General features: G+C 39.3%; 5 protein-coding genes across 5 annotated transcripts; 3 read left to right on the top strand and 2 right to left on the bottom strand.

Annotated features, from left to right (window-relative positions):
• Positions 1-2,964: 2,964 nt before the first annotated feature.
• lrrc17 (leucine rich repeat containing 17) lies at positions 2,965-31,871 on the top strand. Its single transcript, XM_042511476.2, has 5 exons — positions 2,965-3,271; positions 15,353-15,731; positions 17,009-17,498; positions 26,834-26,989; positions 30,849-31,871. The coding sequence occupies exons 2-5, from the start codon at positions 15,459-15,461 to the stop codon at positions 31,292-31,294; spliced, it is 1,365 nt and encodes a 454-aa protein (XP_042367410.2). The 5' UTR covers positions 2,965-3,271; positions 15,353-15,458; the 3' UTR covers positions 31,295-31,871.
• A 1,493-nt stretch (positions 31,872-33,364) lies between these two features.
• Positions 33,365-41,501, bottom strand: LOC121961660 (ras-related protein Rab-19-like). The gene is made up of 4 exons (XM_042511725.2): positions 40,544-41,501; positions 37,175-37,358; positions 35,635-35,738; positions 33,365-35,547 (listed from the first exon to the last, which is right to left on the bottom strand). The coding sequence occupies exons 1-4, from the start codon at positions 40,736-40,738 to the stop codon at positions 35,359-35,361; spliced, it is 672 nt and encodes a 223-aa protein (XP_042367659.1). The 5' UTR covers positions 40,739-41,501; the 3' UTR covers positions 33,365-35,358.
• Positions 41,502-42,767: 1,266 nt separating this feature from the next.
• On the top strand, positions 42,768-50,058 carry LOC121961653 (tetraspanin-8-like). Its single transcript, XM_042511717.2, has 9 exons — positions 42,768-42,978; positions 44,114-44,179; positions 44,718-44,831; positions 45,368-45,442; positions 45,578-45,676; positions 47,410-47,496; positions 47,815-47,874; positions 48,022-48,105; positions 48,613-50,058. The coding sequence occupies exons 1-9, from the start codon at positions 42,898-42,900 to the stop codon at positions 48,715-48,717; spliced, it is 771 nt and encodes a 256-aa protein (XP_042367651.1). The 5' UTR covers positions 42,768-42,897; the 3' UTR covers positions 48,718-50,058.
• A 301-nt stretch (positions 50,059-50,359) lies between these two features.
• On the bottom strand, positions 50,360-58,557 carry LOC121961724 (tetraspanin-8-like). Its single transcript, XM_042511783.2, has 9 exons — positions 58,340-58,557; positions 57,142-57,207; positions 56,718-56,834; positions 56,499-56,573; positions 55,793-55,888; positions 55,317-55,409; positions 54,999-55,070; positions 53,730-53,813; positions 50,360-52,530 (listed from the first exon to the last, which is right to left on the bottom strand). Exons 1-9 carry the CDS (start codon positions 58,397-58,399, stop codon positions 52,396-52,398), a joined length of 798 nt encoding a protein of 265 aa, XP_042367717.1. The 5' UTR covers positions 58,400-58,557; the 3' UTR covers positions 50,360-52,395.
• A 3,782-nt stretch (positions 58,558-62,339) lies between these two features.
• Positions 62,340-67,676, top strand: pus7l (pseudouridine synthase 7 like). The gene is made up of 10 exons (XM_042511456.2): positions 62,340-62,469; positions 62,936-63,765; positions 63,885-64,044; positions 64,266-64,485; positions 65,167-65,265; positions 65,462-65,543; positions 65,864-66,029; positions 66,666-66,774; positions 66,889-66,942; positions 67,025-67,676. The coding sequence occupies exons 2-10, from the start codon at positions 62,979-62,981 to the stop codon at positions 67,400-67,402; spliced, it is 2,055 nt and encodes a 684-aa protein (XP_042367390.2). The 5' UTR covers positions 62,340-62,469; positions 62,936-62,978; the 3' UTR covers positions 67,403-67,676.
• The last annotated feature ends 54,220 nt before the right edge of the window (positions 67,677-121,896 follow it).

Genomic DNA, 121,896 nt, shown 5'->3' with positions numbered 1-121,896 from the left:
CTGTCAACCACTCTCCAAAGTATACAATTAGAATAAATTATAATGGCATTTAGATAGATTTCTACCTCCCAGGACGCCATTGGTGGCCATTCATTTAAACTTCATTAGCAGCTTGTAGAGACATAAAACTTAAGGCCTGTAAACTTTTTCTTTGTTTTTATATGTTATCTAGCTAGATAGTGGGTATTTAAAGATATAACAAAGGATAAATGTGCCTAAAAATAGACTTAACTGTCAAAATTAGGCATGTCCAAGAATTGGGCTTTCATCAAAGATTTATTTAGACATACTATATATAGTACACAGAGGGTATAAAAATGTCATGAAGGGATGCTTTGGGTTCAAAAGTCGATCTGGCTCTTTGAAGAATGTGTCTGAAGCATTTTAACAAGGCTCATGCATTATGTTAGGTTTGATAGAGAAGATAAATTTTGCAGCTTCCTTAGATCTTATTCGATTAGTGTCTTGTTGAGAGTGTCCTGATATGCATGCATGCTTTTGCAGATATGTGTGTACAGTTAGAGCTTGTGTATTTGGAGGGGGTTTACTGCATGTCCACTGTCTGCTGCTAAATGGACAGGTTGACTGTTTTATAGTCTTTGCAGAAACTTCCCCCCAGGTCTCCATCCCAGCTCCTCCCTACGTACTTAAAACAGTTGTTCTGCTGTAAGTGCCCTCAAGCTGTTTAAAGTGTTTGGCAGTAAACAATCCATTTAAGCCAGAGCAGAATGGTGATCCTAATATGGAGCTGTTTGACTCAGTGTTGATCCAGAGAAGAGAAGAGAGGGACAGAGTGAGCAGCACTATGTTGATTAGCTGGGATTTCTGTTCTCTGGCTCCTTCAAATTACACTGAATTCCCCGTACAAGTAGATGAAAGTATTCGTGTTGATGCTGTTTTGTGTCAGAGAGGCCAACTGGTTCATGTCAGTGACAAGTGGTAGAGAGTGTTCAGCCACTGTGGGAATCTTCACTGCTTCAGAAGTAAATATACAGACACACTGCAGTGCAAAACAATTACACAGAATTTTCCTCAGGACCTCAAACATGATTCATCACAGCGATGCTGAAGAGATCAAACAGCATAAAACCGATTAACAGAAATATGTGTCTGGAATCCTGTGTTATGTTCCCATCAAAAATGCAAAGACCTGTTTTGGTTGGACCGCAGCATGCGAGGCCAGCCCTAATAATGCCAAAGCCTTTCTGGGATAAATGAGGGATGAACCATTGGTCAGATTGAGTGGCACAGACAGAGCCATGGACGCTAACACTCCTGTATTCCTCATTTCTGTCACCATTGTCGCATGATAGTTACTAGCCAGTCTGTTACATGAGCAAAATTAAACATGCCTCATTCACAGCTTTTGTCACAGTGTAGGAAAGCACATTGCCATCATCAGAAGACTTTGTCTGGCTCATTTTCTTTAACCATTGTAATGTTAGAATAACAGCGTGGTGGAATTGGCAAGCAGGCTTGTTAACTAGCCACCTGCAGTCAAAATGTCAGTTTTTAATAGAGGAAAGAGATAATCACCCCATCAATTTGTTTGAGGAGCAGCCCTGTCTGTATGACACAAGCCTTAAATTTATTGAAGAATTAGTCTATTTACTGTTACGTGTTACAGTATTTGAGAGGGTGTCGCCACTGTTATGAGGAGAAAGTGTAAATTAGAATCTGATAAAAATTACATGCTACAATGTTGGAGATGAAGCAAAATGACAAAATGCTTCTGTTGGAAATTGCCGCTAATAGGATGTTTATTGGCAGATCTTGGCTCAGATAGTGACCAATGGCTGTGCAGACACCACCAGTCACAACTTGGATGCATAAAGAAAACTGGATTTAGTTTTTGAGGCAGGAATCTGGTAATTTAAATGGGGGGTAAAACAATCTATTTGTGCAGACTTCTCTTTTTGACTTTGGAATTGTCATTTGACCAAATGGATCAAATCCTGATAGTAAAATGAATCATTTGGTGGGGGTTGTAACACTCCAAAAAAAGGATCTGCTGATTTACAGACAGCTGTTTCACAAGAGAACTTTATAAGAAAAAGTATTTTTGGGCCAAGGTTGGGCAAAAAAGTTAAAATTCCACTGTCTGGCTGCTTTAAAAATTGCCTTAAAAGCCAAGTGCACTTCCAGGGGGCCTGAGTCATGTGGGGTCATACATCATCTACTGGAACTAGCTGAAGGTGGTGTTGGATGGGTGGGGGTTTTGCGTCTGAGAAACTTAGAAACTAAAAAACAAAACTGGCATTTTCATAGTGGTGCCAGAGGAGAAGTAAGAGGGTCACCAAAGTCACAAAGATTAGTTTTTAGATACTTAGACAGTTACTAAGGTATTTCAGTGGAGACCAGTGGTGGACCTCGCTGATAGCATAACTAAAACTTAGCAGGACGTATCACAACAGTGTATACGTGGTTGGTTCCACCTCTTGCACTACTGTAAAGTGCTGCAGTCCAGATGATGGGTTGCATTCTGTTTAGAGAACCTTGTGAAATCACAAGTGTTGCCTGCAACATGCATGGTAACATCATTCAAGGCTTAATAACAAAGAAGAGATCCTCCTCTGAGGCAGCGATCAAAGGCAGATGTTGGATGTGGACTGAGGCTAGTTTGGAACAAACCTGCTAAGATTTACGTCTCCGAGGCTCAGAGCATGACAACACACACAACCAGGTGGGTGAGTGTTTTGCCACCCAGATGCCCAATCTCTCTCTCTCTCTCTCTCTCACTCTTAGCATATCCTGGATGAAGTCCATGGGTCTAACAGAATAACAGAAGGGGACCAGTTCAGGGTTGCAGCCGTCCTACACGTGTGTTTTTGTGTGTGTAACGCTAAACCAGACACAGACTTGTGGCTCCTTTGAGAGTCAGAGAGAGAGAGAGTGAGACCGTGAGTCAAGTAAAGCTAACTCCTCACATTCTCAGTGTGATCCAGCTGAGTGGGTGAAAAGCAAGGGAGTCAGATAGAGACAGAGAGAGAGAGAGAGAGGCAGCTTGTATAAGGCAGTAGTCAATCACTCAGCACAGCCAGAGAGAGAGAGAGAGAGAGAGAGAGAGAGAGAGAGAGAGAGAGAGCAAGAGATTGGAGAAGCAGCCAGTCGCTCGTCCCTCACTCCAGGCTCTAAGTTTATAGGCAGCCAGGCAGATTTTCTTGGCTTCGAGGCAGCGCTCATGACAGGATTAAGAGCCGGGGACGCGGGACCAACCGGAGATCTGCAGGTCCTAGTGGACAAGCCTGGGCCAGATTCTCTCCCTGCACAGGTAGGACTTCATATTGTACCAAAATGCATCAGATCTGCCTATCTACAAAAGATTTTTCATCTTAAAGAAGCAGCAAATCCCCAGTTCTTCCTGATACAATATTCAAGAGGATTTTTTTTATTGGCAAGTATAGTTTGGCACCACAGTTTGGTTCTTGGTGACAAATCTGATACCCTGAAGGTTTGGAAAAGCACAGCATGTTATTTTTATCTCAGTGTGAAATGGTTATTAGATTGCAGAGTATATAATGGAACCTAGTAAAGGATTATTTTGAGCTCTTTTTAAATAGTTTTTGAAGGCTTTACAAGAAGTGTGACATCCCCCTTCCTTTATATTCCTTTGTTCCACAGACATCACAGTCATGCAGTGACAAAGAACTGATGCAACTTGGTCATAATGAGAGCTTTCAGCTTTTAAAGTGCTGCATTATGAGCAATTTAAAGATAGGTTGAAGTAAATCCATGAACACAACATTAAAACGTAAAATTATCTACAGTTTAGATGTCTCTTGCACAAAGGATGAACTTACAAACATGTAAAGATATGAATGGAAGTCCAAAAAAACTCCACAAAAGCAATGAATTATTGTACTCATTGGATGTATCTTGTTCCAGCCCAGTATTTGCTGAAGTAAGCTCTCTTTTTCTACTACAAAACTCAAATTTAGAGTTTTCGAAGTTATGCCAAGTTTACGAAAGGTCACTGCACCCTGACATTTATAAATTGCAGATAAATTTTGCAGCAAAGAAAATATTCACTTGCTAATTTTAGATGCTCCCTCGCCGCTTTTGTTATGTAACTGACCAGTGGTCCCATGCACCATAACTTAAAAGCACTCACAGTGTTATAATGAGGAATTCAGCTCCCTGAGTAACTTATCATACAGAGCTAAGCACCGCTTCTGCCAGCACCTCTTGGAGCCTCTTTTTACTGTAAGGAGCTCTGAATAATCATGCCACCTAATGACTAATGTTCATTGAAAACACAGCCAAGTTTTTATCCTGTTAAAATGAAACAGGATTTGGAGACTTCAGTGTCGGTACTCCTTTTGGAAAGATTTCCACAATTTGAGTGCAAGATTACAAAAGAGGAAACCATCCTGCATTGTTTGCATATATAGCTCCAGGTTTTCTTCAGCATCAATATGCGTGTGAGCGCAGCTATATGTACATCTGTGCATTGAGTTACATGCCACTGTCTAAGTTTCAGTAAAATTCCAGGCTCATGCAGCACAGACCAGAGCAGCGTGTGGTTTCCCTCTGGAATCCTGCACCACAAAAGTGGGTTGGGGGGAGAAAAAGCTTGACTTGCAAGTTTACACTGATTACAAAGTACGAGAGTCTCCCCTTTAGTTGAATTTCTGCTGTTTCAGCTTGCCACAGTTAAGTTAAGGGCAACACTTTGTAGTAAGAGGAGAGCGAGAGTGTGAGTGAGTGGGAGAGCTGGGCTTGAAGTGTGAGTGTGTTGTGTTTTTAGGTGCAGATGTGTCTGGCACCGATACAAAGCAATGAGCTAGTTAGTGAGCTGAGATGTGCTTGTGTGTGTGTGTGAATTTTTAACTCCCTCATTCTGATGAAGAAGTTTTCAAGGCACTCAAGATTTATATTTGAAAATATTAGAAATCTGAAAACAGTGAAATATATTACATAACATAAAAATAAATGTGATAAATCTGAAGCAGAATTTATTACCTGACAAATTCTTGCTCTACGGTAATCCCATTTTTACGATGGAGCTGAGTATTTCACTGTTAGCAGTTTAGGAACATGATTAGAAGCAGTCAAGAAACAAGGGGGGACCACACTGATACCTGCATAACGTCAGCTGAAACTCGGCACGTTTGCACAAGCACGCACACACACACACACACACACACACACACGCACACGCACACGCACACGCACACACACACACACACACACACACACACACACATAAAGGAGTTGCATCGACTCAGATACGCATGTGCATGAGACCAACCTTTTTTGAAGAGTTGTAGTTGCTATTTTTGTGGTTTAGACTCCAGAGAATAAGAAAAAACTGATTCCCCTTGGGTAAAGAGACACACTCACAAAACACACAAATTTGGCTCAAGTTTGTTTTTGTGAGTTCCCACTCTTTGACCCTCTCTGAAAAACCAGTGTCATTTTCTTTTTAACTTTCCCTCCTCTCGTCTCGCCTCCTTTTTTTTTCTGTAGAAATGAACATGTCTGGTTCCAATTAGGCTCTCAGGGATGTGTGAGGGTTCTCTTTTTCGCTCGCTTTCTCTACTTATACAGTATATGTCTGTCTGATTCAGGGCTTGTGGTTTTTTGCTCCTCTTCTCTTTACATTCTCATGGTCTGGACTGTCATTCTTTCCTTGTGCTCCTCTCTGTCTCTTTGTTATAGCTGCATGTCGGGTCTGTTACATGGTAGCAAGCCGCAGACCTTTGGGCACACATGCACTGCTCTGCACATAAAGTGAGTTCAACCCAAAGGAAACAAAGAAAGGTCAGCTGGGTGGGAGGTTGGCTCACCTTTAAGCTTGTGGCCCTCGAGCTCTCTGTCAGTGTGTCTTTCTTTGATTAACTGCCTGACTGACTGACTGACTTTCTACCTGTGTCTGCGTTTTCAGCTGAATTTTTGACATTTTTCTATAAGTAGCAGAGGAGAAAAGGCCTGTTCTTGTTTTTGTAGCCTCCCCTGCTTGTTCTCGCTTTCTCTCTGTAACACAGTGGCCCCTTGTGTTTCTGGACTGTTTCCTCTGGAGGTCTGAACTCTTTCCATCCCCCGTGGGCAGTCCAGTGTTATTGGAGCATGCAGAGCCTCTACTGGCAGACAGTGCAGGTAGAGACTGTGCAGCCTCAAGGCTTTGCAGGTCAGAGGCTGTGACATTGTATTTTCAAAGGTATAACGAAAGTTTTGTAGTGTTTTTTCTATTAGTTACTTATTCCATAGCCTGGCTGAGTCTCCAAACACTTATTTACAAATGTATCAATATGGAGCAACATTTTTGGCTATTTCTGGGCAATGTAACAAGCTGTGAATACAACTTTTCACAATTTAAAGTTAATATCTAAGGGCACTGACAAGCCAGCAGTCGGCTTTTGATGCGTTTGTTGCACTCGTTTTTGTGGTGTGATTTTGTGGTTTTTGGGTGATTTCAGCAATCGGTATCGGAGCTGGTGGAGCCTGTCGGTGAATGAAATCACTTTGATAGGTAGTTTAGCTCAGTGCAAGAAAAGAGACACAGAAGTAAGGAGAGCAAAGTGACTAAAGAGGGATTGAATGAAAGTTGTTACATGAGTTAATTGAGCTCTTTTGCAGGTTTCTATTTTTTGTGTTATTGCCACTAATGCACAGTATATACTTTTTTCTTTCAACATTAGGTTGTGTTGTTAATGTGCTAACTGACTAAATGGCATCTTGAATCGATCCTGTCAGTCTTCTAGTTTCGCTTTTTTAATGAAGAGTACAGACTACCACCACCTGCTGGTATGGAGAATTATTTCCTCTCATAGAGGTGCAGAAGGTACGTGCAACTTGCCCATTAGCTAAAGTCTTGCGGTGTGTTCAAGTGCATTTCTTTTGCCCAAAAGTCAGGCTACGTGAAATGACGCAACCTTTGCCGCCACTAGTTTTTGATTTTGGTTTCGTGTGTCTGTGAGCAAACAATTTCTTATTTACATTCAGCACATCCAGTGAAACATAAGCATTCATTTAGAGTTGAGTTTCTGAGACCTTAGTGAATCTATCTTCAACATTCACACTTCTTTTAGATCTGTTTTTGGTCTCCACCAACTTGAGAAAAATATCTTGCTCTTTAGCTGCTAAATGCTCGTCTATGTGCTGTTTTGTGCTGGTAGCTTACAGTCAGTTCTTCTGAGCTTTTTTACTCAAAACAGCTGTCCTAGAAAACAAGGTTGCTGAGACCAGTGAGAGTAAACCACAATATTAAAGTTGTGGGCCGTAAAACCAAAACAACATATTGAAAGATGCCAAAATGCACAGTGAAGCTGGGGGGAACTGCACAGTATGACGATTCTCTGCCTATTCATTCCATGTGAGTGACCCCTTTCACACAATCATTTGATCTGTTTTTGATCAAGTGAATTTTGATTTGAGCAGCTTTTAGTCAGGGGCACATGGGATTTTGATTATGTAATGTCCCTATAGTGTTGGAGGAAAAAAAGGGGGAGGTTACTAGCAGTGTAGGATTCATGTTTTACCACCGGACCATTCAGAATTAAAACATTTATATGAAACATATTTATTTTATGACCGGAATTTGAACAAATCTCAAAAGGATGCTGTATTTTGACCAGTTAATATAATCTCAAAAGGTCAACTGCATTGTATATTGTATATTGTAGTTGGTTAGGATCTTAAAAACGCTTCTTGTGTGTTCTCGCCTTACCAGAAGCACAGCAGTGTCACCTGAAACCAAACAAATCCCTCTCTCTCTGCCAGGGGGAATTTCCCTCCAGCTGACATCATGATTTTTATTTCCCACAGAGTTTCTGACATTAATCTCATCTTCAGGACTTTCCTTCTGTCTCTCACTTTCTCCCTTGGGTTTATTTTCAGTCTAAAACATTGTGGTTTTCAAATATGTGTGCTTCCTCCATCTGTATTTCTCTTAATGTCCGTTGGTGTCACTTCTCTCACCTCTTCCTGATGTAGGTGGGTTGTGATGGTGTTCAACCTGTCTGTGTTTCCTCTGGTCTGCTGAAGCCAAACGACACATTTGAGCCCACAGACAGTTTAGAAAACATACACAGACACTGCAAGTGTCAACATTTGTCTCTTGTCTGTGTTAATGTCTTTCTTTGTGTACATCTGTATAAATATACTGTTATTATATACATTTTTTATGTGTTCATATGTGTGTGTGCCATGTGGAGATTTCCTCTGCTTCATTCACATTTGTACTTTGACCTTTGGTTCTCCAGCAGATGAGGATGACTTCCTCTCACCATGGCTAATGTTGCCACTGTAGTTCTGCCAAACCACCTGGTTAAGTTACACTTTGCTTTTTATTATGCAACAGTACCCTTCATTATGTGTATGCAATGTATGCGGTGCACTATTTCACAAGTAGTAAATGAATCACTGAGATTTATAGCCTTAACTTTAAGCATTTAGTTCACTAAGAAAACCAAGATTTAAAAGAATGAAATTGTAGTATTAAAGGGACAGTTCACCACAAAATCAAAAACATAATTTTTTTGCTCCTGGCTGTAGTGCTGTCTATTAGGGATGGGCATGAACCAAGTACTTGTCAGAATTTGGTCAGCGTATAGAGTTATCACTGCCCAACATACCATGACTTTTATATTTATTTTCACTTTTTAAAATGGGTAAAATCTTATTTTATTGCTAGGTGCAGTGTCGGCTACTGTTGCACTCAGCTCCTCCTTGCCAAACTGTTGCTTGCTTGATTTATCATTGGACTACTGCTGCTGGAGTGTGAGCTCCATACTGGAGGACAGATGGTAACAGTTTCTTGTCAATGAGTAGACGCAGGCTTCCTTCTGTGCAGTGATACAGTTGGCGGGTGTAGTTCAGTAAAAAGAAAATAGTTCCTAAATAAAAATGCTCATAATAAGGTCTGTGGGTTGTCTTGACCAGGTCATGATTTCTAGGAAGAGACATTGCTGTTGAGTTTTTGAAATGGACTTTTTGGCGCTTTGAGCGCCAGAAGCTGAGTGCCATCTTGTTAAATTACATTAGAGAGAAGGCAGACATCTCTACAGCCAATATCTCCAACAATCTGCAGCTCACACCAAAACTACCTGGACTGTTGAATAGCACTGAAGGTAAGAGGAAAACTATTTACTCTTATTATTTTTGGATAAACTTTCCCTTTAAGTTCTGGATAAAGGCGCACTAAAGCTGGTACAGCAGGGAGACAGATGATGTTCAGCTGGAGATGAGTTGTAAGTCTAAACTCCCTGCACACTGTTCCCCAAAACAAATTCCACATAGAGAAGCACCGCAGACTTACGCATTTATCCAGTGGTTCATTTTGATTGAGAACACACTTGCTGTCCCTTATTTTTGTGAAAGACTGACGCGTAAATTGTTTTGGTTTAAAAAGTCATTAGAAAGATTTAAACTCACAAATAGTCATCATTTCATTTGCTCAGCAGTTTCAGACACAATAATACAATATGTGTGCATACTGGTAACTGAATCTCTATTACAACTTATGACATAATTGTAGCCTACTTACTCTCTCAAGTATCTGAGGGGTTTTTTGGCAGCACTATTGCAGTCTTCTTGTGAAATCCATCTAATGTGATTGGAATGTCTAAATATTGAAAATTGAGCCAAGAATGTTAACAAAACGGAAAATGTTCAATAATTATCACCCAATATAAAAACCAAAAAACAAACTGTTAAAAGAGTGACTCTGAGGCCTTCAAATAACTTTCCTGTTAGCATGCAGGATCTTCACTAAACTGTGAACAGACTGATAAAACTGTCAGTCAAACATGGCACCACACAAAGTGCTGAAGGCTAGAACATGATTGATGAGATAATCTATTTGACATATAGAAGTGACTCACTTTTTAGTGAGGGGGTCTGTTTCATTTGGACTTTTTAAAATCCATTATTATGCTCATTTTCAGGTTCATCCCTGTACTTGCACCCTGTACTTTGGTGTAGCACCAAATTCTGGTCCCTCTGCTTAAGCAGTATCTGTGGGCCCCTGTCCTCCCTCACTTTATCCATGTCTCCATCATGGACATTTAAAATTTTATTTTTATTAGTCATTTGCTTTCCTTTCTTTCCCTCTTTCCTTTTCATATTCCTTCTCTCTCTCTTGCTTTATATCTTGACTGTGTACTTTGGTGCTCCAGCAGCATAGGCAGTCACTCGTTAATCTATAGCTATATTTAGAGACAAATTGTACTGCAGAGTTAAATGAAACCATTTCGCACCTTTAATGGCTGAAAAGAACAAAAGTAGCCATGCAAGCCGCTCTGTGAGGTTGTGCTTACAGTAGTACTTTTATGCCAATGTCCACACATGTACATAGAGGGAAAACAATTCACCTTCCATCTTTTCTTCAGAAAGGCCCCACATTCTTCCCATGGGCATATTTTCCACGGTCAAAAATAACAGACACATTGCTACCACATTTCATGTCCAGACCAAACTTTATTCAGGTTCACTACAGATGGATGGCGGCAAAACAACAGCCTGCATAGAGCATTAAATCCCCAAGGACAAAACTGAAACCCTGAGGACTTCCTGCTAGGTGTTTACAGACACTGGGAGACAGTTTTTCTTCGGGTTGCCATAGACTGACCAAAAGGAGCTCAAGTGGGCAGTAATGCTAGACTGGAAGGGCTAATTCGAGCTGGTATGGGCATGAGGTGAACCACAGGGATGGGTCTGGCTTGAGTGGGCTTGTTGCGGTGCCAGCTGGAATGTGTGTCTTGGATATTACAGGCTCACCGTAGCTATAGTTTCTAAGAAGGGCTGGACTTTTCCTGCTGAACAGCTGTGATGTGGAAAAGATCTAAGCAGTGCCCGCACTAGTCCAAATGGTTTGGAGATGGCTCAGTAACTATAAAGGGAAGTAGAATGTTTTTTTTCTTTGCAATAAAAATGAACAGTTCCATCAACTTGTTTTAACAAGAAATTCACCCTTTTCATAACTCTTTACTGGAGTGCATGTTTCTGAGTGGAACCTGTAATTTTTGCAGTATAGAGAACCCTAGGAATGAGCCCTAAAACCTAGAAATGAGTTAGCATTTCAGCATCTCTGGTTCTCTTGTCTAAAAGTCACTGGGCTTTTTGAATGGGGTTTTGGTTTTAAGCCTTAAATAAAGTCCACACACACTGAAGAGACTTTCACATTTAGTTCAATAATGTAAAAAAATAAATACTCAACTTGCAATCTTTGAAGCTTTTAAGTGTCTTGAGAAGACGGTTGCTAACAATTGGCAAAATAAGACTTTGGAGCATCATCATACCAAACTAGATCATAAATGTTTGTTTACCACAGAACTTATTTTCTGCCATAATCAAAAATGAAAAAGTACCATAGGCTTTTTGACGAGGGAACCAGGGCGACGTTAGCGTCCAGGTTGGCCTACAAAACAACGTCATCCTTGCAACACTCTATTAGCACCATGCTTTACCCATTGAGCTGCACAGGACCAGTTGCATCACATTACTTTACACAAACCACATGTACATGACCAAATGACTTAACCTGAATGCACCTGTATACAGTGAGAGAGAGAGGATGTGTCTGGGTCCACTCAAGACCCCTCTCCAAGCTCTCCAACTCAGTCTAGTTTAGTCTGGTGTTTGGACTGGCACAAGTCTCGCCGTGTGTTGACACATGTCTCTCATCAGCTGCACAATCATGTAACACAGACGCAAGAACATGTGCTTATAGTTGACGTATGGTACTCATGCAGCTCTATAAAGGCATGCTTGTAAATAAATATAGAGAAAGAAGAAAGAAAGATGCAAGAAAGAAAGAGAGATTCATCCGGCTCTTGTAGGGTTTGGAGTAACAACTCTCTAAAAGTGTTTTATTGCATGCGACTGCTGCACTGATGGAGATCAAACTTTCATGTTTGCTTCATTTGAGCCGATTGATAGTTGGACAGTTGACGAGTGCTCAATGGACTGGAAACTGCCTTCCCGGGTACATTCTCAGCTGTTTCTGTCTGTAGCAAGCTAACATGCCCAGTCTGTTATGCACAATGGAACGGCACCATCTGCATTGACGGGCTTGTTCCACTGTGTGAGAGACTGGAAGACTGTGAGGGGGCTGCGGTTTGGTACAGTTGGACTGAGTCAGTGTGCACTCGAGTGTGTGTGTGTGTGTGTGTGTGTGTGTGTGTGTGTGTGTGTGTGTGTGTGTGCGTGCACACCGTGTCTTGGCAGATCTGTGGGTCTTGCCTTTTTGCCTCTGATCACACAAGGGATTCATGACTCACTTTTTTTTTCTCATAAAACACACGCGTGCACACACACACACAGCCAGCAGGCAGGAAGTCCAAAACAAGAGGCAAATAAGACAATCGGCAACATTATCAAACTATAAAAACTATAAATGTTATTGTCTCTTGTCTTGGAGTTTTCATATTTGTGGCTGATGATTGTTTCACAGTTTGGCAGCACATTTGGTAAGACAGCAGGGCTGCAAGAAAAGGAGAGAAAAAGACACACAGGCAGTAAGTCAAAAAGTAGCCAGAAAGTGGTTTGAAGGAATAGTTTGACATTTTGGTAAATGTCTGTTAAATTGAAGCTTAGCGAACTTAGCTTTGTGTAAAGACTGGAAACTGTGAACCAGCTGTGCTGTCTCTGTTGAACTGTAACAAAATCTGCCTACCAGCACCACTAATTAACACATTATATCTACTTACTTTAATCCCAGGGTATGTGTCAGACTACTTTTTGGCTGGGACTATATTTGCTGGGTGACAAACGTAGGCTCCAGGAAGTTACTTTTGCCAGGCTAGCTGTTTACTCTGTGCTAAACTAACCACCTGTTGACTGTAGCTTTATATTTAGCATAGAGAAATTTAATTCCAAGTGTAGATGGGAGGGGGGGCACAAAAATACTTGCCTCCCCAATAAAAACATGAAAATAGAGCTGGACTTTTAATTCGAAAAAAAAAAAAAGTTAGTTAATAAATTCGGGGGGGAAAGGCACATTTTGGTTCATAAGCATTTCACAGAAAGCAAGACTTAAGTGTTGCATTTTTTTTTCACGAAGAACCCCCAAACTCTCTTTTTCATATGTGCCCCCCATCCCCCAGAGTTGAGATGATACCTAAACCCTTGGACATAAAAGTGGTATGGATCATTCAATTTAACTCTAAATCAGAAAGAAAATAAGGTTATTTCCCAAGATTTTAAACTATTACATTAAACAATACATTTATTGAAACAGGGGACACAGCTTAACGTGGGAACCAGATGAACCTGCAAGCTCGTGTTTTATTTGCTCTGGCAGGTCCATCTGATCCACCTCCAGACCGATTTCCCAACAACCCGACCCTCACTGAGCCAGTCACAACCATTTATCTTGTTAATGGGACATGTTTGAGACGATGACTAAGATGAAAAACAACCAAGACCGCTGCAGTGTATGTGAAACTTTCTGTTAAAATATTTCTTTCAAATTCTAATGGCTAAAGAGGCAACACTTTTTCACATATTGATGCTACACCATCACGGTTCATCCCTGCACACTGCAGTCTGTCTACATTTTTGCGTCGCTCAGCACAATGTCATGTTTCATTACTACTGGTGTACTAAAGGGAACACGCAGGTTTATTGGGTTTACAAACCTCTTTATCTGTCCGTTTACAGTATACCCTCCTATCAGCCAAAAAGCCACTGGAATAAATGAGAGATTTCACCCATTTCCTCCTCCGTAACCCATTTACCAGAGTACACCCACCTTATCAACTACCACCAGACCTCTGATTATAGATCTATCCTATTGCATCCAGGGACATTTTGAATTGAGGCACTATAGCCGCTCATGATGCCCCATAGAAACTGAAATTGAACAACGAGGTTCCAGATTAACTGGCATTTTCCAACTTGGTCTGGAGATGTCAGGCTAAAACAGCTGTCCCAGCGTTGTCCAGAGGTAACAAAATCCACCTATCAGTGCCTGTAAATTCCCCTAATTGTTACAATACATCCTCCTTTGTTTAATGTTTACAAAAATTGAGGTATAAGATGACAAAGATGTGATTTAAAGGGGGTTACATGCAGGACTATTTCTTGGCTGGATGCAGTAACTTCCGTTCGTTTCCTGGCATCCTCATGGTGACAATATACTAGCATGATGTCAAACATTCCTTTAACTGCGCTATTTTTTTGTTGCAACATTTTTTTAGTTGCATGTTTTAGAGCATACTCTACAGGCAGGAACTGTTTCAGTTCAGGTAAATCACATATGGATCTGACATATGTTGTTACATGCAACATATGTACTTTTTTGCAAGGGATAAACATCCTGCACGTGGCTTGAATAATCAAAAAGAAAATGGGAGCATGTATAGCTGGAATCAGAAGTGGGAGATGAGGCCCAAAAGAAGAAGAAAATGCATGTTTAAAAAAATGGCAGGAAGAGAAACATCCGGTTCATGAAGCCGAAGGTAGAAAACATTCATGGGATATCCCTGAAAAGAAAACAATGCTTTACTATGACCACTTTTTAACCCATAACATGTTAACACGCAACAAATGTCTCTTTCTTTCCCTTCAAACGCCTTTTCCTGTTTCCTCTCACACCACCTCTCCACTGATAGTTTCAACATGTGCTATGATTTTAGTTGTCAGCATGTCTCGACATGCCACTGAGACAAATCCCTGTACAATTTATTGTATGTGTGAATAGAATTACTTTGCTTTGATTTACCTATGGACATAAAAAAAAATCAAAATCCTTCAAAATATATAACACTTCTCTTTTCTATTCAGCTTCTTGCTTTCCACAAATTGACATGAATCACATCAATACTTTGTGGATTCAAAATTAATTTTTGTAACCTGTCCACTCTTCCTTAAACCAGTGGTGATCCTAGACTCTGGCGGGACCCTGGCAAAGACACTTCTAGATCTCCTCGGAGGTTTATAGAAGGGGTAAATGTTGAAGAGCTTTGAGTGATCAAAAAACATGAAAGGGGCTACACAAGTGCAAGTCCATTTGCCATTCAAATCATCACAGAGCCTTCAGACAAATTCTACCCGTCTTTCATCCAAGTTTTGACACCTCTCTCGGCTTTTGTTTGGACATCAGGACAAATTTACTGGCCGATAGCAACAGTTTGACTCTATTGTTGATGGACTTTGTTGACATGTTTCCTGGCACTTTTAAGTATCTTTATATCACTGTAACAAACTTCGAAAAACATGATTTGTGTGACATCTGTGATTGGGGTGGCCTCACTGAAACAGTATTTAATCCACTGATGGCTGGAGCCTGCAAAATGTCCCACAAAACATAACACAAATCGCCAGCAGCGATTCCGGTGTCAGCTAAATCGCTTTAAGACCTCTAAAAATTCACCTCTCTCTCCCTCTGTTTTCCTCTTTATACACACAGCTGTGACTGGCCTCCCGTGTCCCGTCACACCAATCTTCCAACAACAGTCTTCCAAGGTTGACCTGATTAGCGAGAGGCCTCCCTTCCTCTCCTGTCCTCTCCCATCATGCGTCTTCTCACCACCCTCCTCCTGTTGCTGCTCCTCCGGTCAGCTGAGCCCCGCAGAGGCCCCCGACCGGGGGCTTTGGAGAGGGGCGCTGGGGGCCGGGTACGGGGCAGAGGCAGGGCCGCAGTGACAAGACGTCAAACTCAGGAGTGTAAGGAATACATGGAGGCGGGAGAGAAGTACCTGGACTGCCAGGACAGACAGTTGACCACCGTGATGCAGGACTGGCCCAAAGATATTCATCACCTTCTGCTGGCAAGAAATAAGATTCAGGTATGCACAGACTTCCACAGTGCAAATATAAAGAGGCAAGACATAGACCACCTGCTACAGTCCAATCATTAAACACAACTAACAATAATTAAACAATCTGGAGAATGTCTAGTGCATTAAATGCATCAATATCCTGTGTGTTAGTGTCTCAAGCCTCTCACTCTGACCCTAAACCCAGCTGGCTTGTTGATACCATGAGCATCTGTGTACCATTTATTTGGAGCCGAGATCAAAGACTGATTTTCCTGCTTTGTATGTGTGTGTGTGTGCGCGTATGTGTGTGTATGTAGGTTTATGCATGACTGAGCACACAGGATGTGTGTGTCACAGGTGTTAAGAGGAACAAAACAAAACGTGTTGCCAGCGAGGTAATAAATAAGGACGAATGGCTTGCAAAATCACCAATTGAATCAGTGAAAAATGAGTCTAACTAGGCTTTATTTTGAAGTTCAAAGACTTGGATAGTTAAATGAGTAGTAAGGGAAGGAATGAACAAAGTGCATTTATGTTTAGGGGGACCATTGACCCTGTTGGATTTTGTGTACAATTCTGCAACATTTATTACATTCTTTAAAACTGCATTGTCACTGTTGAAGCTGTGTCCTGCACACTGTGCTTAAAACTGCAATAGCCTATATTTCTACTTTTTTATTTACTTCAGCTCAATGTTTATTTTTACATATATATATACACACACACACACACACACACATATATATATATATATATATATATATATATATATATTATATGTATATATTATATATATATTACATATTACATATATACTTTTTTTATTTAATCTTACTGCTCTCATGGGCCATGTTTTCCAATGGATAGAGACTCTTTTCAGCTAAAAAAATCTGAGGTACACCTGCTCAGCCCTGACAAAGTTAACGACTAGCAGGTGAACTTTTAGCTACAATAACCTAATCACAATAACCATGTGTTACGTGAAACACGTAACACATGGTTATTGTTGTGAAACTGTCGCAATTAAGTCTAGATCAGACATCCTGTTTCTGGCAATTTTTGGCTATTAGGGGGCAATACAGACACAAAAGGGTGCTTTCAGTGTTGATGTCTCATGCTAAGGGGCATGAGAAAGAGTTGGTATTTTACGACTTGATATTAAGAAGCAGCTGGCATGTATCACCAGAAAATGACCATTTATGAATCTGACAAAGTCAGGAGGCATTTGCTTGAGACAGATATCATGTTGGACATCATGTTAAGTGCATAGACACATTAACCCACAGGTCACATGTCCCCCTTAGGTTTTGAGGGACAACATGTTCTCCCAGTTCACCCAGCTAAAGAGCCTGGACCTTCAGCAGAACGATATTTCCAAGGTGGAGGACGGAGCGTTCAGCGGCCTCTCTAAGCTCACCACCCTGCTCCTGCAGCACAACAGTCTGAATACAGCCACCGAGGAGGTCCTGCTCCCTCTGCCCCGCCTCACCTACCTCCGTCTCTATGACAACCCCTGGAGCTGCCACTGCTCACTGGACAGCCTGGTCAGGACCCTGCAGGTGCCTAGCAACCGCAACCTGGGCAACTACGCCAAGTGTGCGGAGCCCCAGTCGCTGAGGGGTCAGAAGCTAAGGAAGCTGAATGTGGACTCTTTGTGTGCGGACGACAACCAGGTGGACAGGAGGCCGGGAGGCGGAGGCGGGGGCGGGCAGAGGCCAATCAAGAAGCCAGAGGCCACGTCCATGTGCCACACTTACATGTTCCCAAAACCTCTGCTGGACTGCAGCAACAAAGGTGAGACTGTCAACATCTCTTATCGAATTCAATATGACGTCACGAGAGTGCTCTCATCTTTGTGTGTATTCTTTGGTTTGTACACTGCAAAATCTTGAGTGAGCTTCGAGTTTTTATGCTTTCTGGTTAGTTTCACAAGTTACATTTAGATTGGAGAATATTTAGGTCAGCATGATGTTAAACTCTTCTTAAGTGCTTTCAGGTGATTCTAAGAAGAGATATGACAGAAAATTTGCTGAATGACATATTACGTACCAATGCATTCACTCCCAAATTGTCAAATACCGACGCTTGGTCAGTGGTAAATGTCACTCCAGGCACTCCTCCAGCATGAGTTTTGGATGCCTAGGGATGGCTTGTCTATTTACACTCATTACATGCATGAAGTCTTTTCAAAATAAACTCATGTTATCACTGAAAATGTGCAGTATCTACATGTTACATAGCTTTTTTTCAAAATGAACTTCCAGTGTAGGTTTTTAGAGTATTACTATTATACATTACAATATGACATATTAATTTGAGATTTCTTTATTATTCTCACCTGTTATGAAATAGGTAGAGGAGACATAAGTGTGATTTGCAGCATTCTTAATTTGCAGCATTTTCAAGCAGTTGTCTGCACTGCTTCAAAATGCACTTGAAGTGACCTTTTCCTTCATGCCATAGATGGTAGTTTACTTGGAGAATAGTCAGAAACTGAATTCAACTTAAGTAGTCATTATGTTTGTTGAACATTAAAGAGAAAACACATGAACTCTGTCCGCAGAAAAGAGCCAAACTGAATTTCAGAGGTGGTAGACTCACACAAAGGATCACTATTTTTCAACATTAGAAACTTGTCATTGCAGCCAAACTCAAGTGAAATCAACCAGCGTCACTCTGGGGTTAGCTGAAGCTTCTCTGCCCATTCGATGGTTATCATGTGTGACGGAAAGTAATTTTCCTGGCAAATGTATCAATAACAAATAGACTGCCCTGGCAAAGGAGACCTTTGTACAAAAGGTACATTTGTTGGGTTTTTGCTTAGAGTTGCGCTTGCTTATCCGGTGAAATTGGGCAGGAGAATGAGTTTGCTGTTTATGGTTTGGTTACAACCAGGCCGAAAGAGCAGGCTTGTTTGTTTTATTAAGTGGAAGCCATGTGGAGTGTTTGAACTTCATGGAGATGGAAGGAGCCGACTCTGGGCTGGTCGTGGTCTGTTTCTTCAAGCTAAAACTCTGGCATATTTTCATGCATGAAGCATAATTTTGCACTTTTGTCTACTTGTTTGACATCAGGCAGCCTGATGTGATTGTGTTGTATTCTTTGACCTTTTCATGAGCAGCATTGTGGTGCGTTAATGCTCCTGTGTGGTCGGATTGTTGTGTTTTTCAGCACCTCATAGAATTTTGCAAATACGGCACCGTCTCTTTTGTATTGTATTCTAATTTGAATCATATGTTCATTAATTTTCTGCAGATTTGTATTATGAAATATATTTTAGAAGGCCATAATCAACACCAGAGTCGCAGCCTGTTTGTGTTTTCAGTTTTAATGCTGACTCAGCATGGCTGGAAAGCTGCAGAAAAGATGTTAACAGGCAGGCATCAGTCAAAAAGGGAGGAAAAGGAACGGGAGGGTTTTTTTCAGCTCTTCCAGTTTTCACATCTGGTTTTCTCCATGTGTAAAAATGCCACTATAAGGCTGCCATCACAGAGGTTGTAACTTCTACAGTGCTCCATAAAAAACTTTTGTGTCACTGTTGCTAGAGGAAGGGATGTCAATTTTTGAATATGTGCAGACAGATCACTTTTTGTTACTTTTATATGGGCTAGTTCTTCTTGGTTGCTCTCTCATCTTGTCCCTGTTGTCTGCTTTCTCTCTGTCTTCCTCCTCTGATGCCCTACAGCACTATAGCATCCACTGTCAGCACACTCAACTGAAAGATTGTCTGTGTCCATGTCTCAGACCAAGTGAGCTCCAGCTTTAAATGAGCAATTGAATGCATCTATAAATGGAGAGCTTATGCCTCTCACAGAAAGAAATCTTTCACAGACAAGCCAAAACCGCATAATGCAGTGTCTGTGTTGTGTAAATGCTCGAGGAAGCTTTTTGCATATTTTTCCAATTCTTTTTTTTTCTCTACAGCAAAACTTTTTGAATTGATTCTTTATCTGAACCACTATAAGGTTTCTGTTTTTCTCACAGGCCAATTCTCTCATCCATCTCCTTCACATCTTCTTGTGTTTTGCACTTGGTAATAACTCGACATCCTGCCTCCTAACCATGCCCCCACCATGAAAGCGATATGTGATGCGTGAATGTTGCTTAATATACTACAGCTGTTGTGCATGACATTCAATACGCGGTTTCTGTGCTTTTGATTTGTAAAGAGCACATATAGTTGTAAACTGATGCCAATTGCAGTTAGGAGTTTTTTCATTTTACTTGCACTTCATTCCAGTGCCAATGTTTCTATTAGTTGCATTGGTTACATTAGCAGTGTGATATCTAATCACAGGTAAACTATATCATAACAAATTTTGTTTTCTTCCTCCCCTTTTATCAACAACCTGCCAGCATCTGTAAGTGCTCAGACTTTGGTATGCTGTGGTATATAAGTTAGATCCAAAAGCACATTAAATTGAATTCTTTCAGTTAACTTTCATTATTAAATATTTTCCAGTAACTCAGTAAAACCATAGTTCTTCCCATGTTCCATATGTTTAGTTTGGGGCCACAGGGCAAAAAAAAAAAGTGCTGCTGGGCCACTAGTGACACTCCACCAACTCCACCATGCATTTTTTTTGGCAAACTTCAAAGTTCCTATTTAATCAATTGCAACCAGTGCTTTTTTTCTTGTAAAGAAACAAAATTTATCTTAAAATCAGTGCATTTTATCGAAATTAATTATGTGTATTCTTGAGGTACATCTGTTCACAGACAAAAAAAACAGCAATTCAAGAGGCAGGTGAACAAAGGAAAGTGTCTTGTGGGGCCAGGCTACAGATCTTGAAGAGCTAATTAACTGCTTGTAGATCAGAGTAGACTGTTGTGGGTATCCATGTAGGAATATGGATTTTCTTTGAATTGCGTTTTTGTTTGTTTGAGTCAGTTGAGTTGATGGTCATAGATGACATTGTTTATGTAAGCAAATAAAAAGTTCAACAAAATATTCATGAACAAGGGGGTCAGACTGTAGCAGGGTCAACATCCATATCAGAAAAACAAAATCACAAGGAAGATATCAAATACTGCAGAGCTGAGGCATGGGGCACAAAGACAATCTGGCAGAGACCTTGTGAAAGTGGACTGGTATATACTGGGGAGCTGATGGCGAATGAGGAACAGGTGAGTGATGATTAGCAGGTTGAGTGAATTCACTGATTAGGGCAGGCAGTAGGAGTGGCAGGGTCAGAGTTAGTTTTTTAATTGAGCTGTTTCTGTGTAGAAACAAACCAAGTCAATGAATGAACAAACTAGTTTAAAAACATGACAACATAAAAGATTCCCTACATTTTTTGTGACAGCCTGCTAGGTAATGGTTTATTTTTTAAAATTGATTTTCACCACACTGTCACAGGCAGAGTGAAAGTGAAATTTAACAGTTCATTGTGCTGGGTGCAAAAACTTGCTTTTACACAAATTTAACGTTTATTGTTGCCCTGTGTTCTCCAGCCTCACATGGGAACATTTTTAGCTTTTAATCCAATTGCAGGATTGGCAGCTTTAATAGTTAAATGACTGCAATTAGACTATAGCCCACATGTTCAATTCAATTTTATTTATAAAGCCCATTATCACAAGTCACTTTTTGCCTCAAAGGGCTATACAGCATAAGACGTCCCTCTGTTTTTGGACCGTTACTGCAAAGAAAGAAAAACTCCCCCCAAAAAACCTTTACGTGGGGAAAACAACAGTAGAAACCTCAGAAAAAGCAACTGAGAAGGGATCCCTCTTCCAAGTCGGACAGACATACAATAGATGTCATATTTACAGAACAATAAAGTTGCAGTAATATATAAAATGCTCATCAAATAACATAAAAATGCAAAGAAGTAACACTTTGAAGAGGGTGAATGTGAGTGTGTGTGGAGGTGAAACAAACATGGTTTTCTTGAATATGGGACCAGAAAGAAAGCAGGGAGCAAGAGTACCAAATCACAGAGCTGAATGGAAACATACTCTGATCTCCTATCCTATATTTTCCCCTCGTCTATCTTTTCTCCCTGTTTTTCTTCCCCGTCTTCTTGTTTCCCTTACTCTGGTTTGAGGATTGCTTCTCTGAGGTGAACCACAGCAGATTTTAGGCTCCACATCGTGCTCACTGGCGATGAATGCCACACAGAGCGGTTAGAGTTAATAAGGGAGTTCTTGGATTTGTTTCTCAAAGATGGGACGTGGACTTGAGAGTTACTTTGTGGTAAAATCAAAATGTGCCTTCATATTACTTCTTTCTTCGTTACGAGTCAACTTATGTGAGTCCCGCGACAGAACTAACGTCAACCACAATCTTTTCCTAACCCTACCCAAGTGTCTACTTGGACTCAAGGATGAACTGATTAGAATTTGGTGGTCAAAGGTAAAAAATAAAGGTCATTTTGACGTTGTCTGTCTCATTCCTTTGAATGCAATATCTCAAGAACGCCTTGAGGGAATTTCCTAAAATTTGACACAAATGTACACATGGACTCAAGAATGAATTGGTTAGAATTCGGTGTTAAAAGGTCAAGGTCACTATGACTAAGTGATGACATTTTATATCCAAAAAATCAAAGACCAGTTTCACTGTGACATCATAATATTCTGCAAAAACACTTTTCTAATCATTACTCAACATCATGTCTCAGGAACAGAAGGGGAGACATTTGGTCAAATACTAAAATATTGACATTATATTTGGTGTCCACCTTGAAACTGTGCTGATTGTTTAGATTGTCTGTTTGCACAGATGTGTGTGAAGCATCCATGTTTTCACAGACATGGATGTAAACTATAAGTGCAACTTGGTGGGTAGGTGGAGGCGTACAACTACAAAGCTGTAATTGTAGTTCAGTTTGCTTTTTTTACTGACCTGTTATGATTTTTCTCAGAAACCCATCTACAGGGTGGTATTGATGGTTTTGGCTGATAGTTCGAGACTCTGCTTGTAAGACTGTGCTCATGAGGTCAAGAAATCATTGGTTTCAGAAGTAACATAAATCCTCCATATAAACTTCAGGCCATTTAAGTAGACGGCAGTAAAGTGACTCATGTATATGGGGAGTTGGCTGCTTCCCAGTCGCATGAACGCCCACGTGTATGATATTATGTCACTCTCTCTCTGGACTTGTTGGTTAGTCAGCAGAAAATAATCCATTTGAGTGAGAGGCAGAGGTAGAGAGCATGAATGTGAAAGAGGACAGTATCAACCGTCATTCTCTTCTAACAGCAGGATTTAACTGCAGACTCTGCCAGGCGTCACAGAGCTTTCCTGCTGTAGTCTGAAGGTCCTGTCCACACTGGGAACCACACAGCTGTTAAAAAACTGACCTGATGTTCGACTTCTGGGGTTCAGAGTTTCCCAAAGAAGTTTTTCACACAGAGGTGAAAAGGTCACTGAAACGCTGTGAGAACAGATCCTGGGATAAAAAAGCCACTAAAAATAATTATTATTGTAGGGAATTTGGCAGTTACCTCCGCTGTTTTAATGATTAAACTTTTAATGACTATACCCTGGATGACAATCAGTTGATTATATTTTGATTATTTTCTTTATTTTGGTGTTCCAAAGATACTGTTGTCATGGCAATATGGGCAACTAGCATTAGGACTATTACTACTAGCACTAATCTGGCTGTTGTTAAAATGGGATAATTTAGTTGAGTTGTCATGGTTAGAAAATGCTTCAACAATGCCTCTATATATATTCGCAGATTCTTGCACCTTATATGTTATATGTTAATGTTGGAAAAGATCCCAACTCAGTTCAGATATTTACTTCAGCCTGGATTAGTGGTGTAGCTAAAAATCATATTCTTTCCTCTTTTCCAAAGGCATATACTGCATTTACCCTACTTACCCTGGACAAATGACTGTAATGTATATTTCATCTCCTACCATTTTACCTCGCTATGCTTCGTATAATGTGTGCACTTAAGCAACTGAAGTGAAAGTGACCTCACAGATTTTTTTTTTCAAGTTTTGAGGGTAACATCAGACGTATTCACTGCTACTATGTAGCACATCTAGTGCCTAAAATAGTTAAGAAAACATGTCAAGAAATCATTCCCCAGTCAAGCTCAGAGTGAGCATCCAAACCACAAAAGTTCACTGCATTACGCACAGCTGACCCCAGAGTAATCATGTCAACACTGTAAAAAATTAACTGCTTCCCTTTCTACTGTCTAAACAGTATAAAACATATTGCACCACCTGCCCAAACAGAATCAGTATAAAAGCAAAAAGGAAATATATCCTGCAAACATAGCTGTATATTTCACATTTTGCAAAAAAATGGAAGACATTTTACAGAACACATAGAGAAGAAAAGAGATGTTTTTTAAAGTATGTGTACATATAATTCATCAGTAGTGCTACCCTATACCCTCTGGAGGAGGATATGTCCATGTTCATGTTCTGCACTTTTGCTAAACTGTGGAAATAGTTTAGCTCCATCTGTTTAAACTATATAAATACTGCTGTACATTTACTGCAATACTTAATCCCAGTGTTTTACTTATACACAACCTGCATAACAAATAACCTCCATAGGATGTTTTGGCAAATGACTGACTGAATCGCTGCAGAAAGTAATTCAAACCTGGGACTCTGACATAAAGCAAGTGCTACAGCTGACATTTCATAGAATAGAAATATAAAATGGTCCACACTCCATTTATAGTAGAGGTGCTGTCAGAAGAAACACAGAGAGTTTCTTAGGTAGTAGCAAAGCACAAAGAACTTTTTTTGGGCATAAATGTCCAATAGGGACAGATGTTCACATGTGAAAATGTGAAATAATGACTTCAGCAGATTCTGTAAAAAAAACCCGGTCCAGTTGTAGTTATGAATGAATGACTTTCACTTTTCCTGACATGTTCTCTCTCTTAGTCCTTCACTCTGTGTGTTTATTCATTCAGCAGCGCTCTGAGGAGGCACAGATGTTAAAGTAGGAAAGAGCCTAACACTTTATCTAAAATATTTGCTCAATTAAAAATCAAAAGATACCCTGAAGACTCCTGATAAAATGTTCCACTTCCTGAAAACACATTTAGTTAATGGAAGCAAAAAAGCGGGCGATACGCAGCACAGCAAATCAAGATAATCTTTCAATCTTTGGCTCAAGAAAGTAGGCCCTACTGGTCATAGCCTGTTGTCAACACTGAACAGACAGTGTAGGAGATTAACCTCATTGACTGTAAAACACAGACAACCACAGATGTATCTCTTTTGGACAGAAGTGATCTGTTTTTTGGCTGAAAATTTTGATTTCTCACCAGGGAGCCTGGGAATTTGAGTCTAATGTAGAGTGCCAGCGTTTTTCCGACTTTTTCTCATCTTGGACAAAGTTGCAGACACATGTACACCTTCGGCAGGGTGGGATTCCCTTTAGACTCACTGCGGAGGACTGATAACTTCTCCAAACTCTTTTACTGCCTTTGTAAAATGTCTCTGCCTGCTGAACACATCCGCCATAACTGCATCACATCACTGAACAATAATAATTACACTTCCTTAGTGCATCGACCACATCTGTGTGCATGCTGTGTACGTGTGTCCTGTGTGTGTGTGCCATTATATTTTCTTTCAGTCAGTGATGATTGATGGCACAATGCCTCCATAACAACAACATCTGCGGCAGTAAAGTGTGCGCATAAAGACTGCGACATCTGCTCTATAAAAGTGTCTATAAGCATTCTTCTGAGCAAATTATACAATCTGTGTAAATAAATACATGCAGGAAACTCATCCAAATGCATATACGCATGAATGCTCAGCCACACACATACTGCACACAATCTTTTTTTTTCACAATCCTCAAAATAAAGCAATGATTTTATATCAACATAAACACAGTCTGATTATATCTCAGCATTTGCTGGCCAAACATGCTTATGTCTCCTCTTTTCTGCAACCTCTTTGCAAACTGTTTCAAAACAATCACCCATGTTCATTTTGATGATACAGATTGCAGGGGCCACCTACTCAGCCAAAAACAGAGCTGCGCCATGATCGGCACAGCAGATGTGACCCCTTCATATTTTGATAGGTGAAACAAATCTAATGATTGTGGGAAACACAAAAGCAATTCAAAATCCATTAAAATGCCTCTTATTCACTTCAAAGGGATATTCCAAACTGCCAAAAGCAGAACTTGTGCAATTCGGGAACATGAATCTGGATCTATTTATTGTCTGAGGAGAAGCTCCAAACCAGTGGTGATCCTAGACTCTGTGGTGGCCCTGGGCAAAGAAGCCTGTGGAAGCCCCCCGAAACCCCCTCGTGTCCTCCTCTTCTTGTTCCTTGTTCTTGTTTGTTCCTCTGCACAGGTGATAGCCATAGCTAGAGGCCTTATGTTTTTGGGTTGTCTGTTTCTCAAGAACACCTTATAAGGACATTTTGTTAAATTAACATCTTACTGGTTTCCCTCTCCAGATGGTACACCCTTGCTCCAAAGAATCTAGTTTCAAGGATCATCTCTGTTGTTTCTAGCTTTGGGACAAAATGTCGACAGTGACAAACCTTCAATCTAACCATCCCAACATTGCAGGGATGACATAGCATTTATGAAACGTATTCCAGCGTGGGATTTTGATTTAAAACTCCAGAGAGGATCTGTTATCGAATGGGAATAGTTGGGAATCCCTGTTTCATACATTAGAGCCTTCAAAGACACTTTTACTGTGTGTGTGTGTGTGTGTGTGTGTGTGTGTGTGTGTGTGTGTGTGTATGTATGTGTGTGTGTGGCTGGAAACACTGCAAGAGAGTGGAAACATTTCCCCCCGCTGGCACAGAAGTGAAATATTGTTATACATGCTGTCTCATTCGACTCCATCTTGAAAAGGTTAAATGCTGCACCAACCCACACAACATCTTGAAAATGTATAAGGATGCAGACAGATTGGATTTCCAGCTCTCCTGCAGATTCTGGAGGTTTTCACTTTGTGTTTTGATTTCATTTGTTGTGCACATCTGCCTCAAACCTGTAAACCATCAGCATGGAACACAGAAATTAATCTTTATTTTAGGGGTCAAAGTTTATGTGAATCATTTTCAAGTATCATTCTCACTACTTAAAATCTTTGCAAAACACATTCCAGCTTCTTTCACAGTTAAAGAACTCATGTTTCTTTCTTTTTCCTCCTATGCAGGATTGAATAACATCCCGTCTGACCTGCCATCTGACATCGTGAAGATGGATCTGTCCAGTAACACCATTAAACATCTCAGGCCCAAACAGTTCCTGCTGTCCAAAGACCTCAAGCTGCTCAACCTTAGTGGCAACAGCCTGCAACATATAGACACAGGTAACACAGTAGCCTCCAAAAGCTCACACACACATCAGAGCACTTGAATTCATAATACCAAGGGCGCAGAGACACTTGTCTCTGATTGGCTGTCAAGTGTTTATTAAAATTATATAACAGGGTAAAGAGACTATCATCATATATGCACACAGCCACATGATATGTAGATTGATGAACACTATGGTGAACTAAATTTTACAAACACAATTTCTGCTTGGAAACATCTGTACCACTGTGCAGATGGAAGAATCCATCTACTCATGGAGGCATGTGCTTCTGACAATGCAAGTAGTAAACATTAGACACATCTTCGATGTTTGAGCTGCAACTTTAGCTAGCTCAGGGTGACTTTGAATTACATACTGTACATTTTGTATATATTCTCTATCTCTTCCTTTTGTAAATACAATTACATGTCTATGTCTGTCTTTTTTTCTATTTTTCTTATCCCTAACTTATTTCCCTCCCCTGTACTGTGAGCATTGCCAACCCGGAAAAAAATCCTTGTTCCTTATTTGTTGAACTTGGCCAATAAATGTGATTCTGATTCTGATAAGTGGGCTAATGATAGGTGCACGCTTCCTGCTGCGTGGGGATATGGTTGGCGGGTGTTTTTTGGTAGAAAGAAAACATTGCCTGCACAAAAACACACGAATGTCTGTGGATTATCGTAAATAATTGGGTCATGATTGGAAGAAGAATTTTCTGTTGAGCATTTCAAATGTATTTTTTGGCGCTCTGAGCACCACAAGCTGAGTGCCATCTACTTCCATTAGGCTGGACAGAAGGCAGACATCTCTGCGGCCGACATCTCCAACACTTAGCAACTCACACCACAACAATCTACACTGATAAACAGCACAAAAGAAAGGAGGAAACATATATATTTTTGCTGTTGTAGTGAGCTGCCCTTTTAACAACACAAATAACCAAATATACAACTCTTAATTCTAAACAGAGATCCTGGAGAAGTTCAGCAGAATTCATCAGGGAAACAAGATTATTCATTGTTCAAAAGATCGATCTTACTGAAGCAGAATATCTGCTTAGAATAGTAATTCTGCCTTAGCACTAGCCCCATTAAAAAAGTGCAGACTCATTACCTACTCCATGTTAATGATGTCTGGGCTCGTGTCTTCCTGCCCAGGAGGGAAATCCTTTACAAAACCTTGTAGATTTCTTCATTACACTGCAACATATGTAAACAATCTACTGCAACTTGCACCAGTGTGTCCAAGACTATTTGGAAAGTGAAAAAGAAATTCTGCATAAGTCTGAGAGCTTGTGATAGCCAGTGAGTGACATATGGTCTCAATCATGCTCTCCCTCCCTAATCACATTCACATTGAGAGAAAAAAAAAGCATTTGCAAGCGGTTGTTTGTCTTTCCTTTTCATTCATGTTTCTTTCTCGTTCTGGTCATACTTGCTGCTCTTAAAAAAGCATAAACAAAAGGCTCTGGCACACTGGTATTATTACTAATAAATGCACAATTATTTCTCATTCATTGTTGGGTTTGGCTGATGTTTGTGCCAGAATGCGGTGGTTTTTCCTTGCAAGACAAGCCTCAAAATAGAGAAAAAGAATCATTTAGATTCACAGGAGAGTAAGGTATAGTTGAAGGGCAATTTAGTGCCCTTTTCTACGACTAACTTGACATTTTAGAAATTGTCACAATGAAATTCCACCCACCTGGAATTCCAAAACAAGAAAAAGAAATCTTACTCCCCAAGTTTCAGAAGATCTTTCTTGCTTGCACCTCCCTTTTGTCATTGTAATTGAAAGAAACAATGGGGCAGCAGACAAATATATAATAATAGGACTTGTGCAACAGTGATATCTGTAGTTATGGTGACCAGAGACTTTGAAATTGTGTTTATTTGTTATGGAAACTCGTTGCCAACATCAGCTCAGAGCGGGGCAAGCCTGGGGTGTAAATCCCTAATTCATCACCTCTGTTGAAGTTGGATGGGGGTTGTGTTTTTTTGCTTTGTTTGCTGAAAAAAATGCATGTGCATGAAAGCTGGAAAAAAATGATGATAGGGTTTAAAGCATTAGCCTCTTAAAATTCATGGAGATTAAAGTGGTATGTAGAGCTCTTTGGTGACATTTTTGTACATGACAAAAAGTTGACAGTCATCTCAAAAGATGGTGAGATGAGGATGCTTTGAAACAAAACAGATGGGAAAACCAATTATGGAAGAACAAGCTAAAGGAAGTGTGGTCATTAGAATACTTTTTCTCATGGCCAATGGATTTCAACCAATAGAAAAATACCTAAAATTGGCAGGAATATGAACAGGCATTATCTCCTGCTGATTTCAGGACACACAGTCCAAAGTAGAGTAATACGCTTCCTTTGCATATTCAAAGGTAACTTGCACACTGAGAAAATATTCATTCATTTCAGTGCCTGCATGGGAAATATAAAAGTAGACCTAAGAGAGATTCCTGTGGCCATAGTGGCTCAAAAACAGATGATCAAATGATCAGTAGCCCATTTGGGAGAGTCATGAGTCTCATGAGTCTAGAGATAACAGGGGCCTCCCTCAACCCTCCGTTATCCTACTTCCTCTCCTAAAGTTCCCTCTATCGCTGTCATCTTTACAGTTGAATGATGAGATTTCAGTAAATTATTTGTTGCAATGATTGAAAATGGATTTCAGAAGGATTTTTGTTCCCAAAGTCCTTTTTCTTTCATGCCTCTCTCTCAGTGATGTCTTTATCCTTGCTGTATTTTTCTACCTTTTATATGTTCCACACACTCTCCTCTTTTTCTTTTTCTTCTTCTTCCTCCTCCAATTTTCCTCCCCTCCTCTCTTCCGCTCTGTCGAGATCAAAGCTGGGCCCACGGCTAGTGGACAGTGTGAAACAGTCTTCACTGTCCCATTACACAGACTGATAACAATGTCTGGAACCTTTTAAGGATGACACTCACCATTTTTACTGGGTTGATTCACAAGTGGTGATCTATAAGAGACATCTAGAAATTATTATAATGTCCTGTTATCAGAAGGTCAGGTGGTCTTGACTTCACCCATTCTAAAGCACTGTGTCATTTCAGAAGACAAAAGTTTTGGTTAATTTTTAGTAGAAACACACGTCATGACCAAATCAGAAGAAAATCTTCCAACTCTGCAAGGTATTATCATACTAATGAATTAGCACTCCAAGAATGGCATTTTCATGTTATGTACTTAATGTGAAGTTACCTACTTAACCTAAAGTTATATACGTAAGGCTGAGCAAAAGAAACATGGAGAGATATTACCTTAAAATAACTCAAGGTTAACTTGGTTTCACAGGGGACACAAACACCTTCTCCTGAGGGAAAGTCTTGTGTTTGTTAGACCCACCCAACACCCCAATCTGCCTGCTCAGGCAAACTTTCGCCCTTTGTACTACTTCCTTCTTTACTCCCGTCAGTCCATTCATCACGTGCAGCCCTATATGCAAATTCAGCTGCAGTACTTTCCATAGGTATACATACAAACAGTACATGAGAACAGCCTGAACTCTGCAGTTCCCTTCAGCTCTGTCTGGTGTCTTGAAGTTCATTGTTTTGATTTTACAGCACACTGCTTTACTCTCACAACTCTCATCTGTGCAGTTTTCTGAGGCAGTAAGCAGCAATTTCTGCAAAAGGGCTCCAGTAAACCAACTGTACACTACCTGTAGGGGTTAGATATAACACGTGGCTAGGAACACTATTTCAAGTAAATAGTTATGTTACTCCATTTCTGCAAAATGTGTGAATAAATAAATGTTTGCTAAGAAAAGGTGACAAGATGAATATTTTAACATTCAGACATCAGTATAAGAAAGCATCTTATTTTGTTCTACTTTTTTTCCCCTCCCAGCTGCATTCGCAGGACTGCTGTACCTCCGTGAGCTTGACCTGTCCAACAACAGCCTCCATTACTTTCAGTATGGTGTACTGGAGGACCTCTACTTCCTACGGAAGCTCTCGCTGGAGAACAACCCCTGGATCTGCGACTACAACATCCACTACCTGATCTATTGGCTCAAGCACCATCCCGGCATCTTCTACACCGGCCTCATCTGCTCCGAGCCAGAGGAGTTCAGGGGCTGGCGTGTCGAGGATTATGTCAAGACCTACAATGGGGAATGTCCCAAGGATAAACAAACTGGAGGAATGGATACAGGACAGGGAGGACAAGGGGGGATGGACAATGAGGCACAGGAGGTGGTCGGGGAAACGGTTGCTGCGCATGGTGATCGTTTGCCACAACACCTGAAAGAAAAGAAGAAGCCGAATAGGTTTGAGATCATCAGGCTGAGTTAGAAAGATGGTGGATCAGCAGACAGGTGTGGTTTAGTGTGGAGGTCAAAGGAGTGTTGAAATAAAATGGAGGTCTGTAGACAGGCTGAAGAATGGATTCATAAAGGTAGACTTAGTGATTTGTTGTTTAAATAAAACATGATGCTTAAAAGTACAATTTGTGGGGAAAAATCCTTTGAGTAATCAACATTTTCCATCTTGTGTGGATAAAAGAAAATCAGATTTTAGAATGTTAACATTTTCTTAAAAGATTATTAGTTGCAATGTTATATTGCTAAGTTTGCATTTAAAGGTTTAGGAGCTTGCATTTGAGCTTTTGTTTTATCTTTTTTGCAGAACATTCCCGATTCAGTCTGTATCAGATCTAATAACCCCAATGACAAAAAACGTTTCTCTGAATATCACACAATGAACTGCAGGTGCTCTTTTTTCTTCTGTTACAGTCATTTTGATAATGAGTTCGGGATGTACTTTATTTTCCTTTCAAGGAAGTAGTTTTTATTCTTTTTTTGTATTAATTAATGTATGACATTGTCTACCTGTTTTCTGGAAATAAAATTGGGTTTATTTTTTCTGAAAATTTGTTTTACTAAGTGATGGATAGACACATATGACATTTTTTTTGTTTCTGACAGAAATCTTTTCATTTAAACCCAAACCATGGTCTTTTACCTAAACCTGAACAAGAATGTTTTTGTGCCAGAAAACCCTGAGGGCAAACTTCTCCTTATGTCTGGACAGACATGACTGACAACAAAAAATGTAAGTCAACATACAAAACTTGTTGAACCTACAGTGCCAGTGGTTAGCAACCCAATATGATTGGAAGCAGATGTACTGGGTCATACAGTGACTCACTGTTTTGATGAGGTCATGTAAGTTTCCAGATACACTTAACTTGGAATCTCCCAAATGTATCATGACTGATAATTATTGCTTAACATGCTAAATTATATAAATGGCCTGATATTAGACCTTAAAGGGGTTCTTTGTAAAACTTAGTGTATGAGAGGTCTACACATGATTCTCAATATGGAGATGGTTGAGACAGAAGCTAATGGTGCTAACTCCATAAACAACACTAACCAATGGCAACAGTGCTGCAGAGCTATCGGTGTTAACCGGGGGTGAACCAGAAGGTGGTTGTAACTGCATTATCGGTGCAATGCAAAGCAGTGGCGATGCTAGCACATTTATGTACTTACATGCATGCACAGCCAGATAGGTTTGCCACAACAAACCACAGAAAAGCTTGGATTACAACACATATGGAAGCAGCATAAATTCGTTGTCTGCCCACAGCACCATTCCTCCACTATATCTTTACATTGCATAGTAGTTTGTTGCTAGAACCCTTATCGCTGTCAATGATGGAAATTTTCTGACTTTTTTTAAATCAAATCAGGTAAGTTACTCCTGAAACTGCCCACAGGCTACATTTCAACCAAGTAAAGGTATAACATGCACCCACAAAACTATCATCTATCAATAAGGTTTAGGCGGGAAATCCAGTCTTCCCTTGTTGTTAGCTAGTGCCATCCAGTGTACTGAAGACACATAACACATAACACATAACATAAACACTTTTTTTTTTAACTTGAAGTCTTATCATTGAGATTATTATTCTCAGGTATGGTCACATTTTGGGCCTTTAGACCAGTTAAAAACAGGATAGAGCAGATCAGATTTCAATTTAGTAGAACTTGCTCAAATTAAAAGCCTAGTGTGTAGGATTTGGTAGTATCTGGAGGTGAGGTTGCAGAACTGAAACTTCCGCTTTGTGCCAATTGTTTAGGAGAACTTTGGTGGGCAATGCAAAAACACAAATTGCCGTATCTAGAGCCAGTGCTTGATTTGTCTGCACTGGGCTACTGTAGAAGCAACACGGTGGATTCAGTGGAAGAGGACTCACTCTGTATGTAGATATAAATTGCTTATTCTAAGGTAACAATAACACAATTCTTATTTTCAGGTGATTATACAGTAATTAAACATACGTATTTATGAGTATTATATTACATCTCTGCCAATAGATGCCCACACCTTTAAGTAAGTCCCCGCTGAGGAATGACATTATTTCATTGTCATAGATTTGTAATTTATTGGTGGTCTGATGGAGCAAGATTCTCATTTTGGATAACAGGGCAAGCCTACAGCTGAATTGTTCCCAAGATTGTTCCGCTTGTAACTAAATCAATGAGCATTAAGGCAGATTAAATGAATTAGTGTAAGAGAGTAACAATCAGTGCGAGTCCTGCTACATGACTTCCAGATTGGTGTTTGAATAAGGCCTGCCAACTTGGCATTAGACGCAAAGACAGATTATATCCTGGATGTAAGCCTTGTTAGCTCAGTTACTTTGACTATTGTGTTGGCAGGAAGTGATTTTGGCAAACACCAGCCTTAAAGGTGATTTTTCCTGTTTACTGGGTTGCATGTAAACGTAGTTAATTGTGTCTTAGTGGCTTCACAGATGTTTTAAATCACCTTCCTATTTACTGTCTGAGGCAATGAACAACCAACCTGCAGGTTTTGGTAATGTGTGACAGCACAGTGCCCTCCAGTGTTCACAATGAATGTCCACAGGCTCATATAAGAAATGTTTCACATACAGCAATGAAAGATATTATTAGTCAAACAAATATTTCTATTTCACAGTATTTTGGCTTGCAGCAGGTTCTCCAGGATGTTTTCATCCAGAGTGCAGCAGCAGAGGATCACAGCTCGTCATTGCGGCACCACAATATGGAGGTCACATGGGTGAAATACTCAGAGTCTGATGTGCTACAATAACATCTAACATCTTTACCATATTTTAACATCTTTTCCAGCAGAGTGAAGTGTGGAGACAGCATTTTGTTCAATTACAACATAAACTTACTAATTTGCCAAACTTCCTTATTTTTCTGTGAGACTCTTTGTTATCATGTTTCTGGCACTGAACAGCGTGTGCAAGCTCTACGACTCAAAAGGCCCTGACACACCAAGCCAACAGTCAGCCATTGGTTAATGTTGGCCCATTAGTGAGTGTCCATTGCCCTAGTTTTTTCAATGTGTCCCGCAGTTTTGTTACTAGTCTGCCCTTGTTGCCTTTTTTGCAGCTGATTCAGCTTGTTTAATTGACGGTGGAGCCTGTCAGTGAGAGAAATCACTCTGATTGGCAGTTCAACTTAGTGAACGAGAAGAGAAACAAAAGTGGTAAAAGTGAACAAACGACTAAAGTCAAGAGGATGTTTCATTGTAACAAGTGTTTTATATTAGGTAAGATAATTTTCTAGTCACTGAGCTCTTTAGCAGAACTAGTTCGTAATTGTTATGTACGGTTAATGTAATTTGTTCCTCTAACATCACGTTGTGTTGTTAGTGTGCTAACTGGCCAATGAGGAACTTGAAAGCATGCTGTTGGTCTTCCAATTTCCCTTTTTGAATGATGTATTCTGTCTGCTACCACCTACTGAAATGGAGAGTTATTTCCCTTCATGCAGGTGCAGAATGTACGTGCTAGTTGGCCATTGACTGTTGTCTTTGTGATGTTTTTGGGTGCAACTTTTTGGCCCTGACAGAGGCAATGCGAGGCGAAGCAACAATCCTTTGTTGCCAATGGTTCTGTGAAGTCGGTTTGTGGTGTCTGGGCCTTTAAAGTCTACTCTTATTACGTGGCATGCACATGAGAGTTGCTTGTGCCTCGTCTTTCTCAGTGAATGAGAAATGGAGAAAAATGTAGAGCACAAAAAGAAAAACAGGGAAATTTCAGATGTCCTGGTAAGACGAATTTCCATTTCCTATGCAAAGTTTTAAAGGAAAGGGGCATTCATTTTGTAAAATCTGCCACAACAATTATTTATATTATATATAAATATTTATATATTTATTTATATCTTGGGTCAGGTAAGTCACTGAAAAGTAAACTGAACTGATATTTCAATACTAAAGTTTACCTTCCTCAATACAAAGATTCTGAGTTCTTGAGGCCTCTTATAGCCATATTCCACATTTGTGCATCTTATACCCTTATCATTCCCTTTCTCCAACATCCACAATGATTGTCCATCCTATCCACATTCGAATCAGCAACATGTCTTCTTCTCTGGTGGCGTGTAAGCAGCTGCCATGCCGTTAACCGGCCGAGAGTTGGACCGGAGGAGCACTCGAGGTGTGTTACCGCTCTCTGAGTCCCCCTGCTGGACATTGAGGCCATTACGAGACAGCAGCTCCTTGGCCATCATGAGAAAAGCCTCTTCCACATTTTGACTCTCCTACACACAGAGAAGGAGATAGGAAACTTTAGAAAACATTTTTTTACCAGCTCCTCTGTGTTGTAAATGCCTGAGTGCACTTGTTACCTTTGCAGATGTTTCTAGAGCAGCAAGTATGTCTTTCTCCTTTGCCAGATTGCAGGCTTCCTCAAACAGAACTTGACGTTCCTGCTCCAGGTCACATTTGTTACCTACATGGAGAGAGTCAGGAAGCTGAGAAATACAGATATACTTTAAAAGGCACAGTTGAACCCTAAAATAAAGAAATGCACGTTTTTCCTCTTACTTGTAGTGCTAATATCATTCTTGATTGTTTTGTGAGTTGCCAAATGTTGGTGTATCAGCGCACAGAAAGCAAGCATGTAAGAGGCCCGTACTCTTGACAGTGCAAGATGTAAACTGTATGGCATCCTCTATGTAACATCGTCTAGCTCAGTGGTGCTAGGTGAGCAAACATTAGATGTACTTTTCCTCTTGCGCATGATGTGGTTTGCAGGTTTAGTTCAGTAAAAAGAAAGTAGTTCCTGTATGAAACTGCTCAAAACAAGGTCTGTGGATGATCTTGAGCAACCAGTTCATTTCGAGAAAGAGCATAGGCAGATTATGAGACAATGGGCCCCTGGGCACAGATATGGAAAACGTCCCACCACCTCTCTGGAGCAGGAGAAACAGGCTTTATCGTTGTTTAACCCCTTTCAACGTTTTGAATGTCTTTGTCCTCATTATGCATTCCTCTGTGTCTCTTTGTAGCCATTTTGTGTCTTCTTGTAATTTGTTTTTCTTTCTTGTCCCTTTTCATAGTTGTCATGTGTCTCTTAGCAGATGTTTTGCATCTCTTAGCAATTCCGCCTCTTTGTGGCCTTTTTGCATTTATTTATTGTCATTTTGTGCTTCATGTGGTCATTTTAAGTCTTTTACTGGTTAGTGTCTCTTTGAGTGACATTTTGCTAGTGAATACCAGGGGGCCCTGACACTTTGAGCCCCTGTGTCTGTGCCTGGTTGGCCCATTCAGTAATTTATACATGGGAAAGATAATCTGCTGTTAAGTTTTTCAAATGTATTTTTTATTTTTTTTGCACTTTAAGCCCCACAAGAGGACTGCCATCTATTAAATTGGAGCGAGTGTAAACATTTCTATGGCCGATACCTCCAACACTCTGCAACCCACACCAAAAAAAATCTAAAACGATAAATAGCACTACGGGTAAGAGGGAAAATATGTATTTCTGATTTTTGGGGTGAACTGTCACTTTAAACACCTAACAGTAGTCTGTATTGCCAAAGCCCTGTTAATTCTATTATAAAATTGCCTAACTTACATGCCAAGGGCAAAATTTCATCACATTTATGTGAACATGCAGTGCTGTATGCTGCAACATATGTTTTTAAGTGTATGTGTAATAGAAGAGATCCAGTGAATTGAAAGCTTCGTTTTTCCACACTTATTAGCCTCTACAAGAAAATTTTAGTTGATTCTGAGTTCAAAACTTTTACCACCCAGCTATTCACTTCAATCACTTGACATTACTGTCTGTTTTTTTGTCCACCCTCTTCTTACAAATTGCTTCTGATACACAGACATCCTGTATAACTGCGCCTCACGTTAACTTTTCATGTCCACACTCACCTATAAGAACCAGCACTACATTGGTCGCTCCATAGAGCTCCACCTCTTTGATCCAGTGAGTTACCGAGTCAAAGGTCGAGCGCCGTGTGATGTCATAGGCGATGATAGCACCGTGAGCGCTGCGGTAGTAGCTCTGGGTGATCGTACGAAACCTCTCCTGACCTGCCGTGTCCCACACCTGCATCTGTTACACACACACACAGACATAGACGGGAACAAGGAATCAGCTGTAACAGCTATATAGACTGAATTGGCTGACAACGGCGATAGAATATAACACACACACACACACACACACACACACACACGTGAGGAACAGTGTGTCAGATTCCTTGTATCCCTCTGCAGATTATTCCCTGAGCATCTGACAGACCATGTTAACTTGGTAACAGCTGTCATAGCAACCAATATAAACTCACCAGCTCAACCCATTTGTTTTCAGCACCAGTGTTTGTAGTTTGAACTATTCCTATCTGGATAAGCTTTGAAACTAGATTACAAGTGAATGAAATAAAGGCGTTCATTCTTGGATCTAAATATAGCCTGTAAACATATATAACACTTGTGTATTTTACATACTCTTAAAAAGACAGCTTTTATTTTTTTATTACTCACTCTGTATGTTGAAGTTGCAAAAATAAAGAAAGAAGTGAGTGCACTGACTCACTGCAGACAAAAGATCTCTCAAGGGAAGAAAATTCAAGAAAATCCTCCTCCTTGTGCAGGATAGCCTACAGACTGTGACAATAAAACAGCAGCTATGACCACTTATCATCAAAGACTGGAGAAGAAAAATAGAAAGGGCAAATGCACAAAGTATTGAGTAGCTCAATGACATGCAGCCTCAGGCTTGAATTGTAAGTTGGGGGTTGAGGTTAACACCCAAACAGGGGCTGAGCGCTGTTTGTTTGTTTGTGGAGTCAGTAAGAGTGGTTACATGGACATGAATAACCTGTTTTTTAGGCTTATGTAGGTTATGATCATATTTGAGACATAGTGTTTACATGAGACAAATCAGGCAGCAAACCACTGTTCAAGACCAACAAACAACTAAACTGGTTGTGTTTTAGTGAACCATTGCTGTGTCTCCAACTGGGCATTTTGTAGTGGCCCGTCTGTGCTTTTTTTGACACTTTTAAGGCTCCAGACATGTTTTGTAGCTACCAGCGGGGATAGTGCCACAAAAAGTGTATTTTTTCACAGAGAAATGACTGTTACTTACTGTGACTTACCATGACATTTCTTTGTTTACAACAGAAATTGTGCACTCCCCCATGTGTTTTTTTTTGTGCCTAAACCAACTGCACATTTGCCTCAACACTGTTGAAATCTTAAGTTTTAATGAATCTGCCAAATAATAACGTGCAAATGTAACACGTGCAGCAATTTTTCTGAGGGTTGGCTTTTACTTTCACGTTCACTGGCGAGCATGTTTACAGTAACTAACAATTCTGCAAATTATACCTTTGAGGTTTTATGACAAAGATATATGAAATTATGCCTTCTGAATTAAACTTGAATAGACGACTTAAGTTGAGACAGCATGTCATGACTGTTTATCTTACAGTCATCTAACTGGCTTGTCAACAAGACAATACAATTGGTGTAGGTGTGTTTATTTGAGTGTGTGTGTGACTGTTTCTTCCCCCCTGGCCATGACAAATCTACAGATAAAGCTTCATGGCATTCATACAAACAGAAACATAAGAAATAATAGTAAATTCTGATATTTTCATGACTTAATTTGTTCAGTTTGGGCACCCTTATTCACAGTAGTGCCACAGTGGATGTGACTACCCATTGACCACTACAGATAATTAATTTGCACATGAATGATGATCTAAAGGGTTTCCAGAACTACTCAGGTAACAGAGTAATTTCTGATGCATGCAGAAGCAATCACTGTGCACCTAAACGGTTTACTTCCTTTTCCATCTCAATGACGGAACAGAGAAGTCATCCCAGGTTTGTTTTTGTCTGCACAAAAGCCTCAAGCAAAACCTGAAGTACGGGTCCTTCATGTGAGCAGCTGGTCTGACTGGTTCTGGACTGAGTCTAACTGACACTATAACCAAAGGACACCTCTCACTGTGGTGTCATTTGGCCCTAAACCTTAAAAGGCCATCACATCTGACAGGAGTTTTCCTGATTTATGCCATAGTATTCATAAAATATTTTTCAAGAAAAGGGACATACAGTAAACATGCTGCAGTTTGCTGTTGTGCCTTTCATTGTCAGAGCCAGCTGGCTCTACAACACCCATGATAGGGATCTAGGCATTTCGCTGCAGCATAATTAGGGTTGTTTGTTAAGTTGTTTGTTAAATCAAAGGCTTTTTAATAGCATATAAAATGCATTTTAACACTTGTTTCAGAGTCACACAGGGCCAACTTTTTAATATATGATGGTAAACAGTAGGGATGATATGTTCTGTAATTATTCATTATTATATCACATTATTTTCCCTATTTCCCAGAAGTATACAGCAATAATTCCTCATTAAAAAATTAATTGGGACCTGGATCAAGATAAGACACATAAAACGAATGTATGGATTAACCAATTAAATTTCATTTAAGTGTTTTTATAGCTGACATTTATCATTTAAGACTTTTTAATACCTTATAAGGCCTTTTATAAAATTGAATTTAATACTTTTTAGGACTCTCCAAGACCCCAGGATAGTCTCTAACACCTTAAAGTCCTTCTTTACCCCTTTCTAATGCCAAATCCTTGACTTTAATCTACAGTCACGTGCTACTTAATGTCTTCAGTGACTACAACAGTCATTTGTATTTTGAAAATTTAACTCTGAATATATGGTTAACAGTGGTGGAATGTAACTAAATACATTCACACAAGTACTCTCTTTATGCCAGTTTATACTTTAACTGCACTACATTTCTGAGGGAAACATTGTGCTTTTAACTTCACAATATTTATTTGACAGCTTTATGTACTTTACATGTTAAGATTTTCATTTAAAAAAGACAATAAGAGTTTATAAAATATGATGTTTAGTCATGAATTAAATGATCAGTTTAGCCTACAGCTTAAGTGATTAGTTGACGTATCAGTTAGCTATTTAACAGAAAATGTATTGCCATTTTTCTTTTTTCTCTTTTTCTAATTTTGGGGTTTGGGGTTTTCACTGTATATTTTTACTTTTAATTCTTCAGGTACATTTCTTGTATCTACTGAACTGTATACCCCTTTCATCACTGATGGCTAGTTGCAGAAAAAGTTCCGCATATGGGATATAGATGTATAAGTTCTGCATATATTGTTATTACCACTTCAACACACACACCCCAAAAGACTCCACATGCATTAATGTCCCTGCACACACTCAGTCACGCCAGTGCCAACCTTAACTTTCTTCCCCTCGATGTCCACCGTCCTCACAGTAAAATCCACTCCTATAGTGTTCTGCTGTCTCTCTGAGAAAATCCCTGACTTAAAATTCTGCACCACGCAGGTCTTCCCTACATTTGAGTCTCCGATCAGAATAATCTTGAAGAGGAAATCAAAAGAGTCGTCATGCTCAGGTCCGAGGGCCTGCATGGTGGAGGTACAGTAGAGTCTGTGGATGTGAGTGTGTGAGAATGGAGGAAACACTCCCTCTCTTATGTACCGTAGATCACTAGGAATGTTTGAGGCCTAGAGATGCTGTTATCTTTATGCTTGAATAACAGATCTGTCACAAGAGAGCAAACTGATCACAAAATGCAGTTATGCTGAGAACTGTTATCCAAAAAGAAACAGTTTCTCCCTCCAGTGAGAGCTACAGTTGGTCAGATTTCCTGCAGCAGGGTGACTTTGGTTACATTAGTCCACATGTAGCCTGTAAAACCAGTTTAGGGTTCAAAAAGTTTGTTTGTCAAGATGCAAAAAGGTGTCGTGCAAAGGTTAGAAAACAAGCAGCAATCTGGAAGATTCAACTGCCTGTTTGCAGTGGTGAACACTAAAATGTTTTCTCTTTCTTCAGTATCTCCCTCTCTTTTCTTGTACTCTTCCAGTTGGACAAAACCGCCTCAGTAACTGCTGCTCCTTTCAGCTCCTTCTCAGGTGTTGACCCAGTTTGTGTCCCACAGCGCAAAAAAGCATGTCTACACATCCCATCCTTTTTGTCCTCCTGCACAGGTTAGCTGTTCACCAAAGGAAAAAGGAAACTTCCTTAATATAAACATAAAAAAGATTCTTGTCTGTAACCTAGGTTCCTGTCCAATCCACCTGCTGTTCTTTCACACACGTGTCAGCCTCTTTTTCCTCTCTGCTTCGCTTTATCTCTGCGTCCTTCTGTCATCAGTTTTTCCTGTTCTCACTGACTTATAGCCTCCTGCCTCTCTCTCTCTCTCTCTCTCTCTCTCTCTCTCTCTCTCTCTCTCTCTCTCTGTTGATAGCACCTGTGGAAACAATAGAAACCCGCCCTACCTGTTCTAGAAAAGTAGCCCAGCCCCACTGTGGCTGTGGGATCCTGGGTAATGCAGTCATTTTACCAGTAGAAAGGTATCAGTCATGTAAAAGAGTGCACAACACACTTTGGGATGTTTTGAGTGTTCAAGTGTTTATCATCTATGTTACTGCATGTGTAATTTATATATTTCTGTATGTAATAATAGTTTTTATTGATCTAATATTTATATAGTATAGTGTATAATTGAACTTTCTTAAGATAAAGAACATAACCGGGAATTAGTCTCAACATTTTTTAATTTTTTTTCTGGGTGGAGGCAGAATTAGATGAACAGGTCTTCAGAGCACTAAATTGCTGTTATTAACTTTGCATTTCTTGTTAGAGGGCTTTTTTATTAGTTTACCCCTAATCCTAACCTGCCAAAGTGGGGGGCCTTTACATGGTCAGGCATATTTTATCATAACTGGCCTATGTTGTAATAAAATAAGGGGCAGTGTATGATGGAGTTGGCAGTTAAGCATCCCTGAGAGGCCACTAAAACAATAGGAAGTATGGCTCTACTTATCACCTGTGGCGTTTGGTGGCATTTTGCACAAGTGAACGGTTCCATTCATCTAATGGGAATGCAGTAGGAAAAAAAGGGTATCAAATCAAGTACTCTATCAGTGTCATCATCACTTTAAGAGTACTGGTATCATGATTTTTTTTTCAAAACAATACCCAGCCCTACTTGTTATGTTTATTTTTTCATTTTACGTCAGGTCTTTTTTGTCCATGTGCGTAATGGACTATAGCAAATCTTTTTTTTTTAATTAAATGTTAGAACAAAATTTGTGAGTGCTCTTTTTTAATTGGTGCAACAGTGAAAGTGGCTTTATATCTACAAAACATACATACAAACAGTGGCGTATAGAAGGGCGTGTTTAAATTTTACTAGTTTTATAACTAACACGTGTTTCAGTTCAAAAGAAATAATCCATTAGTAAACTAAATAAATAAAATCTGAGAAATCTGGGAGCTAAGGGTGTATTTCAGCTGGTCAGTATTTCTACGTCCCTGCTCATAATGCACATTGCACCGATCTGCCCTGAATGCATCATGGCTAACACATCATTCCTGCGCTAACCCACCTTGATGCCAAAATTTTCCGACTGCAATTGAAAGCAGCACAGACCCCTCACCCAGTGCATCACAGTGACGTCCTGTGCGCAGAGATAAATGCCCTTACAGTCAGAATCACAGCCCTGTAGCCTCAATATTTTCTGTATGTAAAAAGCGTTTTAAAGGCTGGGAGAGAAGCAGCAGCATGCAGCGGAGCGCAGTGGTCGTGGTGGCGGATAAAACGAGCCTGAAAAGGCCGTTTATTTTTGCAAACGCTGTGCATATGGTAGGTACATTTCACCGCTTTTGAATGCAATTTAAGACAAGAGGCCTATTTGATTGTCTTGTATAGGCTATTTCTCTGATTAAAGTTAGGATTTGCATGCTGCTATTTTGACCTAAATCATCAGATTATTATTGACCCAGATAACACCATGCTAGTGCTCTATGTCTGTCTCTCAATAACATGCTGCAGCAATTCTCCATCGAAATGAATGCAGGTTACTATGTGGTAATGCATGCATTGGATTTTATGCACTATAATGTTGTAGGTTACACAATGAATGTGATGAGAAAATAATTTGCATTTACAAAATAGCATCTTCTATCCCTCCTCCCACCGGCCTCTGGAATATCTGTAATATCTCTATAAGCTACTGTTTACTATGTGTTTGTGGATGTCAGCCTCGATTTTAGAGTCATGTGCATTATAGGTGTCCATTTGGCTGTGATATTATCATCCTTTAATGGTATTAACAGGGCCGGCCCGAGACTTTTGGGGGCCCAGAGCAGGATTTTGTTTGGTGACCCCCCTTATTGTACCACATGACACTGAACCAACTTGTACATTTTAATTTTTAGTCTACATGCTTATATGTACATTATTTGTGCTTAAAGACTAAATTGAGGACTATTAGCAGCAACATGATTTTAAAACACTGCAGTAAATGCAGTAATTTTTCTTATACCCTTAGTTTATTGTTTTTTAACCATTCAATCCTTGGATTTCTTGTTTTACAGGGGGCAGTAAATTATTTACTTAGCCTACCTATATTGTCCAATTTTACCCATCCCTAAGCTTTTACGTTTTGTCTCTAGTTGTTTGCAAAACACGGCACAAAATGTCAGTTATTGTTTTGTAAGTTCAGTTTTTATTTTCTCATCATCTCTTGTTCGTTAAAAAAAGCCCCAAAGCAACTGCTTGAATTGCGTACTGAATGGGGCCAACTCAGGGAATTACCATAGTTGTAGGCTAATCCTGTGACACTTTTCCAGTGACTGACAAACAACATTAAAATCAAATACAAAATTTAAGACATTTTTAAACTAAAATACTTCCTTTCCCTGCATTTTCTGCATAGCCTTCTACAGTTCTTGTCTTCACTTGCAGACTTTAATTTGTTGTGTTCCTTTCTCCAAAGGCGCTGTGCTTCTTCATGTTGACAATGACAGTAGCTTGGCACAGAGACCTCATACAAACCGGCAAAGTAAGACTTCTGATTATTTTCTGACCAGATGAAAATAATACCCTATAAGCAATGTGGAGGCAGAAATAACTCTTATCTTGTTGGGCTTTAAAAGGAACAAAAGAGTTGCTGGGACATCCAAGGACGATTGGGGGATTATTAATGCATGAGTTTACTTGGTCTTCCATCAATATTGCCTGAAAAATCCACAGCAGCACTTTTTTTTATTTGGTCTTTGTTCTGAAAGACCGAGTTCAAGCCTCATGTTGGCAAGCATCTGCCACTTACAGTGTCCTTCAGTACGACAGTGAATTATCTTCAGGGCCTAAATGTTCCGTTCCGTAGCTCAGACCTTTCGCTCTAACCCTGACCTTTGACCTCCTCTGTAGACATGCTATGTTGGAAATACATGTGAAAAAAACTGAATTGTTGTATTAAGTTTATGTGAATATCTCAGATGAATCATACACCTTCTTTTATCTCAGTTTTTTTTTTACATAAATTAGGGCATTTGCCAATCGTTGTACCCTTTTAACACCAGTGTTATTTTTCTCCTCAGCTGGTGTCCAGTGTTTCTGTGGTGATAATGTACGTTGTAGAGATCAGCTGCCTGCTGCTCTCAGTGCTCGGTGTGGTCGGGGCCTGTAAAGGAAAGAGATGGTGTTTGATTCTGGTAAAGAAAAACTGCTTCATGTTCTCGTACTGTCAGGATTCCTGCAGATCCTCAAAAACTCTTTAAAAGGCATTGAATTCTTTAATCTAAAAATTAGGCCTGAATTGGTATTAACATGCCTTAAATCAGTGTTTTGAAAGTCTTAAAAATGCAAAGAAATAGGATGTGGGATATTACGATAATGCAAAATCTTAAAATAATTGGTAAATAAAAGATATTAATAATAATTTACAAACTGTTCTTCACTGACATTATCACCATAAAAGTATGTTTTATATTGCAATAAATATTTGGGCAAAATTCTCCCCATTCCTAAGTAATACATGTCAGTTCATATTTTTTGTTTTTCTTTTAGTTTTATAAAGTTTCATTGCAAGTGGCAGGGAAAAAAAGGCTTAGAAAGTCTTAATTCCTCTGGAGACGTTTTTTTTTTTTTATCTTTGTTTAAAACAATGTGTTGTATGATTTCAAATTGTTTGTTTTCTGCAAACTATGTTCTCTTTCACTCACTGTTGTTGCTTTATGTGTGTGTGCAGTATGCAACTGGGATGGCTGCAGCCAGTCAAACAATAATTATTCGAACGGCACTAAGTTACCAAGATGTATATGAGGTATGATACTTGAATGCCTTGCTTTTACAATTATGATTTTTACAACATTTAATGTTATCCTATAGCATTAAAGAGCATCTGCAGTTTGTGTTGATATGCAAAGAACTGTGTTCAGTGTGATTTCTGCCTCCTCAGAAACGTGTGCTCCGTGAGGAGTCCAAGCTGCTCTCCATGATGCCGCTCAGTGGAACCAGCAAAGCCAACAGAACCCTGCTGTATAGCATTCAACAAGAAGTAAGCAGCTTTTTTTTCTTTAGTGATATAGTTTATGATCCAGCTCAAATGGGCACAATAAAATGTCAAACCACCTTTGCAAATTTGAAAAAAAATACTAATAATTTGATCAAATTGAACCAAATTTGCCCTGCATTTACACTGATTAACATAACATTCACAATGTGGAAGTCAGTGGTGTGTGTGGTACTTGAGTGGAAACTGTGCAGGTGTTGTAAAGGAGCATTAAAGCAAACTCTGCAAAAGCTGCACTTAGATTTAATTAAGCTGGAGCACCATCAGGTGTTCTCAGTTGTCCTAACAATAACCTGCCTGCACAAAGAGCAGGTAGATCACAGCATGGGAGTTGGCACCCCAGGGGTCATCCAAATTGGGCCACGTTTTATAATATATGATCCAGATAATACATTCCTCCCACTACAAAGTGCAGTGGAGATGCAAAATATATCAATAAAGCTAATTTCAATGAATTTTAAAATCCATACAATAAATGATGGGTCCCACTTATCCATATATACAGTAAAAGCTTATACAGTATATCTCAAAGATATCAACACGGGCACTGGAATTAGTCTTTTTATCACTTCTGCTAACATTATTCTTCATCTTTCTACGACTTGGTGGACTAATCTTCCCCAAGTTTTGGAATTAGAGTTCCCATATTGCATTGGAGCAGTATAATATTGCCAAGTAGCTAAGCTGTGGCCTACAGTGTTTTTTCAGCCAGTTTGTTCACATCTTGTGAAATTGGCTCCATTAAAAGTATGCCGAATGAGCCATCAGCAGTCCCTATTTGCAGTGAGCATGTGGGTTTTCAGAAAACTATCACTGAATTTCTTTTAAACTGAAGAAAACTTAAAATCGTCATCATTCTAAGGCAAGATCTGCAGTGTCTTTGTTTCACGATTTCTAAGTGGATTTGTGGGAATATATTCTTAATGTACATGGGAGATTTTGAGATTCTCAGAAAGTATAAGTCACACTAAAGGTAAAAATCTGTGTATTTTGTCTGTGTGTCAGGATTTGACTGAAGATTTGACTGGTGGTGTGCCTCAAAGCTTGAAAACCTCTGGTTTGTCATCCTTGACAGCTTCCACTTAAATTCTTATATCTAGCATTGCAGTTTACTGGTTTGTTAATGCAAACAGCTGAAAACTGTGTGGTTTATCAGGTGGGCCACCAAAATTTTCTCTTAGCCAACCTGTTCTGTGTTCATCACTGACTAGTTCAGGGATGCTTTTGGGGCATTTTCTTGGCCATCTAAGGTGGAAAGACACCAGCTACCACACTCTCTCACACTGGATTTTACCAGTAATGCCCCACACACAGACACACAGACACAAACATCACTCCAGTGGCAATCAAGCATGAATGAAGCCTCACCAGCAGTATATGTAGTGTTTGGGGCGGGGCCAGGCAAGTAGGTGTGTCTTATCTTAAAGAGGTACCAACCTGCCTTAAATTATTCCCAGTACAAATCCAGTCAAATTATTGAAATGTCGTGATTTATTCCTCAGATATGAGGGATGATGGGAATGCCAGCAACTGCAGATATGTTTTTGTCTTTCTGTGTGTTACATTGATTATGCATTTTGTTCAGGTTTATCTATGTCAGTGTTTTGGTTTTACTTCTTACTTGGCCTGTGTGTGTGTGTGTGTGTGTGTGTGTGTGTGTGTGTGTGTGTGTGTGTGTGTGTGTGTGTGTGTGTGTGTGTGTGTGTGTGTATCTCCAGTTTGAGTGCTGTGGTCTTATCGAAGGCTATAAAGATTGGGGTGCTTCCATTCCTCCCTCTTGTAACTGTCACTATCCGGGAAAATGCGTGAGTATCTCACTTTATATAAGCAGTGAAGATGACTCATTCTGGCCCTGTGGCCTCACATTTTTAGTCAAGTAAGACACATGGGGGGAGGGGGATGCTTTTTTGTTGGGTTTTTTTTAAGTGACCTTGATCTTGTGTATGTCTTTGATCCAGTATACCCAAGAAATATAGCTCTCCGCATGAAAACAGTCTGAAGTGTAATCTGGCTTACCCAGGCTGTAAAAATGAACAACATTCCTCTTTTTTGATTTTGATTTGTCTACATATTATTGCTCATTTTTGTCCTAACATGTGACAGGATTTTGTCCTCCTCACCAGATTCGACTACGGGGCAGTGCCACACTCGGAGCTCCAAAGAACCAGTATGTTTATCAAGAGGTAAAAGATCTTAGGATTGTTTTGGATAATTTGTTCAGTTTTCTCTCTAAATTGTTAAGAATTACAGCAGTAGTTCCCAATGTCATTTCTATATTTACTACTATTTTTGTTACCACCTTTACAATTAACCCACACTTTGTTCCACAGCCTTGCCTGCCAATTTATGTTTCTGAACTGAAGCTTGCATTCTCTTTGGCGATGGCTGTACAGTTTGGAAGTGGAGTGTTTTGGGTACGTCTGTGTTTTTTACCCCCACATTTATATGTTTGGTCTGACTTTACACAGCTAATAATTCTTCATTACCTACCATGTATATAATAAACATAAAGCTACAGCTGGTAAATTTAATAAAAATATATTTTTGTCAAATTACACAAGACAGATAATCTGTAAAAAAAATAAATAAATAAAGATTCCTCCTAGTGCTTCTAGTGAACTAATTTAATCAAGATAATTTTAATTATACAAATACATGCAAGTGTTGCATCCTGTCATGACTCCTGGTGGTCAGATTTGATCCCAGGTCAGCAGAAAATCATGTTGCAGCCGTTATTTAAACTCAGTATTGTTTTTAATTTAACTCATGTCGTTTTTATGATGTCTTATGTGTGATGTTTGGAAGGATTGATGAGCTTGTAATGCAAGACAAATTTCCGTGCAAATGGACAATAAAGTCTTATCTTATCTTATCTTATCAACACCCCATCATGCTTTTAACTCTTGTGCTTCTGCTCCCAGGGGGTTCTGCTGGTGATGAGCATCAAGCTGATGGGCCAGATCAAAAGGAAACAGGAGTTCATGGCTCTTCTCCAATCAAACAGATACGTTCCTGGTGCCTTCTAGTCACCTAGTATGTTTTGATACACACTTCAAATTACTGTATTATCAAGCATAACTTATTTGTATTTGCACATGTAAACACATTAAGCGGTATACCATAACCCAGCTATTTGTGCTATAGCAACATATGTTGACATTATAATTTTCTGTTGATGCATGTGACTGATATTTAAAAGAAATGCACATGCATAGATCAATTTATTTTTTTGCCTTACTGCTGTAAAAAAACATTGCAATTTAATGACATTAACTGTCTTTAATAATCAGCACATTTTCTTTGTCATATCTCTGAAATTATGTTCCAAATGGATATGGCACCAAGCATTAACCAACCATCTGTTTTATTTGAGTAGCTGGAGTTAATCCAGGCATTTTCTTATTTACAGCAAGTGTCTGAATATTATTCAATATTATTTATCTCCATTTTGTCATACCTGAATACATCACTAAGTCTTTGGGATGACAGATATTAATGGAACTCCATCTACTGTAGCAAAAACTTCAATTTATCAACTGGACCAACTTCTTTTCAACACACATATTTAAACATTCGTACTTGTCGTAAGCTCACTTATTGAATTTTCAGCATTAGAGCAACCAATAATCTTTGAGCAAATAATAATATTAATAACCGTTATGTAGCACCTTTCTTAAACAGTGTTTACAAAGTGCTTTGACTGAAATGTAATCATTTATTTATGATTGAGCAATGTATTTTCTTGGGTAAATAATCAGGTTGGACAATGGAAGGAGCCACAGCTCTCAACGGGACAGTAGAATGTCTTGACGCCTTGTTATGCACAATGTATATTTGACACTTCATCACTACATCCGGTTCTTAAAGCACATTAAGTGGGTGAGTTGTACCCACCGGGAGGAGAGCGGATTCTGTTTGGTTGCACATTCAGTAGACACGCGGTAAATCTTCAGTTATTTTGCAGCCGATTTTGATTTAAAGGTTTGGAGTAATTGTGGCCACTGCAGACAGGTTGAGAGAGGCTCCTGTAGGGAAACACGTCACCAGTATTCTTGCAGAGACTGTAATATCCCGACCGATGCCGCTCTCACCAAAGAAGCCTTTTACGCCACATAACTTCTAATATGACTTGCTGCATGAGCTGCCTGCGGTTGAAATGTCATCCTTGATGAACAAAATGTCGAATGAGTTTCATCTGAAACAACAGATCCAATGTCTACCTGTGCACTTTAACCATAAATGCCTAATATACAATATGTTCGTGCAAAGGATAGTATTCTTATTTCTGTCATACACTGTTTTTTTATTTATTTATGGAATGGACTGTAATATTTTGTAAATAGCAGTAATAAAATATGTGATTCTTGTTCCTTTGTTTGATTCTTAGAGCTGAAAAATTTACATTCAATTATCTGGTTCTTGTATTTGTCCATTTTATACTACGTTAGACGTTCACTACTGTGCTTTTTACTCCCTTTTTGGGAATGAAGCATGGAGTTATTTGGCATTAAATTATTGCTGCTTCTTCCACCACAGTTCAGTTTCTATGAAAGAAAATAACTTCACTTTAGGCAAGTAAGTCACCTAAAGGTCACAGGTTAGTCTCATGAGTACAATACATCATAAAAGAAGCTCATTACAGTACAAAACTAGAAACTATCAACATGATAATTTAGCATTACTTGTTTTAATTTGAAGTTACACATCCTTTTGTCTTCAGACAATAGATATTGTATCACTGAGCATATCTTTTTCATGACAACATATTTGGCTACAATCATGGAAAAAAAAAGTCCTGATGTTTATTTTTGTGGAAAACCAGGAAACACAAGTCCATGAAAACATTGCAGCTGTTACATGTTTAGGCATGATGCAAGTAAAGTCACACATACTGTATGACACCTGATTAGGAGACGGGGCGAGGATAAACACCTGAACTTTCCTCAGCCCAGTCAGAATAAAATGATGGAAGTGTGCATTTCTGCAAACCACAGTCATGTTATACAATTCATATTGAATCAACACTTCCAAACTGACGTACTTCACATTAAATGTATATAAGTTTCTCATCAGGGGAAAAGGGGATAGTGGATGCCATCCACCATCCATAATACCGCCATAAAACGGCTGCCGAGCAGGAGACAATTGTTCAGAGACAAACATACATCAAAAGCAGGTATTTTTAACTACACGTCTGCACATTTCAAGACGGGTGTGTAGCTAGAAAACTGTGTTTGTTGCAACAAAACTGGGTATTTTTTAATGACACGTAGGGACATTTCAAGCCATGTTTGTTGCAACAAAACCAGATATTTTGTCATGACATGTCAGGTCATTTCCATTTGTGCTTGTTGTGACAAAACACTGTATTTTTTAGCAAGAGTTTGGGACATGTTCAGCTTTGTTTAGAGCAACCAAATCCGGTAACGTAATTTAAAATATGACATCTTCCCAACTGTAAAAACATATTTTTTTGTAGCTAAACTTAACAACAAATTCATGACAGTCTCGTCACAACAAACATAAAATTGAAAACTGAAATTTAAAGAAATGTAAAATTTCAACACATCTGGTACATATGAAATGTGTAAATGTAACATATCCCTGGTTTGTTGAAAAGTGCAATGCCAACATTTATTCTGGCTGGGTTGACTTTCCACATTCTCCTTTTTTATGCAGGGCCTCAGGGAGTGATAGGAGGCTGTGATTCAGTTCTGCTAAAGAATAAGAGGCAGGGTTGTTGTATGACTTTGGATTTGCTTCTTTGGCACCCAAAACATGTAAAATAATTTATCAGTTGCACCTCCCCTGTTATCTGTATTCATATTTCTTCCTGCCATGAACCAAAGCATCGGATCCTGGTAATACTGTCATGTAATACCAATATGTACCAATGACATCCTATTATATATAACTGTGCTATAAAATGTTGCAAAAGGTCCAGTAGCTTCTCTAATCAAATTGTAATTAAAACAAGTTGAAATAATGATAAAATCAAATAATAAAAGTGTACGCAAAGTTTGGCAGAAAATTATATAAAGATTACAGAAAGCTACAAAACCACAAAGTACATACATTCTTATTAAGCTAATACATCTGTAAGGTAAACATTTTTGTACACAACTTCATCAGTGCTTTTTTGTGTAAAACCACATTTCCTTTAACCATCTGATTTGAATTAACTGTTTTCATATAATATGCCTCATTTTTCTGCTTGTAAATTCTTACATGGTTCATGTACTAAATTCCAATCTGGGATTAAAATACCTCTGGAAGTCTAAATGTATTTTTTTACTTAAGACACTCATTTGAAATATTTGATGCCCACTGAGGACATTGGAAGGCAAAGCGCTGGACATACAGCGCTACAAGTGTTAGTTTGTCCCACCTCTCTCATGTAGGTCTTCAACATAATATACAGCTTATGTATCTTGATTTTCTTTGATTGTAACAAAGAAAAACTCTTCACAGTTTGCCCTGTTTCTGGCCATTTTCACATCCCACAATTTTCCATTGTAAAAACATGCATCTTCTGGAGGACATACATGAATAAAAGGGATAAAACAAATTGAAACTACCAAAACCAATACATTCAAGAAAGAAATAAAAAGAATATGGCTTTTCGTGCAACTTTACTTTTTGGAGGCCACTTCTGATATATTTACACATCATAAAAACAGTCTGTATCCTCGACCCAATCCCTCTCAGGTGTACTCTGCTGCGTCTCCAAGAACAGTGTAGTTGCCTGCTTTTGCCTCTGCACTGTAGACCACCACAGGGGTGTCTTCCTTCTGATTCAGCCGACATAAAATGAGAATACACAACACCACTGACAATATCTGAGGAACAGAAAAACAGAGACAGGTCTTTAATTCCCATTCATGCTTTGCTCTTTCATCCTAAGTGAGCTGCAATTTTAGAAAGAGACGGAGGGGGGCACAAAGGGCAAAGCAAATGCAGAGACAGATTTTCTCTGAGGATGTTGACTGGTAACAGTAGGAAGAGCCACTCCAGTAAGGTTCTGTCAACAGCTCGAACATATAGGAGTTTTTAAGTCAAGGGGCTCAACCAAAAGGACAAACTGGAGGCTTTGTATTAAGAATGACACCAGAATGAAATGTTGGCAGTATGTTTCTGCAAGCCATGGATATGTTACATTTGTACATTGCATATCAATATATGATGTAGTTCAGATTACATGTATATGATATAAGTCTGTCATTACTCTGGAGTCAGGGATGTTGGATAGTGTAAGACTACAGGTGAAATGCACAATGTCCAGTCATGTTTGTAACAATCAAACTGCGCCTTAAGAACAGTCAGTGACATGTACTGCTGTTTTTGTAGCAACAAAAGTGAGTATTTTTTAATGACAGTTCAGGAAATGTCCAGCTATTTTTCTAGTGACCAAACTGATTTTTTTTTAAACAAACTTCAGGATAATTCTTGCTGTGTCTGTAGTAATCAAACTGCACCTTAATGTCCTTAACACCTTAACAACAGTTTGGAACTTGTCCAGCTGTGTTTGTAGCAAAAAAAGTGGGTCTTTTTAATGACAGTTTGGTAAATGTCCAACCATGTTTGTAGTGAAGTATTAAAAGCCAAAATATTATATTATCCTAACCCAAGTGGATTTTGGGCCTAAACAGATTTTGGGCCCATGTTTATGTTGCTTTTGTACTCTTGTACAGTGTCTTTAAGTTCTTTTAAAAGTGCTTTTTAAATCAAATGTATTATTATTATCATTATTATTAAACCTATCCTAACATAAACCACCACTTTGCACAACATAAAATCGAAACATAAAGAAATATAGTTTGTGTTAACATATCCGCTACATATGAACGCTACAATGCCAACATTTCTTCTGAAATTTGTGTTTCTTTTTGACCAATATTGTGAAATTCCTCTGTGTGGTGTGAGAGCTGAAAAAGTACTGGTCAAAAAGCAAGGAGCAAGTAATAGTGAAGACGAAGTAAATAAATATAGAGGTAGGTAGGTTGGAGTCATGATAGACACATTTAGACACCATACATACCCAGAATAATGTGATTCCCAGCATTACGCCCAATGCAATATTTATGTCCATCATCTCATGCTCAATCAAGTATGGAAGGCATGACTAAAACAGAAGAGCGGATACATCAATGTAACATTTCAAGTATACGTTCCCCTATTTTAAGGGGTCAGAAGCTCAAAAAACCCAGCAGTTTCAGACAACAAAAAGAACATTTTCTACATTTTTTAATTCATGGAGTTTCTTAAGATTTCATTAGAATTATCCTTCCTTTATATAAGGAGGCTTTGTAAATAAAGCAGTACTACACTACAGGTACTCACTAGACGTGAGAGCATGCTTTGTAATGTGACTCAGACAGAAAAAGCAGCATTGTAATTCATGAGGTTATCTGTTCAGTTCCTGGTTGGTTTTCTGTTTTATGTCCAAGGAAAAGCTGCAGGAGGAAAACAGAGAAATGCTACACTATTAAGAGTTATTTTGTTCACTTAAGTTTTTCTAGTTCTGTGCTCAAGAGGAATGCAAGGCCCATTGTTTCAGTGTGAGGACTTGCTGCTTTCACTTCATTTCAGGGGCTGCATTCTGAAGTTTTTATCTAAATCTTTATGAGAAATCAGTTTGTTGTTTTGTTTTTTAACAGCTGTCTTACATGAGTCTACATTTGTGCTATTGTTTCATGTACACATACTGTATAGTATATTCAGTAAATGTAAATGGAGCTTTTTCTTTGCATTGTAGTTGTAATGCAGATTTCACTGTAACATCATTTAGTATTGTAGCAGTTTGCTACAGGAACTTGAGTAAATCTCTTTTTGTTCAAGGTCTGAGAGTAGGAAAAGAAAGTAAAAGATCACATAACAGAAGCTCAAACAGGACTGAACAGAAAGCCAGGACTTACATACAAACTAGTTTGACAAGGGGATGAAGTGCAGGTGGAGAAGCTCAGGTGAGGGGAATAAGGTGATTAGGCAGAGAAACAGGCAGAGAGCTGATTGGCTGAGAGAAAATGTGGAGCAGAGAGGACTAACAAGGCTGATGCAGAGCAAATGTGAAGATCAGCAAATGAGGGAACACAGGAGGGGGAAAAAACATAAAAAGCAGAAACCATCAAACCCAATAAACACAATCCTCTCATTAATAAAGTAAAAACAAAGAAGGACTCACTAATATAGGCAACATAAATGATAATACAGATACAACTCAGTCCGGTTTTCCCAAACAGTCTGAAGGCATAAAGACACAAAGCAGACTGTGACAGTAAAAATGAACATTTAAGAATGCTTTTATTACCTCTTTATAAATCATGATGGGCTGATCATCGGCCGTGTGCTCAAACACACTGCTGTCTCTGGGAGCTGCCACCTGGAATACACACACATGAATCCTAGATTTCTACAACTGTTTTTAAAACACTTTACTTGTATCCACAAATGTGAACCTCATATAAGCCTTTTTCTAACCAACATGTTGACACAGATGAAAATCCTTTTTTGACTTTCTCGTTATGTTAAACTTAAATTGATCCACAATTATATTCAGTATTCTTGAAGATGTATCATTGGATAATACACATCAGTGATGTAGGGATTGTGTAGCTTTCACACTCACACATGGATTAATGGACCCCTCAACGCACAGGCAGGACTCTGGGATGTAATTGCCCCAATCTAGGTAGCCCTGATCCAGTCCACAACATTGCAACTGAAAGGGAAGATGGAAGGAAAGCAGATTACCGTAATGCACTGCTAACTTTATAGTCTTTTCTCTATTTAACTGCAAGACATTTTATGATATCCAGTCATGTCTTTAACAGAGTTAAAGTTATCAGGGCGTCATGTGCTTCTATAGCTTATTTGATCCTCTACATCTTTAACATCGGTGGACAGTTCATGCTCTCTGTATCACAAAAACCTAATTCACTTATTTGTTTTTGTATGTGTTGTTGATGGTGTGTGTCTGGATTTTTTTGTTCGTTAATGATTTTCTTAAGCATTTGGAATTGCTTTTATATGTGATTGAAATGAAAGGTAAGACATATATATGCTTGAACTTGAACACACACACACACACACAGAGTTACCTACCTCTGTCTGTACTTCCTTGAGGCTGTCTATGATAGGCTCACTGGCATTATTCAGCGGCAGCATATTTAGGTAAAAGTTCTTCATTTCTTCGGCCTCCTGCACAACAAAACGAATCAATATAAAATTAGACTAGCAATTTGAAAATGTTACTGTAGTTTTTTTGGAGGCACATTTGTGATTCACAAAAGCATTTAAATGTTTTATAAGTAAAGTCTTTAGGTAGTTTTATAGTACTTTAAATATAAATTATAAAAGATGAGGTATCTGAATTATACTACAGCTCATCTGTGTAACTCCAGATTATGCTGTTAGTGCTGTCTTTTTTATTTCTTTATTAAACCAAAAACACAACTTCAAAAAGTAAAGTCTGGATTTATCAGCTCTGATATGTGCATAACTTGAATTAAAATACCTGCAACTACAAATGTCCCAACAGCGTGTTAAATAATACCCAGTTTGGTTGCAACAAAAAGGCTGGAAATGTCCCTGCATCTCATTAAAAAATACCTGGTTTGGTCGCTACAAACATATCTCGAAATGCCCAAACATATTGTTAAAAAATACCTGGTTTGGTAACCACAAACAGGGATTGAAATGTAAATGGTCGTGAACAGTTCTGATGCAGCCTGCTATCTTATATGATCCTTATGTGTAAAAATGTGTACTAGTTCTAAAGCATTGTCATAAAAGGACAACTTTGTAATACCTGTGGTCGCAAAGCCAGTCCTTGAACTTCAATTGCAATCATGAAGAGACTGGCCAGGATCATTCCAACTACAAACTGAGACACACACACACACACACACACACACACACACACACACACACACACATACAGACATGAGCAATTAGATTTTAGGAAAAGATTATGGTGATGTATGCACTACTCATAAAAACAATGAAACTCTGTTTTCTCTTTACGCACCACTATAAGTGCCCACTGCTTCTCTTTGCAAGCCCCATACACACCAATGATAGTCAAAACCAGAGTTATGATGGAAATAATATACATGGCATGAAGACCTGCGAGCATCTTTTCTATCTGTGGAGAAAACAAACAGAGGTCCAAGTCAGCAGTATCAGTAAATCAGGAAACATGTAAGGTAGATGTAGGTGGTTAGGTTTAGAAAAAACATCATGATTTGGCTTTACAAAATAACATCACATATGTTACCTGACAGACAGACATCACACGTCACTAGCACAGAATGCTACACATACAGGCATACTATGCCACGTTGTTGTTAAAAATGCCATTGTTGACCTTCAAGACATAAACAAAAGTCTCCAGGGTGAAAGTCATGTGTCTGTTTCTCAAATACAAATGGTTACAATAAATACATGTGTACCTCTTCATCTTCGTGGAAGTATCCATGGCTAAAGAGAGTGGCAGCCAACAGCAGGGCACTGACAATCTGCAACAGCAGCACATACTTCATTATAATTACATTCAGCACTATAATTAGAGGTGTAAAGAGGGCCTGCACAACATAACATGTTTGTTATCATCATCTCAATGTCTATTTGTGTGATAAACACATTGCAAAAAAAAGTGATATTGCACTCAGATTTTAAATGAATTTAAAGGAGTGGATATGTGTAAATGCACTGCAACATCAATTCAGCATGAAGTCCAAACAATGTCAGAAAATGGTCTCCTCAGCCCAAAATGAGGTCTTCAAACAACCAGTAGTCACTGATAAAGAAGAGCATGTTGCTGGAGGCTTGAGTCAGATTGTGCTATGGATCCATAAATAGCCTACTGAACAACAGCGAGGTAGTGGCCAGTCTGGCAGAACAGTGACAAAATTAACCCTTTTAAACTGGCTCAACATCTTTTTCTTTCTTTCTTTCTTTTTGCTGTATTGAGACACCTTTCACAAGCTGTTTGACTCTTTTAAAAATGAGCAAATATGTATACACACACACAGACACACACACACACACACACACATATATATATATTGCTTATTTTCCTTGTTGCTTAAGTTGCTTCTCTACATGTTTTTGAGAGAAATCAAAGCCCAAGTTGTCAAGGGTTAATATACCTAGTGCAGACACAAGAGACAAATTTGTACAACTTGTACAAGTTTGTCTCTTGTTTTCATGTCCATACTAGGTATATCCAGTTACCATCTGTTGTTTATAAAAATGATGATGAGGAAGAAGAAGATCAAAAACTTTAGGCTTTTGCTTTCGAATTCATGTATATGATTACAAGCTATTACATAACTGCAAATATATAATAGCAACTTTGCTCATTATGTCCTGAAAAGTTGTTGTTGTTGCTGTTATTTACAAAACCATCATGTTTGTGTTCCCTTCGTCCACTGGGGTTTTACTTTCTCCCAAAAATGTTTCCTCAAACATGTTTCCGCTGAGCTGCATCTCTAATGCAAACAAACACTAAGTTGCTGAAAACATTTTCATCAAAATAATCAACTTTCAGATTTAAGCACTGGATAGAACCGCTAGTTTATGTATAATAAGAGGACTAATTAGACACTTACACACTCATTTTGTTCTGAGGAAAAACACTTCACTTACCGCGATCAAACTTATCACGATAATGTAACTCCGTTTCAAGCAGACGTTCACTTTTCCCATGTTGTCGCGCTTGAACTCGAGGTTAATATGTGAACAGTTAAAAGTTTTCCTATAATGGCATTTCACATGCCATAAAGAGAGTTTTTTCGTGATTCTAATAACGGGAAAAGTCGTCTATTACGCGCAGTGGTGTTTGTGTCCGGGCAGAGAGGGGGAGGAAGCCCTCCTTATGTTCTGTTGAAAAGACCCTCCCCATCTGGAGCTGGGTATGTGTGTGGGTGGAGTTGGGGAGGTGAGGGGTAGTTAATATGATTTAGGGAAACATTTGCACAAATTGTTCACACATTCTGATTCTGACATTCTGATTTTTTTTTCCCACTGTTTGTTTTGAGGTAATTTGGTGGCTCCAGTCTGTTGCCAAATGTAAAGTTTGCTTTTGTTTTCACAACACATTGTTGTGAAGAATTCATAGCTGAAATTTAAATTATATAGCCATGCAAACTGGTGCTTAAATGTGTGTTGATGATTTAAACTAAAGTGGAAAGCTTTAAATAGAGGGGTAAATTTAGCAGAAAAGCCATTACTCAAGTCAGATTAAAGGTGAACTACGCCGAGTTTCAAAATTCAGTCAGTGTTATGTGGTGTTATAAGATTGTCCAGAAATATTAATAAACATGAACAACTCTCTCCCATATCCAAAAATAATAGGGCTAAATTTTAAAATCAGGATGTCACCAAGCATAAAGTCAGGAGCTGCTTCAGTGACAATTAATAGTAAAAGTTGTTCAAAATGACACTTAAAGCATCCAGGAATGCTCTGAGTCTATGGGAACATATACTAATGAACCCCCCCCGCCCCTCCAAAAAACAAACATGAAAGTAGCAGAAAACTTTTATGTTAACACAAGGACATTTACAATTCCCAAGAATGGAAATTAAATGTTTGGTGCTCAATATTTCCTGGTACATGTGTGTCCCCCGAAAACTTGAAAATAAACCTATGCCCTTGCTTGGTGTGTGTGTGTGTGTGTGTGTGTGTGTGTGTGTTTCTGAGTGAACTTGCCTTCAGCTCAGTAACCAATAAAGCAGTTTTTGTCTGTTGTTGCCTTGGACGAACAAAGGAAGTACAGAGGCTGTATCACATGACCTCCCATCAGAGACCCATACACACAGACGAATACAAACTTGCACCATCTATCTATCCATCTATCTGTCTGCAATTTGCGTACCCACACACTGAGTCAGATGTACACAGACTCAGATTGCTGTTACATTTTTGGTCTCTGGAGTTCCTCCAGAAAAATGTCAATTGTAAAAGCAGATCCAGAGTTGAGCATTTCCTGTTGGAGCACGGAAACATCTGGAGAGCCTGATGAACACACACACATACATACTTATGCTGACAAAAGTAAAGCTTTTTTAGTGTCCCTGTTTCGATAAACTTCACCAGCACACATCCAGAGAATCGTGTGTATACGTTGGCAAGCAGTCACACATCTGTAGGACATGAATGCACAGAGACATTCTGTGGCGCAGAGGATGTTGATGGTGGGCGGATAGATGAAGTCAAAGGGCCAGAAAGGTTTTATTTTACTTGAGATGCTTGGACCAGTTTTGTTCTCTGGAGATAGATGTTGCACAGTTGGATTCTCGTGGAGCAACATTTTGAGAATATGTGGGAATACTTGAAGAAATACTAGAGTGAAGGATGAGACAGAGGAATGTGCAGTATGAGAAGGAAACTACATTGTGGATGATCCTCAATACATTTTTTTTCAGTCTTCTACAGGATTTCTTGTGTTTGAATTTATTCGCACACGTTTAATGTGACAACAAACTGCGATTTTGTAATGTTCAATGTGTAACATGGTGTACAGAAAAAGCATTACAGTGTGTTTGACTAAGTTAAAACTGTAACATGCATCATTCCATATATATTTATCATTGAAAATGAACCCCATCTCACATTAAACTGATAAACTGATATTCCATACAATACTGCTTTTTCACTTCTGTATACCCCAAGTTCCAAAAAAGAATTATGACTTCTTTCCTTGTTGCTTCACTGCCAAATGATGACAGTTTTAAGATGTTTTTTTTTTGGTTACAAAGCTGACTGAGATACTGGAAGTCATATGAGCATCAAGAACAACACCTCCAGACAGGCGAGGACAAATGTTGCATTATTCCAGCAAACTTATCACAGTCATCATTCATCATGTTCTCACTAAGCGTGGTCAAAGGCCATCCTCCTTAAATAATACAACAGATACTCCCAGGCCCCCAAGAAGTGCACCAGGGGTTTGAAGCCAATTTTTGTACTTGCCAAACAGTAGCGTAATATGCATCACACCATGCCATGTGGCCAAGAAGGACTTTTTCCCATAAATCAGTGGATACACAGTGAATCCTTAAATAGCAGTACACAGACATCACCAGCCGCACAAGTTTGTGAAGCAGGTTTCATCTGCTTTAACCCTTCCCCAAAATCCTCTGCAGATGTAATTCCTCCCACACTCCTGGGGAAACTTTTTCAGGACCGTGGTCCAAAGCAGCACTAGTATTAGTAACACATCACTACCAATATGATCATCGTGCAGTTTGGAGTCAATAGGTCCAAAATTTTCAGGAAGTTATGTAACTAATCTGGATCTAGAACCTTTAAATGAAGCCTTGTTTCCAACAACAGTGAAGAAAGGGACCCTAGCTCCTTTGTTTCTGTCATGACTCCGGCTGTAGTTTCTTTGGACTTGTTGCAGATGACCTATTGCATTCTCAGGCAGTCCCTGAGAGCTGAGCAATGGCGTAGTCTAATCCACTGATCATTAGTGTGTTGTTTTTCCTGGAGAAAGTTGTAGTACATTCCTCATACATCGCTCAAAACTCCCAAGAAATCCCCAAAGTCTCACTTACAGCAAGGAAGTGTTACAAAATCAAATATTCATTAAAGAGATACACTTCAAATGCATAATATATGTCAGTATCATAAGACTAAAGATGAGGAGTTTTTTTTCTTCTGGATGAACTACCTGGTAAGAAAAGCTGGTCAAACAAAATGCCAGCCAATGTGGATGAGTTTTTTTTTCTTTTATTGTTTTGTTTTTCTTTTCCTGTGCACAATTTATAGGAACAATATTATTGATTCAGGAGTGTAGGGAGTGTGTGTGTATCATATCCGGGCTTAAAGCTCTGTACTTTAAGTGTTCTAACTTGCAGCCAAGATATATATAAATATTTTATTTGATTTCAAAAGTAAAACTTTAATCATTTCCAGGAATTGTTAAGGTTTTTGGTGGTTGGAGAAAGGGAAACCACACACCCACTTCGTCATGATAACACAATGCCCAATTCTGTGCATAAAAAGATAATTAAACAACATATTGTTGAAAGATGACAGTATATGAATAAAAGTGTTGACATAGAATAACTCTGCTGACATGACAGCCTCACCACTACAAGTAGTTTTCATTCAGTTCATCAGTAATTTCAGTTTCAGTTGTCACAGAATTATAATGTGTAAAATTATCATTGTTATTATTATTATTGTTCCTGAGCACTCCAACATCACGATTTCATCATTTTTCCAAGGTCAACAATTAACTGTGAACGTCACCATAAACCTTTTACTTTGACAGGAAGAATCCTAATTTTAAATTCTTGAATCACTTGGTTGTATTGTTTTATTCAGTTTTTATATTTGTATTTATTTGTTTGTTTATTGTTGTTGTTGTTGTTGTTCCTTTACTTTATATGTATCTCACTCATTTATGTTTTTATGTTGTGTAACAAGGTGACATATTATTATGATAAATGCTTTTATTTATTTTAGTAGGCTACTCCAATAGTATAATACCATTTTCACTTGCAGCACTATCAAAATCATATATTGTTAAACATAAAGTGATTATCTTCATTATGTCTCATTTAAGTGTAGAATTATAGTTCCTACCTGTTTTGTCAGATATAATGTAACAAATCGTTTGTAACATGAGCGCTACACAAATTGTTGTCGGCCCCTTTAAGAAAAGTCACATGGCGGTCACATGACGCGGAAGTAGACCGAATTGTTTCAGCGTTGTTGTGTTTACATCAACAGCTCCTCGTTTACATACCGCGTGCAGGTTCGTTGAGTAAGTAAACCGTTCAGTTATTATAATTTCTGCATCAAAAGTGTACGCTCCTATATGAAAGACAGGTATGTGCTTAGCTGTGGTTGATATGGCACGTACAGCTCTGTGTCAGCACAGGATTTATGTGTACAATACGGCTGTTACCGTAAACAGACGGGCTATTACGCATGTATCACCTTTGATTAAGCAGACACAAAGCTACTATTATCTTGCAGAGCCTCCTTATAATATATTTTAAGGTGCACCATATCTCTAATTGCCTCTAAAATAGTATTAAAGCCGTGTTATTCAATGCTGCCGTTTAATGTACGTTTATAGTGTACAATTTTTTAGATTCTGAAGTATATACTTTTATGTACACATAAAGAACTTACCTCAAGTGTATGAATTATGCCAAGTAAATATATATACCTTTTTTGCCTTTAGTATCACACGTTTTTAAACATTTTATTTCTGTCCTTTTCAGGAACAGGACTAAGTGAAACCTTTAGCTTTTGGATGAAGTGACCATGAAGCAGGACAGTGATGCTGTGGACGTCCCCGCGTGCTTCATATCCAACCATGAAGGTTTTCTTGGAAGCATCAAAAACTTAATCAGAGACTTTGTGGTGACTGAAATCGACATCAATGGACAGCGTGTTAACACAGCAGCAGCCACACAGACACCATATTGCAGGGCCTCTGATAAAAACAATGAAACCAGTGCAGACTGTAAGAGGAACAATTACTCGTCAGTCTCACAGGACTCTGATGTTTCAGCTGATTGTGGGCTCGATGTCACCATACCTAGTCCAGGCAGTTTTGATTTAAGTGTGATTCTAGGTCAGTCAGTCAGCGATGAGCTCGAGCAGTTTGTGTTGACGCTCAAAGAAGAGCCCATCAAGCAGGAGCTCTCTCTGGGATCCTTCGCTGACAAACACCACAGAGCCAACGTCCACCGGGCCGTCAGACACCGCTTCCCCTTCCTCATGACGGTCACGATCCAGCCTGAGATCAGGGTGAGGGAAGACCCGGACTACAGAGAGCTCTCCAAGCTGGTTACAGAGGACGAAGCAGAGGATTTCTTCAGGTTCATAGATGCCAAAGTGCGAGGCTCGTCCTATACATTTGGACCTGATGACAATAAGGACCACAGGACCGCGGTCCACCACTTCCTGAGCCGAAGGTTTGGCAAACTGGTCGAAACTAAAAGCTTCACTGACCAGGGGACGACTGCGATCTCGGTTAGACTGAGAGAGCAGGGGAGGCCAAAGAAAAGAACTGCAGAGGAACGTAAAGAAGAAGACATTTACACTGGTATGAAAATAGACTTGCAAGTTTGAAATTATTCATTACTTTTTGAATGGATTGAATGAATTATAGTCCAAATAATGAGCATTTCTAAACACAGCTGTGTTGTGTGTCTTCTTCTTCAGCTTTCACTCTGCGTAAGGAGAACCTGGAGACTCTGGAGGCCATCAGCTACATGGCAGCAGCTCTCGGGGTCCTACCGTCAGATTTCACCTACGCAGGGATCAAAGATAAAAGAGCAATCACCTTCCAGTCCATGGTGGTAAAGAAGGTCTCAACTCAACGGTAGTTTTGCATTTCCTTCATGGCTTGTGGTTTGGGGAATCTTTTTTCCCTATTTACATATTTGCAAGATGAAAAACTGCAACAATCCTAATATGTTATGGTTCTTTGCTATTGTTTGGGTTCCCTTTAAAGCCTCAAAATTAATGCCAGAAATCAGTGTGAAACTTATGCTTTTTTTCTGTTCCCACCCCCTTTTTGTATTTCATGTGGTTTATCATTAGGCTGAAAGAGAAGACAGCTGAGTTTGAGAGGAGAGGGATGCGTCTGTCTCAGATCCGCTCCGTCAGCGAGCCTCTCAGGCTTGGACGTCTGCAGGGGAATCACTTTGACCTGGTGGTTCGTGAGCTGAGACCACACGGGGCCAGTGACGCACACTCCTCTGACGCAGACGCGCACACTTGTCTGGCAGCTCTTGTAAAGGAAGCAGTGGAGAATGTCAAGGTATTATTCAAATTTTTTTTTTTATTTTATTTTTCTTTTAGTTTATCGCATCAAACACTGTCAACTTGTGTACTTTTCAGCACAGTGTATGCTGTCAACGGTGCATATTGTCACATGCTTGTTGTTGCTCTTGTACTGAAAAATGAAATAAATCTTCTAGTATGTATATAAAAAAGTAGAGAAGCCCATTACTGTTCTTTTCCATGTTTTTGTGACACTGATGCATTATTTTGAGAAAGTTCCCTGTTATTTTAAGATACTAAGTAGTTGTTTTGATAACATTTGTCATTATTTTAATAATGTTTGTCATTATTTTTTCAGATGCAATGTCATTTCAAGATACCAACTCAATATTTTGAGAAAGTCTGCTTTTATTTTATTAACATTTTTTTTTCTAATTTTGAGATACTGAGTTCTTATATTGATAGTTTCTCATTATTTTAAATACTTTTCTCACTTTCATGACATACTAAGTAATTATTTTAAAATACAAAGTCATTATTTTAAGAAAGTTTCCCATTCAAAGATGCCAAGTCATTATTTTGAGAAAGTTTCTCATGATAATGGGATCCTTTTTCACACTGGCAGAAATTGGCTTCCATACACAAGTATTATTTTTTTTACTTTTGAAGATTTACATCAAAAGTCTGTGGATGTTCATCTGTTTTTTGTTCTCTGCAGGCCAGAGGTTTTGTCAACTACTATGGACCACAGAGGTTTGGGAGCATGCAGAGCGTCCAGTCTGACCGTGTGGGGCTGGCTTTACTCAAAGAAGACATGGTTAGTGTTGTCATGTACATGAGCAGCTGTTATTGCCCCTCATGCTGTGAGATAAGAGGCATCACTGACGGCATTAAGCCTGAAACACTTCCAGAGGGAAGAAAAGTGCCATCTCAGTAAAATCATTCACATGTATGCCCGATCAGACTACACAGTCCTGTATGTGTTCTGATGTGCGTCATTGCGTTTGTGTCAGGTGAACGCTGTGCATCTCTTCTTCACTCCCGAGGACGGCAATGATCCTCAGAACCACGCTAAGAGGCACTTCCTCCAAACAGGTGAGAGCCGGGACAACACTGACGACTTCAGTTTCATTTTGACCAAAGATGATGTGAAAGTTGCTTCCCAAGAGCTTTTAGATACAGCATTTTCAGGAACTATGACTTTCTTTGGGTGTCTTTTTGCTTTTGCTGCATTATCCCTTTAATATTTCAGTAACTACTCACTTCCTCACTTAAAGATTCTGCAGAAATGGGTCATATTTTGTAGAAAAAGATGTTGTAAATTTGTAAATTTCCTTTATGTGAATCCTTTTTTAGCATGCTGTAAGCATTTTACTCCATCACTTTCTTGTCTTTTCTGCTTCTCCCATATTCAGATAACGCTAAGGAGTCTTTGGCACTGATGCCGTTGTCAAAGGCCAGGGAGCGACTGATGCTTCGGGCCCTGAACCGCTATGGTACAGGTCCAGATGGTTGTGCCCAAGCCTGGCTCAGCCTGCCCCACAGCATGAGGGTCTTCTACCCGCACGCTTACTGTAGCAGGTCAGCTCCAAGGAAAATGCATTTTTATAGTATTCCTGCCCAGTTCAAACACAAGAATATTTACAACTTGAGCTCCATGGTAGCAACTGATAAGGATGTCACTCATTTGCACTTTGACAGAGATTTTGAATGAGGGAGACAACATTATACATTCCCCAGCTAGATTGTCTCATTCAGTTTTAGGGTTTAACTTAGCCTAAATTTTTGCATTTGCATGTACTATTGTCATTACGGTTGAGTCATTACGTTTGAGTCACAAGTCTCTCTAGATACATTTTTATTCAGTTTGCTGCAAAATAAAAATGTTTTGTAACCTGTTTTTAAAGATGAGACTGTAGTTTGTATTGAGAGAGCTGGAAAAGGACATACCTCCTTGCAATTTCTGTAAAATACAAGCAAAATATTAGTGCACTGTTTTATATATATGAAAACATAATATATTGGAAGTAACATTAAAAAAGATAAATGTAATTGATAACAAATTGGTTTTTTTTTCTGATCACCGATTAAGTTTGGTTTAGAAAAAATTGTTGTTGTGTAGCAGAGTGGATCATTTTCATCCAGATGGTCAGTAAAGCCAGCTCTCACTGCCTTTATTTTTATGAATAGTAATTGTGATCTGTCTGTGGTCGTCAGAGTGTGGAACGAGGCGGTGGCACACAGGCTGACCACTCTGGGTCACAGTGTCAGGGGAGGAGATTTGGTGTGGAAGCAGGAGGACGCTGGAGAAAGCAGCTCTGCTCAGGTAAGAGAGGATGATCTGTTTTTAGGTATAGAACATTTTCAGCCTTGGTGGGTCTTTCCATATTTTGCAGACACCATACCAGCACTACTAAACGTTTCTTCTTTGATTTTCCAGATCCATGTGGTGACAGACCAAGAGGAGCAAGATGGAGTGTACACATTGGAGCATGTAAGTAGTTCAGTGAAATACTTTGACTTCAAATGCTGCTATTTCAACTATCTCACCACTGTTGCTTTTGTATTTTTTTCAGGTGTTACTACCAATGCCAGGAAATACAGTGAAGTATCCAGAAAATGCCATGGGGACTTGGTTCCAGGAGAGACTGGCCAGAGACGGACTGGTTGACTGTCGCTTCAGAGTCAGCAGCCTCAAACTAAATCTGCCTGGGTGCTACCGCCCCCTGCTGGCCACACCACGCAACCTCAGCTACCAGCTGCAGAAAGCAACCTGTGAAGGCAGAGGAGGAGAAGAGGGGATGGGAAACAGCAGCAGAAACAGTGACCTTCAACTGAACGGCACAACAGTGGAAGGGAAGCAGGACTCTCTCACTCTCACATTAAACTTTGACCTGGACTCCTCCTGCTATGCTACAATCTGCCTCAGAGAGATCATGAAGTGTGACCCCTAGAGGTCAGGGGACATTGCTCCAGTTACATTTCTACATACTACATATTATTTCTACATACTTTGCGGAAAAGAGTTTTCTTGTTTTTAGTTTTTGTAACTCATTATTGTGATACCTTATTAATAGCCTTTGGTTTGTTGTTGAAGTAAGAGCATAAAATTGTGTTTACAAATACAAAAAAAAAATGCATAACATGCAATTGATAAACAAATTTAAATGTAAAACCGTGTAAACAGTATTTGTGTTTTGTGCCATGAATAAAACTTTTAGACATAAATGTTTTTTCTTTTAGTTTAAATTTATTAATACTATTAATATTGTTATTATGCATTAATTTACTTTTAGAATTGAAGTAGAATTGGATTTTTAGAATTCAGTATACATTTTTTGGTCACTTTACATTGTGAACACACTGCATACTAACAACTTAGAATTAATGTTACTAATGGAATTGGGACACATTTTATTATCACTCATTTTTTGGTAATTGCACCATCCACTAATCACCACTAGATGGAAACAACATACAATAATAGTTAGTCACATAATTTGGCGCTCCGACTCCTCTCAGGTGGACTAATGTAAAAAGATCATTTAAACTTCTTCATTAAAGTGCGAATGTATTTTATTTCCTAAGTGTCCATCAAATGACCCTCAGCCATGTTAGCGTGATAGTGATTTCCTTACCTGAGAGAAAACAGCACCTGCACTATATAACTGAAAGGCTAATGATGTTAATGAGTATATCACACTCCCAATCTGGTACTAAATCCATGGTGTCTGTTCATATGATCCTCTCTCACATTTAAAAAAGCAGCAGGAGAGCCATTTGAGAACTAATATGAAAAATAATGAAGCATAAAACCCTGGTGTAATTACGGTGCTGAGGGGCAGCATTCAATCTGTGTTAAAATTGAACAAGCTTCGCCTCCTGTGACTAATCTGATGCAATTTTGATGAGAACATTTAAAGACAGCATAGAAAACCTCCCTCATAAGCAGCTCACATTGGATATACCTCCAGGCTATTTTTTTTTAATTCTCATTACTGTAAGCAATTGACTATATGGATGTTTTAGTTGGAGGTGGGTTCTGACATGCAGCCTGTCATCAACCCATTGCACAGTTTGATAAAGTGCCTGCCTGTGAGCTAAACTGTCTGCCAAGGAGACGCATTAGCAGTAATGAGTTTCTTCACTGTTTGAAGACTTTTGTTACAAGATGACACACTATCCAACAGAGAGGAGATGACTGAAATCTTTGCAGTAACACTTACAGACGAAATCCTACACTGGGTGTAAAGAATTTCTTACCATGGGAAAATTTAATCTCGACAGATATCTTGCAAATTCTTCATGTTTCTTTCTCTCATAAAAATATAGTCTTTTTTTTTGGTTTCACATAGTTACATATTGACATTAAATGAGATTTAATAGGAGTGGTGTGATCCTCATGTCCCTGCAGGTGGCATAAAAGCTGCATATTTAAGTGTGAAACACCTTGACCGCTCAACAGTCTTATTAAATTCTTTAATGTAAGCTTGCCTGCAGATGACTGAGTATGACTCAGTATTTATAATGTAAGAACCAGTAACTTTTACCACAGAGAAAACTAAGAGGTAAAGATGAGACCCTAGTGTGTTTGTTTGATGAAGGAGCTATTCTGGTGTGGGAGTTGTATCAATCCTCTTGTCTAACCCTCTGAAAACTAAAATTTAGTAATATGTCAGGGTTTTCCTTTTAAATGTCTGTCTTTCATTGACTTCCTTTCCTGTCAAATTTGCATAGATTTTTACCAATAGATTTCATATCTACTTCAATTCCAATGGCAGAGCTGGGGTTACTTTAAAGTGCGGTGGTGATCAAATAATTAAAAGTTTCTGAAGACTGCAAATCCCAAGATGCATTCAAGTTATTGAGTGTAACACATTGGAATAATTTCAGTAATTAACAACTCAAACCTAAAAGTTCTGTATGTGACATTCAGAGCTTTAATATAGCAGCAAACCATTTTTTAATGGTAAACTCTTTTGGCTGTGCTTGCATATTATTGCATGTGTGTATCCCACTGGCTAGCTCATCATCGCCGCCTTGGCATGGCACTCATACGGCGGTTACAGACGATATCAGGATACAACTGTTAGCTGCTAGCCACCGGCACAGCAACCTCCATGTTGAGAAATGTGTTCAGACAACACTTTCTTTAAAGTGACTCCTCAAGAAATACTAAAAAAAAGGAAGTAAAGAAAACCCAAACTTGAATATCATAAAACAAAAATGGCCAACTGGAAAAAAAAAACCTAAGACAGAAAATGACTTGATAAGGTTTCCCTCTCTCTTCCCTCTTTTTAGCAGTTCAATTTAAGATATTGCTCCCTTCAAATATGAGCATAATCAATCACCAGATACATACTGTACTGGCACACTTTGACTCTGCACAAATACAAAACACATTGTGCTGAGTGTGTGTGGGTTATTCCAATGCAGTTGCAGTTGAAAAAATATCACTGGTCTGATTCTACACTCCAGATAGGACCATATCTCGCTGAGCTATTATTTCTTCTGCACAGACATACATGGGTGAATGACTTTTCTGCATCCTTGGGCTGAGTCCCGTTCCAGCCGGCTGTAGATAAATGTTGACCCACTTCAGGGGCAAAGATGACAACTTTACTCCACGTCTGGCTTAGCTGAAAAGCAGAGCAAAGGCTTGAGACGAAGAACGAAGTGAAAGGTTACGAAAGACATTTACCATGGACGTACAGTGATACATTTCTCTTCGCCAAGAGAAACCGAGGAGGAGGGGGGAAAGCTGAGGATTGTGAAAGACAGAGAGCAGTATAGCGTTCTCTGGCCAAGATTTTTTTGTGGCCCTTTAACATATTTTCTCAATCAGCCTCTTACTAAGAGCAACGGGGGCTGCATGAATACAAACTTTTCTGCCAAAGTTACAATCATATTGGTCATTGCAGTTGAAAGTTTTTGTTTTCTCTTTGCTCTTTTCACTAGTTTGAAGTAGGTGCGGCTTACTTGAAAAAGCTGATATCACATATTTTTGTGCACTAATAAAAAGTGCTATCTTTATTTCACAAATGGATGCATGCAATTTTTTTATTTTTTTGGTTATTTCAATGTTATTTATGTCTTAGGTTTTGCATTCTCAACGCCTCAAAGAATGAGCCATGGCTGGCTCCAGTGGTCAGTGGAACAGCATGCTGCACATGCATGGCTGGTGTAGCAGAGTGTTGCACACTGGTTGGGGCTTTCTTGTTTAAAATTGAATTAGCACAGCACAGGACCATAACAGCCACTGACATCCCAGCCTGCTGGATGAGTCCCAGTAGTGTGGATAAGGTCCAAGAAGAAGTGGGCTACAAGAGCAACCTCTCCTCTGGTGCAGCTAAGAAGGCGATGCATGACAAGTGTATCAGTGAAGAGAGAAGAATGTCAGTTTTCAGTCTGAGAGAGATTAAGGAATGACAGTCATGTCTGCTGTATGTTCTGCTCTGATAAGCCTGTTCGGAGTTTATAGAAATGTAATAGTTACATAGACGAAGATCTTCATTCATGATTAGACATATAAACATTCCAGTGACCTTTGACATGCCGTAGCTGTCTGTCCTCCAGTCAGTTGATTGGCAAGTACACCCATGTTTTTACTAGAGCAAACACTGATATGGGACTGACTGTGCATGTGGGAATTTTGAAAATGTGTGTTTGCAAGCTTGTCTGTGCCTGCGAAAGAGAAAGCAAAAGAGCGAGCTTATGTTTTTTCTAGGCCCCTGACAACCATGCTGCTGCAGGAGTATTGTCCAGACGTGACAGTCTGTGTACACAAGGTGGCTGAGCACAGTCAAGAGAGGTCGGATGGAACCATAAGAAACGCTGTTGCTGCGATGTCAAAATGCATTTCGACTAATCTCAGCAAAAGAAAACAAATTCTCCCACCGCTGTGAACTTATTTTTACAGTATGTGCCTTTTTACTTCTAAGCGGCTACAATGATGCGAATATCCTCTGTTTAGTCTTTAGGATTTCCAGTGTTTTCTTTAGAGCTCCTACACTTACCATTGCAGGACTTATTTGGAGTAATATATTTAACTGATGCACTTAAGTGACATTCTTGGAGTGGGCTCTTGGATTGGATTCTGGCGTTTTAATTGGAGGGATTGAAGCTAACAAGGCTCCAATTGTTGGAAAGCAGAAGTCAAAACTGGCCATTGAAATAATCTGGAAATGGTTTTAACACATGAAATTCATATTTAACACATGGAAATTACATTTAAAGCTCCAGTGTGTAGGATTTAGGGGGATAGATTGTCAAAAATGGAATATAATATGAGTATATTTTCTTTAGTAAATAATCACCTGAAAATTAGAATTGTTGTGTTTTGGTGATCTTAAAATGAGCAGGGATATAGGAATATAAACTGCTCGTCCACAGAGATTGCCATCTTCATTATGAAGCAGCGCTCTTTAAAAGTACAACCACTAGACCCCTGTGCTGCCCAGAGGCTGCTCTGTCACCCATTTGGTGTACCCTAGTCAGTGTCCCACATGTGAGAGGCCTGCATGTGGAAAATACACTGACCTGATAACTGCAGCTGAGCTATTGACAAGCGGAAAGTAAAGAAAAAAACATGACTGTGTCAAATGAGATTGATTTGTGGGAAAAGTAATGCTGCAGTGCTTTGGGAGTATCACTGGATCCTGCACATGTAGAGCAATCAGATCCATAGCACAAAAAGACAGTGTGTGAAAGTTAGATGGGACTTTCTCATGATGTGTATCTACTGTGATATGAATTCATTTAATTCAACCCATTCAGAAACAAAACCCCGTAGTATTAATAAAAAAAGGCTGCAGATGCCATTGTTAAAAAACCACAGTTGCACTTAAAACCCCCCAGGTGTGTGTCTAACTGCATGAGTGTGAATCAGACGCTGGTGAAAAACGGCATGCATGCTCAGTCAGCATTCCCTGAAAAGGTCATGATCAAGGATTTTACACCATAACATAACAAATTCATGTCATGTGGTTGAGCCTAATTTAAAAGATACTCCAATTTTTGTGTCCTTAATTATGGATTTACAGGTTTATTACCAACAGCAACTGCAGCACAATGGTGTTGCAACCATCGTGGAAAAGTAATGGAAGCCGAATGTTGGTGAATTTTAATCTCTGGCAGCAAATGAAGCACAGATCCAGCACAGCTTTTTTCTATAATAAAATATAAAAAAGCCATTAAACATCTGGCTGCTAAAATATAAAAAGTGTCTGTCGATTTTTGGATCCGACCACTCACTGCGCCTGGCCGGTGGAAAAACTTAATTTCCTGCCCTGTTTGTGACCCAACAAACAACCCAACTTTTAACACACTCAGGCACAACACCAATCATGGTAAACTGCTTGCACATGAGCCATTAATGGGTTACTTGCTATAAGTGGGAATTTTTCTCACACTGTAAAAGTTAAGAAAAAAAAACTGTTAAACCTCTGCCTGGGTACAGAGAGCACTCTGTGCCAGAGTGGAGGAATCTGTTGACTGGCTGCAAAGCACAGGGAGGTGAAGGAAAGCTCATTATTTTTAATGGCATCTCTCCACTGGGTGAGAGAGGGAGAGAGAGATGAACCATAATACTATCTTAGCGCGCTCCAGACAACACTGAGACCTTGTGGAAACGTAGGCAAACATGCACACCCATGCTGTCACATAAAAACCAAAGAACATGAACTGACAAAATACATTTTGTCTTAAAATAATGTTCTATTCATTTCTTTTTTCTTTTTTTTTAATGAATCAACACATTAAACAAAATAGTTTAGTTATATACACCAAAACTATTTTGTTTAGTTAAAGATTAAAGGTCCTATATTATGCTCAATTTTGGGTTCGTACTTGTATTTCCGATTTTCTGCCATTTCCTATACTGTCAGTCTGAATATAACTGTATTCACCCTCTGTTTTAAACATCCTATTTTAGCATCTGTCTCTTTAAGCCCCTTAGTACTTCCTTGTGTGAGTATGTGTGGAAGATAAATACACTCGTCTCTCCACTGGCTTTGTACACAAATGCACCACCTCCAAAATTCGCTCTCTCTGAACACACCTTTACTTTCTAATACACAACTTTAAACAGAGCCGGGCTATCTCCTTCCTGGTCTTTATGCTAAGCAAACCATCTCCTACTTCCAGCTTCAAACAGTGTTTAAAATACTGTCATGGTGAAAGAAATCTCAAACTTTCTCTCACTCTCTTTCTCTCTTACACACACACGAACAGACAAACTCTCTCACACACACACACAGGCCTCAAGAGGCACATCACAAAAATTTGCCGTCCTGTATCCTCTCATTGCCATCAACTTTTCTCTTTCACATCTATCAGTTTCTCAGCGGTGTAGCCGACTGTAGTCCTGTAATTACCTTGTTGACTAAATGCCAGCTGTGTGTGTGTGTGTGTGTGTGTGTGTGTGTGTGTGTGTGTGTGTGTGTGCATTTGCAAAATATGTCCATCTGTGTGTGCGTGTGTTCATAGACAGATAGGAATGAAAATGGGAGGCAGGCCACTTCGGAGCAGCTGCACCGGTGCGTCTGTTGGGTTCAGTGCCCGAGGAGGAGAGAGTGATTGATGGAGCCGCTTCCTGTCCTGGTAGAGGTTATTTAGGAGCTCTGAGGGACCATCGTTATTTCCTGATGCTCTTAAATATCCCGCTCTACCCCCCCTTCATTTTTTTCCCTTTCTCAGTCGTTCACCCTCCTCTCTACGAAGCCCCCTGCCCCAGCTCCCCTTACTCTCCCTCTTGTTTTACAAAGGAATGACAGATATTGTTTACACATGGCTGGGCTGATATCTCCATACACTAAGTTATCTACACAGTATCTCACATTGAGCCATGCTTAGACCATTAGATAATATGTTGGGGAAAGTAAAAGCACTATTTATCAGAGATGTAAGCTAACAGACACATTATAGCGTACTAAAACTGGACACGGCACATACTTGATGCTGTTATTCTCGCTCTGTGTCTATACAAACAGTCAGGCATCAGGCCAGTGGTGCATATCTCTCTCCTGTGATTGTCCACTCCCTTTCTGTTTACCCCAGTTTTGATGTCTATTCTCTTGTTTTGTTACTTATCCCACTTCTTAATTTTTTGTCTGCCTCATATCTAAACTGTAACAAAACCTTAAGCCTAATAAACTAAAGCAACTGAGCTTAATTATTCCCAAAACAAACAAAACACCAATGTCTCTGAATAAGTAAAAGTTTGTAGTGGGAGCCTGTCTCTTTTACTTCACCGAAAATTATGCAATCATTTGCAAGAGTATAGTGAGTTGCCGTTGTCTATACATATTTGTTTTCCCAAAATTACATCAGAACTCTATTGTCTCATTTTTCCATTGTTTTTAGGAAAATCAGCACTTTAATGTACCTTACAATAAGTACCATGAGTTCCTTTAACCCAATAAACCACAATGCATGACTGCTAAAGCATAATATAGCTTTTAGATTGATTTCCTACCTTCCGGGCAACCATTGTTTTAAGTTAATTTCACAAAATGCAGAAATTCGACACTAACTTCAGATGAGAAATCCATCATAAGTAATCCAGATGCAAGCAGAGGCCATTGGCAGCTCTTCAACGTTAATGGATTCAAGTGAGCTTTGACATGAAAGGTTTGGGTGCCAGAAATAATTGGATTCATTTGCTATGTTAATGAATAATGAAACATAATGCTAACCATAAAGGGGAACTCCCCCGATTTTACACATCAAAGTCTGTTTACAAGAGTAGTGCTTTTTGCACATCTGGGGCCTCATTAAGGATACATTTCCAAACTGCTTCTCCTTTCTTAAGTTTCACAGATAGGAAAAATACTATCCTCCTATAACAGAGGTAATTTCTAAACTCACGACTATGTCCTGTGTATCTTAGACCTCTTGTCTTATCTTAAGAAATCGGACGTATGACTGAAAATTCCATTTTCAATCAGCACTCATCCTGTCATGCCTGTATCTTTAATTAGAGTGAACCAGTGCGCTACTCAGAATGGAAAAAGCCATAATATTAAGGCTTTAACTTGCTGTTGGACAGCTAAGGTTGCTTTCATTGACAGCAGTCATGATAAACTTGTGATGAATTAGTGGTATGGATGCTAAAAATAGCCACACCCCTGCAGTCGATACCCATTAATACATGATTCAGGAAATCAAGTCGCCCTCAATTGTCAAAAAAAGTCATGACATTCACTCAGAAGACCTGTGTTTGCGTCTCAAAGTCACTGTTGACTTCTTATTACAGCATAGCCTATAACAGTAGGCCCTATGTAGTATGTATGTAGCATGCTATACTAGTGATATAAGTGACATATATCACATTACAGTATTGATAAAGTACTCATTTAATACCACCATGATGATTTTTCTAAACCTAGCCAGGTAGGTTTGGAGCAGAACTGCAGTCGTTTTAAAGACATGATTAAAACTGTGACTGTTAGAAAAGTAAGATATGAAAGAATTTGGCCAAACATGCAAGTTCAGCAGTCTATAAGAGTTAGTAACATGGACCCTGCACTTCTGTCCAGGCTTGCAAATATGATGTGACACATAAAGTAACACAGTACAGAGATGCTCCACCAAACTAAAACCACAACGAATAAAACCCTATTCAAACCTCCATACTTTTCTATTTTAGGAGCCCCCACATGTTTTTGAAATTCACAAATAGCCTCTGTCCTGTAGCTAAACGTGCACTCACTCCAGAGAAACTGAACATCACTCGGCCGGTCTTTAAACCCAATTGACACTAACTGCTGGTGAATAGGGCAGAGACAGAAGACAAAAAACAAAGGGGTTGTGAAGCAAGGAACAGAAAGTACCAAGTATGCAACAGTTCAATGTCTAATTAAATTTACTATGAGGGGAAATTTGCCAAGAATGGAGCCATTGTTTCGGGGCAACTGGAAAAACCTGACATGCATCTGTGCGTGTGGTTCTTTTTAAAACCGTTGTTCTGCAGAGGAAATGGATTCGGCGCAGTTCGGAGGAGAAAAAAAGACAGAGAAAAATCATTCATCATAAATGGACATGAAAACACTGAGTTTTGTTGAGTAGAATCAACAGCGCACAACAGATGGTATGATACACGGTCGGTTTGGGAATGAAACGGTTCAGGCCACACACAGAGAAACAGATATTGCATTTTGTAGATGTTCTCAGTGATAAAGGATAACTGCTTTGGAACTACATAATATGCAATCATGCCATGTCTGATCCAAGACACTTCAGCCATTTTTCCCTCTTATCAGCTTCTTGTTATGATTTGTGTAAATACACAGCCTCAATGGACCGCCATGCCCTCTTCTTTCATTTACTGACATGGTTCTTTGGAGGAGAACAACATCTGCATGTTTCACTGATCTCCTATGGAAGTTCAACACATTCAGATAGAGACATGAGAACATCTGTCTCAGCCTATTAATCCCAAATGGATTCATCTCCAACATCAACACAATCGACTTGTCAAAAGAAGTGTCATTGGAGGGCGAGTACAGGGCGCTGGGTTCTCTTTGTTTGAATTAGAGTTGTCACACAGAAATGCTTTAAAGGAGGTTAACTTTCATTTCAAGCCTGAGAAAAAGGAGGCTCAAAGGACGTCTGTTCACAAAAACAATCCTGATACACTGCTGTAAAATGATCTTAAGTTATGATTAGAGATTATTACAGAAATGGTTAGGTACTTTTTTAGAATATGAACTCTTCCTGTATAATATGAAGTGGAATTATTAGCACTGGAATTTCCTACCAAGAGCTTGACTGTACCAGTTCGAAGTGGAGACTCTAGACTTGAGTGGCATGTTGTGAGGAACATGCTGACATTGTTGAGTCACTAAAAGCCCCAAAATAAAGGCTTCCATTATAAATCACTGTACCACTATTGTGAAAAATTGGCTGTGCTAACCTTAACTCCAACCATGCGTCCAATATTTGACACTGGCAACAGACCAGGGTGTGAAATTCATCAGCCTGTTTCAAAAGCACTTTTCAATTCTCCTTGCTTTGTACAGTCATGTGGAAAAGGCTGCTCATAGTGTCAACCATGGCCAGGAATTCAGGAATGACTCAGGGCTGCAGCTCTTGACTCTGACATTCAGTTTTGTTGTGAAGTCTGTGTGATTTATTGAGATAAGGGCTGAGAAGCTGTGGACCTATAGTTGATTTCCTACAGGAGTCATCTCATACATCGAAGGAATTTCATCAGAATCTGTCAGAGCAGATCAAGGAGATACACTTGTGTTGAATATCCAGCATTCGTGGAACAAATTCTGACATGAAAACATCTGAACATCTGCTGCGGTATAAACTGTGCGATACAAGGTTTCCTCTCTTCTGTCATATCTGGGTTGTTGACTCAACCTTTTTCACGTGTTTTCTTGTTGCTCCACTGGGAGCGAAGACAGAGGAGGAGAGAAAGGGAAATTACTCTACTTGGGTATATTTAGACTTGATGGTTAAAGAAACATTATCTAAACGTTATGGCTGATAAGAGATAGAAAAAGAAAACAGTGTGCTTATGAGCAATTACGTAACCCGTCTCTTTAATTCTGTTTAATTCTTGTGCTCTCCTGTGAACAGCTCAATTGGGATTAGCAGTGCTGACGGCCTAATAGGGACCAAAGGATCAAGAATAGGTGGATACAGATCGTTCCCACCAAACTCCTTTGGACTTTCCCTTATTTTACACCGTAACGCATACAGTTTCTATATCATACAATTTGACTCACAACAGATTTTCTTTGTCTCAGTATATGTGTCTGTTCTTTGTCTTTCCATGTCTTTTCTAAAACTCTCCCCCTTTGTGTTCTCCCTTCTGCTAAGTGAATGACTTAATGGACTTTGAATGGGTTTTTAAGAAAGCCAGACCTCTGTGGTTTGGAAAGCATGTGATGGTCAGGCAGGCTGGGTTTTAGGTGCTGTCATACATCTGAATTATTCAACTACAAAGTGGATAGTATTACTCCTTTAAGACATCCAAGACAAAAATTGTAACCTCATTATGAGACTATAAAGGGGCTTAGCTGTGATGACCAAACTTTAACAGATGGATTTCTTTTGTGTAGATACAGAGCTTAGCAACTGGAAAATAATTGGCTCGTGTTGTTTTTAACATCTTTCAGTTCATTGTTTTAATTTTATGGCCCACCACTTTACTGTTTTGACTGACTCTACGTTCTCATCCTCTCAGTGAAAAAGTTTTAAAAACCTTATGAATACTACTCACTAGCATTTGACAACAGATTGAAAAAGTTAGCAACTTCCCAGTGAACATAGTGATACATTTAGTGGCAATAAATATTGAACTTACATGGTGGACAGACTCACAACTTCATGATTTGAGTGATGTTTTATAATAAGGTTGCCATATCAACTTTAAATTCTTACACTGCTCCCAAGATGTCAACAAATCAGTTAATTTCTGTTAAATAGTGTGTTCCTTTTGAAAAGATATTCTCCAATGCTTTCTGTAATTTTAATATATATTCAGAGTACCACTGATAATAATGGTAATGTCTTTGTGGAACACATGAAATTATCACTCAGTCTAGTTGTTCTTGTGTATATAAAATATTATATTAAAAGAAGAAAGATTTTTATAATACTTTGTATACTGAGAGTATTTTCCCAGGAAAACACTTAGTGTTTCTGTAAGAGCATTTCTTAAAGGAGTTGTATGAAATATTCAGAGTATTAATATCACAGCAAACAACTGTTATTACGCTTCCTCTGTGTGTGTATGTTTTAATCTGAGCTTCTCTGTTTTTTGTTGTGATAGAAAGGACGGCAATGTGCACATATTACTGTGAATCCAGGTGTGTGTGTGTGTGTGTGTGTGTGTAAACTATCCCACTGACTAGATAACTGCTTCCCCTCTGCACTCCGCTCACAATGACGTCCCACCTCACAGTAGCAAAGTTGCAGGAAAGCATAGTGCTGACCCACCAGTTTACCCCAATGTTAACAATGTTAGCTCTGGCAGCACCGTTCCTAATTTAAACTGCCAGCTCAGCCACCTCCATGGTGAGAGCCATGGGCAGGCAATCCTGACTAAAAATTTGAATCGTAGATATGCTCTGAATGTTATACATACATAGCTCCTTAAAGGTGACAGTGGAAAAGTTTTGTTTCTCATGTACACCTTGACATGGATGGATGACGTTCTCTAATAAATAAACACACTATATTTTAAGCCATGCATAAAGCATACAACACTTACATTTTGGAAAAAAAATTATAATGGTGTGACATGCTGATTTGGACGATAAGAAATTCCTAAATTAAAGAAAACACCTACATGAGAGTCTTAATGGAGTGCTAGGCCATTAAAAACTGCCAAAACAGCTTCAGTATACTTTGGCATTGAAAGTGTTTGACACTGATTTAAATAATCCCGCTGGTGTTCATTTAGGGTGAGGTCTGGGACAGCCAAGAGGGTGTTTCCACTGCAGCTGAATAGGCAGGTTGCAGCACCTGAGCAGCTGTTACTCCTTTGTAAAGAATTTAAATTGACACATAGTCAAAGTTTCTACCATCTGCATCGCAACACAGTACAGAAGTGCACTGTAAAATATTACTCTGTTGATCAGATCAGGACGTGCCCCGCTCCTGCTCTTGCTGGATCGCCTTCCCTGTCCTCACAGGTCCTGCTGGAGGTATGATATCGGCTGACACATTCCCACACACACAGTCAGACATGGGAGAGTGGGGTGGGTGGGCAAGACAGCAGAACCTGGCTCCACACGTGCCTCACTGCCTCTGTCAGAACTGGTCCATGTAGATATGGATGCAGACACCTACGCAGATGATCAACATAGAGATGTCCTTGTGTACGTATAAACTGAAAGAGTACACAGCATGGAAAATGTGCAAGAAATGAAAAAGCATGTGCACGTGCACTGAGATAAGAGAGGGGAAAAGCTCAGGCTGTCGACCAGATTAAGATGATTATCAGAGCTGTGTGAGAAAAAGGCCACAAGGTTTCTAGCAAGAGAAAGTTAAAGATATGAGAATAGAGAAAACAAAGTGGCACAAAGGAATAATGTGACAATTTTGATAAACACCCTTATTGCCTTTTTTGCCGAGAGTTAAATGAGAAGATCAATACCATTCTCACAGTATATACAAACTATTGCCAGTGGCCGGTTAGTTTGGCTTAGGTGAGCATAAGGACAGGAAACAGAACTTGTCTAACTCTTGGCAAGAAAGTCAATAAGCACATTCTTTCAAAAGGGAAATAACTGTGAGACATTTAGACACACTGGTTACACTCCTGTGAGGTCCCTGAGTTTTGTGAAGTATCTGTGATGTTCATGTTCCCATTGTGACCCTCCCAGTGCTTTTACAACAACCCCCATAGGACTCGTATTCCACAGGTCGACCCAGTAAAGGGTGAGAAATGCGCGTCAAAGTTCAGCAAACTCACGTGAATAGACTGACAACAACCATTTTACAGTTGGAAAAAACACATGCCTTTACGGGAAGATTTTACTGTTATTTAGTCAGTGTGTGTGTATATTGTACTTGCTACATAGTTTGGACCAAAACATGTTTTTTTTACATGTAGTGAGAGACAGAGTTTGAAAAAGTGAGTGTATTTTGTCTGGTCTTTACTTCTTAAAAGGGTTTGAGGGTTAAGACCATCAACTGAACGAATAATGGACATAGGTAACGTAATGTCAGCTATGGTTTGTGGACTGTGGTGGACTGCTATTTTGAAGCATAGACTTTAATAATACCTAGACAGAGGAACAAAGATGGCACCTATTAATTCCAATGGAGTTGCCCCCCTGACGTACAAAGTAAAAAAGTTTGTCTAGTCTTTGAGTGTACCTCCACAGTATGTGGCCTGCTGAACAGTGTTTCTCCCACTGCCCCACCTGCACGTTCACCTCAGCTCATAGACTTTACATTGAGATGACGTCACAGATCTTTGAATTGCTTTTCTTGGATCCAGTTTTACAAAGTTTTACAGAGTTTTACAAAAACAACCCCCCCACCCTTGGCTCAAAACTTCAGAATAGAAAGATTCATTATTGACCTTGTTTGCAGTTCGAGGTGTCCTCTCAACCATTTTACGGATGTGTCTTTTAAAATGGTGGTCTATGGGGAAAGTGCTCTCTGGGCTGCAGAGGATTTTTTTTTTCTGCAATACCACAAGTGACCACAGGATAAATGTTAGTTGTGATGGTTAAGGTTAGGGTACAAGGCTAGGAAATGCATTATTTCAATGAGGGTCCTCACATAGTCAGAAGTACAGGGATGTGTGTGTGTGTGTGTGTGTGTGTGTATCTGTGTGTGAGAGAAAAAAAAGAGGGACTTACACTAAATCTGTAACTAATCCATTTCCCACAAGCATCAGGCTCTCTACATCTCAGCATCACCGGTTTACGACACCACATCCACATGTTCAGCGCCGGCTGGCGGGTAAACAAACATGTGTTTGTGATGTTTATTGTCTCTGGCTTGAGGTTTTACCATCGAGCATACAGTTTCATCATGAAAAGTACTGTGGAACCACCCCTCAGAGCACAGTGCTGATTAAGGACAGATCTGCTTGTAACAATAGAAAAAATGCAAGAAAAAAAAAGGTTTTTGAATATATAAGGAGCTGGTTGGGCTGTATGTTACTGATATGTCACTGATTGTATTGTACAGTCCTGAGGCGTGGAATCTGTCCTGCTACACCAACTTATAGGAAAACATTCTCCATATTAAATAGGTCTTAAGGGCTATATATGATGGAAAACAATAATTTCCATAATGTTGGCCATCCGACCTTTTTTAACCCCAAAGGGACCTCTATCCTGATTACACGCCTCCACCCATGGCTCCGACTCAGAGCAGTTAGATGGTGGTCTTCTCAGTCTCTTGTCCACTGAGGAGAGCCGCTTTTTGAAAATCAAGTTTCATTGGAAAACAAATGAAATGATCTCATACACTGGCGCAAATGTCAATTTAAAAAAAAAAAAAAAAAAAGGTTGAAGACATTTTGTCAAAGAGGTGGTCCGTGTCACTGTGTGGCTGGTTATTAGTGTCACAGGCCATCACCTTCAGCCTGGATTAAATCTCCATAAAGAGCCTGAGCAATGTCCCAGACTAAACTCTATACGACAGGATTTAGTGAAATGCGTCTAAATTAGCGTGTGATAGTGCCTTAATGCCTCTGACTTGTTTTTTTTTTCTTTCTGCCATTTCTTCCCCCTGCTTGGCCATGTGAAAGCTGCAGCCAGCCAATACAAACTGGATCAGGTTAATAGTTCCGTCACTAATGGATGTTATTGTTGAGTAATAGGAGAATTCACTGCCAAGCTCTGTCATGTTAGAGAATTGGGATTTGACACTGTATAAAATAAGTAGATGTAGCCTCTGTGTCTGAAAAGCGATGCAAATGCAGCAGTGATTTAAGCATTTCTCTAAAGGTCAGCAGTGGGCGACTTTATTGGTTGCAAAAAGAAGTCTGATTGTAAGAAGTGAGAAAATTACCCTACTTCTCACTTAATTTATTACCTCAGTAAACATTTTTCTAATGAGTTTATGGTCTTAATCACTAGTTTCAAGTATTCTTCTATACAGCATGATGTTCATTTAGTAAACTGTGGTCCCATTTAAAGTATAATAGACTATGCTTGAGGGTGTGGCGACTTTTTAATTGAAAAGTTGCTACCGCAGTAACCTGTCAATCAGGACAGAGGCATATCAGTGAGTTTCCTTGACACTGTGTATGTGTTTTTCATCATGGAAATGATGTGATACCATATGAATTCTTGAATTATGGCCTAAAACATGTTTATATTTACAAAGAAAGTCAAATAAGTTTGTTGCTGAGTCCAAGTGGAAGTTTGTGCTAAATATAAAGAAATTTGCTCAAAGTGTTTTTGATGATCTCACATTGACATAAATGAGACGGATCATGTCACAGTGACCTTGACCTTTTACCACCAAAGCAGGATAAATTAACAATGAGTTCCATGTGGACATTTGTGGCAAATTTAAAGAAATTCCCTTAAGCCATTCTGGAGATATTGCATTCATTGGATGGAAAATGGACAACCTGAAAACACAAAGCCTCTGGCAAAATGACTCAAGGCTTTAAAATGTTAACTAACAATAGTACAGTTATGTTAATTACAGATAATGATACAGTTTATGATTAAGATAAGCAAAAGTTGTATATATGTCTTACATTGCAAAAAAAAAAAAACGGCTTTAGGTTTCAGGGACTTTAAAAAAAATGAAAGTGTGTCAAAATGGTACGTCTTTTTAATTTACGACCACTTAAACTGTTACGTAACAAGATTTTTTTTTCACAATTAAATAAAGAGGACAAAAAGACTTGAAAGACATCCATTGGAAAAAGTATAAGAACAGACACATTTTTTGCCATGTATCCTGACTGCAGGCTTTCCAAACTGAGGCCAAAACAAAACTTTATCTTGCGATCTGACTCCTCAGAGCTTCTCAGCCTGTCTGATTTAGACAAAACTCAAGTCCCTGCCAACACGAGATATCCTCCATCTGACAAGACTGACACCTACACTTGGAAGTACTTTGTGGCATTTAAGTACTTGCTGTCATGGAATTAGTTAACGATGTAGTTTGAAACACTTGACACATGAGATAAGGATGAAAACATCGGTCAGCATTTTTCACATTTCAAGTTAATGTCCTCCGTGATAGAAAACATATGTGTACATTAACATTCCCGTTAAGGCAATCTTTGTCAAGTGGTTTATCAGCAGCCTATAAAATCTCCAGCTGGCTTGTCAACTTAAATAACCTCAGTGTGCTTTCATTATGTGCTTCAATGTGAATCATTATGTGACAGCACCTGTCACTTCTGTTTTTCAAAATGTTTTTTCTTCCATTTTGGTGCAATAATCAACAAACGCATTCCATGTGGTTCATCCTGCACATCTGTAGGTGGAATTCAGTGTGACTAGAGCAAAGTGAAAGTTTGTATATGTCTTCTCTCTCTGATAAACACAATTTGTAACCCAAATGTATGCATGCAACATTTTTAATGGCAACACACACTGACATCAAAGAAATTTAAGGATTATGTATGCTGTCCAAAAGTCAACATTTGCAGTCAACTGCAAATAAAAAGTCATCAAAGTTGTGATAATGTTGTATAAAATAGTTTTGGATAAAAAAGTGCAGCTGTTTGGCTATAAAAACTCTCAAACGAGAGATAAAAAATAGGTCCTCCACTTAAAAAAAAGTGGTTATTAGAGAGTTTGTGGCTGTAATTTTGTCAAACAAAACCTAAAGCTTTCATATAATCAACCCAGCTTAAATTCCCCTTTAACAAATCTCATTGACAACAGTTTGTGGCTTGCTGAACAGAGCAGACAGCAGCCTATCTCTGCAACAACCCTATCACAGATCCACCAGGGAAAGAAAGCATGTCACAACAGATCAGCCATTTGTTAAAGGCAGAGTCGCACGCTAATGGCAACAATGTGTTTTCTCTCCCTGCAGACGCCTCAGCAGCCGATAGCCATGTGCGCTCCCGGCTAGCTCCGCTCGTACCCTGCAATTTTCCAAGGATACTGGAGAGGTTGTTTCCACGCAGGGGTCAAACACAAACGCAGGGGCATCATTTGAATGCTGTGAGCAGGTTCAGGAGGAGTTCAAGGGAAGCAGGGCACCATTTTCACAATTAGCCTTGCTGTAAGTAGGGAGGCCCTTTGCCATGATTGAGGCTTTTGGTTTTGGGTTCAGTGTTTATTAGCACTATAATGTTTGAATCAGAGCTGGTTTGACCAGTTCCAGGTTTCTTTGTGACGGACCAAACTTTGCTTCAGGTGGTAGGCGTGCTTGCATGTCTGTATGTGTTTACAGTAGATTTGGGTATTAGGGGACAGACAGGATGCCATATTTAATTATATAAAGCAGAAATTCTGCTTTTATCATCTTGGTTTTTTAAAGGTATGTTATCACCATGTTTCTTTTCCTAAATCTAACCAATGTAACTTCACGTTAAGCATGTCACTTTACGTTATATCCGTAATGTCACCCATTGGGCGCTAATTCATTTGATATCATACAAAGCGTTATATGAGGATATGTTGTTTAGACAAGCTGCTTGCGCAGTTAACGGATGGCATTATCACTCTATAAATTTACTGCTTTGGTCCAACATGAAAATTATCTTAACATGAATTTCAAATCAATTGTGGTCCTCAGAGGATAAATCCCGGTGAGTTTGGTAATCCCATTGACAGTTCCTCTATTATTACCAGCTGGGTAAATGGCTTTCATTTACCCAGTGAAATATGTCAACATCTACAGGTTGATTAAGCCTTGAATTTACTTCAGATATTCATGGTTCCCAGAGGATAAAACCTACTAACAGTGATGCTTCCCTTACTTTTACTTCGGCACTTTCATGAGGTTGCCATTTGTGTTTTTGAGTAAAACTTGAAAAGTGCCTTATGTATTGCCATGAAGATTGGCACAGATATTCATGTCCCCCTCAGAATGAATTGCAACAACTTTAATGATCCTCAGACTTTTCATGTGGCAGCAGGAGGCATGTAATGTAAGAAATTGGCAAATGTTCAAATATATATATATATATATATATATATATATATATATATCATATTTCACTGTATTTATTAGCAAGCTAGCTTTCTGTGTGTCATACCTGGCACTGCCCACATTCAGCACAAGTAATACCTCAGCAGGCATTTGTCACTTCCCTGCATATGCTCACGTGTGACCGTGCCCTCGTTTTGTTTGTCCAAATGTTTCAGTTGCTACTTTGACTTTAATTATCACCCAAAGGTGCCCTCTTTTTGTCTTTATTTCTTTATTGGTGGCAGGGTGAAAAGGACAAGAAAAGGAGGAGTCAAGGTGCCTCTCCGTCTGTCAGATGTTTTATTCATTTTGTATCTTAAAGCCAGATGGAAGAGGTTTGTTACGCAGCCTGTCATATAAATTCTTGAGACATGGGTCCAGGTTAAGCATGGAGAGAAGGAAATCAAGGGTTATTAAAGACACAGACAGCAGAGGAGACTGAGAAAAAGTTTTTAAAAAGACGAGAAGTTTCCTTTTGGACGTGTCAACTGTCACATAAATCATTGCTTCACCTAAAGATTTAGCGGTAAATGTTTTGGATCTGGACAATGCTTTTCACACTTCCTCCGCTTCTTCCGTAAAAGGTGTGCATCCAAAAGGAAGAAAACAAATCACGAGGGAGGTCGCTAAAGGGAGGGCAGGAGGTTTCAGGGTGCTCAGACAGGATGGGGAGGGTTACGGCAACTGGGAGTGCAAAGGGCAGGGAAGGGAGACAAGGGTGAGAAAGGGGAGACAGAGAGGAGAATATGAAGTGGATGGGAGGTGGAGAGGAGACGGAGGAGGGGGGAATGCTTTAAAGTGTCTGGGACAGATTATCCTTGGAAGGCAATCAATCTTCCCTGGGATTTGGACGACTGCAGGGGGGCAAATGCGCACACACACACACATTGAGAGCGTACCCCTCTTAACCTTGTCTGTCTCTCTTTTTAATCTCTCCATCCACCTCTCCTCTCCCTGAACGATTGCTCCCTCTCTTTGTGCACTTGAAAGTCAATTGTGGATAATAGTGTTGTTTCTCAAGGTGTGTTTGAACCAGGGGTCCCCTCAGACATATGGCTGCAATTTCTGAAATACAGGGGACACGGAGAGGGAGAGACAATGTGGTGGTGGGTTTCTGAGGAACATGAGGGTGCATTTAGCTGTGTGGAGAATCGTGGGATCCACGTGAGTGCTGGAAACTAAAGACAGTCTGATCTGCAGATGGTCGAATCACAGTCCTGTATTGTGTCAACAGCTCGGGCCTCAATAAACTGTGGCATCCTGGCTGGAGAAGTCCAGAATTCTCCACACATTTGTAACTCGGCACAAACAGAGCACTGTTTTCCTTCTCAGCGTAATTACTCTGCATATGTCTGCCTCGCCGCCCAGTTTAAAATCTCAGCCTCCCTCCCACAGTATTCTTCCATCCCTCCTTGACAGCTTCTCGTCTCCACTATAAGCCGCATATCAGAGGCCATCTGTGAATCCATTAAGTCTGTCTACTTAGTATGGATGCCATGATGACAGGCTATGTTGCGAGAATCAATCTGCACAGTGGCAGCAGGTAAGACATGGTCAGACACGCAGACAAAATCTGCTGAGGGATAGGAAAAAAAGGGATTTAATTAGCTTGACATGTCAAACGCCCTAACAAATCATCTTGAGGTGATTGAAGTTAATAGAAAATTTGATTTGTTTTTGATGACATGGCAATATACTGCTACACTATCTTGAGATTATGCAAATTAAAAACACCCATTAACTTGTAGAGACGTGAGGAAAATGTTAAAACTTCCCCCTAATCTTAAATGCAGGTTACACCGGCCTTACACCAAATTTTTAAGCAATTTCACTGATGCAGACCAATTTTCCATGTCTGCATCAGTCTGCTTATAAAAATGAGCATATCTCAAAACTAAATAATGTACAGAGTTCAAATTACATATGGAGTGTTGAGATTTTTTTTATTTATTTTTGTACATTTAGGAATGTTTTGGGTTCATTTTGTGTGTTTATTTTGTAGAATTTGATGAGACAACATGGCTAATTTGTGATTTTTTTTATTATTTATGACACAATTTCAATACTTTTATAAAGTAACATGGTTTATTTAGTTAAATAACCTCTCAGCTTAGGTTGTACAGATCACAAAAAGAAAAGAAAATACTAATGGTGGACCATTCTCAGTGCAGGGTTCAAAGGGTTATTTTGGCATATATCTGATCCACCCAGCACTTATTTTAATGACAAATCTTATTTGTTTTAAGCAGATAACCTCTCACTCCCATGGTCTTCTCCCACTATAGTGCAGCTAACCAACAGAGGCTGGTAGCAAGTTGAGGCCAGAAAATCCAAATGTAGTTTATTTCTAAATTATATTGATACTGAATTGATGACAATACTGTCAACAAATAACATCTTTTATCTTGTGTTTCTGGAATTCTGTGTTTTTGCACACCAGTACGTAATTGTTTACATCTCATATTTCTTAAAGGGACATTGGTGTATTATCACCATGAGCAGGTTAACTCAAAATGAATATAGCTTTCTTGTAAATAGCAACCCCTGGAAGATCCCCAGTCCTTGCAATATCTTATAGTCTGTGACTAAAAACTCACTGTCTTCAGATGTGAGAGGGTGTCAGACTTTCATATTTTAGAAGTCTTTTTAAAGTATTGCGCTGTATTGTAGGCATTAAGTTTAAGTTTGTCATCTTGTCTGTTTGAGTTCATTTTCAGTGTGAAGAGTTTGTGCTCTTGACTGCAGAATTATCAGGGAGTGGAATCAGGTGTGTGTGGTTTAGGTGAGCAGTTTCTTCCTTTGGAAAAACAGACTGGGGGAGGATTTTCGGAAGAGACTCATATACCAAGCACAACAAAGTTTGTAAAAGCAGGGGAAGCAGAGGAGAAGTTCAGTCACAAGCTGCGCTTCAGCACAACTTACAGCCCATGGGGCTTTGCAGACTTAAATAGGCTGTGACACAGCCAACCGCAGCCAATCAGGAGGAAGGTGGTGAGAGGCGGAAGGTGTTTTCAATCAGCTGGTTAGGTGGCTGGATGAGGTTAAAACAAAGCCTACAAGAAAATCTAAAAAAAATATAGTCAGTGTTCCCTTTCACATAAAACATGTTGGCATGTCACAGTGGAAAAAAAGGTGTAAATATTAGAATATGTTTGATACTTTATGTTTTAATGCCATTTATCTGCTTAATTTTTCAGGCTCCTGTGACTGCATGCTGGGAGAGCACCATTGTTTATGTCATTAGTATCACCTGTGCTTTGACAACCCAAAATGTTTGCTGCGAAAAAGTACTTTATACACTATGTATATAAATGCCTGCCTGTTCACATTGGTATTCAAGTCACAAGTCTCAAGTCAAGTGATTCAAAATCACACAAAGAAAGCAATAAGAAACATCACAGCTCAAAATAGAGTACATGATTCATATATAAAACATTTAGAAAGAAGATAGGCCTTCAGCTGTGACTTAAAACACTCAATAGAGGTCGCTCAACTAGCAGTCCCTGTTCAGAGGGCTTGAGGGGCCTAACAGGGGTAAACGGCATTATTATTTTACTACTATACTCTGGGGCAAGATTATTCAAAGCCTTATACATGAGGAGGAGGATCTTGAATTGAGTTTTAAATTTGATGAGTGGCCAATCAAGTGAATCAGACCCGGGGTGATGTGAGAGCGATAAGAGGTCATAATGAGTGCTTTTGCTGCACAGTTTTGGACTAACTGTAACCGTGTAACAGCGTCTTGGCTGAAGCAGGAATAAAGAGAATTACAGTTGTCAAAGTGGGAAGACACAAAAGCATGGTATACTGTTTCTAACTGCTGGAAGAATAACAGTGGGTGTATTTTTGCAATAGTTCTGAGGTGAAAATAGCAATACTGAATAACTGTCTTGATGTATTTATGAAATTTCAGTTGATAATAAAAAGTGAGGGTTTTTTGCAAAAGCTTTTCTATTTGTGGCCAACGAACCAAGGTGTTGGACAATATTGTGAGAGACCTGATCTGGGGCAAAAACCACAATGTCAGTTTTTTACAGTAATTTACTGTGAAAATTTTGAGACATTAAATTACTGATCTCAGCCAGACACTTGTGCAAAACAGATGAATGTGAGAGGTCACCAGGCTTAACAGAAAGGTAAAGTTGTGTATCATCAGCGTGGCAATGGTAACACACACAACCAAACCGACAGATTAAATGCCCTAAGGGGAGCATATATAATGAAAGTAAAATGGGTTCAAGGACTGACTCCTGTGGCACACCACAAGTTAAGGGCGCACAGGTGGTGCCTTATCATTGGCAGACAGCAGGAACTTCCAGTTAGATAAATGAGAAGAATACCAGTTAAGTGCCACTTCAGATATCCAAGCACATTTTTCAAATCGATCGATTAGAAATGTGTAATCAATTGTGTCAAATAAGCCACGAACAAATCTAAGAGAACTAAAATGGAAATGTCACCTTGGTCTAGCTGCATGAGAACACCATTTGTGAGCTGTGTCAGTACTGTGTCTCTGAAGGAAGACTGATCAGTATTTGAAGTGTGTGACGTTGTAATATTCTGCAGAAACTCTGAACTCTGCCTGTATTTTCTGAATTCCTTTCTCCCTGTGTTTGGAACATTTATGGGCATGTACTCCCAAAATGCTCATGTGAAGCCGGGACTTAATAAAAAGCCAGTGATCAAGTGTCAGGCTGTAAGCAGCAGGTATTCAAGATCTAGAGAAGAAAGTCACAGACAAAAGAAAAAAACAAGGCAAATAAAGTGAGGGGGGGCACAAATATTAGGTTAGCTTTCACTTTTGCTGTAGAACATGTGCTTTTTGCCTGCGGGATACTGTGCCTTTGTAAAAATTTACTTATTTATTTATTTATTACCATTTTCTGACAGTTAATAGAACATGCAATTCAGTGTTTAGCCATTTTCTCACAGTACACACAGGTATAATCCTTCATACTCTAATCCACATCTTAAGTGTAAAGTCTGTGTGCTAAAGGTTGTCTTGCAAGACATTATTATTATCATTATTAATGGATCAAACCGGATCAAAAGTCTGACAACACAAAATTAAACACTTTTTCCAGAGGGTTTTATTTTCATTTCTGACTGAACAATAACTCTTTAATGTTTAGATCTTGAATGATGATACTCAGGTGGAATAGTTTCATGCATTACATTCAGATATTCACTCTTAAATATCCCCCTCAGTGAAGAATGGACTCGTTGTTGAAAGGCCGGCCAAGTGTGGCTCCACACTGCGATAAATTGAAGCCATGGATTTTGAGTTAAAACCCAAATCCGAGGATTAAATATCTCTCTTTTTGCTGTGTCAGAGTGATTGATTCCCAAAGTGGTAAAGAGCATTTGGCAGAATGTGGAGGATGACAAACTCTTTCTGTGTGCTCACCTCCAAGTTATGTTTGGTTTTTGTAGTGACGGCAGGGCAGATGACACATTTAGTGGAAGACGTTAAAGAAACATTCATGAGGCGTAAAAGGAGGCCGTGAAAAACAAAGCAGAGTTGTTTTTCGGCCTGTCCTTGGCTTTGTGCATGTTTCCAGCTGTGAGATCATTGTAAGCATCCATCTTTTTTTTTTGTTTTTTTCTTTCGTCGTGTCTTCCTGTTCTCTTCAGCAAGAAGACTCACACACACATGTGGACACACAGAGATGCAATCACTCTGTCTGTTCAGCTGCCAAGGCTAAGTGCCCTGAATCTGCAAGATCTCTATCAAATTTGCAGACCTACAGAGAGCAATTTCTCAGTGTGATTGCACATGCATGTGCATGTGTGTGGGTATGGTTTTTTCTGTGTGTGCGTGTGTGTGTGTGTGTGTGTGTGTGTGTGTGTGTGTGTGTGTTTGTGCCGAGCGTCAGTCTGTGTACACTCATCTCGGACCTCTGCCACAGCATTTGTTAGCATTTCTTTGTACTCAGCCTTAAGACAAACATCTTTTGGCAGATCGCATCACATGCTCTCCCTCTGTATTTAACACACACACGCACAGGCACACACGCACACACACATGCTGCGGTCTGCTGTCCCTGATTGATAAGATGTCTGCTGAGAGGTCTATCTGATCATTTCAACATGCTTGTGTTGACTGTGGCTTTGCCCGGCTTAACTCTGTTCTTTTCTTCTTCTGTTCCTTTTTCATTTGTTCTGCAACACTTTCACTCTCTTAGTTTTACTTTTCTCCCATTTTTGAAGATGTACTGTGGATTGTTTCTACTCTGCTGTCATGTACTCCATAACTTCGAGGGTTTGGGGTTAGGGGAGTTAAATTCAGGTTGTTCCCTCGACACAGGAATATTTATTCAACGTTCCTTCAGCTCTCTGGCTGGCTGCAAAGTCGATCATCTAAGAAATGAAGCTTCCTCAGTTGTTGCTCTCACTGTAAGTCACTTTGGATAAGAGCATCAGGGATACGCCTAAGATGTAAATGTTTATACAGAGAATACAAAGTTGCAATGGACTGCATGAGATGCAGGGCTTAATGAAAAAACTGGCAGGAGTTCACACAATTTTTTTTTCCTTAAGTTTGTTCAGACAGAATGTGAAGACAATTTTGCAGTGACACGATGCACACAAAGTTGACGCGAAGATACAAGTGGATGCAAGAATAAATTCAAATTTATGACATTATGACACATATTTAGAAACATTCAGAAACGAGAGGAAAAAGGTGAAGCTTAAGGAAAATAACAGAAAGTGCAGAAACCAAGCTGTCACAGGAATACATATACAAAATCCATACGACAGTTAATGCGTGTTGCCAGCGATCTACGCCTTAAGTTTGTACAGTCGTTAGCTGTGTACATGTACAGGTCTGCTAGATGCATGGGCTAAACATGGGCAGCAAAAACACCCCAATAATCAAATTCATGCAAATAAAGTGCAAATATATATATATAATCCTTTAAATATTATTATTTTTATTCTGCTGCAGGTTGTGGACTATATCACCAAACAGTTTGTGACAATACTGCACAAAGAAGGGAAGAAGGGGACTATAACTCCAGCAGCAACCTCGCCAAAGTGCGAGAATTGCAGTTCACTGAATAGCCACTTGAGGCTGACTCCAGAAGCGAGTCAATCCCCATGGTCTCCTACATTAAAATTCAAAACTTTGCAGCAGAAATAAACATCTTTACAGCCTGGTACAGAAAAACAGTATTAGTCTCTATCACTTATTTCCCCCTTATGACAATTGTGCGATTGTGAATTTTTTGAAAACTCACCTGTTTACATTTTATAAGGGCTGCTTTGAGTGACAGGCAAATGTTTTGTGCAAAAAAAAAAAAATGCCTTTCAGACATCTGTTAGACACTGAGAATTAAAAATTTGACAGGCTTATTCTTTGGTTACCTTGCACAGCAGCTGGATTCTCACACAAAAATCCATCCTTTTGAGCTTGAAGATATGCATCTGAACACCACTGGCAGTTCAGAACAGCATCCCGTGCCTGTGCAGCTACTGGCAGCTACAGGCAATGTTGAGGTGTGTGACGACACACAGAGGCAACTTTTTGTTCAAAACAGCAATGGCGGCTTCTAAAGAGGTTCACGTTCACATGCTGCAATAGCATCAACTATATCAGAACTGCAGAATAATCCTTCACTGAAAAAAAGAGCAAAGAATGGCACAAAATGCACAAAATGCACAAAATGCATTTTTTTTCTCTCTTCTCCCAACTGGCCTGTGATAGACGCTGATAGGCCAGTGGCTCATCCTATCATCTGCGAGGCACTTTTTTAAAGTGCCCACCCTTTTTCCAAACAGTTTCCAGTAACAGTTTCTGAGATAGCTCTGTATCACAAACCATCTGGCAGGTCAGGTTATCTCTTTGGTGCCCCTTGTGGTAGTATCCAAAAAACTCATGGGCCTATATTTCTATCCCTCAAAAGCTTTTGTTATCAGAATGATTAAAAAATGCTATAATTAGACAAAATTCTAAACATAGTGACCATAAGAAAGACTAACAAATAGTCGCATTGCATGCTTGACATTATGAGAAGTACAAAGTCTGTCACCTTATGCACCCTCCCACGTCTTCCCGTCACCTCATCAGCCATCATTTTAACAGTAAACCTCTGCATGACGCTCCCTATTTGTCTGACCTCTCTCCCTGTCAGTCAGCCTGTCAGTCCAGTTGTTAACCACTGCCACTCATTACTTTTTCTTTAACCCATTTCTGTCTGTGAGCCTGCCTGCAGAAATCTTCCAGAGACTGGTTTTGGCTCGTCTGCCTGTCAGAGTCTTTCCTGGGCAGCTGCTGGGGGTGTTGTTTAAAGTTGGAGAGACTCTTGGCGAAGCTGTGAATCATATGTTGCTGCCTTGATAGATGTTTGAGGAATGCCCCGGGGCTATTTCAGTCTCCCACTCTCCAGGCCTTTCACCATCTCCCCCACTCCTTGTCTTTTCTCTTCTCTTCTTCTGCGACTCCCGTAGTGATATAATGACAAGCCCTCCAACGTGACTTTCTCTTCCTCTTTCATCAATCTAAACTCATTCCACTGTGACAGACAGGCAGGAGGGATCCCCCTAAAAGAGGCCCAAGTGTGTATATATTTGTGTGAGTGTATATGATCTTGTATCCGGGTGAACCAGAAAACTATTTCTCTCCTCTGTCATAAATCCGCCATGAGGTGAGACACTGAATATTATTTTAGCAGCAGACACAATAACTTTGCAGCAGCATGACTGTTTTAATAGCATTTGATAGATGATGATTCTTATTAATGGTTATGGTAAATTAAAATATTTTACTTTCTCAGCAACATAGAAATGTTCTCAGCAATAAATCAGAAAAAAGTGTGCTTCTTTTACTTGGTGTGTATGTGGAGTTTGTCATTGTATTTCACTACTTTGAAGGAAGCAAAAACACAAACACATTTTCACATTTATGCCATTAAAAGCACAAAGGCTTACAAGTATTCCTATTAATGCACTTTTTTATCTCTCAGTTGGTACATGAATTACAAATAAACACATACACACATGTTGCACATGTGTTTAGACAGACTAGGCATCTGTCAAACATTTTCAATGGCATTTGGTGAAAGGAAAAAGAATCTTTTAGATGTCTCTAATTTGGTATTATAGAGACATTTTTTCCAGACAGATGATAAATACAAGCAACATTTGAAACGTGCTTTCATTTACGATGGAACAAAAAGATTACTGGTCCAAAGCCATACTAGCATCTCTGCTAGGCTCTACTAGCTAAGGTTAACATGCAGTCAGTGCAGGCCATTCTCAATCATAGTACATTCTAATACACTCAAGTCAGATCAAGTAGTAAAAAGAGCCTTGTCAGACAGTTGTCAGGGTTGTGAATGGGTCAAAAAACACAGGATTTTCACCCAGGAGACTAGGGTTTGTGTCCTATGTGAAAACAAAATACAACACCACGTCAAGAAGCCATGATTCTTTTCCTTAACTTAACCTAATAGGTAGGGGCACTAATTTTAAGATATAATGGTACTTCTTTGTAGGATGCAATAGGAACCATTGTCTGAGGATGTGCTACACAGTGACAGTGCCAACATGCTAATATTATGTAACAGGCACATCATCTTTAGTTTAGTATGTTCACATTTGCTAATTAGCACTAAACAGGGGTAAAAGCACAACTTAGGCTGACGGGAATGTCATATGTTTTGCAGGTATCTGGTCATAAACCAAAGTATTGGACAAGATGCAAATTTGACCAGATAGAGGTGCTAGATCAGAAATGTTAAGGGGTCACTACATTTATTGCAATTCATCCTGATGAATGCTTGTACCAAATTTCATGGTAATTCATCTAATAGTTGTTGAGCCATTTTTCTAAAAACAACACGTATGAACCTCATAGTGGCACGAGATGAAAAGCCATGTCTGTACAAAATTCCATTGCAGTCCATTCAAAAGTTGCCGAGATATTTCACTCTGGACCAAAGTGGTGGGCCAATTGACCAACATTACCATTCCTGCAGCCACGTTGCTAGCAAAAACAGTAACAAAAAACAACTGAAACTAAGGTGACCACACTTGATGAAAAACACACATTTCAGCTTCATCTTGTCTAGCTATAATAAGTATTTTCATCCGCGGAGTACTTCGCTAAGGAGAGAATGATGCAACTGTGTGTTGTCTTTGTCCAACTGCAGTCCCTTTTCTTTGAATCAATACAGCAACAATGGAAACAAGGCATCACGGTCGATGCTCCCACGGCTTCAAAGAATGCATCTGATGTGAAAAGCATTAAGTCATTTGTCTGCTGTGGAAAAGAGACTGGCAATTAGGAAATATGCAATATCAGACAAAGCCATAAAGACAGTATTGAATGAGTAAACCGTTCTTCAATGGTCTCATCTAAATGTCATTGTGGCTTCAGCCACAGTTTGTCATTCTTCTGTACTTTGAGAGTGTCCCTCTGAATTCATTTTCCACTTCTTTTGTCCTCTTCTCTCCTTCCCTTATGATCTACGCCTTACCCTTTTAATTTCGCTCTCGACACAAACATCTTTCTTACAATCTTTTTGTATCTTTTGCTTTCCTCCCTCTCTGTTCTGAGAAGCAGACGTGACCCTTCTGTCTGCTCCCATATTATTAAAGTGGTTCTTGAAATCACATTAACTTAATGCATGAGGGCTATATGCACCTCATCAGATGGGAGCTGAACTCTTAAGTAATCATTATGACATTTCCTCTGGATGATCCAAGATCAACATAAGTACATGAATGGTTGTCCATGATGTTAGTTCTGGGTATAAGTCTTCCCATTGGGTGGTCTTTTTCAACATGTGAAAAAAACATCTGAAACACCTTTCATGTCCCTGTTTCAGACATTTTTCTGCTATGTCACACTGGTGCAGATCATCTCAGTCTGCTGTTTTAAGTCCATCAGTCTGTGTCTCCCATCATAGCCCAGTTGCTAGAGGAAAAGTTTGGCATTGTATGTCTCTGCAAATCGATCATATGTCCATCATATTGACTTATATATATACATATATATATATGTATTGTGCCAGAAAAACAGTTTTTTTTTTTAGTGAGACATCAGCAGAATTTCCAGCGTGATTGTGGCACCAAAACTGGGTATTTTGATGCAAAACATGATCTTTTCCTAACCATAATACGTTAACAACAGCATTGTTGAAATGTAAAGAAATGTAAAATTTCAATAAATTCACTGCAGAATAACGAACAAACGTTACATACACTTGGTTTGCAGAACCATACATGCCAATATTTATTCTGGGAATTAGGTCATTAGGTACACAGAATGATCTTTGACCCCTGTCTGCTGACCTTCTCCAGGGGTTGTGTGTCTGGGGTGTAACAGTGAGCCAACAAGCACACTGAGAGTGAGATACTTATCATGTGAAGTGTCCAGAGGGGGACTAGCTGGTCTGCAGTTTTGCGTGTAGATGATGGGTGGCAAGCGCTCCTGGAAATACTGCATGTCACAAAAAAACTACCAAATTACAATTGTTTCCACTGTGGTTGCCTATTTTCTGGATTGTATTCCAAAAAGATAAAGTTGAGTGTGGGTGTACGTGCCTTGTGTCCCTGTACCTCAAGGTCTGATAATCCACTTGTCAACTGACCGTAAACTCGAGAGTGTGTGGTCGGCGTGACGGCTGCTGCGTCTGTGATGTGTGACATTCCTGCCATACCAGACGATCACGCAGACCGAGAGAGAGAGATAGAGAGAGAGAGAACAGGCTGATCTCTCTCACTCCTTTTCTCTCCCATTACCTAACTTGAAAGTCACCAGTGTGATCTCTGCTAATGCCAGTGATGCTTGCATCATGAGTGTTAAATTATGCAAATGTGAAAAGGAAACACGTGGTATATAGGTGTTGACATCAAATTCCAAAGAGAGAGTCAAAGTGTAGAGAGGAAATGAATAAGTTTCAGATGCCCACACTAAGCTGGGTTCATTTGGAAACACCGACACATTGTCACTCCCAACTCATCAGATACTTGGTCAGTGGCCCAACACATCAAACTATGATGCTCTAGGTACCCCTCCAGTGTCGGTTTTCAGATGTTTAGGGACAGCATATCAATTTACTCTCATTACTTACATTGTGTTTTTTTCAAAATAAATGTCTGTTTTCATAGGATAAGCACAGTTTCTGTTTGTTAAATACTTTTTCAAAATAAACTAAGAACTTTTTTTTAGGTTTTTTTACTTTTAGGCAAGGTTTAGGGAAAAAATAATAGGGTTTGGCTCAAAATAAGTACGTTTGTAACCAACATAATGTCATGTCATATATGATAAAGATAACTTACATTGTATACTACACAGACTAGCACACTATGTTGCCAGTATGTGTAACGATATTCAGTCTTAAAAAATACTTGATGCGCAGAGTTCACTGAACTCCATCTTAACAGTTGTGTGTTTGTGTTTGTGTGTGTGTGTGTGTGTGTGTGTGTGGTTCTCAAGAATTCTTTATGGGTACATCATCATGAGCCTTTTAACATATAAGTTGTCATTAGAATTATTGTATAAAACTGATGATTAAAGCTGTTTTACATTATTTGCTCTGTAAACATTTTTGCAAACTGAGGATTTAAGGTAGCTGTTTAAGATGATAGCATTTTATAAGATTTTCCTAATAAAGCGCCATATATCCCTCTATTTGATTCCACTAAAAATCTCTTCTGTAGCACTTCATTAGTTGCTCTCTTAACAGTTCCTCCATCCCCATTTCCTGAATCCCTCTGAGCTCCTTAATGTTTGCAGAATATTTGCTGTTAAGCCTCTCAAGATGGCCAGTAAGCAGAAGCGCATCTTAAAACAATTATGGGCCTTGGTATCATTAAGACAAAACTGTGGTCAAAATGAACAAATGAGCATAATATTGTTTATTAGCAAAGATGTTGCCCGGTAACTAATTAATGGGGGTAATGTGACTGGATGATCTAAGAAACCACATTTAATCATGTAATTCCTGTTTTGTAACTTTAACTAGAAATGCAAACACACACATAAGTACACACATTCACTCAGTGGTCAGATTTATGACATCCTCCAACTTAACAGAGACAAATGGTCATGCATAGTTGTGTGAATGGGAAGATGAATGTTAAAGCTATAAAACAACACGCAGGCGCAGCTGACATTGCATGTCTTACACCCTGCTACATGCCAATTGCCATGTGTATGAGTCAGATGTTGTTCTTCTGTTGTACCATTGTCATTCTGTATGAGCCTACAATGTTTATGGTTCATTGTTTACTTTTACAGCTCATTTATTCCAATACGAAACATTTCATGTGCGTCTTGGCCAGGGCTGGTACGATTTCAGATTTCCACTTCACATTTATGGTGCCCAAAAGTATTCCACACAATGATATTATCACAATAACAAACATCACATATCAACCAAATATCTTTAATTTTGTTTATTCTGCATTTTGTCTCATTTTTGGGCAAATAAATTACACTCAAAACTTGTGTGCAGTAAGGTGGAGCCTCAGTCTGTGACTGTACAAAAGCATACAACAAGGGGCGCAGACTGGCCATGTCGGCTTTTCTTTTCTTCTTCATCATATCAAACAATGTTAGTGGATGTTAATGTCTGACTCTGTTTCGCTTCTCTGACCATGACTACAAATAACAAGGAGAGACAAAATACCATGAAGCTAACTCCATGATAACTTAGAGGTAACCAGCTAATTAGTTACTGCCATGGACTATACAATAATGGACATAGCTCCTCACACCACCCATTGGTTTATGGACTGCCATTTTCAAGCCTCGAGTTTGACATTTTGGCCATCGCCTTTTGAAGCCAGAAGTGACCATATTTGGATGAGAGGATGGAGCTGCAGAGGAGCGAGGGGTGGACTCATGGATGTAAAAAGAGAACATGATACAGTGTTGAAGACAGGACATTGTTCATTCCTGTTGCTTAGAGACGCACAAAGCCAAAAAAAGCTCTATGCAGATGATCCTATTTTTTTCATACCACACAAGTATGAAAATATTGGAATCATCCGCATCATGGGGCCAACAGAGCGAGCATGCAAGAATTTTTTTTCCTGCGACCAAACAGCTAACTTCCACTAGATGAGTGATCTTGGTTGATAAATTCTATGAGTTACAAAGTAGAACCAAATCAAATGATTCGAGTGCAAATTAAAACCTTAGTTTGGTGAATGTAATACTAACTACATATCATTCTGCCTTTAGTGTTCTCAGCAGTCTCATCTTCATTCCTCTGAGTAAACATCTCTTTATTGATTTAAAGTGCTCTCAGGTATCCAGCTCACTTTTACAGCTCTGTCTTATAAAAACCACATCCTCCTCCCATTGGATGGATAACCGCCTCTTAAATCAAAGCAATAAAAAGTTCACTGTCTTGTTTCTTACATTTTCCACTTTTCTTTCTCTCACACACCAGTTTTTCCCTCCTCTCTTTCTCTAAATTATCTCATCTTTATCCACTTCACTCCTTTTTACCCTCTCCCTCCTTTTTTAAAATTAATTTTGCACACCAGCTGAAAGTTTCTGGGCAGGAGTATAGCGTTCACAACTGACTGAAAGGAAAAAATACTACCCTCCTAAGTGTTCTGCAATGAGCCTTTCCACACTTACTCAGAATGCCAGCAGGAGGTCTGGGCCAATGTGAAAAGCATTTTCACAACTATTTCCTGCAAGCCTTGACTCTTGAAAAAAAAAAAAAAACACATACATGTTGGTTACCCAACTGTGTCCTTACTATCTTAAGTGTAACACTGAGAAGTGGTTTGGAGCCAGAATCCTGTGGTGGGATGAACTCCTGTGAGACTACTATGAGAATCTCTATAAAATTTTCCACCTTTCTCAAAGAAAAGTCAGCACTCTATGTTGTTCATGTATGATATAATGACTTACACGTCCCACAAGCATCTTTTTAACACTGCGAGCTCAAAGACGCATTGGGGGATAAAATGCTGAGCACCATGTTCACACTGCAAACAACACATCAGCAAGTCAGCGGAAGCCCAATCACTTCCTTCTGATAAGTGACCGGAGAAACTCAGCCAACGTGTGGATGATTAACACATTTGTTAGCAGAAAAAAGATGAACAAACTGAACTTCTTGTGATGAACACACAGCAACGACCACACTTATTTTAAAATTCCTTGGTTTGCATTTTTTGTGGGATATTGTTTCCGGTACATTAGGTTTCTGAGTGAAAAACAGATTATAAATGAATTTTGTCCATTTGAGTATTTAGTTCTCTTTTAACTTTATTGTGTGCTCTAAATACAATTTAGATCAATGTCCTGCCTCAGTTAGCGTGTTAAGTGACTTTTTCAATGTGTATATGCAATATTAAATTGAACAACAGTTTGATTTCTTTGCTGCACATGGCAGCTTAATAGTTTAAGGAAGGTGTTTGGGGAATATACTTATTTATGTTCTTTTCAAGAGTTTAATGAGGAAATCAATACCACTCTTGTATGTTATTAAGCTAGAGCTTGCAGCGAGCTGGGTTAACTGCTGCTATTCAGCTGGAGAATCAGAAACACGATTATGTTGGACAGACATTAACTTTGGTTTGAATGGAAATTTGATTGACAATATTTTAAATATCTAACAATATTAGAATTTCACACTGTATTGCGGTTAACATTATGATGTTTTACCATTGGGTTTAGTTTGGAAGGCATTGGATTTTGGTTATTTAACACAAATGACTTACTTTAAATTAACATTGGCATTAGATGCCCTGTCTATAGAAAAAATGCACTAGGGACTTTTGATGGCCATAATGCAAACTTCTGGTTTAACCTTTTGCTAAGTTGAATGGGATAATGTTTTCAAAATGTTATTAGAGTGGCTCAAATTCTACTAGTGAAGCTAGTCATTTTGTAAGGGTTGTGACCCATTTTTAAAAATATATCCACTGATTTACAGATTTCTGCATGTAAGTCTGTGGGGAAAAGTATTTTTGGGACCAATTGCATCATGTCACGGAAGTTGTTATTCCACGATTTGGCCATTATGTCTAATTGGCTTTAAAGCCTGGCGCCTTAGCTCCAACCCTATCCTTGGAACACAGGCATGAGTGGTATCAATCTAATCGACACTCAGCAAGAAAGCAGATAAACACATTCCCAAAAGGCCAAATTATTTCTTTTTACTTTACTATATTTATTTCAAAACAGCTGCTGAGTGTCATAGTTAGTCATTGTTAGCTTAAATGAGGTTGCAAAGGTCTTAAACTGTACATGTTCTGTACTGTATACACAGTGTAAAGGTTTAGCATTTGTGCAAAGCCAACCCCCTCAGGCATTTCTGAGTCAGTGTGACTGATTTACTGTCTATGTGGTGAGGAAAATGCCTTCCAGAGAGATAGTATCAGCCCTACCTGCTGACTTATTAGGGCCCATCCCAGTCCATTAGTCCACTATCTCTCCATCTCTCATTCTTTCTTTCTCACAGCTTCTCTTGACATTAATCAACATTTTTACCTACAATAGATCATTTGTTTGACTCTCTTTCTCTTTGTTTCCTCCCTCCTTCATCCAAAGAATCAAAGCAGACATTTCTCACTTGAGGAATTATTCAGACGACTGCAGGGTCAAGCTGGTCCTTCTGCCCACGGCTACATTTCACCTCCTGGGAATGACTGATGAGCTCTCGAATGTAATCACAATCCTGTATGGAGGCCATATTTCCCACTTAGCTTTCCACTTTTCGGTTGTCTCAAAATTTTGCATTAGGCATGTTTGACCTTTTTCCGAATTATCTCCAGTGACTCATACAAATTGCTGGTAATAATTCACATTAAGAGAGTTAAGGGAGCAATTAGTTGCTGTCATGTGAATACTGCAATGTCTGCAACTTGCTTTTTCATACTTTAACTAACATTAATTTGTACATTTGTGGCAAAATTACTTTCTTCAGATGCAGTTCTGACAAGATAGTATAGCTGCATCGACCTGGGTGAGGCCAGCTGGACTGTAATTAACTGGAAAGAGTCATGCTGGACATCCCCTATCACCAAATCACAGAGATAATGGCTACATTAGCAGCATCTCAGAGACAGAGTGAGGAGATATAATGCTGCATTTGGAATGTGGCTCCGGCCCAGATAAGGAGATGGCCTGGACAAGCTACAAAGAGAGCTAAGGCTAAGCACGAATCATATCTCCCCTCCCCTTTCTTTCCAACACTGCACTTCTCATTTCTCATTTCTCTCCATTTTTACACACCCCTCACTCTTAGCGATGGGACTGAGTCATTATTTTCCACATCACAAGTAAGTCTTTGTGCTCAAGTCCCAAGTCAGCCCAGGCAAGTCCCAAGTTCTAAACTTTGAATCTCAATTAACAAAGAAACAGCGTGCACTTTACCAAACATTTTGCCACTTAAAGAACAAATCAGGCTTGCAGCAGTATACCAGTTTCTAGGTATAACGTTGTATGAAAATTGATGATTAACACATACCATGTACAATTAATTGTCTATGGTAATGAAAAAACACAGCTAGAGGGCAAATCTCACCTTTATTTTAGCTATTTTCAAAAGGGAGACTAGTTACACAAAATTTCATTTTTTAAATTGGTTTTGTTTTAATTATCGGAATAAAATGTTTGTTCAACCAAAAAACACCTTCTGTTTGCATTCATAGGGTCATTGTAGCTGATATTAATGATGACTCTGTAATACCATGATATTGTGAAACCACAATATTTTTTCAAGACAGATATCATAGTGTGAACATGTCATAGTATTACAACCTTACAATAGATTAATAGTGTAACATTTAACATTCAGTTGCTATATTAATGACCCTTGAAATACTATTCTTTAAATGTCAAAGTCTTATCAACCGCCACTTTTGCATACCATAATTTGTTTTTGTTGTTTTTGTACACAGCTGAAATCATCTTTGGTATGTTTTCCAACTGCTGTTTAATAACGTAACATTAGTTCTTCATGGTTTTCTCCTGCAGCCTGATTAGATGCTGTCAGATTGGTTAAGACATGTTAGTTAATAGTTGCGTGAGTTGATTCAAGACATAAAGGGAATATATTTGATTTGGGGCACACTATTTAAATAAAATACTTTTTAATCTTTAGGCTTGGGGTAAAATATAAAGTATATTCCAGTTAAAAGGCTCAAGACCAAGTTAAGCTGCAAACCACAACTGTTCAAGTCAAGTCGAGTTGCAACTCGACTTGAATTTTGTCAAATCCAGCCCAAAGTAACTCAAATGCAACTCATGTGACTCAAGCCCACACCTCTGCTCCTTTCTCTTGGTTTCTCCCTCCACCTTTACCCCCTTTTTAACCCCTTTCATGTTTCTTTCTCCCACTCTCAGTCCAGCATAAAAAGAGCCAGGAAATGCCCTGTGACACCCTGACTCGCAGTGTAAATCTAATTGTTCACAGTGTTACTGCCCTACATGCGAGTATATGAGTTATGTCTCTGTGTACGCCCACACACTGCTGGCTGACCCCACCATGACCATATGCAAAAGGTACTGCAACTAATGGCTGCCTGAACATGCACACCCACTCACACTGATAACACATTCACAGTTGAATAATAACTGATCTGTTGAGATTACTTGTGATAAGACTTTATATGGTGGCATGTCTACTTCCCTCTTCTCCCGTTCTGTCTTTGGTTCTTATCTTTTTTTAATTACCTGTCTGTTTCACCCTTCACATGTACCTCTGAGGTCAGCGTTTGGCATGCAGTGCCTGATCGGTTGTCTTGGGCTAATCGTGTGTGTGTGTACATAGAAGTACATGAACTTGCGTGTCTGTGCCCACAGCTGGAGTCTGCACATTGTGTTGGGGGAAAACATTAGTAAATCCTGGCTAAGCAGACCACATCCTCTTCACCCTAAAGCCCTGCAGGTAATGAGACAGTGGGGGTGTTACCTCTTAAAGGGGCAGCGGGGGACAACATGGGCGAGTAAGATTCATTGCCAAACATCGCTTCCTGCCATGTAACGATGTTTTCTGGCCATACAGGAGGAATTACTTTCCAATTTATTGCAGTGCATTAACTTGTGGCTCTCCTCCAGTTCATTAACCTGTGTATTAACCTGCAGAGAAGTTTGGCAATTACTTAAGTTTGTTCATGAGAATACCCCCAGCCAAGAGTTTGTAATGGGAAACAGAGTAATATGAATTATTTTAAATGGAGCATCATGACCTGTGTCATCAAATTAGCTTCAGCTGCACATCCCCATCTCTGTACTCACATGTGTGTTCAGCTATAAAAAACATGACGCTAAATGGACGTCATTTAAATCAGATTTGCATACAAGCAAACAGACAAACAAGGCGTTGCCACAAACGACAACACTAATTTGAATTTGAGTACACGACTGGGCAGCTACCAACTGTAATGTGCCTGCAAGCACATGATTAGAAAGGCACTGAGCATCCGGTTAGTGTTGTGTGAAAGGGAGTGATGGTAAACAACTTTCACAGTTTAGAACCTATTGGTTTTAAGTGGCAGTCTTCAATACCATGGGAAAATGGACCTTTGGAAAAACAGGGTTTGTAAGCTTAATTTGCGATGACACTTAGATAAGATCAATATAAATTTCATCTCTCAGTATCCCATATATCAAGCACACATTGCAGCAGTTAGTTTTAGTAACCTCTATTTCTGAAATGGGTGAAAACAATGAGCAGAAGCTGTAGCAAGGTAAAGAAAAACAAGGCTAAGGACCCCAACACACCAAGCAGTTGGCTGGCCAGTGGTCAATGTCAGGTGGTCTGTGAGCAGGCGCAGAACATACATGCTTGTTGGCTGTTGGCTGTATTCTTTGCGGTGTGTCAAAATTCAACTTTTTGGCTGAGACACAGGCAACGTGAGGCAACACAAAATGCAGACTTTGTTACTACTAGTTCTTTGGTGTTGGTTTTGTTTGTCTAGTCTAAGTCTAAAACCATGCTAGCAGATCGCCAGTGTGCTAACATGCTCATAATGACAATAACATGCTCATAATGACAATAACATGCTGATGAGTAGGAGGTTTACTTTGGCAGTGTGTACAATTTCAGTTGTTCTAGGAATGTTATTAGTGTGTAGTTATTTGGTCATAAATTGTTGAAATGGACAAATTAAAAATGTTATGATGCCTTTACATGCAAAGTTGAGGGAGATATTAAGCAAAGTTGTTATAGTTCATCCTGACTTCGACAAGAATGGCTGTACCAAATTTAATGGCAATTCATCAAGTAGATCTTGAGATATTTCACTGGATAAGGGAAAAATTTTGAAAGAATTGGGCATTGCCAAAGTCGATATGGTTCATCACGTTGGGGCCATGACTGTCTTTACAAGTTTAATGGCAACACATCTTTTAATTGTTGAGAATTTCAGTCTGGACCAAATTGGGTGAATAAGTGAAAATGTTGTGCACATTCTCAACACATCATACCAACTCATACTAAGGCAACATTGGTCTATATATTGAAGAGTAAGCCATATGTTCATTGTCCTAATACAAAAACATCCTTTTCCAGAGTGTGCTGCAAACATTGGTGCATACGTCATTCAGATATTGTATGCTATAAGGCTATTTTGTTTCAGCAAGAGGGAAGTTGTGACCACATCCTCTCCTCTGTAATGGCTTGTGTTTAATCCCCTCGGTTTGATTTCACTCCTCATTGCTGTTTGTCTTAACTTAGTGGTATAACACTGTGTCCACATCCTGTCTTAGAGGATGTGAGAGGAGAGGAAAAGGAAAAAGAGGAGAATATGGCATGAATATGCTGTTCATCTCACATACATGTACATTGGAGTCACACACTGTCCATCTTAACTTAGTTTTGGGTGAGTGCCAGAAAGCTGCCAAACTTTAAGCTTCAAATACATCAACAATATGGGACACCTGCTCCAGTGCCAAGTTTTACATATGGAAAAACACACTGATTATTGCTGTTTTTAGCACAGCACGATGCAGGTATCCCATCGTGACTGACATTCTACATAAGTATACCACATGTAGCATCAAAAAATGACTCAACCCAACTGTACTCAATTTAAAGAAGTGTAACCTTATAGTTCTGCTGGCAAACATTCTCACTTATTTCAGTGAAAACATCACTGCAAGTCTGAACGCTGGAGTAAAAAACTTGTAGGGATGAGTATTTTTTTGTGGTGAAAGAAATGCCAACTGAGGACAAGGCAGCGGGGAGGAGAGCAGCGCAGAGGAGAGCTGGCTGTTAGTAGACATAATGGGAACCAGGCCTGGTGGTAGAGAGGTAATTAAACTGCACAGCACAATGGCGTCACCACTCGTAAACTCTTCAAGAGAAGTTTTTACCTCCTGGCTCTTCCTTCTTTTTGTATTCAAAATCTGCAAAAAGTGACTGCGTTGTGACAGCATTCAGCTCAATATCATTAACTGTAGTTTAGAGACGTAAACTCAGTGCCCAGTAAGTCCCAGCATAAAGATTAATTTTTGGAGGTAGACTGACACAGTGATGGCTACTCCACTTTTGCTGTTGTTTTTCATTTTCAGTTACTTTATTTACATCATGTATGCATGTCTAAATCAATATGCAAATTATGCCAGAAATAACTGAAACCTTTACACTAAGCCCTATAAACACAACGAAACCCACCAAAAAATTTCATATTTCACAATAAACAATCACTGTTTTGCCCAAGAAAAATCAGAATTGTTCTGCAAACAAACTTTCTGCCAACAAAGGACTTTAAACATACTTTGGTCTTTGGCTTCGGGTAAATTGGAAAATCAGTAACATTCACCAGACAAACTCAAGGATGCTATTTTTTATGTCTCTGCTTGCAATTTGCTTGTGGAAGCAGACTGTTCAAGGTTAAGATTGGCCAACTGGAGCCCAATTATTAGATGTCTAGTAAAGTTATGTAGCAGTCCAAGTGGCAGCAGAAATACTACAGCTTCTACAGGCCCAATGATTTTAGTTTTTTTTCCAACATATTCACGAGTACGTAAAGATTCCTGGTGTCTTAGACATTATTGTACATGATGACACGTAATGTTGCTGTACTCAACTAAACTTTAACTAAAGACTACATGCCTTTATGTATTATGAAAAGGGTCACCCCTTAATTCCAAACCCACACAGAATTGTCACCCAACTCGGCAGCTCTGTTTAGCTCTATGGCATAATTTAGGGTCTTTCAGCTCATTGTTTTGGTTTCATGGCCCAATGCCATTGCAGGCAGGTGTTAAGTTTGAAAAGCCTACTGAAGACTACCTGCTCAGCACCATACAGCAGACAGACACAGTTGGCTACTAGGCGGTAAACACAGGCCCTGTTACACCTGGTACTAACATGCTTCCTGGGTGACCTGATCATGAGTAGACAGCTCTAAGTACAGATGTGAATGCACCAAATGTGTCCACAAGAGCCCATTGCTCAGACCACATTTTGAGCTGGTCTGGGCCACATTCTTTCAGCAGTGAGTACGCTAATGTGTCTTGGGCTGCAATGATGGACTGCCATCTCAGCTGACGTCCTTGCTTATCTGACACCCCAGGGGATAAGACAACTTTTGTTGGAGCAGTTGCACAAAGCTGAAGGATTGTCTATGGACCCACTCTCCTCCCATCAAGCAGTCAATTCACTGTGTGCCCAGTTAGCATGAGCTAACAGCTGTTAAACTTTTCCCACAAACTCACACCAACAGTGAACCGGCTCACACTGTCACTGTGTGAGTGCAGCTGGAGAGACTCTTACTAACTGTCCCCAACACCGAGCTCACACTCCTGTAGCAGGAGACTCCTAATGGCAAGCAAATGCTAAAATGTATTACAACAAAAACATAAAAAGGTTGGTTTGAAGCTGTTACATGTTATAAAAATATAATTTTATACAATTTGAGAAAAGAAAAACATTTTTACTGATATTGTATTTGTACAGGTGTCATGGCTTCTGTTAATGGGTTCCCTGCCAAATAAAATGCAAGTAAACAATTCAAGCATGGCCAAAATTACTTTTCAGATAGAAGTACATGGCTATAAAGTTTTAAAAAGCATCAAAACTAATGTCTGATAACAAACAGAGATGGACACTTAAAGATAGCAAGGAGGGGATGCGAATCAATACGCTGTGTGCAGACCTACAATTAAATATGATTTTTCTAATTTTAAACAATGAATTATGTAAGTTTGCATGTAGCACAACAAACCTCTCTTTGGTTAAAAACAACAACATTGCATCTGTTCTTTGTAGACGGGAATTATGTGTTAATTTGCATATAGAGCAGGTAAGTGATGACAGATATGACCACAAGTGGTCAATGGAGATACATGTGGAGGTGTAGCCTATTCTAACGCCAGGTATAGACAGCGCTGTCGACTCATACAACCCAATACACATGATAACACCAGGTTAAAACAGGCTCATTGTGGAGCCTGTAGCCGCTAGCACACCATATATTTCCGTTTGGAGTTAATGACTACCAAAACAAAACTGGAAGGATTTCCTAAGCTGTTCAGAAACATGTCTCCCAATGAACGCTAATGTTGTCTGTGTCTCCTGGATGTGTTAATGGACAACTGTTTGGGAAATATAGCAACTTTTACTGGGTGAGGATATAAGTACTTATAACTCAGCTAACCTAATAAGCCAGAAAAAAAATAATAATTGCAGGCTTAATATTTTTGTTAAGGATAAAGTTGTTTTTTTTTTTAATGCAGTATTGTTAAAGCATGGAGAAAAGTCAAATTTCAAAATTTGACAGTAAAGCTATTGTTAATACACCCATCTGCAGTGCTGGTTAATGTGTGTACACAGGGAGTGGATCAGATCAATCTGATGTGTAATTTCTTTGTTAACATAAAAATTATTAATTTTAGTAATGAGTAGAGACGTCATATTGGGAGAGGTTTGATTTACAGTTTGCTTTATTTCCAACTAAACCAAACTTTCCCCTTAGCTTTTTTAAAAATGAGAAACATGATATTTTGGGTTAAATCCTTGGTTAATTACTTGCACTTTTCTCCCACTCACTCCACTGGTACATTCAGAGTGAGGACGCCTTCACACCTTGAGGCTCTGTGTGTGTGTGTGTGTGTGTGTGTGTGTGTGTGTGTGTGTGTGTGTGTGAATATAAGCCAACCACCCTGAGGAGGGTGTCAGGGTTCAGGGGGGCATCAGAGGGGTGTGGGTCACGACCTGCCATGTCACGCTCTAATTGTGATTGTCATGTTGATGGGGAGGAAAGAGACTGGAAAATTAGCAAGCTAACATAAATTTAAATGATAGGTAGTGGTGCTGTGGAAATGTGTGTCTGAGAGTTTGTGTGGGAGTATGTGTTTGTGTGTGTGTGTGTGTGTGCGTGCACGCGTGTGAGTGACAGAGGGAGACAGAGAGGGAGAGAGTTTGTGTGTGTGTAGCCGAGGAGAGTGAGTTATTTTGTCCCGGGGCAAACGGAAACCATTGTTTAAGCCACAACTCTTGTCTCATAAGTGTTCGCTGTTGTGGGAATGCTGTGGTTTTGGAGTCACAGAACAAGAACGTAGTGTTACACTAACAGAAACAGAAACAAAGTGAGGAGGAGAGGGGGAGCAGATGGAGGGAGGATGAGAGGGAGCAGCAGAGCTGCAGAGACAACATGAGAAAAATGAGACACAGAAAGACAAAGAGCCAGAAAGAATTTGTATGCAAACCAGAGTCGGAAATAAACTACATGTGAGAGAAATAAAGACGAAAGACTGAATGCAGTGATGTCCGGAGACATGAAAAAAAAAGAAAAATGGAGAGAGGAAAAGAGAGAGGTGATTCCTCCCGTGCCTGTCATTTTTTTTCTGTGATCTTTCTTTCTCAACCTCGGGCTGTGCATATCCCCAGGCCAGCCCGCCGTTGGAATTTACAGTCCGGTCGGCCTGCCTGCTAATAAAACACATGTGGACTTGTAGAGGAATTGGGGAGGGACGGGTCCTGAGAACAACCTCTCTCTGTATCCCAGTTACTTAAAGCACACACACATGCACAGGAACAAACTCATTCATATGTCCATACTGAATATTCCTGCTAATGCAAATGCAAATACATTCACATGCTTGTAAATATGTTCACTACACAGTCAGTACTGTTAGAGATTCTGCTTCTACAATACATTTCCTGATGCTAATTAGGAGAGAAGAAGCATATATGTGGATATGCATATGCAAACACTTAATATTCTTCCACCATTACACAAAAACACTATTACTTGCAAGTTAATTTCATCGCCATCGTCTTTACTTTTACACCACTTCTTCAAATATTACTGTTAGCTATTGTTTGTCTTACGAATCAGCTTAAGTCCATGTCCTATATGTCAATGCATAGCACTGTATTTAATAAATCAGAAATAACAATACATGCTACAGCGATGCTTTGAGCATGTTCACAGCAGCAATGCAAACATGCTGTTGTTGTACCATATTCATAGTAGCATTTGCCAATGAGCACTAAATACAAGGTAAGGCTGAGGCTGCTGGCACTAAATGAAAGGTAAAGCGATCACCAAAGTCATTAAGATTTATCATCTGGGGATTATGAATGTCTGTACAAAATTCCATGGTAATCCATATAGTAATTGTTGAGATATTTCAGTCAAAAGCAGAAGAATATGAAAATGATTTTGCCATATTTATACCCAGTAGCATTTCCTAGGATAGTGTAGGAATAACCAACCCTACTCTCCCTCTTTTTGTCTACTTCTTGTTACCTTTGTTGCCTTTACTGGTTGAGTTCGTAAGGCTCAGGGAAGTTTTTATATAAATGTTTGGTAAGCCAGTCATACACCGAGTAAGGCAGAGTAAGACGATTCACGCTCCCCCTAATCTTCTGAGTAATTTTACGATAAAAAATAGTTATAGAATTAAAAAAAATACAAATAAATATATAGGAGGATGTCAGACTGACATATTATGTAACAAAACTAAACTATGAAGATGGTGTATTGTGCAAATGTTTTCTAAAAAGTCTTATAGGTTACCTTTTCTAGTAGCGATAGGTAGTTGTTATGTCCAGTGATTCCACAATGCAGCCTGTCGCAACTACATATGCTACCGTGTCAAAAGCAAAGAATACATGTATGAATCAGAGCGCTAACACAAGAACGTAGCACTATGACAGTTCTGAATATTCTTTGAATTTATGAAGTATTCAGGCAAAATCAGCAGAGGGAGGCGCTTTGAAATAGTAGCGGCATGTGTGTACAGCCCATGAACCTCCTAAATACAACAAACAAAGCACCATCTATGATTCTGAAACAGCAAAAACATTCACTGTCTGAAACAGCTGCATTAATACTCTAAGATAGCATCGCAAACTGAAAGTATGCTACCTCCTTGGACTAGCTGAAGTTAGCATACAGCTGCCACGGAGCAGGAGTTTTGTATTCCTGTTTTTTACAATAACTTGAGATTGGTTTACAGTGTTACCATATTCAATCAGCGTAGCCACTGTTACAGCCGTTTTGGCTCACAGCTTCATTATTTTGTAAATCTACAGATATTTTCTATGGCAGTTATCCCTTTTTTTGTTCATTATAAATTCACAGTGTTTATTGTAGTCTACTTGTGTTGCATAACATTAAACATAAAGTAAAATACATGTCAGTTATTTAGCCTATAAGCCCGGATCATTGAATCTTGTTTTTCTGAGTAGTGTCAACATTTTTTAGTCCTCCTCCCAATCATAATTCTCTGCTGCCGCCACTGATAACCATTTCTAAACACACAAAAGCTGTCCTGGGATCAGTTGAAACCATGTATTCCAAATTTGTAAAGCGGATCATTGGGGGATTAGACTACAAATGTTCCACACATGTCATTGATTTCTACTCGGCAAAGCATGAACACTGGCCCGAGCGAAGTAGCCTCAAGTCCAACTGAAATCAGTCCTGTATGTCTTTCCTATGCTCTGCTCCAAACAACAACTGACATGAAGAACACATGAAGCTCTTCTTTATCCATTCACAAACTGTCTCGCTGGTGTTAACCCTCTGCTGATCATAACGGAAAGCATCTCTGGCTTGCTTGTTCTCTCTTTTTTTCCCCTCTCTTTGTCTTGTCCTATTATTTCTCTCTCTGTGATTCATCCTCCAGCTGTCCACAAAATATGTCCTTGCTGGGCAGATACGCTCAAGGATTATCCCCCACGTAGAAAAGGTTGCAATTAAATGTCTTATATACTTGCCTCAAGAGGAGTGTGTATCTGACAGAGGAACAGAGAGTGCGTGCACGCCTGTGTTATGTGTGCGATGTGGCTTCAAGCAGAGATCCTGCTTCCAACTGGGGCCCATCTGAGTTTTGTGAGACTCCAGGGGGTCAAGCAGAGAGACAGATAGAGAGCCCTGTCACCAAAAGCTCTCAAACTCAGCCTCTCTCCTCGTTAATCTCCAGTCCTCGGAGAGTCTGTAGAGATACATGTCTGTGTTAAAGAAATATGTTCAGGTTGGCCCTTTGGTCAGCATACCTGTTAGGTGATGAGAGCACAGGCACCAAATCTGTACTGCGTGTCTAATGTCGAGCATTCACTCAGACTGGATAAGGATAATACCTGAGAAGTGAACTTGTAGCGATATGAAAACTTAATGGTACCTTATAATGATGAGTCTAATTTTGGCATTTTAAAATATAGCATAAATAACTGTGTTACATTGTACAGGGTTATTTTCAGTAAAGAGAATTTACTAAAATGTCAGTCTTATAACTAAACCTGCCTTAGCTGAGTAAAGGCAGTGCAACAAGCGGTAAACATTCACATAACAGCTTATAATGTTGATCAATGAATGATGCTTGGTTGCACATTCAGCAGTCATGAAGAGACATTATCATTTATTTGGAGACTTTTTTATGCCTCCACATCAGCAACAGTCATTGAAGCAGGCATTGTGTTTTCAGGTGTCTTCACATCCTTCTGTCCCGAATACAGTGTTTCAAGAACGCCTTAAGGGAATTTCTTCAAATTTGGCACAAACATCCAGTTGGACTCAAAGATAAACTGATTAGATTTTAGTGGTCACACGTCAAAGTCAAGGTCACCTTGCATTTATCTACCTCTTGTGATTGAGATATCTCAAGCAGGGCCTCTGTAAATTTCCTCAAATTCAGCACAAACGTCTACTCAACGATAAACGGAGTACATTTTGATGGTTTAAAGTCAAGGCCACTGTGACCTTGTGTTTCTTGCATTCTTGCGAACCCAAATCTCAAGAAGGCCTTAAGGGGATTTCCTCCAATTTGGCACCAATGTCCACTTGAATTGAACAATGAACTGATTAGAATTTGGTGGCCCAAGGACAGGTCACTGTGACCTGAGAAAATGTGTTTTTGGCCATTACTCAAGAATTCATGCACTAATTATGACAAAATTTCACACAAATGTCTGATAGGATAAGATAATGAAGTGATGACATTTTATATCCAAAACTATAAATGCAACTTAACTACTTGAAAAGTTGTCTGTTTCCACTTTAAGGTAATGTGATGCTCAACATAAGCTCAACATTAGCGACTTAGCCTGGAGTTGTGGGAAAAGCAAAATATCACTTAAAGTCTTTCATTCTCGAAAACACCTCAATTACAGAATACTTAACTTATTACATTTTTGTGAAGTTAATGTCTAACAGTTTGCCCAATACTAGACTTTCAGTATGAACTTCTACATACACTCCATGTGCAATAATGGTCTCGACTACAATGACTTAAATATGCTTCCCTTCTGTGGACTTTCTTTATTTGTTTAAAGTGAAAGTTCACACGACCACATGATCAATTTCAGTCATGGCATCTGAGACTTATCAAATCTCAGACAGCGGCCCTGACACAAGATACGATCTATCACATGTTTCATGGGTAGAAGATGTAAACAAAGAGATGGCTTTGAAAACTTCCCCATTGTTTCTCAAGCTGTCCCACATCATCTGGACATACAGACAGATGTAGGGGTTGGGAAGCGGCTGGGGTCAAATTAAGGCTATAGCCCAGTCTGTATATTATTAGGATAATGGAGGGATGGGGAGGAGGTGCCTAGAGATTAGACAGACTGTCTTAATGTATATCCAGTAGAAGGTTCCTCAAGCAAAATTTGGGCATGTACTCTTTGCACGTCATTTTAGATAAACGTCTACAAATAAAAAATTGAGGGTGTGTGGGGGGGGCGGGGTTGCACAGTACTGGGGGGTTATGCGTAATTGTACACTATAATGTATGTCAGTAGAGGGAGGGGCTGGAACGCTTATTTGTTCGCTGTCTGTGTATTGTCTTTGTGTAATCTGCAATAATGAGGTGGATGTAGTCGACCAGGCTGCAGTATATGGGCCACAGAGCATTATGTTCATTCATCTCCATCGATGGAACTAAATGAAATGAGTCACTTGTTTGTGACATATAAACATACAGGATCTCATTCATGAAAAGTGAGCAGAATGAATTTGTGTGTAAAATGTTCGCGGAAGAAAATTGATGTGTATTCAGGCGTGCATCAATATGTCTGCAGCTCTGATCAGTTCGTAGGTACTAACAAAACCTACACCTTCCTTTGACCACTCATAGTGCTTGTGTAAATAAAGAATGCACAGAAATATTCCTTGTCATTATTAGAAATTACAATTTTAAATTGTATTGTGGTCTATTATGTTCACAATACACATGTTTAAACATGTCAGTTAAACATGACAAAAGATTAGAATATAACACATTTAACTAAATTAGTTGGCAGTTAGTAGATTCAGTGGAAAAAAAAGATAATTGATGGCTGTAAGAATGTATAGCAATCATCACATAGCCTTAAATATTGAGCCTGAGCCAGCTCAAGATCCAACCAAAATTATTCTCAACTCCATTCCACCCAAAATCACTTAAATTTTAGTGTTGGAAAAGTTTTCCCTTCTGTCTCTTTTTCCTTGTTTGCAACATGTTTGCAGGTTGACAGGATGCAACTACTCATAGTAATCATCACCCCCCTATATGGTGGTCACTGGCTATGTATGGGCGGGGATGTATGCTAATTGCTGACTAGCTGGAGCGCGCTGTCAATTTGCGATTGTTTGGCATTTACAAACATACACAGGTGCCTATGATCAAATCATAGGTTCCAGTGGTGTTCATGAATCTGGTGTAGGTTTTGAGTACCAAGATGTTTTATGTGCTCATCTACTCAGATTTACCAACATTTCATGAATAAGAGCCTTTCTGGGTGTTCCCGTTCTAGACACATTACGGCAATTTTTAAAAAATCCAAGTGACAGTGTGTCATTTTGGTAAGGTAGGTTTTGCATCTTTGACCATGGAGGATATCTCATTATGAGAAAAAACTCTTTTGTGGGTCCCAGCAGACCTGGCTGTGGAGTGGCTTTTGACCCACCGTGCTTCAGCCGTGTCTGACGGCAAACCTCCAGGGACTCGTGGGGAATCTTCTCTTAGCATCTAAAAAGGAAATGGGTATTAAGTTCAGGAAACTTCCCTCCCTCTTGTAAATTATATCAACTGTGTCCTTTATTGTCAGTGTTTATCCTTTTAGACATTTAAAGTTCTCACAAAGATGAAACTAGTTAAACAGTTGGACAGTATTGAGTTTTTTTTCTTCTCTTTAACCACAGCCACATCAGAAAGTCTCCGAACCCTGTAATTACATTTAATTGTCTTTACACCCTTTTTTTCTTTTAAAGTAGCAGTGTGTAGGATTAAGTGGCATCTAGCAGTGAGGACTGCAGATTGAAACCAGCCAAAACTTCCCCTATGTGCCAAGCGTGAACTTCCAGTTAGGATTTATTCAGTGCTCATCATTCAGGAGGTTTTAACCGGGAGCCGAATTTTCTGCAGAAGTCGCTTCCTCTCTAAAACAAATAGACCTGATGATTTAAACGGGTAAAAATACTGAATAAAGCCATTCATGTTTAAAATCAGGGTTTCTCTGTTTGGCTCATTGCAGACAGGCTGCTAGCTCAGCACCTGTTAATCTGGGCTCACCTCTTTTCTCTGTTAACTTAAGATCCAGATGTTCGGGAGGTTTTTACCATGAGCTGAATTATACACAGAGGTCTCTTCCTCCTTTGAACAAACAGACAAGGTATCTTAAACCAGTAAAAACACTGAATAATGCAGTTTCACATTAAAATTTGGTGTTTTCCCAATGCTGTTTGGCATGTCACGGAAAGGGCGCTAACCAATGAGAGAGTGGCCAATGAGAAAAAGCAAATGGCGCAGTCTAGAACCTGCTTCATTTGTAGATATAAATGGTAACACTTGAAGGTAATAAAAATACAAAGATTTTTATTTTCAGGTGATTATAACCTACACTAAAAAATACACTTCATTCTGCCAATATATCCCCCTGGACCTTTAGTCTTTTTTAAATGATAAGTAATGGTCTAAAAATGCTGCTTTTTGCAAACTGACATGAACATAAATATAGAATGGACAAACAGGAAAGTTGTAATATTATAAGAAAAATATGAATGAATAAAATAATTAATGATTCTGACTGAATTTTCTGCTTTGCATGAGCCTAAGTAGCATAATTTTCTGAATCATCTCAAAGACAAAGTTCTCATTTTACTTTATGGTGCGCAGGTTCTTTGCTCTCTTCACATGTGTCTGTATCTGTGTGTGTTAATTCTGAGTTGTGTGAACATTAGGCTCGAGTGTGGGCTGGGCTTGTGTAAATGTGGTTTTACATAAACCTATAATTGCTTTCACATCCCTGATCCTTGCCGCAGGCCTGTTTCCTCCCTTGTCATGCTGCCGCACAGCCTGTAGCATGCCAACCCGCACTGTTACAGACGTAATGGTCTGGTCCCCACTGTGAAGAGGAACCTGGGGAGTCATCGCCCTGGTGATCTTGATCAGATTTAAAAGTTTCTTATCTAATTAGGTCATAAATGTGTTATTATTACTTTCCTGTGTAATTAAAACTCTTTTGACATGTGATTTAGTTTGAATCTGACATGTTTCAGGCAGTTGTCATTTCCAATGAGTGAGATTCAACTATTTTTGTCTAAATTCTGCATATTTGGAGAGTTACCAAACAGGAAATGGTAATGAGATGAGTAATCACTGGAGACTGGTGAACCCGTCACAAATGATTTGCATAAAGGCCACTGTGGTCAGACGAGTCATTGCATTATCCTAATGCAGGATGTCTATTCGAAGAAATGAGGTCATGCTCTATGAAAGAAAATGTTTCTGAATTTTTCATTTAATTAAAATGTTGCTGGCCCTGGGGCCCATCTATTTATGCCCTTTGCAGTAACAATGGGTTTATTTAAACCATTAGGGGTGAGAGCGGAAACATTCTCTGTGTTGAAAAACTCTTTCCTGTGCGTGAATTAATCAGCAGGTATGTTTCTGAACATAAATCACACTGTATCTGTAATGCATAGTTCTGCTGTAAGCTATAAAGTGGCCTGAAGTTAGCGGGGTAAACCTGTGCCACAGGTTGAAGTATGTTAAAATAAACTCTCATTGCCACAGGTGCACATGTGTTTCAAGGTCTGATAGGTTGAGGAAAGCTGTCGTTTGACAGTCACAAGCTGAGAGTGATGGGCTTTCGCTCGAGGACGGATGAAAAGTCACTCAGAGTTCAGACGCAGCTGCCTGTCTGTCTGTCTGTCTGTCTGTCCATCTGGCAGATGATCGATGTAAAGTGTCTTTCTGCATAATGTGAAAATCCCAACAGAGTCAGTCAGAAAGGGCACAGCTGAAAGTGAACAACCCGCTGAGTCGAGCATGTGGCACTGAATTGGGTGGGGGGGTATGGCATTTAGCTGCCATTAAGGTCATCAAATTTGAAAAGGTCAGAGGAAAATTGTGGAATGCAAAAAGGATGCAGCCATTTGTAAGATGTGTCTATCTATTGAGGTTTAAGGAATTATGAAACCATAATAGTTATATGTTATTTTGAAATGCAGATATTTAATACTCTCTCTCTCTTCCTCTCTCTCTCTCTCTCTCTTGATTGGTCCCCCTCCTTGTCAAAGCAAACCATCAATACAGGAAGCAAATGTGAACACACCCAATGTGACTTCAGAAATAAAAGAAAACCAGTTGAAACCTGGATCAGCATCAGTTTTCTTGTGCTGCATTCAGATGCTTTTTACAAGCTGTTTAACCCTTTAAAAAGTAAATTGGTTGATTTCTTTCGAATACATGGGAAAAATAGCAGTGAGCAACATGGCAAGGAATGTCACTCACATTGCAAGACATTAGTGTGAAGTGACAAAAAAAGACCAGATTTTTTAAAAAGTAGAACATGCAAAAAGGGGAAAATGCACAGAAATCTATATTCATAATCATTATAATTATAAATGTTACAGAAAAAATGTATACTTTTTCAGTTTTGGCATTTTCATGTTGTTGTTTTTACTCTCTCTCTGTCTCTTTTGCTTATTTTTAGGTAATTTTCTTGTAACTTTTCTTTACTAATTTCTTGTTAATTTTTCTTCTCCCTTTGTTATTGCATTTTGGGTTGCATTTTTGACATTTTCCCAATCAAAATGTGATTATCTGGCTATTAGAACAGCAACAATAGCGCACAGCAAGACTATAATAACTGAGCGGCGGGGAGGAAATTATACAAGTGATGCGAGGGTATCAAGTACAAACATACAGCTCTGAGTTTGGACACTGTGAGAGAGACAACATGTTGTCTCTCTCTCACAGTGTTGCTGATTGATTTGCCCTATAGCTCTCATGGTCCTATGGACTTATCTGATCTTGACAAACACGTGACTGGATGGATTCATCTGACGCTGACACACACTGCTGCCCATGTCAAAGTCCTCTACGGCATATTCTGCATGGTAGATACTTTAATCTAACATGGAAAGACTTTGCATGCAAGGCAAACCTTGTTGGAAGAGAGTTAATACAAAAGCTTTTTCAAGTCCACAAGACAACAGCAACCAAGTTACGCAAACTTTTAATCCTTGATTAAAATAACAGATTTCTCTGGGTTTGAGGCTTTGGGTTAACATTTGGGATGTCAGTACCCAGCTTAACAAAATATATAACATCGGTCTGGTTGTTTTTAGACATTTTAATGCAGAAAAGTTGCATTTTTCACATTTAAGTGTCGGGAATGATTGACAGTGTCTTTTCTGATTCTGCTGATTCAGAGGTCATACACATACTTGCAATTTCAGTTAGTGTTATAAGTATAATTTGATTGTATTATGCTTATGTAAAAAGGAAAAAAACCCTGACTGGGAGTGTTAACTTTCTCTTAATCCCTTACCCCGATTTACCAGGTTCCTCACTTTAGAAACCCGGTCATTGCAGGATTACAATAATAACCCAGTTATTTATGACCTTGTAAATGTGGTAGGAAAAAATCGGGGTCTTATTTTTTAAGGAAACTGGTCATATATTTTCTATGGTTGTCAAATAAAATAAAATTAAGAAATGTGCATGGTGGTGACAAACAGTGGGAAAATGTAAACACGCCTGCTTGTCATTGGAATAATAATGTGATGACAGTAAAAGTCTTGACCTCCTCTTGACCTTCAAATAATTACATGTACAGTAAACCCACATAATGAACATGTGCTACACTTAATCCTGAATGCACAGATTACAAAACAAAGGGCTTGCTTATCCTGTGTGCAGAATTTGGAGCATCTCTTGTTAATATGCAGCCCTTTGTATTAATGAATGTACCGTACAAAACTCACTTTCTCACAACTGTGCCAAACTTTAGCCACATCACTTACAATGCCTCTCTTAATGTGGTTGATGTCGGCCCACAGCGACCCTCAGGCTGCAGCGTGATGTCTCTGTTTTTCTGTAAACCACCTTTTAATTAACCTGTTTATTTTAAAAATGCTTTATAAATATAATTTGTATGCTTGATGTGATGGATGTGCGGTGAACTTGCATTGCAGCTGAGGCTCTGAGTGTAAAACGGCCCTGTTAGTGCCTGGCACTTCTATTTACATTAAGCTTTTAGCTCCGGGGGGCCACGCCACTGGTACGGCTTTAATGAACGCTACTGCAACAGCAGGCGGGTATACCCACATTCAAATAAACATACACGTATGCGCACAAAAGACAGCACACACAGACTATGCACAACGAGAAAACGCATGCATGTATGTATGTGCGTGCACACGCTTGTGGTCACTCAAGCAAACGAGGTTAATCAAGCTCAGATGATTCAGCCCCCTTCAGCTGCTGTAATCATTGCGAGTGCTTCCTTCACAGTCTGTGGTGCTTGATTCTATATCTACCACTTTGTTTACACATTTAGCTGCTATTTTTTTTTAATTAATTTTGTCCATGAAGAGGAACTGACAAACATTGCAGGATATGTATAGATCACATCTCTTCAGGTGAAGCCAGAGACCATGGAATATCTTCAGCTATGCACTTGTCTACAAGTTATGGTGGGTGTGCATGAGCCTCCACATTCAAGTTTTTAACTAATCAATGTGGAAATCTGACTTGTAGTAGTTTGTAGAGGCCTTTTATAAATGTTCCAGAAGCTTTTAATGGATATCTTACAATGGGATGTTCATGTGATCATAAAAATAAAAGAAAGAAAAATAATCAAAATATTCGATTATGTCAGTTAGTGTTGGCCCATAATAAAATTGGAGCATTACACTGCTTTCAAATTTAGATCATTGGCCATTTTTTTGTGATTTTGAGCACTCTGGCACTTATCTAAGATTCCCTCCTGCTTTCAAGCAAAACCAGCAGACAGATCTGGGCATGTGTGGAGCTAGAGGGGGCAAAATGGTACAAGCCATATCTTATGTTATACACAATGGCCATTTTCCTCCCCTCTTTCCATAACTACCCCCCCTCTGGGCTTGGAGAGGGTGGCTGTTCTGCTTTATGGACAGAGAGCTTGGCTTAACGTTGGTTTCATTCAGCGTCAGTGGGGTGTGA

This window comes from Plectropomus leopardus, chromosome 22 (genome assembly GCF_026936395.1).
Source record: "Plectropomus leopardus strain MGB_pleo_1.0 chromosome 22, ASM2693639v1, whole genome shotgun sequence".
NCBI lineage: Eukaryota > Metazoa > Chordata > Actinopteri > Perciformes > Serranidae > Plectropomus > Plectropomus leopardus.
Note: the sequence above shows the minus strand (reverse complement) of the source record. Positions and strands in the feature narration are given on the sequence as shown.

Excerpts from the sequence above, each read along its gene's own strand:
- lrrc17 (XM_042511476.2), top strand. The coding sequence starts at position 15,459 with ATGCGTCTTCTCACCACCCTCCTCCTGTTGCTGCTCCTCCGGTCAGCT. Across the intron at positions 15,732-17,008 it reads TGGCAAGAAATAAGATTCAG|GTTTTGAGGGACAACATGTT; the intron begins GTATGCACAGAC and ends TGTCCCCCTTAG. Across the intron at positions 17,499-26,833 it reads GCTGGACTGCAGCAACAAAG|GATTGAATAACATCCCGTCT; the intron begins GTGAGACTGTCA and ends CCTCCTATGCAG.
- LOC121961660 (XM_042511725.2), bottom strand. The coding sequence starts at position 40,738 with ATGCAGGCCCTCGGACCTGAGCATGACGACTCTTTTGATTTCCTCTTC. Across the intron at positions 35,739-37,174 it reads TGTAGTGCTGGTTCTTATAG|GTAACAAATGTGACCTGGAG; the intron begins GTGAGTGTGGAC and ends CTCTCCATGTAG. Across the intron at positions 35,548-35,634 it reads CTCTAGAAACATCTGCAAAG|GAGAGTCAAAATGTGGAAGA; the intron begins GTAACAAGTGCA and ends CTCTGTGTGTAG.
- LOC121961653 (XM_042511717.2), top strand. The coding sequence starts at position 42,898 with ATGCAGCGGAGCGCAGTGGTCGTGGTGGCGGATAAAACGAGCCTGAAA. Across the intron at positions 42,979-44,113 it reads TTGCAAACGCTGTGCATATG|GCGCTGTGCTTCTTCATGTT; the intron begins GTAGGTACATTT and ends CTTTCTCCAAAG. Across the intron at positions 44,832-45,367 it reads AGAGATGGTGTTTGATTCTG|TATGCAACTGGGATGGCTGC; the intron begins GTAAAGAAAAAC and ends GTGTGTGTGCAG.
- LOC121961724 (XM_042511783.2), bottom strand. The coding sequence starts at position 58,399 with ATGGGAAAAGTGAACGTCTGCTTGAAACGGAGTTACATTATCGTGATA. Across the intron at positions 56,835-57,141 it reads ACTTCCACGAAGATGAAGAG|ATAGAAAAGATGCTCGCAGG; the intron begins GTACACATGTAT and ends TTTTCTCCACAG. Across the intron at positions 53,814-54,998 it reads CCATCATGATTTATAAAGAG|TCATGCCTTCCATACTTGAT; the intron begins GTAATAAAAGCA and ends CTTCTGTTTTAG.
- pus7l (XM_042511456.2), top strand. The coding sequence starts at position 62,979 with ATGAAGCAGGACAGTGATGCTGTGGACGTCCCCGCGTGCTTCATATCC. Across the intron at positions 66,030-66,665 it reads CCGCACGCTTACTGTAGCAG|AGTGTGGAACGAGGCGGTGG; the intron begins GTCAGCTCCAAG and ends TGTGGTCGTCAG. Across the intron at positions 66,943-67,024 it reads GAGTGTACACATTGGAGCAT|GTGTTACTACCAATGCCAGG; the intron begins GTAAGTAGTTCA and ends TATTTTTTTCAG.